The following is a 144,179-nucleotide window of genomic DNA, read 5'->3' on the forward strand; positions in this document are numbered from 1 at the left end:
ATTTCTTGTTTGGGAGGGAGCATACACCTTAGCACACACATAAGATGCAGTCCTGGAAAAGACGTCAGACAGTAGGGGGTGTAAGCTTCCCCTACCATCAGGCAAAACCATGTAAGCCTATAAGACATGTCACTACATTCTCACTGTGATCAGGGTCACTCCAATTTGGTGTGATGGTATTGCCTATTTGTCTCCATAGTTAAGTCCATACCCATAATACTGTTAGATAATGCCATACTGTGGAACATAATTTAGGGAAAGCAAAAACAACTCTGTGTATACAAGCAGGTGGCGTATCCTTCAGAAAAGTTTACATCGTGCACCTTTATGAGTTTACCTTCTGTTCCACATTTCTTCCTTATTGTTTAGACACTGGACTTTCTGACAAACGTGTGGCAGTAAATGCTTGATAAATCAATAGTAGAAATAAACTCATAGGATACTGGCATTTTCCCACACCTCTTCTTCCACTTGTCCAGGGACAGGTCAGGTCACTTTCTCCATCATCCTCCAGGAGGACCCAAAAGAGAGCCGAGAGACTAGTCGTTCCAATTTCTGAACTCCTGAACAACTGCCTGAGCTGCCTTCTCTAAATGTGGAGGAGCAGCGGCTCTTCTCCAAGCTCTTTCTCTGTGACAGATCCATTGACCACAGCCAGTTAGCACAAGGGAGGTGGAGAACATCGCATTTGGCTCTGTGCACAATGGCATCAGGCTAGTTCTGGTCCAGCAGAGCAGGTATCACAGTCATTTTTGTTCTTATGATCTTGCAGTGGATAGAGGGCTGTGGGAGGATGTCACTGTGTTTAGAAAGGTGGGTCTTTGTGTCTCAATGCTAATGCTAATGCTGACTTTTATTAAACATGTAAAAATCAAATAACAAAAGAACAAAATTAAATAATCTTGATTACATTATATGTGTAGATAATTTAGATAGTTTGTGCCATTATTTTAATATTCAGCAGGCTCCTGAGTTAGCATTAGCATTGAGATACAAAGATCTACCCAACCGCCACTATATATTCCCCAAAAATCAATTTACCTCTAGGTTATCTTGATGTAAAATAACTTTGGTAAGTCAAACTTTATTTTTTGTGTCAGGAATCTATGGTCACTTCATGATCAATATTGAAGACACAGAAACCAAACTGTAAAGTAAAATGCTTTATTTTAATGGCACAGCATTTTTGTAACAGCCAAATCAATAATGATAGGATGAGAACAGTGGCAAATCTGAGCAGGCAGAGCAGAGCCACTGGAGGAGGGACGTGACTGCAGCTGTGAGGAAGGTTCTACTGCTCAAATATGAGGTCAGCTGTTCTTTATATATTCAGGTGTACAGGCCGCCCTCACAGCCCAGGTAAGTCCCTTTTGTTTTCAGTTTCACTATTCACTCCAGAAATTTCATGAGCAGTGCTGTTATTTTGTTTTCTTTTTCTCCATATTCATCCACCATTTTCTTCATTTCTTGCTCTGTGAAGATCTTGGTGTCCTCCAAGAAGGTCTTCAGATCCTCCACAAACTCAGTCACAGACGGATACTCCTGTTCTATGCCGTACTCATGCACCATCCCATCCATTAGCCCCACCAGCTTCAGACCCTGGTCCAGGACTTTAGAAATGAAGTCACGACTGGACAAATATCTCTGCGGTAAAAGTACAGTATTTGTGTTATTATTCAATTTTGCAGCAAAAGTAGCTTGTTTAGAGCAGGGCTCCTACCTTAGCCAGGTCCTGCTTCTCCTTCTTCAGCTCATTCACATCTTTGTTGATCTGAGCCTGAAACAAACACATAGTATTTTTCTAAACCATTGTTTCTCAAACTGTGGTACATGTGCGCCTGGTGTTACAGTAGCTCCGTCTGGTGGTGCACGGAGTCTTCTGCGATTCTAGTATTTGCTTAAAGGTGTTTTATGTAACCTTTCTGGAGCAGGACCTGCCACGTGCTTTTCTCCATGAAGATCTTATAGCTTTGCCTGAAATGTTCCACAGTATGGTATAAAATTTCTGTATGCATAGAGATAAGGATTTGACGCAAAGGCGGTGTTGCAGGTTATAGTTCTGTGGAGGAATGCATGTTTTTTCAGGGTATTTTTTTTAGTAATAAAAAAGCAATAAAACTGAATAAATGCAAGATAGATTTGTTTAGATACATGTCTACACAGTATAGGCATCATTACATACTGATATAACATTTTTATTACTTACTATGCTCCTTGGGTCCATGGCAGCACAGGTGAGGCTGAGCAGGCACAGCAGAACCACAGAGATCTGGAGATGGGACATGACTGCAGCTGTGAGGAAGGTTCTACTGCTCAAACACAAGATCAGCTGTTCTTTATACTCTGGTGTACAGGCCACCCTCACTGCACAGGTAAGTCCCTTTTGTTTTCAGTTTCCATTTCTGTCAATAAAACAAATCTAATTAAAGAAAAAACTATTTACCAAGTCGGTCTGACCAGTCTGCTCAAAAGAAAACACCCATTTATCAGAAATGACCAAGTGCAAAGAAACGAAAACCTAAAGCTTCTTAAAAATAAAATGTGTGTTTTTAATAAGTTTTTGTGGTAATGCAATGTGAATTTGAGAAGTTGGGCACCATTTGAGTAAGTTTTGTTTACTCTTACTATTGTGAGGCTGCTTGTGACAAAAGCTTCTATCTCTGTCAACTGAAAACATAGTCATGTCTAAAACCAATTTACCAAGTTGATCTGACCAGTCTGCTGACATAAAACACCTATTTATCAGAAATGGCCAAGTGAAAATAAATGGAAATGCTACCGTTAATAAATACATAACAAATATTATAAATGTTTGTATGTTTGAAAACTGAGTCACAGAACTTAAAAAAAATATGATTTTGATTGTGTGAGAGATAGAGAGAGATAGAGAGAGAGAACTGCAAAAGGAAGTACAAGTCACTGGTCCGGACAGGCTTAACTTGGGAAACGTGGAATGTCGGGTAGATCCGGAGAGACGGGGGTAATTGGAGCTGCACCGCAGCCGGGTTTATGACCTTCTTCATTTTAAAAGGTCCAAGGAAATGGGGAGACAACTTGCGGGAGTCGGTCTTTAACGGGATGGTCTTTGATGACAGCCACACTTCCTGGCCAGGTAGGTATGCCGGGGTCCGGGTGTCTGTGTCCATAGTAGGCCACCAGAAGTGTCGCTTCAGCAGGGAGAGAGTCCGACTCATATCGGGATGGCAGGCAAACTTGGACTTATGAACCCACTCAAGCACCTGGGAACGGACAGAGTCAGGGACAAAAAGTTTACCGGGTGGGCCGTTACCTGGGTCTGGATCGTGTCCTCGATCTCCCAACTCACCGCCGCCACCACACAGGAAGGAGGGATGATGGTTTCGGTTGGAGAGGGGCCGTCCTCCAGGGTGAACTGGCAGGAAAGGGCGTCAGGCTTGACATTCTGTGATCCGGGACGGTAGGTGAGAATGAAGTTGAAACGGCTGAAAAATAGGGACCAGCGTGCCTGACGTGAGCTGAGCCGTTTGGCAGACTGCATATATTCCAAATTTTTGTGGTCCGTCCACACCACAAACAGTTGTTCCGCCCCCTCTAGCCAGTGGCGCCACTCCTCCAGGGCGAGCTTCACGGCGAGGAGTTCCCGGTCCCCCACATCATAGTTGGCCTCGGCCAGGGACAACCGATGTGAGAAGAAGGCGCAGGGGCAGAGGTGGTTATGGGGGTCAAATCTTTGGGACAACACGGCCCCCACTCCTGTGTCGGACGCATCTACCTCCACCACGAAATGGCACGAAGGGTCGGGCTGGCGAAGGATGGGGGCAGACGTAAACATTTTCTTAAGCCGGTTGAAGGCCGAGTGCGCCTCAGGTGACCAGGAGAACTGGAGAGAAGGAGAGGTCAGTTTAGTGAGTGGTGATATTACCCAGCTAAAATCCCGTATGAACCGTCTGTAGAAGTTGGCAAAGCCGATGAATCTCTGGAGCTGTTTGCGATTGGAAGGAACTGGCCACTCCGCGGCTGCTGGACCTTCTCCGGGTCTGCCTTCACCTGACCCCGCCCCACTATGAACCCCAGAAAACTGACCTCCTCAGCGTGGAATTCGCACTTTTCAGCCTTAGCGAACATCTTGTTCTCCAGGAGGCGCTGGAGGACCTGGCGTACATGGAGGCGGTGTTCCTGGAGGTACCGAGAATAGATCAAGACAAAGACAAAGCGGTTTAGAAAGTCACGCAGGTCATCATTTATAAGAGCCTGGAATACTGCTGGGGCATTGGTAAGGCCAAAGGGCATGACCAAGTATTCGAAGTGGCCAAGGGGGGTCTTAAAAGCCGCCTTCCACTCGTCGCCTTCCTTTATGCGCACCAAATGGTAAGCATTCCGTAGGTCAAGCTTAGAGAAAATGGTGGCCCCATGGAGAGGAGTGAAGGCGGAGTCAAGTAGAGGTAACGGGTATTTGTTCTTTATCGTGATGTTGTTCAGGCCCTGGTAATCAATGCAAGGGCGCAAGGACTTGTCTTTCTTGGATACGAAAAAGAACCCCGCACCCACCGGAGACGAAGACGGGCGGATGATGCCGGCAGCCAGGGAATCACGGATGTAGTCTTCCATAGACTCTCGCTCGGGCTTGGACAGGTTATACAAACGACTGGAGGGTAAGGGAGCACTCAGCAGGAGGTCGATAGCACAGTCATAAGGGCAGTGCGGGGGTAGGGAAAGTGCTCTGTCCTTGCTAAAGACCTCCCCGAGGTCATGATACTCAGCCGGGACTGCAGACAGGTTCGGGATGTCCGAAGAGGAACCGGGGATGGAACCGGCCCTTCCCGCGGGGGACATGGCGGACCGAAGACACTGGGCGTGGCACTTGGAGCTCCATCCAGAAACTCTACCCCGGTCCCAATCAAAGACGGGGTTATGCATGCACAGCCAGGGGTAGCCCAAAACCAAAGTGGAGGCAGAGGAGGAAAGTACATGGAAACATCGGGTTTCACAGTGGTTGCCGGACAAGACCACCGTGACGGGCTCCGTAATGTGCGTAACGTGGGCCAGGAAACGTCCATTAGCGCCTGGGCGCTAAGGGGGCGTTCCAAGGACTCCAGTTTGACACCGAGCTGCTCCACTAATTGGGCATTGATAAAATCCCTTTCTGCTCCGGAATCCACGAGCGCTAAAACAGGTAAAGTCTCTGAACGAACACACAGGTTGGCGTTGAGCTTCAGTCTATTATTGTTCTCTGGGATGCCGGCATCACCCACCAGTACTCCCAGTGCTACTGGTGGGTGCCCCCTTTTGGCCGAGCAGGGCAGGTGGCCACGAAATGTCCGTGCTCGCTGCAATAGAGGCACGCTCCAGCCAAGCGGTGCCTCCGTCGACGTTCCTCGGCCGATAGGAGCGTCCGGTCCACTTGCATAGGCTCCTCGGGGAGAGGCGGGGTGGCGCGCGGCTCCAGTCGGGTTGGTGGCCGGACTCTCTGGCGCGCTCGCAGCCGGTTGTCAATCCGGTGGGTCAGAGTGATAAGGGCGCGTAAGTCAGGGGGTTCGTCGCGAGACACCAATTCGTCCTTCATTTGCTCGTTAAACCCCCGTAAAAAGGCGGCACGAACCATCCAGTCCACTTCCGCGCCATGCGTCCAGAACTTGATGGTGTAGTCCACCACCGTCCGGGACCCCTGGTCAAGACTCAGCAGCCGGGACGCAGCATTGGCCTGATAGTGCGGGTGATCAAAAACCAGTTTGGAGGCGGAAATAAAGTCATTAAAGTTCATATTGTCTATCGGTGTGTTTGCCAATCATGCCTCTGCCCACTGGAGAGCCCTTCCCCGGAGTAATCCGCAAATGTAACGGATCTTGGAGGCCTCTGAATTAAAACGAGTGGGGCACTGCTGGAACAGGAACATGCATTGGAACAAAAACCCCCGGCAGAGGCTGAGCTGACCTGAATATGGCTCCGGGTCCGTGCCTCTCATGCGGCGGCGCTCCAGATGCAGCAGATGGGGCAGCGAGCAGCACGGCAACTTGATTGGTAAGCTGGGCCACTTGTTGAGTTAAAGTCTGATTAAAATCCAACAAGGTCCAGATGGATTGTTCATGTTGTCCAATAATCACACCCTGGTGGGAACACGCTTGTCGTAGTGACTGGTCTGGGCCCGAGTCCACTTGGTCCATGTTTAGGCCAGACCGTTCTGTCGTAACGGCAGGTACAGGAGCGGACCAAGGAATGCAGACTCGGGGCAATTTTACAGTGTTTATTAACAGTTTGTGAAATAATATGAGTCAATAGTTCATTAAACACACGGGAGGCGAACCAGGCGTGCGGAGAGTTGAGCGAAAACGGGGAACACCAGGACCAGATGAGGACAGGATTGGACTCAGGAACAGAGCAAGCCAGGCGGGGGTAGTCCGGAGCAGACACGGAGACAGCCAGGGACAGAGCGAGGCAGGACCAGAGATGAGACCAGGGGGAACCGGGCAGGAGTAATCCAGAGAGCGAGGACCATGGCAGGAGACGAGAAGCAGGCCGGAGACCAGGACAGGACAGGAGGCGAAGACGAGGGGTGGACTGTACCGGAGCTGGAGGGCAGGGTCAGGAGCAGGAGCGAGCGAGGGAGCAGGAATCTGGGAAACAGCAAAATCCAGTAAGACACGAGTAGGCAGGTAACGGGATACAAACTTGAACTAGAACATTCACATTTACACGCGGACGGTCTGGCTCCGAGTGTCATCTGCCGAGCCCTCATATACTAGACAGCAGGTGGTGATGATTGTGCTAATGCGCTCCAGGTGTGTACGGGAGGAGTAGGAACTCCGCCCAGCTCCGGATTCAGGCAGGTAGGGGAGGGGGAGAGCACACAGGGAGATAGACAATGCAGGCATCATGACAATTACATTATTTAAGGTGAAGGTCCACAGTTAAGCCTCACACTAAGTGCAACATTCGACCTCCTGCCATCACCTCAAAACCTACACAGCAATGGAATGGTAAAGACACAACGTGTCCACAGTGCCAAACCCCTGCATCAATAAAGCACCTCCTGTAAGCATGTACAACTGGCCTTTTTCAGGGACAGTATACTTGGTGTCGCAACCACGTTTAGGGCAGCTGGTCATGGAGACAATTGAGAATGATTCTCTAGTGAGGAGCACATTTATGGTTATAACAGTGTTTGTTTTTTACTGGGGAGTAAAAACATAACCATATTTGCACTACAAAGTATTAGTTAATATACCTTTAAAGGGTTCTAGAATGTAGGAATTTGCATAGATTTTGTTTAACGTTTCCCCCAAGACCCCCTGTCCTATTATGACACTTTATTTTTAATATAAACTGTAATGTAAATTGCAGACACTTTCCAGAGTGGGTGTTTTTTTGTTTTTATAAAATTCACACTTCAAATAAAAAAAATATAACTGCAGTAAAGTGCAATTGCAATAATAGACCCAGAATTTATTTTGAGCACAGTGGCTGGGCTGTGTCACCCTTTTCTCTATGTCCCAGTTTGCAGCCCTGAAGATTTTTACATCATCTATATCTCTCATTCATTTGCTCCGTCAGACCTTGGTCCAGGACTTTAGAAGTGAAGTCATGGCTGGACAAATATCTGTGCCTGAACAAAGTACAATATTTGTGTTAATGTTAAACTTTGCAGTAAAATTAGCTCACTTAGAGCAGGGCTCCTACCTTAGTGAGGTCCAGCTTCTCCTTATTCAGCGCATTCACATCTGTTGATCTGGGCCTGAAACAAACGCACAGGATTTTTCTAGACCATTGTTTCTCAATGGAGATAATCATTTGATGGAACAAAGGCCATTTTGCAGATTATAGATCTGTGGAGGGGCGCCCCAACCCACAATGAGAATGCATGTTTTTTCAGGGTATTTTTTTAGCACAAAAAAAAAAAAAGACAACCCGTGGGAAGAGGGTAACACACACACACCCATTTCACTTAACTGTATCAAAGGTAACGTTGAGTCTGATATCAATAGCTAAACATAAACACCTCTGCTTGGTTACACAAATGATAAAAACTTACCCACTTTGTCAAATTTGAAGAGAAGATCGACTGCTTAGGCTGAGCTAATCTTGACCATCTTCCTTGGTCGTCTTGATGTTTGTGGAAGAAGATGGAGAAGTAAAAGTAAGAGTAGGGAAGTAACATCGCTGCCATAGCCTTTTAAAATAACAGATATGTCCATCAATGTTCAGTGAAAGCAAGACTGTACTTCATACAGTTAAATCTGGGTAAAAGCATTGCTAAACATATGCTCAGTCCTTATTACTATTCATGTAGATATTGGGAATCTCCAAAAAGATTGATATAATCAAACAATAGATTTAAAGTGATGTTGTTATTGTAATAATATGATTGTACTCACTAAACCAGGTGTATCACAGAGAGATCAAATCTTCTCCCAATGTACTGCACTTATATGAACAATAAAACACCTCCATATTCCACCCTAATTATTATTTCCTGAAATAAATCACATTGTAAACACACAAATGAGTCGATTAATGTACATAATCACATAACAATGTTTGTACACCCAATTCCATTTTTTTAGTACGTCCACGCCCCTTTGTGCATGTGCTCTCTCTCAGAGGGGGTGGTTACCATAGTAACTCTGTGAGAGTTATTTGTCCCTCTGGAGTCATGGGTTAAAAGTTCCAGAGCTTCTTTATTTACAATCACTCACTTAGAGTTAAATCAGGAAAATCTTTCATAACTCTCAATTGTAACCCCCACTGTATGACAAATGGGATTGAAAAATATTTGGGAAATGACCCATAAGTGGTAAAATCAACTCTACCTAGCTGTGCCCAGTACAGTGCTTATGTTCATGTAGTTGTTTATCACAGGGTCAACTCCAATAGAACCCAGGCAACTGCTTGATACAGACACATAAATATTTGTGTGAGTGGCCCACTTCTGGTCTCATAGTGAGTCCTTCTTGCATGGGAACTGTTCTGAAGTTTGCACAGATCCATCATGGACTCATTAACTAAAGCTGTGCTACAGGACTTTTCCAGGACAGTCTAGGTTAGCATTTGTCTAACTGTGGAAAAAAACAACAACATTTGACTGTAAGTGAGTAACTGTCAGAAGTGGTACAAATCATACACGAGTGAGCACATAACAGAGAGCAATTAATACATAGTATTTTTCCAGAAGTACAAAATTGTGATCCAAGAAATAATAACACTCAACTAAGAGTACTTGCTAATTGTCTCTGGGTATAGGCACTATGATGCATCGGGCTGCTTAATGTTTGTATATCTATCCCTATTCGAATAAACAAAATAAATAGTCTAAATAATAACAAAACATGCTTTTCCAGGCTTGCAAAGTCACTTAATAATTTTGTGCATTTTTTATTCATTCCACATTTGGTGGTGGTAAGATACTATTATAGCCACAGCTGCCCTGGGGGATTAGCGAGGTTGTCAGTCTACGCCAATCTCTAACCACCATCAACACACACACGACATTCATACTAGACAATGTGAGTGAATTGTCTTGCCAAGGAGATTTTTGCCACTGGCACCCTACTTTGGCACTGGGTATTCCCAGCAATCTTCCATCCAAGTACTAACCACACCGGGCCTTGCTTAACTTCTGAGATCAGAAGAGATCAGACTTTGACAAGGGGGGGTTTGGTTCCAAATAAATAATAGAAATAACAGAAATGTTCAAATCATTTTGTCACAAGCAGACTTTTAGTAGTAAGAGTAACCAATTACTAACCCTTATTACAAACACATATTTTATTTTTAAGTAGCTTTAGGTTTTCGTTTCTTTACACTTGGCCATTTCTGATAAATGGGTGTTTCTTTTGAGCAGACTGGTCAGACCGACTTGGTAAGGAGTTTTTTTTCTTTAATTAGATTTGTTTTATTGACAGAAATGGAAACTGAAAACAAAAGGGACTTACCTGTGCAGTGAGGGCAGCCTGTACACCTGAGAGTATAAAGAACAGCTGATCTTGTGTTTGAGCAGTAGAACCTTCCTCACAGCTGCAGTCATGTCCCATCTCCAGATCTCTGTGGCTCTGCTGTGCCTGCTCAGCCTCACCTGTGCTGGCTTGAAACCGGAGATAGCGGTAAATATACAGTCCTACCTCTGAGCACTTCATGTCATGAAGAGTGATTTCGATTTTATTTCGTATTTCTCATTAATTTCATAAAGAATAATGTTTTTGCTGTATTGATAATGTAATGTATATATATATATATATATATGTGTGTGTGTGGGGGGGTGTAGGGGTGTGTGTGTGTGTGTGTGTGTGTGTGTGTATATATATATATATATATATATATATATATATATATATATATATATATATATATATAAATAATTGAATGCAAAATAGATACATAGGTGTTTATGACAAAAGTGTCATTTTATTCCATGTTTAGTGTGTTAGAAATTTAAATTGTGAATGGTTTTGTTGGCATTTAAACACTGAATTCATTAAAACATTAATTGGACATTGAATTAAAAGTGATTCATGATGGTTAATCCTCATGATGATTCTCATGATGACATAATGCTAATGGCGCACTCGGACTAGCATAACAGAAGAATCAATGACTCAGTGATATGTTTGTAATAGGCCCAGATTAAAAAAGAAGTGGTGACCCTGGAAGTGGACAAGAATGACCTGTCTATGGTAAGACCTCTTCTCCATGTACTTCTTTCACTGTTAAAACAATATCACACATTTAGTTCTTTTACTGCAGAGATACTGGTCAAATCATGAATTCACTTATAAAATCCTGGACCAAGGTCTGAAACTGGTGGAGCTAATGGATGCGATGGTGCACGAGTACGGCATAGAGCAGGAGTATCCGTATGTGGCTGAGTTTGTGGAGGATCTGAAAACCTTCTTGGAGGACACCAAGATCTTCACAGAGCAAGAAATGAAGAAAATGGCAGATGAATATGAAGAAAAAGAAAGCAAAAATAAAAACACTGCTCATGAAATTTCTGGAGTGAACAATTAGAACTTCAATTTTTTACATGTTCTCATTCTGTAATCATTTGATGTTTTCTGTTAAAAAAAAGCACTTAACCTTACCATTTGGTTTCTGCTCAGTCAGTATTGATTATTAAGTAAGTAAAGTGAGCATGATGCCTGCATAGCTACAAGCAGTGTGAATCTTGGAGCTCAGAGTAAAGTTGTTGCTCGTCCACATTGAGAGTAGGCAACTCAGACAGGTGTTCATGGTGCTGTGTTCTTTTGTCAGGTCAGAGCTGGCACACTGTCAGCCAGCAGTAACATAGATAGCCTCTAGTGGTGTTATGTGTGTGGCATTGTCCGTCAGCATTATCAGTGTGGCATTATCTATCTTCATGGAGACAAGCAGGTGATGCCTCCAGGTCAAGTTACAGGTCAGATCTTTGTCAGGGGTGACTCAAAACTGTTCTTGTAAATAACATCTTTGTGGTCCAGCACAACATGTTCGCTTAGTAAATGCACATTACATCACTGAAAAATGTACTGTCTTATTTAGTGATAGTCCCTTATTGTAGTACAACCCCAATTCCAATGAAATTGGGACACTGTGTAAAACTTTAAAAAAAAAAACAGAAAAACACACATTTTCAATGGGAGACAGGTCTGGACTGCGGGGAGACCAGTCTTGTGCCTGCACTCTTTTAATACGAAGCCACGCTGTTGTAACACATGCAGAATGTGGCTTGGCATTGTCTTGCTGAAATAAACAGGGATGTCCCTGAAAATACGTTGCTTGGATGGCAGCATATGTTGCTCCAAAACCTGTATGTACCTTTCACCATTAATGGTGCCTTCAAAGATGTGCAAGTTACCCATGACATGGGCACGAACACACCCCATACCATCACAGATGCTTTTCAACTTTGTGCTGATAACAAACCAGATGGTCCTTTTCCTCATTGGCCTGCAACACACGACATCCATGATTTGCAAAAACAATTTGAAATGTGGACTTGTCAGACCACAGCACACTTTTCCACTTTGCGTCACTCCATCACAGGTGAGCTTTGGCCCAGAAAAGTTGGCGGCGTTTCTGGGTGTTGTTGATATGTGGCGTTGTGTAAATTTGTGATGAGTCTTTCTTCAGCTGTTTTGAGTGGTATTCTGTTCATTTTCGATTCATTAATTAAAAATAAATGTTAATGACAACAAAATATAAATTGCATGTGCGCCATGAACCAAACGCATGTATAGGTGTATGTATAGAAAAAAGGTATAAAAGAAACTAAACATATCTTAGCTGAGTCTACAAACCTTAAGTCTGCAATTTATACTGTTGTTGTGTCCTTAGGCAAGACACTGCAACAACCTTGCTCATGTGTGGTTTGTGTGTTTGCTGAGAGTACAGTCTGTATCATCAGAGTATTGGAGTATATGGAGATATATATATAAACTATTATTGTCATATCTTGTCTTCTGATGTTATGTTGTGCTGCCTCCCTTTCCTCCACACTTGTTTGATATCACTCCAGTTCCTAAAAAGGGCTGCCCTGTGAAAGCCCCAGAGAGCAGAGAGAGAGAGAAAGAGAGAGGGAGGAAGAGAGATTGAGAGAGAAAGGAGGGAAAGCCCCCATCCATGCGTGTTGTGGTTTGAGACAGAGGCAAGAGCACGGCGCACCACAATGGGGTAAGAAAAAACTTTGTGTTTTGGATAAAGTTTAAGCTAAAACCGCAGCTAAAAGACAAGTTATTGCATGATTCTCATATGACACGTAAACAGTTTATTTTTTTTCAAGAGTAAGTGATTCTCTGAGTGCTTTCAGGCTAGTCTATAAATGACAGTAATGGAGCAAGCAGAAAGAGCAGTGCTTTAGAAGATGTGAAAGTGTTATACCACGCATGACCAGTAGGCTCCAGAAAGTTTTGCCTGCGATTGCATGAATATCAAGTGTTTTCTTTTTCAAAAACTACAGAAAATGGCCATTTATAATGTTTGTTGTGTGGGTATTGGGCCCACTTTCACTTTCTCTGCTTATAAATGTTTACAGAGACATGGCAACAAGCGAATAGCTACTGAGGAATGTTTTTCTATGCGATTTTTTCTATGACAAGAAAAAAACGCAATAGCATAATTTCCAACATTTAGTCAGTTTATATGTCTCCTGCTTCTGCTCTCTATATTGCTTGGTAACATAATTTATACACTTTCTGATTTCTGACTATTTAAAGGTGCACTATGTAACTTTTTGGTGGAGAGTCTGTCACCTGGTTGTTTCCATAGAGATGTTGTTGCTTTCTCTGGAATATTTAACAGTGTGACATTAAACTTCTCTCTCATTGGGAACAAGCAGGTGATATCGCCAGGCCAAATTACAGGTCAGAGGTGCGGAAAGGAGACTCTGCTTACAGTAAGAATGCATATTTTCAAGCACAGACAGGCACATGGTGGACCTCCAACCTAAATGTTACATAGTACATTTTTTTGTATTACCAAGTACCGTCAGTATTCAGCCCTGCGACCGCCCCTCTCTTTATCTCCGCAGCTTTAGCGTGGCTTTGTAGAGGATATTTTTTCACGCCCACAGAAGCTAGCATAAACAATCACACAAGATCTCTTAAAAGACAATGTCAGTACAGTGCCACCCACAGTCGGCTTAAGGACTTGGATGGATTGAGTCTTATCCAGCATTTTGCCCATGACCCACATTTTAAGAAACCTCACCTTTGACCTCTGATGACCTTTATGGATTGGCTGCCATGAAAGAAACGGGCATTCGTGATTGGTTGACTGGTCAGTTTGAACCTTTTGAACCATATTTTGCATCATTTAGTATTTTTACCACATTTTCCCAGTACATTCTTAGCATTTTTGCACTTATCTTGCACTTAGCGGCTTATCAGTGCTAGCTGGTTGCTACCTAATCCTGGAGATTAGTTGCTTCTGACTATATAAGGCCTTATTTGTACATTTTACATGGCTGTAAAGTGGAAATGTCCTAAGAAGCAGTTAGCTGCATTAGCAGCAATGATGTTTTGGAAGTGGGTTGATTTTATTATATTACATGATATCTTATCTTATGTCATATTATATAGGCTACAGAATTTGTATTAGATTTATTTGTTTTTAATGTTTTTAAATGTTTCTTGCCATATTCATTATAATCTGTTCATATTATATCCCATTATTTAATGTGATCCTGTATATTAATTTTATACTTGATATTGTGGACTGATTGCAATTCATTGTTGGAACAGTAGGCTGCAGCATTCTTTACCTGAACTTGCTTTGCAATTGGGTCTGTGGCATTCAAATATGGCATGTAGATTTTTTTTTTTCTCTTCTTTGACACAGATACAACACATATTATTTTTTTCCATATTTAGGCAGATTTAACAAGAAAATCTAAACTTATCCTAACAAATGTAATGCTTCAGGTAACTTAAATGATTTTTACCACTGTAACTTTTCTGGCGGATGGCCTGTCACCTGCTTGTCTCCATGGAAATGTAATTGCTTTGCTTGAAATGTAGATACTAAACCTATCTATCTTGTGTTTTTGTAGGTGTTTTTATTGCTAAAAGAATACCTTGAAAAACATAAATAGATACGTTTAATGCTATATATTACAGGCAAAGCAATAACATCTCCATCAAGACAAGCAGGCAGTGTACCCTCCATCAGAAAAGTTACATAGTGGACCATTAAATACACTGTTAATTATTTAATTGATTATTTTTCAATCAATTAATTAGTAGCTTTAGTATTAGTTTGCATACTTTTTGGATACTTGTAGCCTCTATGTTGTAGACAGAATCTTGTGCCACTGTCAGGCCAAAAAGTGGCAACAACAATAGTATCAACCAATCATTCATTATTATTTACCCTGAGCTTTACCATTGTAACTATTGTAATGGTTGTCTATTGTTATGTACATTTTCTTATAATTGAAATTATTTTAAGAGTTTTGTAGCATATTTTAGCTTTCTTGACATTTGCAAAGCTGTCAGAAATCTACTGCTACCGCCACCATAATACGTGTTGAAAATGGGTTCCAACTACCAATTATTTTAATAGCTGACAACAATATTTTTTTTAAGAGCCAAGGAAATTCTATTGTAACTGATGGTTTTCAGAACTTATATATTTACAGATAAAGTGTGTTATTTATGAAAATTCAGAAATTGTTGACACTTTGATGTGTACTGTACTGTATTTGTTATAACACGATCATTTGTATGTGTGCTTTTGAGTCTGTAAAATCCAGATAACAATTTCACTGACAAAATGTGACTATGATAGGGTTGTCAGAAGTATTGAAAATCAGATACTAATCAATACTAAAACTAGTATCGAAACTATACTAATTTGAGTAAGTATCAATACTAAAAAAGTGACATTCACAGGACAGAAATGAACCTTTTCTGAATAGCTTTAGAATGATCTTGAGCTGCAGCAGAACAAGCATAAGACCACATAGACTAGTAAATGCCATTGGACCACTATGGAACCTACCTGGACGTGAGTGATTACACAGATACAACACCACATGTTAATATAAAAGAAAGTACTATTGCTTAATGTTGAAAATCACATTCGATTACCTAAAGAGTTTTTTGTTGGTTTTTTTTTCATTGTGGTGCTGGAATTGTTATTGAGTATTGAGTCTATTCCTTAGTATTGAAATCCAGTTGGGAATTTTAGCATCGTGACAACACTAGACTACAATACATTTGTTCTAGTTTGTCCTAGTTTAAATGTTTTGTTGTTTTTTTTTGTTTTTTTTTGTTTTTTTTACCACGATTGTCTCTCCACTAGTGTACTTCCATGCTCTATTTCTGACCTCCCGATTAACATAAACACTAGCTTTGGTACTGTTTATAGAAGGATATATTTGTTCTTTGTCGAGTGTACAGAACAGTCTTTGGGGCCCGTAGCTGTGACTAATGGACCCCTCTCTTAGACTTGATTTGGATTAGAGGCTGGACTGTTATACTTTCTATCAGGGGAACATGTAAGCAAGGGCCATGTGCGTTCTATCACCATGCCAAAGACAACCGCGATTGAAAAAAGTAGGTCAAAAGAGTATGTTGTGTTTTTGTTGTTTTTCTCACACACTCAGAGCTTGTTGGGTCTGGAATTTCTATAGTAGGTTCTATACTGTTTTAAGTTTAGATCAACAAATATTTGTGGAGCCACATATAGTTCCCATGTGATCATTCTTAATGGTCCTAAATTGACTCTTGTGAGCTTTAAGCCATGTTATAATGTTATCTCATTCATTCATACTTATTTGAGTAATCCTTTATTTTTAGTCTGTCTACAAGTTCAAATGCTCTGTTCCACATTGTGATCTCATGTAGTGGTAGTTCTCAAGTTAATAGCTACCTATTCCGATATTACTATATGACATCACAAGGTGGAACAGCGTGTTTTCTGAACTCAGCCTAAATATACAGGGTTTAGAGTGGTAAACATGTGTGAAAAATACTAAATTTACAGTACAAAATACAACTCCAGGTATGTTTTTTTCTGAGGGAACAACATTATAACCTAAATCAGAAAATAGCTTAATATGGGCCCTTTAAGCTCTGTTTGAGGATGAAGTTGATGCTGGTTTGAAAAGCTTTATTGTTCGATAATCAGGAAATGCATGGTTAGTTGTTGTTAGCGTTTTCGTCGCAGCACTGGTCTTAGAGAGTTGTGAAGAGTGCTTTTAAACTCATCGTGATGAATAATTAGTACGATCGGAATACATAATGTCAGTGAGGAATAACTTGTTCTGTTTTTCATGTTTTTAAGACAGTAAAAATCTGCTACAGTGCCTTTAAGCTTATTCAGTTACTGGTGTTTATTATTATTATGCAAAAAAAAACTGCATACTATATTCTTGTGAGCAAACTCGCCTCTCCACAGATGTAACCTGGCCTGGTAGCCTCACCTGCTTGTCTCCATGAAGATAGATATGTTTTTTTGGCAAGGCAATAGCATCTCCATGGAGACAAGCAAGTTGCAAATTCTACACACCTTTAAGTACAAAATGTTATACTAAGCAGACCTCTACACTGCATGTCATGGTACGGTCATGAACCTAAGTTTTCCGCTTCTGAGGTTAACTGTCATTCCATCATTTTAATGTTTACGTCTTACTGGGAAAATTATTCAATAAATCTTTAAGTGGACAAATAAACACACAGTTGCTTGGTCAGGTGCACACTGGAAAAAAATGCATAGTTGAGTTTTCGGGATAGATTTACTGTCGGAAGGCACTGTACATCACTAATCTTATGGGAGGTTTGGAATTGTGCGCAGAAGTCCTTAAGAGTTCTTTGAATGGGTCATAAAGCAATCAGAATCCTGTTACATCCCGCTGCAGTTAGCATTCCTCAGTACAGTTTACACTCGCTTTTATTATCTTCAAAGAATGCATTCCCCACTGCCTAAATAAATCCTGGTTTCCATAATAGTGGGATCAACATATTTGTGCTTTGGAAAGAATGTAGTGGATTCGTAGACTTGTAGAGTTATTTGCAGACATTTAAGCTACATTTTATTGTGTTTATAAAATGCATTATGTAAATTTTTTTTTAAATTTATTTATTGCTATAGCAATGGTACAAATTTTTCATTCTTCTGAAACCCAGGGATGTAGAATTATGTTGAGGAGATTTTGTGTTAATGGTTAGCAATTGTGTCTTGTGTCTTGTGCAAAAAGTTAACAGTTATTGTACTGATTGATTCACTTTTCATACATTTTGACAAGTTGTCATTTTGACAAGTAAATATTACCTCACATTCTTGACTCTTCTTCAAGAATTTTTGCCTTTTCCTGCCAAAACAGTGCAGTGGTTAAAATTCTCACCTCGCAGCAAAGGTCTAGGTTTGATTCTCAAATGAATGGGGATTGAGTCTCTCATTAATGTTGTCCTTGTGCATAAGATATACATATAACATTTATGTAGATTTCAAGTTAAATCAAGTGAAAAGTAATGGAACAAGAACAGACCCTTGTGGTGCCCCCTTTTTTTTACTAATTTGTCACCAATCTGTTTTTCTATTGTAAACTACCCCCAGACAGCTGATTTGACGTTACCACTTTTTTCCAGCAGCAGGTGTACTTGTAATCAAACAGTGGCAGTTTTTATCATTTTTGATTATATTGTTGTGTAAGTGAAATGATAAAACCATTATCGGTGCTCCTCTCCAGTTGTCTATATATGCGTCTGCCATACTATAAATGGCCACTCACTCAGTGTTCCAGTTTGAAGTCCATTTATTTATCTCACATACTTCAGCACTTACTAGCAGATAATATTCATAAATGTCCTTGGGAAGTTTACTTTAGTCGACACCTTGAAAAGCACTAGGAGCATTAGGAGTTCTAGGCCACTGTTAAGAGGGATCAATAGATAGTTAATGTTTCAGTGGACAGTGTGATATTAAGGTATGTGTACAGTTGAAATGCTGCCAAGATAACATAGTGTGCAGTTTTATATAATATGACATGATATGCCACCTATCATAAAATCATTATCATCATAAATGAATTATAAAACATAGGAGAATGGAAATGTATCTATACCATTTGTAGCTTCATTTATTACTGTGTGTTATGTTAATACTGTGTCTGGAATGTGTCCTGGCATTAAATTTATCTTCAACTAAAGGTGTTTTTATTTTTCAGGAATAACTGCGACTTGGCCTGATGGCATTACCCACATGTCAGAATGAATAAACATGGTTGATACCACTTAACACTATTAAGAATAATTATACATTATTACACAATTGCTAGTGAATTTTAATGTGTTGAATTGAAAAACTAAAATATGAAATTGTGTTGTAATCAGTAGTCATCAAGAAGTCTATAAAATATGTAAACAAGCACCAAATATGATTAGTAGTTGTTATTTCCAGTATCTGCTCTGTGTAATAATTGACAGGGGATTAGATTGTATAGTGTAGGCCTGTGTGGACACTGTGTTGCGTTCAAGGTGCTACCCAAACACAGCAAAAAAAAAACATACCTTATATACAGAGTTACAAGTGTCTCTCCACTACTGTCGCATACATGACATGGGAACACACTGCACAGACAGAAAAACATGTTCAAATAATTATTATAGTAAACATGACATAATGAGTTATCTTTTGGGTAAAAAAGTTAAATTTGTTTTGTTCCAGTACAGATAAATAGGAAAAAGCAAGGCAAGTTTATTTGTACAGCACAATTCGCACACAAAGTAATTCAAAGTGCTTTACAGAATAAGAAAGACATTGAAATCACAATACAACAAATCAAAATATAAATAATCATCCTAAAATTAACATTAAAGGAGAGGTACAGAATAAAAACCTTTCAGTCATATGCACAGCTAAACAGAAACGTGTTGAACCTGGATTTAAAAATGGTCAAAGTAGAGGCCTGTCTCATATCAAGACTGGTTTTAGCTGCATAAAGCTGCAATGCTGATTCCCCATGTTTAGTTGTAACCTACTAGAGACAAATGCATGGATAAGTCTTTTTGATTTTTGCCATGTTTTTTAGATGGTAAAAAGCTGCAGATGTTATTGGTTTGTGTGGCTGTTAAAGTTCAAGTCTGAGTCCATTATTACCCCTAGATTTCTAGCCTGCTTTGAAGGTTTTAGAGAGAGATTGGAGGTGAGCGTAGACACTTTCTCTATGTTTCTGTGGGCCAAAGACTATGGCCATGTCCCAATTCGCCAAACTGGCCTTAGGATCACCATTCGAAGTGTGCATCGAAGGGCAGTTCCCATTTCAACGCACCCTACTGAATGCGCCCGACAAACCTGCCCTTCCCTTTTCACCATTTCCACGGAGATCAGACGTAACCGAAGCGTGCATCCATGCACACTTCACGCACTTCTATATCCCATCATGCACCGCAACTACACAAAAAAGAGAAGAAAATTATGTCCGCTGCGCATTACACATTCAAATGTTCATACTGGTTTACCTCATCTACAACAGTGTGACATGAAACTGTTAAATCTGAATAAAGATAAGTACAGGCCGTGTGTTTGATGATTAAAAAGAGGGGAGTTACGTGGAATAAAGGAATGTGTAGTTATTGCTAGACAATAAGAAGACATTATTATCATGAGAAATTATTATTGCAATAAGAATAATGTAAGAATGTTCGTTTCTATTGTAAGCGTCAAAGACCAAGAGACTGAAGACTGAAACATAAAGTCAGAAGGTTTTATGAGTTCCACACAGGTAATGTGAACAATGAAGCAATGGACTCTCCAGAAAGGACAGAAGAGAGTCCTGAGATGTGCACAAAATCTTCATGTGTTCCAGTACATTCCATATGTCTGCGCCCCTCGTGGGCATGTGCCATTTACCTTAGTGTTAGTAAGTCAAGATACTATGTAGCGCTGCACTGCTAGAAAATACTTTACAATAATAATATGAAAAGAACTGGTGCGGCATAGAAGGGAAACAGTGCCCTCTACTGTTATTAAAGTGATGTAGCAACTGGCCAAAATACCGAATGTTAAACTGCAATATCCCACTATATGTACAACTAATCAGTGTTCTCTGGTTTATAGACTATGAATGTAAAAATTATATTGTTACCTCTGTCTCTGTTATTACATTTTCACAAGGTATATTTTGTTAAAGTTATGAAGTAGCTACAATTGAGAAAAAAATCACCTTGAAACTTATATTTGCCTATTGATATTCAATCTAAAAAAAAAAAAAGAAACAGCTGTGACAACGACATCTTGGCTTTTCTTCTATTAAATAATAAATCATTAAAAATAACGTACGTAATGTACGTATCGTATGCTCAAAGACAGCAGTGGAAGTGCGGTCCGTGGTGTGGGCCTGTCCCACTTCAGCAAGATGGCGGCTACACTGAGGAGGGCAGATTCTCGCCCGGAACCTTCAAACTACACTTTGAAGAGTACTTCGAAGGGTCCCTTCAAAAGGTGCATTTGGCGAATTGAGACATGGCCTATGACTTCAGTCTTGTCTGAGTTTAGCTGGAGAAAGTTGTTTTGCATCCACACACTGATCTGTTGGATGCAGTGGCAGAGTGAATCCACTCGTCCATATTCACCTGCTGCCAGTGAGACATAGATCTGAGTGTCATCTGCATAGTTGTGGTAGCACACAATACCAGCATGTAGAGATTGAACAGCAGGGGTCCCAGGATAGACCCCTGGGGCACCCCGCAGGTCAGGGACATTTTATCTGAGACACATTTTCCAATTTCAACAAAGTACTCCCTGTCTTCTAGATAGGACTTGAACCAGTTTAGTGCCATACCAGAGATGCCCACCCAGTCCTCTAGTCTCTCTAAGAGGATCCCATGATCAACAGTGTCAAAGGCAGCACTCAGATCTAACGGGATCAGGACTGAGACTTTGCCTGTATCAGTGTTCAGGCAGATGTCATGTGTCACCTTGATAAGAAAAAAAGCAACTCTTAGGGTCAAAATGAGACCGCTGTTTGCTGTCTGGATTTAATTGAATGTAGGAAGTACATTGTTAGCATGGTAGTTGTTGTTAGCATCACCACCATGAAAAGCGCTTATATATTAAATGCAGTGAATAGCATAATTAGGATGCTAGGATGGTGAGGAATAAGTTTGGACCACTGCAAACCTGTTTTTAAATTTTTGAAAGTGTGTTTTTCAAGGTATTCAGTTACATCTACATGAGAATGTTCTATAGTAAAAGTAATGCTTTCAGTCATACTTTTGGGAGACGTTGAGGGTTTAATTTCCCTTTATGAAGCCAATACATGCCCACCTTCTGCTTTCCAATCACAGCTCAATCTCTTTCCAGTTTGGCCTTGTATTTTCTTCAGACAGCTGCAGCTAATGTCCTTATATTCCTCCTGAGTGGAGTTTGTGTCGTTTCTAATGGCTACCACCAAAACACCTCTCCTCAAGGCCTCATAGATTAGTGTCAACGTGAATCTTTTAAGTAAGTACATCACCTTACATAATAGGTTTCTCCATTATACAATGGCAAACCATTGCTGACACAGCCGTAGCCTTTTCAAAATTAGGAAGATAAACACAGTGATTGCTTTTGACAACAATTACCACAAATACAAAAATGAGCGAAGATCTACAATAGGCTCCATGTTTATACCTTGGCCCTAATGGATGCATTCCAGATGGGGATATCCTTTTTACTGTGCCTGAGTTATAGGAGGTGTTACGAAGGTGGAAAGTGGCGTAAATTCAAAAGATAATTGAGATAAGAGCTTTCATGGTTTGAACATGGAAATGTAAAGGATTCTTTGTGTTCTGGGAGATAAATCATCAAAGAGGGGGTTATAAGAGAACACTGTAAAAGCAGACCTAGAGATGTGCCAGGGATTGAGCACTGAAAGACAAGCCAGAAACATGTACAAATTAAAAAGACCAAAAAAAACAACAAAAAAAACCCAACTAAAAAAAACTAACCAACTAAAATGACACATGCATCCCTTGACATCAGTAATCAAATTTTGTGTTATGTTTAAAGAGCCCATATTATGCTATTTTCTGATCAATGTTATAATGTTGTTTCTTAATCAAAAACATACCTGGAGTTGTGTTTTGTTTCATTCACACATGTCTAACACACAAATCTTGCATATTTAGGCTGAGTGCTTCTCTCAAATGGAAAACACATGTCACGTGGTAATACATTAAGTGCTCCACTGTGTTTTTAAACTCCATACACCTTTACAAGAATCTTTTGGATAATTTCAGCCCTGGAATCAATCACTACTAAATTAGAGATAAAAGGTAGCTGTTAACATGAAAAATATATGACATCACAAAGTGGAACAGAGCATTTTGAGCTTTGGAGATGTAAACAGAGTACTAATGCAGGATTACTCAAACAAAACACAACCCCAGGTATGTTTTTGAGGTAACGGCATTGTAACTTCTCTTAAAGCTCAAAAGAGTCAATTTTGTGTATTATAGGGCCTCTAAGCAAATAGTTTATTCTCCAAGTTACGATAAGCTGTTTAGTTTCTCTTTTACTTTTTTTTTTTTCCTTACTGTGGATTGTGGCCAAGTGTTTCAGTCCAATAAAAACAACTTTTCATAACTGTTAACCATGTTATGATTGTTTCCTCTTCTCATTAGCCCTCTCGAAGTTGTATTTGGAGTGATTCGTGCATGTTCAACCAGTCTTTAATCGTTTATTTTCAAGACACCATATTGCCAATCAGTCCCCTTTGTTTTAAGTGAATATTGTGATTTAAAATGTGCAAATTATAACATAATCATTCATGGATGTCATAGATTATAATGTTAAAGAAGTATTGTTTAAATACTATAGTAATCCTGACTGTAGATTTATTTTTAATTTAAATACTCGTAATTTTCTTCCAGGGATTGAACCACCAACCACAAAGCACAATTCCAAGTGACCTGTTAGTGATAGAGCTATGTCTGCTAATTGTACCAATCCATATTGATAACTAGATTGGCAACATCTATAAAGTTATACAATCTTCAGTATTACCGTAGAAATTCTCTAGCATCACTCTCCACCATCATTTCCCCAATTTCAATTTTCTTTTTCTTTCGTTCATAAGCTGGTGTGTTGCCTGTGTAGAGTCCCACTGAGACCGATAGCAGCGTCAGTTTGGATGGCACTTGGTAAACTGTGAGCTCATCTGCATAGCACTCATCAGAGAGAGAGAGAAAAAGAGAGAGCTAGAGAGAGATGTCGAGAGAGAAAGAGGGAGGGGTGGGAGGGTTCAGAGAGATAGAAAGAGGGAGAGAAAGACAAACAAAGAGAGAGAGGAAGAGAGAGAGAGAGACTGAGGGAGAGAGAGCTTGAGAGATAGAGAGAAAGAGAGAAAGAAAGACAGGAGAGATAGGAGCGCTATGCTGGAGGCTGTTTCAAATGGGGCTGTCATCTTCAGGCATTTAGTCTACAGTGTGGGGGCAGAAACACAATCACAACTGGCACAGGAGGAGGGATGCAGACTTTAGTGTCAATACTTCTCAAACTCTACGGTACAAAGTATTCTTCCTCAACTAGTCCTAATCAGACTATTTTTTCCCATTCAAAAGATAAAAAATTTAGTTTGAAATTATTGCTGTGGCAACAGTCCTAATTTTTCATCGACTCTGGCTCCAGTTTATTTTCTATTAAAAAGCTGTCCTCACTGCCTCTGTAACGGTTCCTGTCAGGCTCGTTATTTTTGTCCTAAAATGTTTGTATTAACCAGCTCTATATGATCCTGGGGTTTTGATTTTTTGCTATTTTGTCTGTAAATCAAGATATGAACGTTAATAACAGACAAATCAGGCGCCTTCTTCCCCCGAGGTAGCTCCCACTACACTGTTAATCAAACCTGTTGCTAAGCACCTGCTCCCTGCTAAACCAGAGGTGTGGGTGAGAAGGAGTGTTACCTTCATTTGCCCCAGTAAATGTCAGTCTCGGTGAGTTTCATTTGACTGGAACGACACATTCACTTAGTCCACTTCTTTAACCAATCTATGGCTTTAACATGCTAGTTAGCTTCTTGTTTTCTTTGTTTTCTTTGTTTTACAGGTAGATTGATGGCTGATGCTTACTCCTTTATTTGTGGGTTTCAGATGACATCACAATATTCTCTAGGCCAGTGATATTTAATACAAATGAGGGCATGTAAAATTAATATTGTTAAAATGCAGTTGTAATATTAAAGCCGCAAGCGGCGATGATAGCCCTCGCCCCCCGCGCGACCGGTCCCCTGCCCGACCGCCCGGGGCCAGCCACTGCCCCCACGCACCATTTTCCCCGCCCGGCCACCCCACGGCCGCAATCCGCCCCCCTTCACACAGTTTCTATATAAATATGTGTGACTAACACATTACAATGGCTGTGCAAGGTGTTGAACCGGCAACCGCGTACATAATACAGGTATGGTGTAATTGACTTTTTTGCCCCTTTTAATGCCCACAATTATCTCCCCAAGTTTCATGCCAATCGGACAAAGTTGAGTATTTTACAAATACTGTAGGGGGCGCTATAGTGTTCATTTAGATAACAATTAATAGTGCATTCTATTAATACCCTGATATCACATTTGTGATGAGAATTTCAGCTGTCTAGAACCATGTATGTGCGTGTAAGAAATTTTTTAATGTTTTTTTTTTTTTTTTGAGTATTCGTGCCCCTGGTGGCCAAACGTGGAAAATGACTCATGGCCATAATGTAATTTTTTGTTTCTTCTGATGCCACCGATTTATTCCCCGAATTTCAAAGGAATCCGATAATGTTGGAGATTCACCTCTATGGTAGGGGGCGCTATAGTGTTCATTTTGATTAAAATTAATATTGCATTCCATTCAAGACCCAATCTCACATATGTGATGTGAATGTTAGCTCTGTAGGGCAATGCCTGTGGTCGTGAGAGGACATCGAAAAAACAGGAAACGAAGGCGTATTTCGGTGGCGGCGTACGGGCGAACCGTGTGGAATTCGGAGAAAACGTGGATAACTTCTGAAAACCCATGTGTCTGGATGTGGCATGTGAAATCTGAGCTCATTTGGACCAAAAACCTGAGACTAGTAGCGTTTTGAAAACACGCTGTGAATGAAGTGGCAAATTTTTGATCCAAAATGGCCGACTTCCTGTGTGTCATACAGCAGTGCTTCAATTCATATTTATGCTTGTCCCCCCATTCTCTATCACTGTTCTGATTTTTGTGTGTGTTTTCCAAAATAAACCAGGCTCCTCTCCCATAGGGGTGAAATTTTAGGTGGTGCCGTCGAGTCAGGGGGCATGGGACATTTTGGCGACACATATTTTATGAAATTTTTTGCCGAGCCGGTCGATCCTATACCCCCATGTGAGACTTTTCGTGAATGTTCAAGGGGTGAAAAATGCAATTGTTTTGGCGGAAAAACGAAGAACAATGTTAATATGCAGTGTGGCCCTGAGCTGTGTGGCTCTGACTCTATATGAGAGGGGTCTGTGGCTTTGCACCGGCAACCACGTACATAATACAGGTATGGTGTAATTGACTTTTTTGACTCTTTTAATGCCCCCAATTATCTCCCTAAGTTTCATGCCAATCGGACAAAGTTGTGTATTTTACCAATACTGTAGAGGGCGCTATAGTGTTCATTTAGATAACAATTAATAGTGCAATCTATTAATACCCTCATATCACACGTGTGATGTGAATTTGAGCTGTGTAGACCAATGCATGTGAGTCTTTGCGCCCCTGGTGGTCAAGTGTGAAAAATGGCCTATGCCCGTAATATTATTTTTTGGTCCACGTCATGCCCCCAATTTATTCCCCGAATTTCGTAGGAATCCGATAATGTTTGCGTTTCACCCCTATGGTAGGGGGCGCTATAGTGTTCATTTTGATTAAAATTAATATTGCATTCCATTCATGCCCCAATCTCGCATATGTGATGTGAATGTGAGCTCTGTAGGGCAATGCCTGTGGTCGTGAGAGGACATCGAAAAAACAGGAAACGAAGGCGTATTTCGGTGGCGGCGTACGGGCGAACCGTGTGGAATTTGGAGAAAACGTGGATAACTTTTGAAAACCCATGTGTCTGGATGCGGCATGTCAAATCTGAGCTCATTTGGACCAAAAACCTGAGACTAGTAGCGTTTTGAAAACACGCAACGAAAAATTTGGCGAATATTCGATTCAATATAGCCGACTTCCTGTCCGTCCTAGGGCCGCACTATGATTGGCTTTTTTGCTTGTCTCCATGAGCTCTATCACTGTTGTGAATTTCGTCAAGCTAGGGCGAAAAATGCGTGTCGGCTCCCAATTCATTTTAAAATTTTGAATTTTCTAGGTGACGCTGTCGAGCCAGTGTGTGTGGGTCATTTTCGTGATGCATATTTTCTTGAATTTTTTGCCAAGCCGGTCGATTTGATACCCCCATGTGAGACTTTTCGTTGACGTTCAGGGGGTGAAAATTGCGATCCCAGGGGGGGAAAAAAAATAATAATAAGAAGAAGAAACCCAGGAAGAACAATGCCCCTCGCCATCACTTCGTGAGTGGCGAGGGCCAACAAGAAGCTCATGAGTTTAGTCACTACAAGAAATCATCAGGTTCAGCATTTACCTTTTAGATATTTCAGTACAAGTACAACATAATCAATCGGGAAAACTGGCTTTTGTCCCCTATCTGGCAGTATGACATCACCACTTGGTAGAATCTGAAAACCGCCTGTTACTGTATTATACAGTACAAGTTTATGAAACACTACCTTGGTACATTCATACACACCACAGCAAAATTGGAACTAAAACTGGAGTCGACCAGGAACAAACCAGGAGTAGAGCAGGACCAAAGTCTATATCAGGACTAAACTTATAAATACATTCACAAATAATTAATAATAACGATGTAACTATAATTCTCTGACATACATGGGAACAAAGTTGGCTAAAACTATTGGATGGATGGGCTGTAGAATACTTTCCCACTGGAGACAATCTCTTTGACTAATGAGACTTCCACTTTAAGGTTAAATGTCTCAAATGTTTGAACTTTCCATTTACACACACACAGACACACACCCCCACATACATACACACACACACGCGCGCGCGCGCACACACACACACACACACACACACACACACAAAAGATGGATTTTAACTAGAAAACAATTTTAGAATTTTGTTTCCATGACTAACAACTTGTTGCACTTGTTAACCTTTTTCGAACAAAGGAGTTGTGTGTTCTGCCCTTGAATACAGCCCTTTTTGAAATGGCATTTGGAATGTACCGATTTTTTATCTGACAAGCCAACATGGAGATGATAATTCTTTGCCTGGAATGGTCCACAAGATTGCATTAAACTTATCTTTATTTTCTTAAGTCCAGGTCTTTTATTGCTTAAGATAATACATTGAAAAACACGCAATCTTATTGTGAATGAGCTTGTCTCTAAACAGATCTGACCTGTAACTTGGCTTGGTGCGTGCTTGACTCCTTGGAGATAATTAAGTGTAATGCCATACTGTGGAACATTCCTATAACTTTTCCAAGTGGCTTTAATGGAAAATTTTGTGCACCTTTAAAGTAACACACCTTCTTCTATAGGCTCAGCATTTATCACTTGGTTTATTTATTTTTACAAATGAAATGCACTGTACCTGATTTTTACTGTCTTAAAAATTGGAAAAACAGAACTAATTTGTTTTAAACAGTTCACAGTGGCCCAAAGTTATTCCTCACTTTCTTATGCATTCCAATGATTCACTGCGATGAATCACAACATTTCACAACTTTCAGAGCTTGGAGTGGAGTTTTGCCATCACTGCATTAAAGCCAAAATCAACTAGCATGCTAACAGCATTTTCCTGATTCTTGGACAACGAAAATGCTTCAGTTAGATAATCCCTCAGTTGTCCAGGTCTGATCCATAATAAAAGCCAAAGTTAAATCAGAACTTGGATGAGCAGCAAAATGCCTTCATTCCTACAACTTTTTGTCCAGTTGACAGATTTAAATTCGTTTTTTATTACTGACCTTTAGAACCACTTTTACAATTTGTACTGGGGCGAGACAAATTTTGCTCAAATACATTTAGAATCAGTTACAGCTGTTTTGAATCAAAACATCTTTAGAAGTGTCACGGCCTTTATATTACTTCATACTTCTGCACTGCATGCTCCGTCAAACTGCAAAACCATACACATACTAACAATGAGTTCTTTCAGCAGCCCAGGAAATTGCACTTTTGTCGTGTTTTAAATCTTGCTATATTTTCTACAAATCCATTTAGATGAAAAGAAAGTGGTTGGCCCCAGTTGTTTGTCCATACAAGCCAGAAAGTTGTGGAGGTTATGAGGAAAACACTGACTTTGAGATTTGCATTGCTGTGCTGGGTTGCTGCTTGTTGTCATTTGCTGGAGACATTGCACAGACGCTGGGCCTGGTCTCTGTCAAACATGTGCAAGAAGGAGGTGAACCATAAATGAGCCGATACCATATTACGCAATTTTCTGATCAATGTTATAATAATAATAATAGTAATAATAATATGTAACACTTGAATAGCGCTTTTCATGGCTGTCAAAAATGCTTCACAGTTCAAGACAGACAAAATACAAATGAAAGAAATGGTTATTTGAAGACTATTTTGAGTAAGTGAGTTTTCAGGGCTTTTTTTTTTTTTTTTTGAAGAGAGGGAGTGTGGATGAGTCTCTGATGTGTTTGATAGGGAGTTCCAGAGGGTGGGGGCGGCAGCGGAGAAGGCTCTGTCCTCCCAGGTCTTATGTTTAGTCCTGGTGGAGGGGGGGACAGGAGGTTGGCATCAGCTGGTTGGAGATCACGCTTGGGTGTGTTGTGGTGGCAGGGGAGGTCAGAGAAGTGTGCATGGGGCCTGGTTATGGAGGGACTGGAACACATAATGTTGTTTCCTCGTCAAAAAACATACCCAGAGTTGCGTTGAGTTTCATTCACACATGTTTAACACACAAACCCTACATATTTAGGCCGAATTCTTCTCTCAAACATAATCATTTCAACTGTGGAATTTCCAGTTCCTGCTAAATATAGGGTAAAAGTTAGCTGTTAACTTGAAAACTACCACTTCATGACATCACAAGGTGGAAAAAAATTGAGCTTTGGAGATGTAGACAAACTAATGATAAAGCGTTATGCAAACATATGTGAATGAAACAAAACACAACTCCGGGTACAACAACTTTGCTATCTTTTATCGTAATGTGCAATAACATTTGAGAGTGTCGTGTGATTGGCGCAAACGGCTGTTATCAAGAGAGGCTGACTGTGCCCTTGTGTGAAAGTACTGTGAATCTCTCTCTGCTTTGTTGACTTCCTCTGCTGTCTGTTTACTGAGAAGCTCCAGACGGAAGACCCTGAGGCCAAAGTCTACACGCACACACTGCACAGAAGACACAGAAATATATGAGGCATCAGCCGCACAAATGTCTCCTACTTCTTTCTGCTCTGTTTGATTTCATACGGCACGTGCGGATGGCCTCAGCTTACGTAATGATAATGCTAGTGCGTGCAGTGGCTACTGTATGCTGTCACTATGGTTTATGGTGATCCATGTCCACCCTTTTTGAGTCTATTATTGTTTCATATTTATTCTTCTACGTTACTGTCTGAAGTTAAAGTGGCTGTACGTGATTTTTTTCCATGTATGTACTGAGCAACATTTGCCTTGCCCCAGTACAATTTTGTTTGAAAAGTACCTCTTAGAGTACAAATAAGACCATGAGTGATGTATGCAACTCCTTATAAAAAGTTTTACTGTTCAATAAGGAACTGCACATTAGCATGCTAGTTACCACTAGGGCCTCAGAAAATTGTAAAAAAGTGTTATTAAACTCATTGCAGTGAATAATCTTGGGAATATGTTAGGAAAGTACAGCCATTTTTAAGGCTGTTCAATGTAGGTACAATGCTAAAGGTGACTACAAGTTGCTAAAAGCTAATCAAAAACTATGTGAAGAAAACATGAAATCTTAGCTTTTAAAGAAAATATGATTTCTAACAAATGATGATTTTTTACAAATAGATTTTTGGGTCTTGTACTATTGCAAGACAGGGTCAAATATGCTAGCTAGAGGGCTACAACAATTCATTTGAATAACCATAACAACAGATGATTAAAATAATTGTTGAGTCTTTTATCTGGAGTAACAGACACATGCCATTTGCAGCCACAAGCACCATTAATAAATCTAAATGAGACTAGTATACAATGGTGGAAGAAGTACTCAATTATGTTATTTAAGTAAAACATAAAGATACCAGAGCAACAAAAAGTAAAAGTAAAAGTATCACATGAAAAAGTATACTTATACACAATATACACATAGAAAATGTAAAAGTATTAAAGTCCCCCCCCCCCCCCCCCCCCCAAAAAAAAAAAAAGTACTTATAGAGTAAAAAACAAAAGTATTTCGCACAATTTTTGAGGTTTTATGAATCTTCAAATGTATTTCAAAAAATGATTTGTGCTAAATTTTGTGGACTAGTAACATAATATAATATTTCTTTCCTAGCTGTTTTTATTTGTTTATTTATGTTTGCCCAAACTAATTGTGTTAAAAATAAACCTTTTCAGCAGGTCTCAAACAATAATCAATAATACTTTTACTTTTCAGTCCTGCTCAAAAATGTAGTAAAAAGTATCCACTTTAAAATCTACTTGAGTAAAGTACAGATAACTAAAATTTATACTTGTATTAGAATACAAATATATTATACATATCATATATTTTGTTATTTCCATTTGTAAATATTCTCTATCACTAAGCACCCATTTGGGTGCAGTTTGACTAGACTTATTAAGTCTAAAAAAAACAAAACTAAACTAGACTTCTTAACTACTAAAAAAAGAAATCGTAAGTGCAATCCAGAGCCGCATGTATTGATCAGAGGCTAAAATACAAGTGAAGTCTTTTATTGTTTGTATTGTCTCTAATATCACAATAAATAAATAAGCATAAATAAATAAAATAAAATAAAATAAAGCAGAAGCATCCATTCCATGTAAGAAATATGTTTGATAGAATGTGTTCGTAACTCATACAATAGCACCCACACATATTACATCACTCTGTGTTCAACTTCATACAACAGAAATGACTCATCTGTCACTGCTGAGAATACATCATGTCATACAAGGCCAACACCTGCCCCTATACAGTCACCAATAACGTTTGTTTGTATTCTTCTTTCAAATGTGCACAGAATTTTTCCACACGGAACAAATGCATTGACTAGCATTTGTTCTGAACTAAAATAATTCCCATATTTGTGCATTATACATTTAACATTGCGAGAGAAGGTCAGTGCCTCAGTTATTCAGATTTTGCTGCCTGCTATTAGAAGCTACCATGGGATTTTATTTCATTTATCTTTATTTATACAAGGAGAGTCCAATGAGGTACTCAGACTCTCTTTTTCATGGGTGCCCTGCTAACATACAGAACAATACATTACACATTAGAAACAGGTGCAGGTGCTTTTATAAATATTTACCACCAGATTATTACAATGCATTTGTGGCACCAGTGTGTCCAGTTTTGCATGTCTTTGAAATGTATTCCATCTTTGGAAAGCATAAGCAGGCTTTTTTTTTTATTTAGACAATGATGAATCTTGAATCTTATATTAAAGGTTCGTGGGTCAATGTTCAACAGGCAAGTGAGATATTCAGGCAGTCTGTCAAGTACAGTACTCTTTTATAAATACATTTTATACAGTGCTGTTCTCTTCTGATAGATAGCGATGGCTAACTTTTAAATTCATTGCCTGTTATATCTATGTAATCCCTCACCCTCAGTCGTCTAGGTATGATCCATAGTAAAAGAAAAATTCAATTCTAGACAGTTGGAGTGAAGGCATTTTGCTGCTCATCCAAGACACTTCTTCAGTTCTAGCCAGATTGCTGATGGACACTGCCTTATATCTGATAGATGTGATAGATTTGATTATATATATATATATATATATATATATATATATATATATATATATATATATATATATATATATATATATATATATATATATATATATATATATATATATATATATATATATATATATATATAATTCTGAGGTATGTATTTTAAAGGATAAGTTTTCATCAAGCCAAAACCCAAGATATTTATAGATGGTGAATTTTTTTCTGGTTTCATGCCATTGTCAGTCTTTTTTTTTGTTTTTTGTTATTTGTACACATGAGAGGTGCAGAGGTGTGCTGTTAGATTTTAGCACTTTGCCAGTCAGTGATATTCCACAGGCGGTTTTAAAGGTTAAACAAAATGTACACTATTGCCTGTGCTATTTTATTACAATTGTTAATCTCATTAAGCCCATACTTTTTTCTGTCTTGGATAATATCATTTAAGTTGCAAATGAGATGTCCATCAATACTCACAAACAAATGTGAAGTGGTGTAATGTGGGAAATACACTACACACTCCGGCCACCAGACGTCGCCAAAAAGACTATATTTTACAGTACATATTATTATGACAGGCTTATTCACCTTATCCCGGATGTTGCCATGGGCGCTTGGTTTTGCATGGGGCTGCCAGTCTTGAAAGCAAATAAGTTATACAGACTATAGAGCCTATAGAGTTTTAAAGCCTCCCAGAAAATTGGTGCTTTGTTGACTTGTTGTTGCACGTAAACATAGAATGTTTTACACAAAATCAATCTAATTTATATCATATTTTAGTGGCAAAACCTCTCCCTAATTCTTCATCGAAATTATTGGGGCTCCCGCTTAACTGAAAGTGGCACCACAAATAAATTAATTTACGACAAAAGTGGGCGGGGCGAAATAAGGTCAATGAAAATCAACAGTATTCATATTTTAGGTTACAGTACTCAACGATATTCATATTTTATGTCTATACAGATCTACCATTGTTGATTTTATTTTATTTTTTTTACTATCAAACTAATCTATCTAACTAATTTAAAATGTAAAATTGCATAATGTAACTTTTCTGGTGTAGGAAATATATATATATATATATATATATATATATATATATATATATATATATATATATATATATATATATATATATATATATATATATATATATATATATATATATATATATATATATATATATATATATATATATATATATATATATATATATATATATATATATATTGCTTTGTTTGCAACGTTTCATCTATTTTGCATTAAGTACACTGATAAACCTGCATCCTTATACTGTGAAGTCTCCTCTTCCTCAGATCTGACTTGTGAGGGTCAGTTGCTTGTCTGGGGTAGACAAGTTTAATCCCTACTGCTAAACATTACAGAAGACAAATAAGTATTAGACCCTCCACAAATTATTGTGCCACAAGAAGACCTATTGTGCTTGTGTCTGCATATAGTTATCTATGACACCCGTGGATCATTATGTTATAATTTGGACATTTTAAATCGTAACATCCATCTATAATCCACACTAGAACACTCAGGTTCCCAGTAGGAGCTTATGTCACTGTAAACGGCATCAAAGCAAAGAGCCATGAAATTGTTGGCTCCTCCTATGGATAGCTGTGCATCACATTAGCAAGTAGTGGATTTTTTTTCATTTGTACCAAAACGACTACATGACACTACCAAATCCTACGTGTATCACTTATTAAGAAAATAAAATTAGAGAACTAAGTAGAGAGCAGTGGGCGTGGCCGTGAGGTGAAAAGTGGGGTTGATCAGTAATATGGCATCTTGAAATTAAGCGCTTGAAGATGACTCAAACCTGCCCACTTCACTCCATTCACTCCAAAACAACTCTGAGAGGTTAAATGTGAAAGGGAAACAACTATAACATGATTAAAGCCTGGAAAAGTCGATTTAGCATCAAAATGACAAAAAAGATGTTAACTGTTTTTAAGAGAAATGAGAACTAACTCATCATATGCACTTAAAAAAATCTAACCGCTCCCACTAACCAAAAGGTTTGCAGTTGGACCCCCATTGGCTTTACATATGAACAAAACCTTGAGCAAGTTAACTTTGTCGTGAACAGAACTGTGTCTCTGCTGATGTTTCTTCCGTCTAATGCGTTTGAGAGCAGAGCCTCTCCTGACTTGTCTGTCCTCCTCCTCCTCCTCCTCCTCCACCTCGTCCTCTCCACCCCCGGTTCTTGAGCACAATCATAGCTTATAACAATCAGCCAACAGCAGCCCACACTCCACTTGTGAGCCCCAAGGACAGCGCTCTGCTGTGGGCTCTGTGTGCTGTGTGTGACTGCAGACTCACACAGTCACACAGACATGAGGAGACAAGCTGGAGATGTGTGGATGGATGTAGTCTGTAAACATGTCTGCACAGCTATTGCATATTCTAAGGTTTTATTAGAATCTTTGAGTTGGATATACTAATAAAAATAGGTTAGATATAAGCAAATAAATGATGAAAAATCAAATAATAGATTTAAGTTTTTGTTCTGTTCCTTGTCACAATCATAAAAATTAGTACAATTTAGCAGTACCTCTTCCAAGCCTGGATTAATGCAGATGGTGGCAAAGCAAAAAATAGGTTTTGTTATTGTATTCTTTATCCTAAATCTTTACTTGTATTGTTAGGGATCTCTTTGACTTAACCTTTGTGATACTATCTGTTATTACAAACAGGTGTATCTCTTGTCTGTTACCTATGAGACGATGTGTCCAGTGGGGCAGAGGGGGCCTGGCCAGGATATATATATGTATATATTACATTAGAGTTTTGGCCTGTAACATGTAGCAAATAATGAATATGCAAGACTCATTGTACAGATAGTTTTCCAAATGCATTAATTCAATTCATAATTCATTTATTAAATTTCAGTTAAATAAACACAGCAGAAAAACTTACATTCAGTTTTATCAAGTACCAAATGATCAACAACTTGTTGAAAAGGTAAAGTGAACAAGGTTCACCCTTACCTATTTTAATATAATTTGGTCATGTTCGGTGGGCCAGTAGTTTGCCCATGTCTGGATTAGACTAAACTGGTATGATTGTTTTGATGATATAAATACACTGTATGTATGTTCATTTGTCAGCTGAGGGCGAGACAATACTATTAGGGACAACAGCTCTTTGACGAATGTGTGCACGATTGATTCAATAAATCTGACTTTTTGATTCAAGACAACTTCTCTGTTGATTTGATATTTTTTAAGGTCTTTATTATTAGAAATTCTGCAACAGTTGCAATAATGCCAAAAGAAGGGTATTAGTGGAAGAAACTCAAAGAGGAAAATATCTGTTTTACCAATTAAATTAATTATTAAGAAACATTAGAAGAGTTACAACTATGCCCAACATTAAGTCTATCTCCATGGAAACAAGAAATAAAAAAAAGTATCTAAATAAGTTGTTGATAAATAGATCCATCCCGTGGAACATTCCAGGCAACCTAAATACGTCTTCATGAAGACAAAGCAGGTTATTCAGTTTAACTTTAAAATTTGACAAAGCCAAATGAAAGATCTGCTAGAACGTACAAAAGTGAGTATAGTGTGCAATGTGCAGGCTAATAATAGTAAAGAGCAACTTAAAGGTATGCTGTGTAACTTTTCAGGCCACCTGTTTGTCTCCATGGAGATGCTGCTTCGTCTAGAATGCTTAACATTAATGCAGGCTTGTTATGCAAAATCCACTTTTCACAGCTTTTAACCATGTGATAGATGTTTCCCCTTCTTATTCACCCTCTCAAAGCTGGATTTAACATGATTCATGCATGTCTGAGCAATCTTTATACTTTTGTATTCGAGACGTCATTGCACTCAACAAACTACTTCGCGGCTCTTTGTTGTGATGACATAAATATATCTATCTCCATGGAGACAAGCAATAAAAACAGTATCTAAATAAGTTGTTGATAGATACATCTTGTGGAACATTCCAGACAACATACATGAAGTACATCTTCTTGAAGACAAAGCAGGTTATGCAGTTTAACTTTAATTAATTAAATTTGCGCCAGAAATGTTACACAGTGCGCCTTTAAATATTCAAATGAGTCTATAGGTAAGAGGACAAAATGAGTTCTTCAGTGACACCTGAATGTTTGTGTGTTGTTTTCAGCACAGATAGGCAAAGGCATTCTGGCAGGAGAATATTTTTTGCAGTCTATCTAAACCATTCAAATCTTGATACACTTATTTGCTGGGAACTTTTCGCTCATCTCAGCCTCTAGAAATAAGCCTCTATTTTTGCATATCCTTTCCATGTAGTTTGCATGGTCAGACACTACTCCCTAGTTCAGATTTGCCATAATCGCAGCTGTTTTACATTTCCCCACCATTTGCGTCACAATTCGGGTAAACAATACTCCCTCCAATACGCTTATTGGTCAACCTAATCAAGAGCACACAAAGTAAAGAATTTCAAGGGGACCTACATCTGCTGTCCTTTGTATGGACTCCAGCGATTGACATAGACTAGTATTGGCTCTCCGTGCTAGCTCATTGGGGGGAGGGTGGAAGAGGTTGGTTGGGCTGCTACCCCCCGGGACGTCCGACCACCATCTGCCTGTAAGGTTACACCGGCAGTGGGGGCGCAGGGTCCAACTGGGTGCACCCCTGAGACTGAGCAAACGAGAGCAGACACCAGCCACTATCAATAACACTGCAGCCAATACTGAGGCTTAATTACAATGGGTGAATTTTTTTTTTTTTTTGGTTAATTTTTGGATTATGTTGCCCAGAGATACAACGTGGGTACAGGTGTAAAGATATATATCAGATTGAATAAAAAGTTAAAATGGACTAGCAACAAGTTGTTACATCTACTACCGTGTATCTGTTAGTGTCATCTTGATAATAGCTATGCTGCAAATATCTTCACTCCCCACTATTGCCAGTAGAGGGAGTTTAAGAAAAAAAAAAAGGGCAAATGTGGTTTAAAGGATGTTTGAAAAGGCGAATTAAAACATAATTTTAGTTTAGAATATGAGGAAGTTGCAGGTTTGATTCCCACTGGCTCCTTTAGGTTTTTTTGTCTTTATTTTGACATGTCAAAAGATTGCACTGTCCCTATCAAAATAATGCATCCATCCATCCATCCATTTTCTTCCGCTTATCCGGGGCCGGGTCGCGGGGGCAGCAGTCTAAGCAGGGACTCCCAGACTTCCCTCACCCCGGACACGTCCTCCAGCTCCTCCGGTGGGACCCCAAGGCGTTCCCAGGCCAGCCGAGAGACATAGTCCCTCCAGCGTGTCCTGGGTCTTCCCCGGGGCCTCCTCCCGGTGGGACATGCCCAGAACACCTCCCTAGGGAGGCGTCCAGGAGGCATCCTGAGCAGATGCCCGAGCCACCTCAGCTGGTTCCTCTCAACGTGTAGGAGCAGCGGCTCTACTCCGAGCTCCTCCCGTGTGACCGAGCTCCTCACCCTATCCCTAAGGGTGCGCCCGGCCACTCTGCGGAGGAAGCCCATTTCAGCCGCTTGTATCCGCGATCTTGTCCTTTCGGTCATTACCCAAAGCTCATGACCATAGGTGAGGGTAGGAACGTAGATTGACCGGTAAATCGAGAGCTTCGCCTTCCGGCTCAGCTCCTTCTTTACCACAACGGACCGATACAGCGACCGCATCACTGCAGACGCTGCACCGATCCGCCTGTCAATCTCACGCTCCATCCTTCCCTCACTCGTGAACAAGACCCCGAGATACTTGAACTCCTCCACTTGGGGCAGAGACTCACCACCCACCCGGAGAGAGCAAACCACCTTTTTCCGGTCAAGAACCATGGCCTCGGATTTGGAGGAGCTGATTCTCATCCCAGCCGCTTCACACTCGGCTGCAAACCGCCCCAGTGCCTGCTGCAGGTCCTGGCTCGAAGAAGCCATCAGGACAACATCATCTGCAAACAGCAGAGATGAAATCCTGTGGTTCCCAAACCAGGCCCCCTCCGGCCCCTGACTGCGCCTAGAAATTCTGTCCATAAATATAATGAACAGAACCGGTGACAAAGGGCAGCCCTGGCGGAGTCCAACATGCACTGGGAACAGGTCTGACTTACTGCCGGCAATGCGAACACAGCTCCTGCTCCGGTCATACAGGGACCGGACAGCCCTTAGCAAAGAGCCCCGGACCCCATACTCCCAGAGCACCCCCCAAAGGACACCACGAGGGACACGGTCGAATGCCTTCTCCAGATCCACAAAACACATGTGGACTGGTTGGGCATACTCCCATGAGCCCTCGAGGACCCGATGGAGAGTCAAAATAATATCAAAATAATGGTAAATCGTAAATGGTCACATTTTTATTTAGAGCTTTTCCACCTTTTAGGCACTCAAAGCGATTTACATCAAGGAACCACTCACACACACATTCATACACGCATTCATACACAAGGGTACACAGACACTGGGGGCGAGGAGGGTTAAGTGTCTTGCCCAACGACACAACAACAGTATTCAACAATGGTAGCTGGATTCACATAGCCAATTTGTTAATCAGTGGATCTACCCGCACTAACAATGATGTTTATGTCGAGAAAAGATTTGAACTACCAACCTTCGGATCAGTGGACAAACACTCACAACTAATATGCAATTGTAATTATCTGTACTACACAAACCAAGCATGTTAGGCGTAGCAGTTGAGATGTTTTTGCAGAATAATTTGTTGTTTGTTTGTAATTTGTTGTGAGGACATTCTAATATTGTTTCTGAACATTGCAATCAGATACACATGAGTCCGGATTGATTCAAAAATGTTTTCAAAACTTTGTACAATGGACATTTTTTGCCAAACTGTGATGTAAACCAATTTAAACTTTAAACTGTGTTGATGTAACTTGGCTTTTTCTGCTGGATACTATTTGCCTGAAGTATTTGCATAGTCAGACAGTGTTGTAAAAGTGTATGGGCTCATTATTTCTTTCCTTCCTTATAGCCTATTCACCTTTTATAATGTTATGTTGTAATGAAGTTGTTTAGTTAGACAGTGGTGGGTAGTACTCAGTTACTCAGTACTTTTCAGAATACTTTTCTAGAAGAATACTTTTAAATTAGTAATTTTTTTTTTATTGACGTAACATCTACTCTTACTTGAATAAAAGTTTTGGTCACTCCTCCCACTGCGAGTAAGTGACAATATTAAATGATTTGCATGTTTGTGTTTCTTGTACTGCTCCTTCAGATATGATTTAGTTTGACTCATTTTTGCATCTATCCTTTGCAAATACGGATTTACTTGGGCAGTAGTTTTCTCAAATACCTTTTGACTCTTCCTTGAGGTATTTCTTGGACCATTATTTTGAAGTACAATTTTTCGCTGCTCTACACATCTCTGTAGTTAGGTTTTACTATTTTAAACTTGATTATAATTTCCCTTAAAATATATATTCATCAATAACAGTGACACTCTAATACAGCACTGTATTTGATGTGCTACGATCAAAGCCACAAGGTCATTGTTTTATTGTTACAGAAAAAATCTATAACCCAGCCTACTGCTTAACTAGGTCATCATACTTTTGTGTAGACAGACATGTCATAAACTACTCACCAAGTTCAATAGAACAAAATTAAGAATTACATTTAAAGTGAAATTTTACCACCTAAGAAACATACCTGGAGTCTTGCTTTGCTTCATTCACACATGTTTGACTATTTGTGTTTGTCTACATCTCCAAAGTTCAAAATGCTCTCTTCCACTTTGTCATGTCATGTAGTGGTAGTTTCCTAGTTAACAGCTACCGTTTACCTTTAGTTCAGTAGAGATTGGCAATTCCAGGGTTGCAATCATCTAAATGATTCTAGTGAAGGTGTATGGAGTAAGTATACTTCATTTGTATAGTGCTTTTCACAGTGCTTTACAGAGAGCTGGTACACAAAATAAACAACAACAATTAAAAAATACAGGGGAACACTTCCTGTATTACCACATGACATCATAAAGGTTTGCAGGGGTTGTGTGTTTAACGTGTGAATGAAATAAAACACAAATCCTGCTATGTTTATGAGGAGGACACAACGTTTTAACAGATCAGAAAATACAGCAATACAGGCCCTTTAAACTTTAGCAGTGAAAAGTGATTATGGCTTGACTTCTTGTGATAAGTTTTCTAAGCAATGCATGGTAGCAAATATTACCTTCATTCTGGGAACAATAAAAATGCTTCTTGCTAAATGACGAATTAACTAATCAAAAATATAAAGTAAAACGAAACAGCAGGCTAGTCAAACTTGTATCTATACTTCAGCTAGACATGTATTTAGATTATGTAGTTTTTCATCCCAGCACAGTGTAAGCATTGCAAAATACCATGTTTACAACAACCCTGAACTGCCACGTGATTCTGAATTTAAATATTCAAAAGAAGCACATGATCTCAAGAGGCAGGTGGAGTGCTGTATTAGATCAGGTGAGGATGCACTTGTATGCACCAGAGTAACCAACATGCACCGCACCTACAGATCATATGAGAAGGCTTGCCACTGCCGTGATGAGTTGAGTATGATTTTTCTTTTATTCATTATTTATTTTCAAGGCTATTGTTTGACTGTTCATTTTTTCACGCAGTTCGCAAAGTTGTTTTTTTTTTTTTGTTTTTTTTTTAAAATAAACTTTAAGAAAGTAGATGTTCAAATGTGTTAAAACTAATGCTCCTATCATTAATGGTTTGATGAAACGCAACACATGTAGGTTGAAAACGGTTAACTAAAACGATCTGTAATTGAGTTGTGTATTACTTTCCTATTTTTTGCGTCAAAGAGTGAAAAGCAGGCTGTATTAGCCTACATCAATCAATGAGTTAATGATAAACACTGGTTAATGGGCTATGCTGGCCTAATGTTCTGTGTGGCAGCTCATTTATCGCTGGCTGCTCCCTTTCTCTCCTCCCACTTCTCCAGCAGTCGCTCGACCAACGAGGAAGCGCTCTGACACTGCGGTCCGCGCGCAGCGACCCATTGGCCCATTGGCCCGCGAGCTGCGCTGCTGTACCACTGTACCTCACGCTGTGCCTCGCGCTCTCTGTGTGTTTGTGTGTGCTCGTGCGCGCGCTGATAGGCTCACAGCTCGGTCCCGCGTTCCCGTGGTCCCGGATCGGATGTAGCCGCAGCGGAGGCAGCGCTATGGAGGACTGCTGCTCCGCGGAAAGCGAGCGGGTGGAAGCGTGGCTGGACGACCACCTGGACTTCACCCACTCCTACTTTATCCGGAAAGCCTCAAGGTAACCGCGGGGAGCAGGGCAGGTACTTCATTAGCTTGTCAGAGAATTTGGTTTGCATTTAGACTTTCAATTTCCTTGTAATGTTTCCATTAGCACTATCACTTTACCGGGGAGTTTAAGCCAAGAAGCTGACAGTAATTGCCCCGTGTTTGAGCGCAGTAGCCGGGGGAAGGGCCGGTCTGCTGCGGGACTAGGTCAACTCATGACCCTGAGAGAGCGGGCTGCGTCTGCAAGTGCTTTGATGGCGTTGAGTTTGCCACTGTCTCACTATCAGTTCCAGCCTCTTAGCCATTCAATTATTAACTTTTACTGCTACCACTGATTTTATTTCTCAGTATGAACTGTTGAATGGCTCCTTAGGGATAATTATACAGCTGGGTCATAAATAAGCCTATAACGGACTTGATTTTGTGCCGCTCGTCTTCACCGCACGGTTCATTTCTAAAGCAAACACGGAGGAGAAGCCTTCTGTAAACGGCCATATGTGGCGTCCCATTGGCCCCTCCGCACTTCATCAAGACACTCCAGCGCTGTTTGCTTTAGTGACATCCTCTTCTAACCGCCGGCACCGCCATGGCAACTCCGGGCTTTTCCTACCCCTCCCGGCTGCGTGCATGTCCCGTATAATGCATTGTTGTTCTGCCTCCTCTCCCCTGCAGGTTCGGAGTACTTTACCCTAGCGAAAAGTTGATTGGAAGAGTGCACGGAGGAAGCGGTTTGCACACACACATAGCTCCGTTCTGCAGTTCTGGTTGGTTGACAGTTCTGAGAGAGGTATTGATTCAGCCACAGCTCCCGTGGATACATTAGGCCGTGCTCTGTGGGGAGGCTGCCAGTTCAATGCTACTCGATCCTGGGCTAAATCTGACTGACAATAGTCGTAGTAGAAAGGCTAAGCTACACGTGTTTATACTTTGAGTTTAGCTAGCTGCTTGGACAGTGCTTTTGAGAAGAAAGTTTTGGTTGGATTTCAAATGTCTTCTCCAGGTTCAGCTTGTAATGCGAAGTTTTGCATTTGTGGGCAAAAAAGAGAAAAGAAACAATATCCCTATTAATGAAAATTATTTGAATTCAGATTAATTATCCAAGTGTGAAGCTGCACTGTGTAACTTTTCCAGTGGAGGATCTACTTGTCTCCAAGGAAATGTTATTGTCTTGCCTGGAATATTCTACCATATCGCTTCACAGCCTTTCTTGCATTTATTCCATTGCTAAAAATACTTGAGCATTGCCTCTCCACAGATCTGACCTGTAACTTGTTCCAATGGCATCACTTGCTTGTCATGAAAATTGATACGTTTATTGCAGTTTAATGTTACAGATAATGTTTCATACTGTGGAAAATTCCTGGCAAAGCAATAATAGACAAGGTGGTGGACGCTGTACCAGAAAAGTTACATAGTGCTTCTTTAACGAAAGCTACAGTATATGTCAGTGGAGTGAAAAAAGAAAAAAATCTTAACACATGACAAACAGATAATTAAATAAAATACAATTCTAGACCAACTCTCTCTAAAACCTTTCAAAATCACTCGAATCAAAATCAGCATTCTGAATTCAAATCGTTTTCAATTCACATTTCAATTAATCTTTTACAGTGTTTTATATGAGCGTGTTTGAAAACTGCAGGCGTTTGTGTGGGTGGAAATGTTGACTAGACAATGTGCTGGTTGATTAGAGCTCTTCTGTGCAATCACTTTTAATTGAGAGATGACATGCAAACACGGCCCTTGGCTAACCTCACTCGCTCCTATTTGTGACACCACATAACCCCCAGCAATGGCTACAATAATTTAGAATAATATACAATAATCTGCAATAATCTGCAATAATCTATGCGACGTGGTAAAGGGTAAAGTTACATTTTTATACTTAAGTGCTGAAAGACGATATGATGACAGAGTAATTACCATTGTTTATAATAAGTACCTCTGGAACATTCTAAATGCAATAAGGGCACTAAACACGATTATAACCATTAATAAATATTATATATATATGTGCTTGTAAGTTATCTCCATATGTACATGAGTGCCTTTATAAAATCAAGTTAAGATTTCAAATTCAAATAAGACAAAAAACTCTGAATTGTCTACTTAACTTTTTTTTTATTAAAGGTCCCATGTTATGCAACGCAGTCAGCTTTAAGCCATATTATAATGATGTGAAACTCATCAAAAACATATCTACAGTTGTGTTTTGTTTCATTTACACTTGTGAGTAATGCTACATTATTAGTCTGTCTACATCTCCAAAGCTCAAAATGCTGTTCCATGTTCCATCTTGTGATGCCATGAAGAGGTAGTATTCAAGTTAACAGCTAAATTTGAACTTTTTGTTCGATAGAAACAACTAATTCCAGTACTGAAATTATCCAAATGATTCTAGTGACGTTGGATGGAGTTTAAAAACGCAGTGTAGCACTTCGTGTATTACCACATCACACATCTGTTTGAGAGAAGACCTCAGCCTAAATATGCAGGGTGTGTGTGTTAAACTTGTGTGAAAGAAACAAAACCTCAGGTATGTTTTTGATGAGGAAAACGCATTATAGCATAACTGAAAAAATAGTGTAATATGAACCCTTTAAAGAATAGGTTGAAAATAACGATTATTATAGTAATCGTCTAGTCCAATGTTTTTCAGTCTGTTGAGTCACGGAACTCTTTTGGTGGAAAGTGTTCCACGGCATCTATAAAAATAATACCAAATCACACCTTTTAGACCAAAAGTTTCTCCAGAATAGTAAATTATACAATAATATCCATGTGTGAGTCTGTTGCAGACTTTTCCAGGGCACACCTGGCAACACCAAAATCAATGGTCTAGTCAGCAATTCTGTTTTCAGTCGACTTGTCAAACAATTATTCCTGGGGAATATTTACGAATACAGTATAATGATGGTGGAAAAGGTTTCAAAGGTAGTCATTATTCGTGCCATTTTCAGTGGTGGAACAAGTACTCAATTTTGTTATGTAAGTAAAAGTACAGATATGGGGGAAAAAAATACTCAAGTAAAAGAAAAATTATCACATGAAAAAATCTACTTAAGTAAAAGTATTAAAGTACTCCTTTAAAAATGTACTTCAAAAGTAAAAAGTTAATGTATTTTGTGCAAATTTTGAGATCCAATGAGGCTTCAAATGTAGTGATTTTGATAAAGATTTGTGCTGAATTTTGTTCAACAGAAACAACTGAATCAATATTTTTTCCTAGCTGTTTGTATTTTTGTATATTTGTGTTTGCTCAAACTATGAAATGTTTAGCAGGTCTCAAACAATAATAAAGAATACTTTTACTTTTCAGTCCTGTTCAAAAATGTAGTAGAGTAGAAAGTACAGATACCTTCTCTAAAATGTAGTGAAGTTAAAGTAAAAAGTACCCACTTTAAAATGTACTCACAGAGTAAAACTGTATTTAAGCACAGTGCTTTGTTATAAAAAAAAAAAAAACAAGTCTTTCAGCATGTGTTTAAGAGTCTGTAGTAGAGATGAGGATAGCAATGATCAAAATGCAATTACATTTTAATATAGTAAAGTAAAGTAGACCTTTTTCCTTCATGTTCTTTTATCTAACTTGCATGTTATATTATTGATTACGAAAAGTAGTACAATAGCCTTAAACTGTAGCACATGTTTTGATTCAACCCAGTTCAAGCCAGTTCTTGTAGACTATATGCCATGTTGTACTCCTGTGTTCTGTTCTTCTCACTATGGCTCCGCATTTCACATGCTCTTGTATTGTCATTAGCACACAGCCAGTGCATTCAAACTTATATAACTGTCAGCTTATCACATTTTCCCCATTGTCTTGTCTACAGGAGCTTGTCAAACACGCTCGGCCACTATAGGGTTGTCAAGATGATTAGATAAATAGATAATTGCGATTTTTTTAGATGTAAAAATTGAAAAATAATAATTTTGGCCATTTTAGGAGCAAATTTAAGTCATTTCAATTGAATATATTCCTATACTTATACTTGATTACTTGTGAAGTTTCTTCTCTTAATCATTGTAACTAGGGCTGCAAGATTAATCGCAATCAAATCGAAATTGCGATTTGAATGGACACAATGAGCAAATCCCTAAGGCTGCAGTTTTTAGATTACAATGATTTCCTCCACAAGCAACAGAAATTCTTATTCTGCATAAAAACTGCTAACCCTGTAGTTTAAAGCTGTAAAAATGTGTTCTGAAATGTGTTAATTCTTGTGTTAGTTCCCTAAAATGTGATATTGTAACATTTGTAGTTGTGTTGTCATGATGCTAAAATTTCAAACTCGATTTTGATCCTCAGGACTCTATACTCAATACCGATTCTGGTACCAGGATGCAAATAAAAGCACTCTTTTTTTAGTCAATAGAATGTGATTTTCAACATTAAATCAAAGTACTTTCTTTTATATTGTCACATGGTCTTCTGTGTACTGTAAATTTTGGACTATAGAGTGCACCTGAATATAAGCTGCACCAACTAAGTTTCAGAAGAAAATCAATTTTCTACACTTACGTGCAGTGGCTCTATTTCCTTCTTTGATGGCGAGATCCATTGTCTTTAAGTTAAAAGCTGTATCATGTGTATTTAATCGTGTGTTTTTCATGTTGAAGGTGCGTGCATGATGCGCAAAATGACAGTTCAAAATCAAAACTAGTGTAGTCTTCAGTGCGTAATTGTTCCTCAGGTATGTCTCACTTTTGCATTTGCTGGTAGAGAGTGTCCCCTGCTGACAGTTAGCCAGTGAAAATCCATAAATTAGCTGCAGGGTTCAAAGCATGGGAAAAAAGTTGCGGCTTTTATTAGAAATTTACGGTAATCCCTCAGTCACCCAGGTAGGTGCCATAGTGGTCCATAGGAATATACTAGTCTATGTGGTCTTGTTCTGATACACCTCAAGATCATTTTAAAGCCATTCAGCAAAGGTTCGTTTCTATCCTGTGAGTGTGACTTTTTTAGTATCAAATTTTTCGGCAAAACTAATCCATATTGTCCCTTGTAATAATATTGTATGTGCTGTTTTTTACAGGGAGATGGTGAATGCCTGGTTTGCTGAGCGCGTCCACAACATCCAGCACCCTTCCTCTACTTCTGTGAAAGACTCTCCACCTCAGCAGCGCTCCCACCAGCCCTCCACGGACCCCGTCACTACCGCCTGCCCCACCATCCTCCCGCCCACCCTCACACTCCTCGACAACCGCTGCCCATCCCCTGCAAACACCGCCCCAAGCCCCGCCCCTGGCACACCTACCCGTAAGATTTCTGCCTCCGAATTTGACAGGCCCCTCAGACCCATCGTGGTCAAGGACTCAGAGGGGGCCTTCACGTTCCTGAGCGACGCGGAGAGAGAGACGATAAGGGGGCCAGCAATGGGCGAGGGTGGAGGGGGGGTAGGGGGGAAGTGCATGCGGGGGGGCGAGGGGGACCGGTGCGCGCGGCTGCTGGAGCTGGTCAAAGAGGTTTCCAGTCATCTGGATGTGACAGCTCTCTGCCACAAGATCTTCCTCCACATCAACGAGCTGATCGCCGCTGACCGCTACTCCCTGTTCCTGGTGAGAATGCACGGGTACTTAAGTTTAAGTACAAGTATAAGTACAAGTATAAGTACAAGTACGTGTTATATCACCTGCCCTCTGGAAAAGTCTGGTACTGTTGCTGTATGTCTCAGTGATGGGGCTTTTGTTAGATTGTGTCAGTGGATTGACCTTGAGTGATATTATTAAATGGTACTTATCAGATGAATGGTGCAGAATGCTAGGACTAACTGTGTTTCTTATATAATTTAATGCATATATGAAATGTTTTGTTTAAAATAATGTTTCTTTTAAACTGCAACTGAAAAGTATAATTCAAAAATGTCATTATCTAGAATCACATAGTCTAAATGTGTCGAGTTGCAAATCTCGAAATTCATTATTCATATGAAGTATATTCAAATATATCAAAAGCTAATCATACTGAAGAATTCCAGAATGCCCACAAGAGGCTTCTTTTCAGGACTTTGCTGTTGTTACTGTCATATGTAAAACTATTACATTCTCAAATATATTTGAAGGCAACAATGAAAGGTTCTGTATAAACATCTTTGACATTATCCATATCTTAGTGCTTACAAGAAAAAAAAAAAGTCCCATGCATTTGTAAGGGTAACTAAACACGGGAGCAGCAAACTCAGGTTGCGAATATGTGACGCAGCCAGTTATTATTGCTCTCTCAGGTCAATCAAGGAAGTCTGTGTGAAGTCTGTTCTGTGTGCTCCGTTCTGCTGTGTGCTCTGTGTGTTCTGTGTGCTCCGTTCTGCTGTGTGCTCTGTGTGCTTTGTGTGCTCTGTTCTGCTGTGTGCTCTGTGTGCTTTGTGTGCTCTGTTCTGCTGTGTGCTCTGTTCTGCTCCGTGTGCTCTTTGTGCTCTGTGTACTCTGTTCTGCTCTGTGTGGTCTATGTGCTCTGTTCTGCTCTGTTCTGCTCCATGTGCTCTGTGTGCTCTTTGTGCTCTGTGTACTCTGTGTACTCTGTTCTGCTCTGTGTGGTCTATGTGCTCTGTTCTGCTCTGTTCTGCTCTGTGTGCTCTGTTCTGCTCTGTGCTGCTCTGTGTGTTCTGTGCTACTCTGTATGCTCTCTGTTCTCTGTGTGCTCTGTGTGCTCTATGTTCTCTGTGCTCTGTCCTGCTCTGTGTGCTCTGTGTGCTCTGTGTGCTCTGTGCTACTCTGTGCTGGAAGTAGGCCTTTGAAGCCGAGCTCAAAGAGAATGATGTTTGTAGACCTGCTGAGAGGTCAAAGGTGAGAAGAGCAGCTGCACCACTGAGCAGGACACTGCTCTGTCACAGCATAGACATGGAGAACACACTGTACAAGAATGTTTACATGGCTTCTGTCAAATTTAGTGGAAAAAAGCCTCTAAAATAATTAAAGAACATTATTTTTCATTATATTTTCATTTTAAAGACATTTTTGATTGAAAATTATTTATTTCAAATGGCAATAGCAGTTTTTTTTCTTCAGGAATGCCAAAATTCCAAATAATATTATTGTCATAAATAAAAAACTGAGGTTTTCTGTCCTCCACAATATGTGCAATTGAAGGTATATGGAGTGACAGTTATCCTATTTAAAATAGCTAGCACAAGCTATATGTGTTACAGCTGAAGTATTCCTCATAAATGCGTAAATTCTGTGTGTTGTTAAAGCAAAACTTTGTGACAAAAATCAGACACAAAAATCAGAAAATAAACACTTTCTTCATCTACTTATAAAATATTTTTATTTATTGCAAACATGAACCATGAGCCATGTGAGCCATATAACGCTTTGGGATGAGAGCTGATTGATTGTGTGAGGTTGGTCCACCCTCCTTCAGTTTTTGTCTGAAAAAGCTATTCTAAAGCTGTGCTATTAAATCTTGCCTGTGAATACTAGTGATGTGCTTAGAGGTCTGTGAGAATTTGGGACTGAGTAGATAGATTTAAATACGTACTTAATTTTTCACATTTTGAAAATCACGTACCCCAGCTTTAACCCACATTACGTTTCCATGTGTCTCAGGTGGGCGAGGACAGCTCTAACACTAAGTTCCTGGTGAGTCGGCTGTTCGATGTTGCTGAGGGCTCCACACTGGAGGAGTCGTGTAGCAGCTCCATCAGGCTGGAGTGGAACAAGGGCATTGTGGGACATGTGGCCGCCACGGGACAGCCACTCAATATCAAGAACGCTTATGAGGTACCACCCGCTTCTGTTACACATCTGTGACCTCTGACCTCCGGGCTGATCCACTTTCACTTCCATTCGTCTTTTGGTTTCAATCAATGCAGTTAGATAGATAGGCTTTCATGTCAAACGGTAGGAGGTTGTCAAAGTTAGTATTGGTTACTTGGAGTCCCATTAGAGGTGGTAATTAGAAGTGTAAGGTTAATCGTAATAGAACTGAAATCTCCCTTTGAATTGAACCACATTGCATCGGGCAAGACCAATTATTTAGGCAATGTAGATTTGCCTATGCAAACATCAAAATATCTTGTCTCCACGGGGCCTTACTATGTATAAAATTAGCTGACCCTGTAATTTAGACATCCACAGACATGCTCTGAAACACATGGGATTGTATTAGATAATATTAGTATTAATGTATTAGTATAGCAGTTCATATTTCAGTCATTCTTAAAACATTGATCACAATCAGATCTAGTGGGAATTGTTATAGGCATAGCATACTGATTACTTATTCTGGCCTGTTAGAGTTATGATAGTAAAATTTCAAACTTGGTTTTGATACTAAGGAATAGACTCAATACCCGATTCTGATACCATAATGAAAAGTTTCTCGTTCTTTAAACAATACAATGTGATTATCAGCATTAAATAACAGTTCTTCCTTTTATATTACCATGCAATCTTATATATGTCTAAGTCATTCTGGTACCTTCCATATTGGTCTATGGCCGTATACTAGTCTATGTGGTTTTATACTTGTTCTGATATAGCTCAAGATCATTTCAAAAGCTATTTAAGATATAACTTTTTAGTATCGATACCTGCTCAAATGAGTATTTAGTTTCAATACTAGTTTTAGTATTGATTTGTACCAGATTTTCGATACTTTTGACAACCCTTGTTGCTTTTATTATAATCAAATTACACTCACCTAAAGGATTATTAGGAACACCTGTTCAATTTCTCCTTAATGCAATTATCTAATCAACCAATCAAATGGCAGTTGCTTCAATGCATTTAGGGGTGTGGTCCTGGTCAAGACAATCTCCTGAACTCCAAAGTGAATGTCAGAATGGGAAAGAAAGGTGATTTAAGCAATTTTGAGCATGGCATGGTTGTTGGTGCCAGACGGGCCGGTCTGAGTATTTTACAATCTGCTCAGTTACTGGGATTTTCACGCACAACCATTTCCAGGGTTTACAAAGAATGATGTGAAAAGGGAAAAACATCCAGTATGAGGCAGTCCTGTGGGCAAAAATGCCTTGTTGATGCTAGAGGTCAGAGGAGAATGGGCCGAGTGATTCAAGCTGATAGAAGAGCAATGCTGACTGAAATAACCACTCGTTACAACTGAGGAATGCAGCAAAGCATTTGTGAAGCCACAACACGCACAACCTTGGGCTACAACAGCAGAAGGTACCACTCATCTCCACTACAAATAGGAAAAAGAGGCTACAATTTGCACGAGCTCACCAAAATTGGACAGTTGAAGACTGGAAAAATGTTGCCTGGTCTGATGAGTCTCGATTTCTGTTGAGACATTCAAATGGTAGAGTAAGAATTTGGCGTAAACAGAATGAGAACATGGATCCATCATGCCTTGTTACCACTGTGCAGGCTGGTGGTGGTGGTGTAATGGTGTGGGGGATGTTTTCTTGGCACACTTTAGGTCCCTTAGTGCCAATTGGGCATCATTTAAATGCCATGGGCTACCTGAACATTGTTTCTGACCATGTCCATCCCTTCATGATCACCATGTACCCATCCTCTGATGGCTACTTCCAGCAGGATAATGCATCATGTCATAAAGCTCGAATCATTTCAAATTGGTTTCTTGAACATGACAATGAGTTCACTGTACTACAATGGCCCCCACAGTCATCAGATCTCAACCCGATAGAGCATCTTTGGGATGTGGTGGAACGGGAGCTTCGTGCCTTGGATGTGCATCCCATAAATCTCCATCAACTGCAAGATGCTATCCTATCAATATGGGCCAACATTTCTAAAGAATGCTTTCAGCACCTTGTTGAATCAATGCCACGTAAAATTAAGGCAGTTCTCAAGGCGAAAGGGGGTCAAACACCGTATTAGTATGGTGTTCCTAATAATCCTTCAGGTGAGTATATAAAGCACTGTTTGACAAATTCAGAATTTTATCCCATCAAAGCATTTCCAATTACATTACATTACATTCACAATTCAAGTGCTAATGCTTCTTCTTGAATAACTTGTGAGCACGGGTGTACTTTTTGCAGTAATTAATCTAATCTTGTTTAAACACTGACCACTCTTCATTTACTTGAAGTTTTTGCTAGTTCTTTTCTGACAAGGCTAAAATGAAACAAAACCAACAATTTATGAGCTGAGAAATACTTTGACCAGATTTGGAGTGACTTGTCTGTCCTGTCAGCTGCGCAGTGAGACGTGAGTGAGACATCATCCCTCCCCTCTTCTAAGTGAATTATCATTTCATGCTTTATTTGAGTTCAAAGTACAGCCATCTCTCCCTTCGGTACACAACGACCTTTACAGAATCAGCATGCGATCTTTGACCTCCCCAGCTGGCCCTCCAAATAGTGCTTTAAATGTTATTTTGTACATCTGCTGTTGTGCGATTGAAAGAAATTACGTCATACAACACAAGCCATTTGTGATCAGATTGGGCTTCATATTTTCGGTGCAACACATGTGGTGTTGGCATGGTTGAGAAGAATTTTAAGGGTTGGTCTTTTTAATTATAAAAAAAACTTTGTGACATTTGACTTGACAGATACACAATGAGTTTTATTAGCAGTAAAAGTAGGGCTGAACAATTTGAGAAATATATTGAATTTCTGACAAGCATTGCAGTTAGATTTGTGATTTATGCTTTATTAATAGCATTCTGTTGAAAGTTCACATTTTAAATAAATCCAGGAGAATTGACAAAAAAGAGTGAAATATGAATTGACAACATGTTTGTACATTTCAAAACTACAGCGTTAGCAGTTTTTGTACAGAATAAGACAGGATAACTGGTTGTTTGTGGAGAAAATTATGGTACTTCAAAAATCTTTTGCTAATCGTGTCCATTCAAATTGTGATTTCAGTTCAGTTCTGATTAATCTTACAGCCCTAATTAAAAGTATTTTTTTCCCCTTGGCAATGTGGTTTATTAGCAGGAAGGAAACATATTGATACATCTTCAAGTTATCAATATTACATAACAACAATTTCAATAATCAACTTTTACGGAATAATAGTGGCCTTATAATACACTTGTATGTCTCTCTTCTCTCTAATATGTGTGTCCTGTGTACAGAGTTGTCATGTCTTTGATTGTATCTGTTACAGCAAGGAAACAGGTTTATCTTGGCACATCCGTCATTACAACAGGCCCACTGTACTTACTGTATTTACTGTACAAACCAACTTTGCCATTTCTCTAATAAAAAGTTATGCAGACTAGAGCTTTACAATATATTGCAAAAATATCAATATTTCAGTATTGATTGATGCAATAATCAATACCACAAGAAAATGTATAAATCGCAACAACACAGTGTTCTTCATTTTATACAAATGTACTGTTTTCAAAGTAAAACGGGCAAATGATTTTCCTTATTTGGTCTTGATTTAGTCAGTGTTAATTTTTATTTTATTTATTAATTAATTTTTTTTACACAGTTTGGCTAGTAAACAAAGGCATATTTTCTTTTATTTAACTGGAATTATTGTGCTAAAAAGTATGTTACAATATCGCAATAATATCATGATCGCAAAACAAAACATATCTATTTATTTACAATCAGCGTTTGGGTGTGGGCTATACTCCATTACAGCCAATCATTACTGCTAAATTTGTATATTTTTACAGTATTAGCACACTGATGTTTTAATGGTTCTTTTAATTCAAATGACCTAACATTAGCCGTTTGTAATTCATACATTTATTCATTAGCCCTCAGCTTTTTAAATAATTGATAGCATTAGCATCTCCCTGCTGCTTGTGACCTCTGCTTGTCCAGTAATGATGATGCGTGTGTGCTCAACCTGAAGGAACGTGATGACATAACGCCTTCATCAGCGTCTGTGTGTGCGTGTAGGTATTTATAACATTGTGGGGACTAAAATCTGTACATGCACACACGTTCACATTATGGGGACCTGCCTTCCTTATGGGGACAAAAATCAGGTCCCCATGATGTAAATTCTATATTACAAGATCAACAACATGATTTAAAGTTCAGTTATGCGTTAAAATAGGTTAAATGCACTGTACCTGATTTTTATTAAAATGTGAAAAACAGAACTAGTTAATTTTAAACAGCGATCCAGAGTTATTCCTCACTTTCCTAACACATCCTAGCATCCTAGATTATTCACCGCAATGAGTTTATAAGTGCTTTTCACAACTATCAGAGGGCAGAATGAGTTCACAGTAATGCTAACAAAACTAGCATGTGAACAGCGCATTTCCTGATTCGTGGAGGATGAAAACACTATACGGTAATTCAACGATGACAATGCAGAGTGGTCTCATTTTGACCCTGCAAGCTGTTTTTACTATATATCTCTACTGGGCAAATTTTCCTCCACTACATCAACAAAAAATACAGCCACTTTAAGGTCAGAGGTTAGGTTCAGATTTGGCAGGTGGCAACTATAGTTAAGGTTAAGCCTGTCATGATAATTACTATATCGACTTATTGTTCAATATATAAAAGCTGGAACAATATAATTTGAGGCTCAACATTTATCATGTATGCAGTTTCTTTGTAAAAGTAGAGAGATTTGGGGTATTTTTGTTGTAATATGATATCATAAGCTGTAGAGAATGAAAAAGTAACTTTTATGGCTAATTGTTGCTTAATTCTGTTATTTATTTGTTATAGCTCATGCCACGTAATGATGTCTATTTAAAAGAAAAACTATGTTTATCTTGCATTATTATTAACCAGTGGCATAAAGCAGTTTCAATATGATCATTTATTGCAATATATCTCTGTACCTGTATATTGTTCTTCAAAGTTTATCAGTTTGTGACAGGCCTAGTTAAGGTCAGTCTCCAGGAAATGAATGTCAGTCAGTACAATGTCCCCAAGAAGCATGTAAACCCAGCCTGCATGTACTTCCTGTTGACTCCTAAACACAGGGACCGAGGGGATGTCCACCTGTGCCCAATTAGACCCTGTCGCTGTGAGACTGTGCACACTCGAGGATTCCACTATTTTTAGAGTGTTTGTGTGAGAACTGTTGTGGATAATTATAATGGATGTAGTTGGATAATAACAGTTTCGGTGATGGAAAGATGGTATGGTACAGTTAGCAGGAGCAGGTAGGAGGCAGGCTGTCCAACAAGTTTATTAAAGTTTATTGAGAAACGATAGGCCTATCACGATAACAAATTTTGAAGTTTGATATATTGCTGAAGTTAATACAGATGATAAACGATAATATTGAAACATATGTATGCCACTGAAACAGCCAACAGCAGATTTATACAAAAAACTATTCTAAATGTACAATATTGTAAAAAAATCATGAGTTGCAATAAAAAAGTAGCAGAATGAAACACTTAAGTACTTAATTTGCATCTGTAAAGAGTCATAGTTATGTACGTACGAAAAAAAAAAAAAGAAAAAAAAAAAAAAATATATATATATATATATATGTTGAATAAGTCGATATAGTAATTATCATGACAGGCTTAAGAAATGCAATTTGAAGAATCACAATTATTTAGTTGACATACACAAATTACAAAATGTAGGTTTCTTGTATTAGTTCAGATGTTCATAATTCAGTTCTCTGTGAAATGTAAATGCTTCTGGACTGCATTTTGAATTTTGAGGATTTTATAACATATACAATACAATTGCAATGCTTGTCAGAAAAAATGCAACTGTTTACATTTTTTAAATCTTTAAACCCTATACTTCACTATCTTTTAGGCATATACAGCACATATAGGAGACCTCCTTCCAGGCCAAATAATAATCAGATGTGTGGAAATGCTAGCTCACTCAGCATAAGGATGCATGTTTTTGTAAGTTTTAGTTGAATAACCACAACCAAAATGAAAAGAACATTCTTTAATTTTGGCTGAAAGTAACATACTGTGGCTTTAATGTTAAAATAAAAACTATTGCATGAAGTTGTGGGAAGTTGTCGTAACGGTGCGGATAGGACCAAAGGATGCAGACCAGAGCAGTTTTAACAGTGTTTATTTACAGCGGTGAAAATGCAGTCTTTAAACAGGTCACAAGAGCAGGTACAGGAACCGGGGAGCGGGAGACGGGTCAGGCGGGTGCGGTGCAGGTAGAGGCGGGCAGGACAGGACCAGGACGGGGATAGAAGCAGGTGCGGTACCAGGGCAGGCGGATCAGACGAAGACCAGAGCGGGGAGCGGGTGACAAACCAGAGACCAGGACCGGACAGGAGACGAGACGAGCAGGAGACGAGACGAGCAGGAGACGAGACGAGCAGGAGACGAGACGAGCAGGAGACAAGACGAGCTGGAAGCGATACCGGGACTGGAACGTGGCGGCAGGAGCTGGGCGAGTAGAGGCAGGAATCTGGAGGGTGCATAAATCCAAATGAGCATTTGCCGGAAAGTACCATATAACAAAGCTTAGCAAGAAACATTCACGTTTTACACGCGGACGGTCTGGCACCGAGTGTAGACTGCCAAGCCTTCTTGTACTCAGCAGCAGGTGGTGGTGATTAGGCTGATGCACCCCAGGTGTGCACGGGAGGAGTCAGGCACTCCACCCAGCTCCAGACACACAGGTAGGGGAGGGGGAGAGAGCACGGGAGGACAGGGAAACTGACATCATGACAGTACCCCCCCCCTAAGGTCCACCTCCTGGTGGACCCCCAGGCTTGTCAGGATGAGCGCGGTGGAAGTCTCTCACCATGTCGGGGTCCAGAATGCGTGCCCTGGGCACCCAGGATCGCTCCTCCGGACCGTAACCCTCCCAATCGACGAGGTACTGGAGGCCCCTACCACGGCGACGAACGTCAATCAGGCGGCGGACGGTGAACGCCGGGTGGCCGTCAATGACTCGGGCGGGCGGTGGGGGATCGGCCGGAGGGCACAGGTCGCTGGTCCGGACTGGTTTAACCTGGGAGACGTGAAAGGTCGGATGAATCCGGAGAGACGGGGGTAACTGGAGGCGCACCGCCGATGGATTTATGATCCTCATGATCTTAAACGGTCCCAGGAATCGGGGGGACAGCTTACGGGAGTCCGTCTTCAGCGGGACCGTCTTGGCGGAGAGCCAAACCATCTGGCCAGGTTGGTATACGGGCGCCGGGACACGGTGGCGATCGGCCGTCGCCTTAGTGCGCGCTCCAGCCCGAAGAAGGGCCGCCCTGGCCTTCTTCCAGATTCGGCGACAGCGCTGGAGATGGCGCTGAACAGACGGGACGGCGAGGTCCCTCTCCTCCGTGGGAAAGAGAGGGGGTTGATATCCCAGCGATGCCTCGAAGGGGGACATACCAGTGGCGGAACTCACGAGGGAGTTGTGAGCATACTCTATCCAGGGCAGGTGAGTACTCCAGGTCGCGGGGTTGGCGGAGGCTGTGCACCGTAGGGCCGACTCCAGGTCTTGGTTGGCCCGCTCCGTCTGCCCATTAGATTGTGGATGGAACCCGGACGTGAGGCTAACCGTGGCCCCCAAACCGTCGCAGAAAGACCGCCATACCTGAGAGGTGAATTGGGTCCCTCTGTCGGACACGATGTCCACCGGGATGCCGTGGAGTCGGAAGACATGACTGGTCAGCTGGTCGGCAGTTTCTTTGGCTGTGGGGAGCTTAGGCAGGGCAACGAAATGGGCGGCCTTGGAGAAGCGGTCCACAATGGTGAGAACCACCGTGTTCCCCTGGGAAGGGGGAAGGCCCGTCACGAAGTCCAAGGCGATGTGGGACCAAGGGCGACGAGGAACTGGGAGAGGATGCAAGAGACCAGAAGGGGGTGAGTAGGAGGCCTTGGCCCGAGCACATACCTGGCAGGCGGCGACATAAGCCCGGGTGTCTGTGTCCATCGTGGGCCACCAGAAGCGTCTCCTGAGGAGGGAGAGAGAGCGACCGGCACCAGGATGGCAGGCGAAACGGGAGGCATGGACCCACTGGAGCACCTGAGACCGGACAGAATCGGGAACAAACAGTTTACCTGGAGGGCCGTTACCTGGGTCGGGGTCGTTGGTCTGGGCCTCTCGGACGGTGTCCTCGATATCCCAATGGACCGCGGCCACCACACACGAGGAGGGAATAATTGTTTCTGCGGTGACCGGGCTATCCTCCAGGGCGAACTGGCGGGAGAGGGCATCGGGTTTGACGTTCCGAGATCCGGGGCGGTAGGTGAGGAGAAAGTTGAAGCGGCTGAAGAAGAGGGACCAACGAGCTTGACGGGGATTGAGGCGCCTGGCGGACTGGATGTACTCCAAGTTTTTATGGTCGGTCCAGACGATGAATGGTTGCTCCGCCCCTTCGAGCCAGTGGCGCCACTCCTCCAAGGCCAGCTTTACGGCAAGGAGCTCCCGATCCCCCACGTCATAATTGACCTCGGCCGAGGACAATCGCCGGGAAAAGAAGGCGCAGGGACAGAGGCGGTTGTGGGGGTCGAACCTCTGCGAAAGCACGGCCCCCACTCCCGAGTCGGAGGCGTCGACCTCCACGATGAATTGCCGTGAAGGGTCGGGCTGGTGCAGGATGGGAGCGGAGGTAAATAGTCTCTTAAGCTTCTCGAAGGCTGTCTGCGCCTCAGGAGACCAGGCAAACGGCAAAGCAGGAGAGGTGAGTTTAGTTAAGGGCGAGATAACCCTACTAAAATCCCGGATGAAACGTCTATAAAAATTGGCAAAGCCGATAAATCTCTGGAGCTGTCTCCGGCTGGTAGGAACGGGCCACTCAGTGACAGCCTGGATCTTTTCAGGGTCAGCTCTTACTTGGCCCCGCCCCACAATGAAGCCCAAAAAGCTGACCTCCTCTGCGTGAAACTCGCATTTCTCAGCTTTCACGAACAGTTTATTCTCGAGGAGGCGCTGGAGAACCTGGCGAACGTGCTGATGATGCTCCTGGGGGGACCGCGAGAAAATCAAGATGTCATCCAAGTAAACAAAGACGAATCGGTTAAGGAAATCACGGAGCACATCGTTGATGAGGGCTTGGAATACGGCAGGGGCGTTGGTGAGACCGAAGGGCATAACCAAGTATTCGAAATGTCCCAGGGGTGTCTTGAAGGCCGTCTTCCATTCGTCTCCCTCCCTGATGCGCACCAGGTGGTACGCATTCCGCAAATCCAACTTTGAGAAGATGGTCGCACCGTGGAGGGGCGTAAATGCCGAGTCCAGTAAGGGAAGCGGGTATTTATTCTTTACAGTTATATTGTTCAGACCCCGGTAATCAATGCAAGGCCGCAGGGATTTGTCCTTCTTAGCCACAAAGAAGAACCCCGCTCCCACGGGTGAAGTGGACGGGCGGATGATTCCGGCAGCCAGGGACCCACGGATATAGTCCTCCATTGACTCGCGTTCAGGTTTAGACAGGTTATATAGCCTGCTAGATGGTAGTGGGGCACCCGGCAGGAGGTCAATGGCGCAGTCATATGGACGGTGGGGCGGTAAAGAGAGGGCCTTGCTCTTGCTAAAAACCTCCCCCAGGTCGTGATATTCAGCAGGCACCGAGGACAGATTGGGGGTGTCTGGGGACGGATCAGCGACAGGAACGGACCTCCCGGCCGGAGGGAGGGCGGACCGAAGGCACTTGGCGTGGCAATCGGGACTCCAGCCCGAAACTCCGCCCCTGGCCCAATCGAAAACAGGGTTGTGGGCGCGTAGCCAGGGGTAACCAAGGACCAGAGGAGAAGCGGAGGAGGACAGGACATGAAACTGACGGTTCTCTTGGTGGTTGCCGGACAGAATCACGGTGACAGGTTCTGTGATGTGAGTGATGTGCCCCAGAAAACGTCCATTGAGCCCCTGGGCATTTAAGGGGCGTTCGAGGGGCTCCAGGTAGACCCCGAGCTGCTCCGCGACTTGGGCATCAATAAAGTCCCTCTCAGCCCCGGAGTCGATAAGGGCGGAAACGCATAAGGTCTCTGTGCGAACGCACAGGGTGGCGCTGAGCCGCAGTCTATTAGAAGAGTCCAGGATGTGTTGCTCGCCCACCAGTACTCCCAGTGCTACTGGTGGGCCCCCCCTTTTGGCCGAACTGGGCAAGTGACCACATAATGTCCGCGCTCACCGCAGTAGAGGCAAGCCCCGGCCAGACGACGCCTCCGTTGACGCTCCTCGGCCGACACAAGGGTCCTGTCGAGTTGCATGGGCTCATCCGGCGGGGGCGGGGCAGCGCGTGGCTCCGGCGGGACCGGTGACCGGCGTCTCTCTCGGCGACGAGCCCGTAGGCGGTTGTCTATACGGTGAGTGAGGGAGATGAGGGTCCGCAGGTCGGGGGGTTCGTCCCGGGAAACCAATTCATCTTTCAAAGTCTCGTTCAGGCCCCGCACAAACACAGCCCGCAGCGCGCTGTCCGTCCAGTCCAGCTCCGCCGCATGTGTCCAGAATTCAATGGAATAATCCGCTACCGTCCTGGAGCCCTGGCTGAGAGTCAATAACCGGGAGGCAGCATTGTCCTGGTAGTGCGGGTGGTCAAACACCAGCTTAAACGTGGACACAAATTCATTAAAATCCAGGCTATCCACAGACGTCTTCATTAGGCGCGCCTCTGCCCACTGGAGAGCTCTGCCCCGGAGTAATCCACATATATATCGGATCTTGGTGGCCCCCGAGCTGAAACGAGAAGGGCATTGCTGGAACATGAACTCGCACTGGAACAGGAATCCGCGACAGAGGTGAGGTTGTCCAGCATACGGCTCCGGATCCGTGCCTCTCGGCTCCGGGAGGCGTGGCGGCGCTCCGGCTGCAGCAGGCGGGGTGACGAGGAGCGCGGCCACCTGGTGGTTAAGCTGTGCCACCTGCTGGGACAATGTCTGATTTAGCTCCAATAGAGTCCGAATGGATTGTTCATGCTGACCCAGCACCGCCTCGGGGTGAGAGTGCGTGAGGCGGCGCGTCTGGTCCGGATCTGAGCCTGCTTGGTCCATAGTGGCCAGACCGTTCTGTCGTAACGGTGCGGATAGGACCAAAGGATGCAGACCAGAGCAGTTTTAACAGTGTTTATTTACAGCGGTGAAAATGCAGTCTTTAAACAGGTCACAAGAGCAGGTACAGGAACCGGGGAGCGGGAGACGGGTCAGGCGGGTGCGGTGCAGGTAGAGGCGGGCAGGACAGGACCAGGACGGGGATAGAAGCAGGTGCGGTACCAGGGCAGGCGGATCAGACGAAGACCAGAGCGGGGAGCGGGTGACAAACCAGAGACCAGGACCGGACAGGAGACGAGACGAGCAGGAGACGAGACGAGCAGGAGACGAGACGAGCAGGAGACGAGACGAGCAGGAGACAAGACGAGCTGGAAGCGATACCGGGACTGGAACGTGGCGGCAGGAGCTGGGCGAGTAGAGGCAGGAATCTGGAGGGTGCATAAATCCAAATGAGCATTTGCCGGAAAGTACCATATAACAAAGCTTAGCAAGAAACATTCACGTTTTACACGCGGACGGTCTGGCACCGAGTGTAGACTGCCAAGCCTTCTTGTACTCAGCAGCAGGTGGTGGTGATTAGGCTGATGCACCCCAGGTGTGCACGGGAGGAGTCAGGCACTCCACCCAGCTCCAGACACACAGGTAGGGGAGGGGGAGAGAGCACGGGAGGACAGGGAAACTGACATCATGACAGAAGTAATCTTTTTTTTTGTTTTTAGGAGTAGTAGTTGTAGTAGCAGTGGTAGTATTAGTAATTTAGCAAAAGTATTTTTTATTTATGTTTTTTGATAATCTACATTGGTCTACTCTGTATTTAAATCAATACTTGCATGTGTTGCTCTAACCGCTGCAGATGTGAATGAGAACCCGATACCACTTCCAGGAAGTGGACCTGCGTCATCTAGGGAGTCCCCAGCTCTGATTGGCTCTCCACACAACAAGACTAGACCCAACCTTCCTTTAGGCTGTTAATATTAGTTTATTCCACAATATCTTCCAGGAACATGGGCCAAACCATTTCGGCCAGAACGGGGGGGTCTATTCTAATCAATACATTCACTGTATGCCATCCAAAACGCAATTAAACCTAACTAACTCACCAAGCTGGCTTCCTCTTACCGCCGCACATTTTTTGGATTTTGGAAATGATTGACGAGGTAAACTTTGCGGCCCCGTCTTCTGTCCTCAAATGATGGCTTGTGCAAACATGTCCAGGAAGTGTAGAGTTTCATTGACAGCAACATATAGTTTAGTGCTGATTGCTTTGGTGGGCTGGTGGAAACCTGACAGCATTTTCATGGCAAAACATGGATCTACAATATGTTCTTTTCTGCAAGAGCAATTGCCTTGCCAATGAAAGTAAAGTAGCCACAGAGAGAACTGGGAGGCAACGCAGGGGGTAGACTGTAAAAAACAAATGTATTTTAATTATTTAAAGTACCACAACTGTTGTGTTATTACCTTATATATAGTTATAATGTTGTCAAAAACATACCCAGAGTGTTTTGTTTCACTCACACATGTTTAAGTAATCCTTTATTATTAGTCAGTCGACATCGTCAAAGCTCAAGATGCTTTGTTCCACGTTTTGATGTCAGGGGTAGTTTTCCAGTTAACTTTCTACCATTGGCAATCCAGAGTCATTTAGAGTCATCTAGATGACTCTAGTGAAGGTGTATGGAATTTAAAACACAGTGTAGCACTTCCTGTAGAACTGCATGACATCACAAGGTGGAACAAAGTGTTTTCCATTTGAGAGAAGAATGTGTGAATGAAACAAAACACAATGTATGCTTTCGATGAGGAGACAACATAACATAGTTCAGAAAATAATGTAATATAGGCCCTTTAATATCAAGTTTATTTGATTTTTTACCGGTAGATGACAGATGTGGAACTTGAAACTTATTTTTTTATTTGTTTCTAATAAAAATAGCCACCCCTTACATTAAACCCTGGTTTGCACTTCTGGCATTTCTTGACCCCGACATGGCACACCTGTGAAGTGAAAACCATTTCAGGAGACGTCATTATGAAGCTCATTGAGAGAATGCCAAGGGTTTACAGCACTGTCAACAAAACAAAGATTAGATACTTTGAAAATTTGATAAAGATTATAAAGTTAAAAAATATATATGTATTTCACTTTTTTCTTTTCTCTATAATTCCATCCATCTTGCATCATATATTTGATGTCTTCCACATGTATATAAAATGTTGAAAGTAGAAAAAAAAAAAAAAACATTGAATGAGAGAGTGTGAAAAAAAAAAGAAAACACTGAATGAGAGGGTGTATCCAAATGTATGACTGGGAGTGCATAATTTTTGTCAGTGTAGTTTTAAACAGCATTTTTATTTATGACATATTTAGGTTGGAGTAGTCATCTGGACACTCCAGCATCTTGATTTCTGAACCAGTGTCCAAATGACTACCTCTGAAACCTCTTTTACCTTGGACAAGTCCTGCATGAATGAGGGATTACGCCAATATGGTATATAACCTATTTATGGATCTACATTAGATAGTAATTAATATGATGCATGAAATACCAGTATATGTTTACTGGCCTCTGGAAGCAGCAGAGTGACCCATGCCATTAATGTATATCTTCAGTATGTATATGCTCAGCTTGGACCCGGATGTGCAGGAAATGTATCTAATACTATTATTATATTAGGTCAGGACAGTGCATGTTAATGAACGTACATGGGACACTTATGAATATGCTGGATTGTAACCATGGGCTAATTTCCACCTGTTGTCCTCTCACATCATTTGCTCATTACATTGCATTTTAAATAAATAAATAATATTAAGAACTGACTTGAAATTGTTTATTTTATAAGTGTATATCTTTAGCTGATGACAATGCCACAATAAAAAAAATGCTGATTTTATTAGTAGAATGTAATTTTCATATATAAAATAATAGTTCTTTCTTTATCTTGAGGGAGGCCTTTGTCATTCTCACAAAGCTCAAAATCATACTAAATGTCAAATTTTGTGTGACTTTTTAGTATCATTATCGGCTCTATTTGATTTGATTAGTTTTAGTATGGATTAGTATCTAATTTTTAATACTTTTTATAACTACAACTAGCTACTTGAATTCATTCAAACTACTCCTGAAAAAAGGAGTAGTTTGAATGAAACTTTTGAGCTTAAACACAACATTACTTTTGAACGGTACAACTTCAAAGTAACAGATCCAATATAATGTATTTATACAAGAGTTAAAAGTACAGGTCTTCTTGTGTGAGTGTTTGTGACATGTCTCTCAGTGGTTTATAAAATGAGTCCTGTGGAGTTTCAAAGATAATGGCCCCGTCCTGTGAGGGAGGCCGCTTGTTTAAAGGTCACTGTGTACTGGGAGACAGGCAAATAACAGAGAGAATAAATGAACAAAAACTCCAAAACAACTAGAATTTGTACATGTCATGTTAAGGGATGTTAGGGATTAGTACACACCCACACCCACACGCACACCCACACACCATATATATATATATATATATATATGTGTGTGTGTGTGGGGGGGGGGGGGTGTATATATATATATATATGTGTGTGTGTGTGTGTGTATATATATATATAATATGTATATAATATATACACACACACACACACACACACACACACACATATATATATATATATATATATATATATATATATATATATATATATATATATATATATATATATATATATATATGTGTGTGTGTGTGTGTGTGTGTGTGTGTGTGTGTGGGTGTGTGTGTGTGTGTGTGGGGGTGTGTGTGTGTGTGTGTGTGTATTGTGACAGGTCTAGTAGTGCTCCTGGAGTGTTCTTTTTTTTAAAACATATATCAAATCTAATAGCAATCACAATACTTGATTGAAAAATTGCTATTTTTTCCCTAAATTGCCATAAAGATGAGATTATTCTAAAGTAAAATATGTCCTCTATACCAAATATTCCACTTGTGATGTATAAGCCTCACTGAGCATTGATATAATCCATAGCCAGTTTTACACATCCCTTCATCTCCATGTCTATTGATTTCTTTGTGAAGACTTTAAATTAGAACCTGATTATTGTATATATTTAAGTGCTTTTCCAAGTAGAGAGGTGATGATCAATACTCCCATGAAGTTAAGAATACAAATTAACTGAAGTTTGGTCCATTTCAATCATTTAGTGTTTGGAAAGACTTGGATTTTGAGGTGATGAATTTAAATTTGCTGATCGACAAAAAATAAAACAAAATTAGCTTGGACTCAACTATGTTTTTGCCTTGTTTGTGTAGGATCCCAGGTTTAACGCAGAAGTGGACCTCATCACAGGCTACAAAACCCAGAGCATACTGTGTTTGCCAATAAAGAACCACAGAGATGAGGTAATGGACTACCTCTTTTCTTTTTTCGAAGGCTAGCATTCTGAATAATGTTTTCAACATCTCTTCTTCACACCCTTATTTTCTCACATACTTTTTTCCTCTCTATAAAATTTTCGTTCAGTTCTCATGGGTAAATTATTTTAATTCTTTCTGTCAAAAACTTTCTTCATGCAACAAGGGACGTCACAATATCAGATTTATGTATTGTGATTATTGTGAGGAGATAGATTGTAATTATTGACCGCATGAACAAACAATAGTGAAATCCTTAATTTTCCTTCATTCACATTGTATAAATCCCCAAGTATGGGACCATTTGTATGAAATCAAACTTTCTAAATGCTAATGTAATGTGTCTTAAACAGACAGATTGAATTGAAATGACTTTTTTTTTTCTATTGTCAGTATATTTGTTCTTTTTTTTTTTGTTACGATTATTATATCGTGATTTGAAAAACAACCATTTTTGATTAACAAAATAATCTTGAGGTCCCTACATACAATACCCATACTAGTGGCTTTCAGACTTTAGAATGTGATATCATGATATCACATTCACTAATGTCACAAATGTTGAACCTGGTATGTTCAATTTTTGAAAAGACCCAAGGATTCACTGAATAACAACATCATTTTGCATTTTAACTATTTAAATTTTAGCTGCCCCCATTTGTATGAATTAATATTGACCTGTAGAATGCTGTGATGTCATCTGAAACTCAGCAACTTCATACAACATTGTGATTTCTCAACTTTCATTCTTGCATGACTTCACACTAATACTCAAAAATGTATAGTTGTTTATCTAGTCTAAACATTCAACTAAACAAAAATTGCTTTCAGGTGGTTGGTGTAGCTCAGGCCATCAATAAGAAGTGTGGGGAGGACGGTGCGTTTACTGAACAGGATGAAAAGGTGTTGCTTCTCTCTTGCTTCTGTTACATGCACAAAGCAGAATATGTATGCTCATTACTATAATATACTTTTTTGCCCTTCAGGACTTTTCAGCCTACTTGGCCTTTTCAGGGATTGTCCTCCACAATGCCCAGCTCTACGAAACGTCACAGCTCGAAAACAGACGGAACCAGGTTAACATTGATATTTACTATCATTATATTCTTGGTTCATGTGGTCTTTTGTTGAGAAATAATTGAAGTTGTGAAAGGAATACCACCATTAATGGTTTGTCTTTGTTGGTTAGACTGTATTTATAAGAACTAATGGTGGGTTCACACTTGCACATTCATTACATCAAACATCATACTAAACCAGAACTAAATCCAAAAGGAAACTTGGACTAGACCAGGACTAAACAAGGACTAGAACAGGAAAAAAACAATTCCTCAGGATTTAAATGGACAACATTTTGGATCACTTAACAACAAATGTGAATGCACCCTAAGAAACAAGAAGTTAAACGCCCTGTACATCATTATTATTATTACTATAATTTTTTTTGTATTTGAACAGAAGTTGTCTTGCCCCAGTACAGATGTATTCTATAAGCAGCTCTACAGGTCAAAATATGTTTACTGTGTGCTGTCTGTATCTAATTAAATCTAATTAATTAATACACTTTTTATTGTCCCAAGAATCAGGTAGTGCACATTCGTATGCTTGTTGTTGTTGGCTTTACTGTGAGGGCAAAATTCCACTCTTGTCTCTGAAAGTTGTGAAAAGCCATTATAAACTCATTGCAGTGAATAATTAGGATGTTTGGAATAATAATTTGAGTATAATATATATTCTCTTAATACTTATTTGGTGAGAACCTAGTTGGAAAATAGTGAGCCTTAGTAATAATTTATTACAAGTCTTTTATTAGATTGCATTGACTGTCTCTGTGTGTAGGTGCTGCTCGACCTGGCTAGCCTGATCTTTGAGGAGCAGCAGTGTCTGGAGGTGTTACTGAGGAAGATCGCGGGGACCATCATGTCCTTCATGCAGGCCCAGGCGTGCACGGTCTTCATTGCCGATGAAGACTCTCTGGTACGCTCACACACAGTTTCACACCTGTAGACTAAATAAATCCATCATGTTTTACAGGTAGGTATTTCTGTTATAAGGAATCTGAGCCTATAATTTAACCCCACGCATGATGGATGCTCCGCAAACAGTATGGCGTGTTAACATTATGTAACAGCGATTTCTCTGTCATAACAAGTGTAAATCACATCATAAAAAGTCTATGTTTAGCTTCACTGCCCCTAGCACGAGAAAACAGCACAGGGTATTTTTGCTTCCTCTTCCCATTAGCCAAGCGAGAGTCGGTACTGCATTCATCTACAGCAGATGTCTGTGTTTAGATTGTTGCATAGTTTGTGGAATCGTGGAATTATTGTGAAAAATTAGGAGGATATAGTAATTAAAGGGAGATGGTAGTTTCAGTGACTTCAATGAGAGTAGTACAATAATATAATACTACTATACTTTCTAATATATTACTTTCTCTTTGAATTATTTTGTGTACAAATTATGCTATACAAATAAATTTGCCTTGTTTTGTCTTGCTTAATATAGATGAACAATTATAGAAGACAAGAGGAATATTCCTAATCTGTGACAACAGTTGATTGGTCATTTTTGAGGCTTTAGGTTCAAAACTAAACAAAAAATTTTGAAAGTAGCAACCATGATGGCACAGATGATTAGGTTATGTTCATGAAATATGGTAGATGAGTGGTTTTCAAACTTTTCAAACAAAGTACCACCTATGAATTATTTGACTTTCTGAGTACTATCAGATCTAAACCAAGTCTGTCAAGTCAAGGAGTATTGTTGCTAAAACAGGTGTAAAATAGGACTGCACCACTGCCACAATAAAGCTCTAAGAAATTACATAATAGACGGCATAAATGTGGATAAAATTTATTCTAAATTTGGAAAACACCAAAAACTTTAGAGAAAAGAAACATTTCGAGAACATAATTCATATCATTGATCTATATACTTTATCAAACATTTCTCCAGTACTACTGGATACATTTTTAACAGGTGGCCAGTGGGACACACATTGGAATCCAAGTTATTGTCACATTTGAAAAATACATCGTTTTTTACATAATGCTGACAGATTGCAAATACTGTACTTGACAATTCCTAAATCCCAATCCCATTTTTTGACATATAATCTTACACATATTAACTCTTAAATCTTAAAACGCCTATATATTATGCTATTTTCTGATCCATGTTATAATGTTGTTTCCTCATCAAAACATGCGCAGAATCAAAAACAAACACTGGTCCAACTTGTGATGTGTCATGTGGTAATACAGTGGCTGAAACAGAGGGGGACCTACAGTCAATGTTAAACGTCTTATAACAGGGATGCTGTAGGTGGAGACTTGCCATAAATCAAGCTAAAACCCAAATAATGTACTTCAGAATGAAGTCACCTCCACAAAGCAGAGGGGTTCTTACATTTACATTTGAAAATGCAAATCTTAAATATGTCCCTCAGTACAAATATTTGGTGTTCACATTTGATAAATTTATGATTTTGTATATCCTGTGCTGCTGCTTTTTGGAACTGCACAGTTTTGTTCCAGTTTTGGCAGTGCAGGGTGATATGGGCTGAGTTCCTGGCTCAATCCAAAAAAAAAAGTGTGGTATGGTTAGGCTGTGGAATGGGATTATTAATCTGCTTGATAACAGAGTATCAAAAAAGTCTTTGAGTAGAGTAAAGCCAAGTCACCCCGGGCAGCAGAACTTTGGGCTGTTTTTGCTGAAGCATTTCAATTTGCCATGCAACGTCAGCAGAATAAGACCAAAACTGGTATCCAATTACGAAGAGCAGTGGCTGAATGGGATCTTGGCTAAACCGAAGTTGTGGACATATATTTAATTAAAAGATAAATTTAAGACTTAATTTTATGTCAGAGCAAATTTGATTGCCCAGCTACACACAGGAATTCTTCCCCTGACCTTAGAAATTGTGAGGTTTTCTCAAACTCTTGAAGAAGACAGACTCTGGGTTTTGTGTGAGAGAAATGGAAAGTGAAGCTCATTTTTTGTTGTATTGTCCTTTTTATGATGAATTTAGAAATCCTTCATTTGATGAAATGTTCACCCAATGCCCTGATGTGTTCTGGTGTAATGATGACAACAAGATGAAATGTGTTCTAATGTAATGTTTATAAGTTGGCATCATTTCTATGTAAAGCCTGGAAGAAGTGGCAGACTGTTTAAATTAGACCATTTGTGTTTGTAACACGAGTCTGGTAACTGGTCTATTGCACTTTGTTAATGGTGTCTTATAAGCCCATGAAAGGGCAGAGCATATGTGTATGCAAGACACAATAATAAAATAAATGTATTTATTCATTAATACAGGAAGTGCTCCACTGTGTTTTTAAACTCCATACACCTTCACTAGGATAATTTCAGCCCTGTGACTGCGAAGCTCTACTAAACTAAAGGTAGAGTATTTGAGCTCTGGAGATGTAGACAGACTAATACTGCAAGATTACTCAAACGTGTGAATGAAACAAAACTCTGGGTATGTTTGAGGAGGTAACAGAGTTAAAATATTGTTAAAAGCTCACGAGTCATGAGTTTTGCTTAATATAGGACCTTTAATGTGTAAAACTCAAGTCGGTAGTCCAAAACATCACCTTATTTCGCACATGTGGACAGGCTCCTGTTTACATCCTCTCGGGGCGTGCAAACATTTGTCTTGGCTTGTCCACCTCAGGGCCGTCGAGTGGATGAAAAACACTCCAGGCCCTCAGGCAGCGGAAGTACCGACCTGTCATAACACTGGCACTCTCAACAAGCCCGCTGTATTAATTAGCCTGCTCTTATTCTGCTATTTAGTCACAGAAAGTAGACCCAAACATTTTCAGGAATAAGAGGAGATGAAAGAGAAGATAAGTGGTCTCGATGACATTGCAGTTATTTAGAAACTCACAGACAGAGTTTTGAACAAGACAGCTAATTTGTACAACAGCATACCCCCTTAAGGCTTGTTATGTCACTGGGAAAACGAAGGTAAGGTAGTTCGCATCAAAGCACATCGCATAATAAGAATAATAGGAGCGACAGAATTACAGTTGGTAAAACAGAAAATATAAAAGGTATAACTTTTTCTAGTAGGGAGTCTTTTGCTTGCTTATCTTCTTTGAGAGTTTTGGCTATGCCTGGAATGTTACACAGTAAAGTATCAAATCTACTATCTTGCATTTATTGCATTTATTTATATATGTGTTTTTATTGCTTTGAAAAACATGCATTCTTGCTGTGAGCGGGGTCAACTCTCAGTGGTTCTTGCCTGTAACCTGGCCTTCTGTTTGTTGCCATGGAGACAGATATGTTTAATGCCAAACTGTGGAACATTCCTACATCCACTTTGTAGGAGACAAGCAGGTTGCAAAGCCTCCACCAGAAAAAAGTTGTATGTACCTGTAAGATAAATCACATGATTCAAATTTTTTAATACTTTTTATAGAAAACTAGTTTGAATGGACATTTAATGATTTATTTAGTAACTGCAACCAAGGTTTGATAGGATGTTATTTTATGTTATAATTTACTGTAGCGTTCTGTGTGAGGAAACACTCTGGATTTCTTCTGGCTGCTTAGTTTCTAAAAACAATGGCTATTGTAACCCATGCTAAAACAAGAGCAAAACAACAGCAGTCTCAACTCACTAGAGCCAGTCCTCAAAACAGACCAGTAACTGAGGAATAGAACCTTCAGCTTGTAGACAACCGAGTATCACATACAAAAGCAGTTACATTAATAACAAGAACAATAAAAGGTGTCATCTCTGAACTAAATGCAAAATATCAGATCATTACAGAACATAAACTAGTCTTTTTATGTCTCAATACGCTTTCACCATATCACATCAGCACAAATACACTTGAGGTTATCAGCTATTAGCATTTTTTTTTACAAAGTTAGTGACATCCAAATTGTGTTTTTGAAATTGTGAATTCCTAGGCTTTGTGTCGACAACAGTCTATTATAAATATTAGCATCTTGAGGTATGAGCGTTGGCCAATATTTTCATTATAACAAACTATTTCTGCTATCTTATCCAAGCGATCTGTATTCAGTTGCACAACACTGGTTCTTAGCTCGACCTGGCCTTTACCAGAACAAGATTACTTCAATAGATTGATTTCTTTGTTTTCCACATGGTCCAGTCGCTACAGCAGCGTCCAATTGATGAGTATGTTTAGCCAGTCAAATGGAATTAGTATTAAAATGGTCTGTGGATGTTTGTCTTTTATAGTTCACATTATGGACAGGAGATGGTTTAGCTGGAGGCATGCTAGCAGCAGCTGGAGAAGCAGATGACGTGAATGTAGCCATCTGTGTTCAACTCAAGGCATGGAGTGAATTTGCCTGGATTATATATCATATGTTATAATATAAGCACAAACTAAAATAGGTATTGTTTTACACAGTGGCAGAGTGGTTAGCCTTGCTGTCTCCATACTAGGGAAAAAGGACATCCAAAGCAAACATATGCCAAATAATAAGGCTTGTCAAAAGTCGTATATTACCGTATATAGATAGAGTTTTTGACTTTTAGTAAAATGATAATGGTGTTTCTTCCTTGACTAAAGGAGGGAAGAAGTGGAGTGTGCAATATATAGAGTTGGTATTACATTTCTATGAGGTATTAATTGCTAATACATTACATATTTAGATCATGTTACCTTTTATTCTTTTCTAAATGCTATATTTGCCTTTGTTCTCCACACTACGTCACTCCCCATTCAGAGTGCTATTGCAACACAATCGGTGTGCATTTAGCTAATGAAACTATCGTGCATCGCATCAGATTTATCAAGTTCTAGTGTATTGTTTTGTATTATATTTTGTATATTTATGGAAAATTGTTGTGCGGGACCATGGCTGGCATGGGCTTATGGGCTGACCTTTAGATAGGATTGTACAGCTAAACATAAGGAAGGTTGGAATAGGGGAGAGATTGCTAAATTACTCCAACATGCATGGACAACATATACACGTATTTCAGGCATGTTTTTGATGAGGGAATAATGTTGTAACGTGGTAGAAAGCTAGAAAATGTAAATAACCTCTCTTTTTGAAACCATTCATAAATATCCTGGATCCTCACATTATGTTCTTACAAAGTCTCTTTTCTTATTCTGAGGGGCTCTGCCGTGACCTAACTGTGTGTCCCTTATGGACGTTTGTTGGAAGACAAACAGGAAGTAACTGAACTAATGGCTCCAAATTACTAGTATTTATTTTTTAGGGTGGGCCAGTACAATTTAACACAATTTTAGAACAATTACATATACCCTTTTCACATGTCACATAAATTGCACAGTAAAAAGTCCTCATTTTAGAGGACCCTTCCTAAAGACATTGTATCTAATTTTTACATTCTTAAAAACATGCACACTTAAAAGATTAAAAGACTCCTTACTTACTCCTCACTTTATTAACTAATGCATTCCTCGCATCTTAATTATTCACAGCAATGAGATTTTAGAGGACAGAGTCGAGGTTGGTTGTCACCGTAATCCTAGCAACAACTTGCATGCTAACAGCGCACGTCCTGAGAATAAAACGCTTTTAATTAGGTGCACACAGTGGTCTCATTGTGACCCTTAGAGCTGCTTACCACATATTTGTACTGGGGCAAAATGTTTTAATTCATTACATGGAAAAATCTGGTTTAAATTTTAATTGTATCTTGTATTCACTTTAGTGTGTTGTATAAAACATAGTCACCAAGCTGTGTTGTGTGTCCCTCCCATGACCTGCACGTGGCCAGACCAGCTGTCTCCATGACTTTTATCCCCCTCTCTCTCTGTCTCCCTCCCTTCCTTCCCTCTCTTCTTCCTTCAATCTCTCTCTCTCTCCCTCCTGAAGCTCCCCAAACATTTACTCCCAGACTTTTACCGACCGCTAGTGTCTGCTCTTCATCAGCCCTCTCTGTGGATGCGAGCGCGGAGGAAGTCTTGTAAATGACAGAGTGGGTTCGTAACTCTGGGTCGTAGCATCAATAACACAGGTTTAAGATGGGGTCTGGGCTGGCTCAAGTAGTTTTACACCGTCTGACACTGGTATGACATGGGAACATATGGATCTGCTTATAGAACAGTGTACACAAATGTGAGTGCAGTACATGTGTGGGAATGAAGCATGATCAGGTTGGACATCCGGCTTACAACTAGGAGCAGTGTTTTCAGTTTTAAAGCTCCCTAAGCTGCCTCTAAGACTTTTACTATTGGCTATTGAATTTCTTTTCATTTATTTTTAGGGCTGTTTAAAAGTTGGCAAGAACAAATAGTTTCTTGCAAAGGAAGCTGTTTTGGTAGAACTTAAAAAATAAAGATCAACCAAAATTTTCCCTGTAGAATTTATTTAATAATAATCACACTTGCCACTATACATTCATGCATTAGTAATGACGGATGACGTAGTTCGCCAAAATGTGTTCAATAGTTCCCATTTAAAGATTAAAAGAGCAGAAAACATCCTTTTTGATAAATTACTTAAAATGTCTTTGGACTCAATAGACATAACATTCTATCTAGAATTCTTAGTTTAACATTGAGCTGGAGGACAGGTCAAATTCAGTAGCAGAATTTGCTGTTTAACTGTAATAATTGAACTTCTTTATTATGGTTAATATTTACTGGGCCTATCCACATGAAACAAAAAAAAAAACCTGTCACAAAGTTCAACATCTTCTCTGTCACTATAAACGATTGTGGAATAATTTTTTCCACTGTAGCTTCAGAAGGTGGTGCCATTATTCATTATTGTCTAAAGACAAGATAGTTGTCAGTAGAAAAGATTTAAAGACATAAGTAGGTCTATAATATGGCAGGTTTGCGGAGCCAATCACATACATCATAAGATCATAGGATATAGGTTTGGACATTTCTTGTAAAAACAGTAAATCTCCCATAGAGTTATATAGGCCGTTGCAGTCTGAAATTATGACCTCAGACTTACTGAACCTGTATATAAATACTTGCAATAATAAGTAATTATAGTGGATCGATGACATTATTGTTGCAATACTAACTTAAATGCTGAGATGCAGTTTTAAGGGTTCTAAGAAAGATTACCTGCATTCAATTTAAACCTATACTCTTGACCAGTATTTGACAAGAGATTATATATATATATATATATATATATATATATATATATATATATATATATATATATATATATATATATAAATACCCTGCAGTCGTCTTGATAGAAACCACCTTCTTCCCATTGAACCTTGTAAACTTCACTCCACTTCACTTTCTTCCTTTTATTACCTGATAGATAATCCCATCCGAAGTTTTTACTGTAAAACAAAGGATTACATTTTCCAATACACTGTCCATCTTGTCCCTTGGCAACTCTTGGAAATGAAAAAAAAAAGATTATTTGGGAGCCTTTGGGAGCTGAGCTGAAGGGAAAACAAATCCATGTAAGGAGCAGTGGAATGTCGGAATAAACTTTTGGCCTGGCGTGACGGGCGATAGATCAACATCCTCTTTTTTAGGCCTCGCATATGCACTTGGTCTTGATTAGTAATGGATTAATTAAATAAACTGGATCCGTGCATGGTATACATGATAAATCATGGAGGAGGACGTGGAACAACGAAAAGAGGTTCTGAATTTGCACAGAGGAATTTGATAATAATGGTTTCTTCTGGGATTGTAGCAGGATTAGGCAGGGTTAAGGTTCAGGCCATTTCCAAACACAATCTGCGGTCTCATTATTATGGCTGCAGCTGGTGGGCTAACAATCTGCACGCGATGAAAGAACTTTTGTAGGCATTTTTCAAACAGATTAATAGAGATTGTTACATGTAAAGTTCAGGTAATCTTGTTTTTCACATTTTGGGTATTTTGTTGATTTTGAAGTTTTACATATTTTTAAGAAAGTAAATTTTCTTTTGGCTTAGTACTAATATATTGTAAAAGATGCTTTAAATGTGTTTAGATGCGTCTTAAAATAAGATGGCTGTGTGTTGTCTGCAGCCAATTATAAAGCATATTTATTTTCCATGAACCATGAAGAAAGGGTTGTGCTCTGTTAGCGTGGTAGATGTTGTTAGCATTACCATGACGGCAAAAGTCCTATATGGCCTCTGAAGGTTGTGAAAAGTACTTAGAAACCCATCACAGTGAATAAATAGGATGCTGGGAATATGCTAGAAAAGTGGAGAATAAGTTGAATCGCCACAAACAGTTTTAAAGGAACTCATTCTGTTTTTCATGTTTTTTAACATAGTTCAAATCAAATAGGGCTTACAGCGCCTTTAAGTAATGTAATAATTCTCAAGCATTTATCAAATGATTAGCTGTTTATTCTGTTCACAATTGTGAAATATCAGGCCATAAACTAACATACCTTTACTACTCACAGTAAAATATTTAACTGTTTAGTTCAGTGTTTTTCAGGCCATATAACTAACTTAAAGCTGAAGTAAGACCACCAACCCTTTTTCTTCTGGCATGATCATGGTCATGTATGCATTTTCTATTGAATGTCAAAATAACACATTTGAAAAAAAAAACTTGTTTAATTGTTTTTGACGTTTCTTTTAGTGTGGTAACCCCAAACTCATGCTGGAAAATACAGACATTATAACCTCAAATCAGAGTCAATTTATTTTTCTTTTTTAAGCCATTGAAAGTTTCAGTCATTCCCAAACTGAGTGACTGCTTTGTGAGGTAAATATATAAAACCAATAAAGAATAAATTGAGTTTAGACACAGTTGAGCCAAAACTCAAAACTACCATTTAAAAATTGGTCTTTTAGATTTTTGAGGGTAATGCTAACCAAAAGCACAGTTCAGAGTGGCCATCTTAAATGGCGCGCTAAACTGGAGACAGGAAATGTGGGCCGAATTGTACACGCTGCTCTAGGGCATTACTGCTCATGTGGTGAATGTGTTCAAACCACTCTGCTAATATCAGCCCGCGCAGATCTTATTAAAGTTAGCTTAACTTCACATAGCACCTAACCACAGGGCTATTTCTGACATCTAATGCTAACTCGTTTCATTTTTACAGAACTCCTTCTCCAGCGTCTTTCACATGGAGTACGAGGAGCTGGTGGATGTAATGGACGTGCCAAAGAGGTAATGGCAAATGTGTTGTAATATATTATATGTACATTTTATTTTAGTTTTAATTTTTTATTTAACCCATAAAACAGTTTATTTTATTTTTTTTTTACCAATTTGCTATACAGTGGTCCCTTGTTTATCGTGGGGGTTACGTTCTAAAAATAGCCCACAATAGGCAAAATCCGTGAAGTAGTGAGCTTTTTTTTACAATTATTATAGGCATGGCAAGGTAAGGCAAGTTTATTTGTATAGCGCAATTCATGCACAAAGTAATTCAAAGTGCTTTACGTAGTAAGAAAGACAAAATCACACAAATCAAAACAATCAAAATAATCACAAATAATCATCATAAAATTAACATTAAAACAGAAGAGTGCAGAATAAAAACCTTTCAGTTGTATGCACAGCTAAACAGAACTGTTTTGAGCCTGGATTTAAACATTGTCAACATAGAGGCCTGTCTTACATCTTCAGGAAGACTGTTCCAGGTTTTAGCTGCATAAAACCTGTCCCTGAAGGTCTCGAGAGTGCGAGATGGTTCATATGGCACTAACATGTCGGAGATGTACTTTGGTGCTAGGCTGTGGTCAGTGCTGCTGACACTTTCTCTGTGTTTCTGTGGGCCAAAGATGATGACTTCAGTCTTATCTGAGTTTAGCCGGAGAAAAATGTTTTGCATCCACACACTGATCTGTTGGATGCGGTGGTCCATATTCACCAGAAAAACACCTAAGTCCAAATTTGTCAGTGTTTCATAAGCATTAGGGGGTTTTGTTGGGGAGAAAAATTTCAAACATCCAGCACTTCAGAGTCACACTGCTAGCGATCGAACAGTTATGTAAATGTAACCCTAATATATTGTTCTCACCAGTCTCTTGAGGCTGTGGGTTTGGCAGGTTACAGTTAGATTTAATATGTATTTTCTTGCTCTCTTTGCTTAAATAGACCAACATGGCAGGACAGTGTACAGCTCATCTTTATTCAACAACTTAACTCATCTCATCCCATGTGAGCCCTGTGCACGTTTACTCTTGTTACATTTTTATCGGTGCGCTCCTCAAATGCGCTGTACCGCAACAATAAATAAAAAACAATATTATTATGAAGAAAGTAAATAATGTGTCCAACATAATATAATAAATAATATTAATTGTTGATAAAATAAGTACAAAGTATAAAACAAAATACTAATGACCCAAATAAATGTTAATACATAAAATAATATATGTCAAATAAATCAAAGGTTACATAAATTTGGCTGAATGCATTCTGTACTGTACAGGAGACATGGACAGAGGAGACTGATTGACAATGGACCACAGTCCCTTAGCCAATTAGGACGCAGTATGAAAAATGGCACCAAAAAAAGCCACAAAAAAAAGACCACGAAAGGTCGAGGGAACTGCTGTAATTGGAAAAAAGTTTGATGGCTTTGAATATTTGTTTCTGAAAGGGCGAGTTCTTTTACATTATGGAATCTAAGTTTGTCCATAATTCAAATGTTACCATTTCAGAGACATACATTCATGTATTAAAGCTACCATCTGTAAGTTTACCTCTAAATGGCAGACATGAAACCTGTTCCTCCCTCCCACCTGCCCCCTCCCCTTACCTGGCCTTTGTTCAGGCTCACCTGCACTCTCTTCTTTCAGGCTAAAGCTGGCGCAATATCAGAATGCAGTAAAGTAGATAGCATCTAGTGGTGATATGTGAAATTACAACGGGGATAGGTCAGCCAATATAATTATAGATGGCAGCTTGAATGCCACCAGGCCATAGTACAGATCCCTCAGTTGTCCAGGTAGGTTCCGTAGTGGTCCATGGGCGTATACTAGTCCCTGTGGTCTTATACTCTTTCTCATACAGCTGAAAAGAGCATTCTAAAGCTATTCAGGAGAGGTTCATTTCTGTCCTGTGAATGTCACTGTTTTGTATTGATTACTGCTTAAATTAATATCTAGTTTTGATATTAGTTTTAGTATTGATTAGTAGCTGATTTTTGACAACTCTAATATAGTGACCCCGCTTGTGAAATGAGTTGAAACCCATTGACTGTGCAGTTTGGAGTTCAAGCAGGAAGTAGTGTGTCCTCATTCTCTTGGCCGAACATGGATAAATGGGTGAGAGTCCAAGTTTCAAACGTCACTAGATGAAGGTCAGGGGCTTTGTCACAGTTACTCTGCGGCCTCTCCCAGATGGCTGCTCCATTCTGGGGATTAAAAGCAGAGACAATCCGGAGAAAATGAAATTGTATGGTATGAATGACCTCTCAGCTCGTATACTTTTGTCTTTAAGATTGCACTCTTTAACCTCGCAATACAGCAGAAAGAACATATTAAAATCCACTTAAACTAAACCCGTGTTGGCAGTTTTATCCTATACAGCAATTTCCAATTCTAGCTAAATGTTTTCATTCCATTGTTTTCTTTAATTTCCTCACAATTCTTGGTGCACTTTGTAACTCTCATCCTCTTCATAACTGGAAGAGCAAATATTGTTGAGGAAAGCAGTTCTTCACTGCTAGCAATGACTTAAGGGTGGAGCTCTTATTGGAATTAATTGGGTGTGTTCCATTTTCTTCTGTTATGCAATTGTCCAAGTATTCCGAACAACATAATTATTCCAGTTTCCGATTTAATAGATCTAGCAGAGTTTAAAGGCTCTATAACCAATTTTTTCCCATGGATTTGAGCAAAATCTATGTTGCCCCAGAACAGATATCTTGTATAAGCAGCTCTTGAGGTCAGATTATATCTGTACTGTATCCGTACTATCTGCATATAATTATGAAGCAATTCATTGCCCAATAATCAGGAAGTGCATGTTAGCATGCTTGTTGCTATTAGTTTTACCATGACTGCAAAACTCCACACTGAAAACACCACTGGTGAATAATTAGGATGCTCGGAATGCATAATGTAAGTGAGGAATAACTTTGGACCACTGCAAACCATTTAAAATTACCTAATTCTCTTTTTCATGTTTTGAACACTGACAACAAATCAGTTACAGTGCCTTTAAAAGTAATCTTGTTAGAATAAAATCCCATAAAATATTGTAGAAGGATATCTGCTCATCTGCTAAATAAAGTAAGTACTACATGTGTCTGTAAGTTCTGGCCTGTATTCTAGAGCTACAAATGGTTTGTTCATCTCTCTAGTTTTCCCTGATGATATTTGAACTCAGCAGAGAATTGCCGCAAAACATAAATCACTTAGACTTTTGCTTCCCTCTGGCATTTACATTCAACAAGAGCAGACATACTAAAACACCCTGAATATCCCTGCTATTATTGTCGGTATTTTGTACTTTTTAGACATGCTTCATTTTCTTATTTTTTATAGCGAACATTTTTAATGCACTTAATGATTGGACACAAGTAGTCATAAGTTATCAAAAAGTAGCCAAATAAATGACAAAATATACCAAAAATATATAAATAAAATGCATACTACTTCTACTTTATAAATCTAATTATACAGCTGGATCATCTTCATGGTTGTTATTTTCAGGAAAAAAAAATGACAAAATAGACAATTTCCCAAACTAATTTAATCGTTGACATTGGAATTTTGGAAAAAATCCAAATTCTGTTTGAGTTGCTTTAGTATAGAATAGTCCAGAATAGTCTAGAAATTAGCCCTTATTGTTTACAGTGAAACAAGATTCTAAAAATAAAACACCAACTGATGAAATGTCACAGATTTGAAGGAGCTGTAGAATTATGTCCACAGCTGCCGTGCTTCCTGGTGCTCACTGGTGCTTAGCTAACAGTGAGTGAGTTTTAATGGAATCAGAGACGCAGAGAGACAGACCTCCCTCTCCCCTCACCTCACCTCCAGTCCCCACACAGGCTCCGCGGTGGCCTGGACTCCCCGGTTGCCACGGTAGCATCTCAAATTCAATCTTAATCTCAGCAGCTGCAGCACAGGGACTGTTTGTGCATGTGATAGGCCCGGTACAGTATGAGCTGCGTTTAGGTTTGGGTTTAGACAGATTTGCACTTCTGCATTTGGTAAGGCATTGCAAAGGTATGTTGTTTTACCCTACAGACTTAACAGCTGTAAAATTCTAGCTGAGGACACATCATATTAGGGAATTTGAATTTCAAGATTGAGATTCAGTCTTTAATCATCAGTCACATAAGTCTTTTTAATCGAGAGGGCTACAGCCAATCCTTCTTTCAGTAAAAGCACATGTATTGGACTTTTTAGTTTTAAATGGTTATTAAAAGTTAAGTTAAGTTCAGGAAGTTTATATTGAAAGTCATAATTATTTGCTTTGAAAAGGACAAAACTAAATTTCATCTGAGTTCAGTTTGAGGGAAAAACATTTTGCCCAGTCTAACATCCTAGAGAACCTTTTGGGGTTGGCTATTGTAGCTGAAAGATCTGGCAATCCAGTAAAGAGCTCATTCTCTGTGACTAAATCAGCATAATCATTAATGTTGATTTACCATTTACTTCACATATTAGATTTTACCTATAACGTTAGCTCCCAAGCGTTATACTACACAAATGTTGGGAAAGGCTCTCCTTTGGACGTTGTCCAAGCATCCAAATATCACAAGCTTCCTTAATTCACAGATTCTCATTAAACATTGACCACACCCAAACAAAGCAACATGTTTTAGCTTACAAAAACAACAACGCAGCTTGCATTCAATGCCAAGTAGGTTATCAAACATTTGCTAGCTCTCTGAATTGGAAAATGTTTAGTAAGTCAATCAACTACACAATTACAGCTTTTCAAAAAAACTTACCGGTAATTGTTCTCAGAAATCTTGTGACAGCACATATATTTATTGTTTTTCCCGTAAGTGAGAACATTTGGTTACGTATTCTGTATGCCTGGCTGTTCTACTAAAAATTAACCTGTTTCTGAACAAATTGCATAAGTTTAACTTCTTTGAAACATCTGGCACCTTAATGAAAGCCAACAGTGGTGAGATAATGCAGTTGGACAAGGACCTAACGTGCACTTTATACAGACTTTATTGACTTTATATTTGCTCTAATACCTGTTCTTGGCAGCAACGGCCAGTCAATAAAGCCTGATAGCAGCTGTAGTTGTGACTGGAGAGCAGTTTATTGGTGGAGCAGATGGAGTGTTCCCTCTGAAACAGGCTTAGCAGAGTATATTTGCTCTCAGGAGTATGACAGTGGAGCCAGTTCAGCTCAGTGATCAGAGAGAGATAGTAAAGAGAGGCAATGTTCAGATGGATGATAAAATCCCTTTCAAATGCACAGTTTTAAGGGCTTTTACCTGTAACACATTTTGGAAGAGATGAATGGGCATATTATGTAAAACTCACTTTAAGTTTTCAATGATGTTACAAAGATGACATCATCATTAGCTTACTCTCAGAATACACACTACCCCACTTTTTTACGATAATGTGAATCTGGTCGCTCGTTACCTCTTCAAGTTCAGATACATGATCTGTCTGTATCAAAACAAACATATGAGGAAAAAATTTAAAAAAATTTAAACATCACAGGGACTGAAAAGATTGTGGATTTCAACAATGAGTGAAGCAGTCAACTCTGTTAATCTGAGGTGATGAAATGTGATTTTGTTCTAAATGAGCTCTTTAATTTCACATACGTCACTGAAATAAACAAATCTGACTGCTGTGTATGGGCCTGGTGTTGGATGCATCATGGAGGGTGTGGTGACGAGACTGATATTCCTCTTAAAAACACACATTAAGGATTTCCACTGTGAATATGTTTTGTTGTTGTTGTTTTTATTTTTTTTTGCCTTACACTATTTTTGATCGAAAGTTTAGTGATTTGATAACAGCTCAGAAATGCATACTGCTGCTGTGCCCTTGGGCAAGACACCTTACTCTTGTATGAATGTCTGAATGAGTGAATACTGGTTAATACAAACTAGTTAAGAGTAATTTATCACCACCCGCCACCATCACCATGTGTGGTGAGGGAACATAATATTACATTTTATTTTACATATAATTGCAACATTTTCCTAGAATTTAAATTGTGGTGTTTGTTGACTTGGTCCAGCTTCATTTGATTCATGAACTAAACAAAAAATATTAGAAGAAACAAATGGAAACTATAATTCAAAGTTCCAGGTCAACTTTCCTCAGTTGGGTCTAATAAGTGGCCTTAAATACCACTTCTGTGATATGGCAAAAGTGGGCAGCTCCGACTGAGCCAATGGAACGTCCAGTGCACCACGGGACATTAGCTTTGACTAGCCCCAAACCATAGGGGACTTTTTATAGTGACATTAAAAACTGTACTTTTCAAACCAGGAAGTCCACAATGTCACAACATGCCTCTCTGGATTTGACTCCTGATTGTGGCCCCCGCACTTTAGCGCTGTCACGGATTTAGGCTAGCTTTTCCCGCAGCCTCATTTAAGTCAATCACGAAGGGAAAGAAACACAGTACCAGAGGGATCAGGGGAGGCCAACAGATTGTTATAATTATGCTCAATTTGTCCAGTTTGTCAGTTTGTGCACAGATAGCTGTTTCCAAACCAAGGGAAGCACACTCATGAAAAAACATAATATGCACAACAGTCACTTTTATATTATTATATTATTATTATAAAACGTAACTCTGTATATAACTGACATCAATTTAATACATTTTTTATTCAGATTTTTTTCACCATAGTAAAATCTGTAAAAAATAAAAAAAAGTTTATATTTTTAATGCTTCAATCGCACTTGAGTAAACAAGTATAAGTATTTAATATTACTGAAAAAATATATATTATATATTAAATATTGTTTTTTTGTGGTTAATACTTGAATTTAGAAATCAAACAGTTAAACTATTTTTTACCCAAAAAATGGCGATACTTTTTGTGAAGATATAACATAGGGTGAAAGGAAAAACTAGTGGGTTTAGGAGCATGTAAGGGGAGACACTGTAGGCAAAAGCATTCAGAAAATGTCCAATTTACACATAAAGTTATTATTATTATTTATTTCCTACATTTATTAAGGAAATTGTGACACAAGATACATTTTCTCACACAATATAGGTTTGTGTATCCATTTTCCAACATTTGTCACGGACTATTCAACCTGACGTTGTGGTTGGACTTGGCTCGTCAAAGGCGGAGGAGGGCTCAGGTGCGGCTACAGGAGACAGTTGTTCTACTAACAAGCGACGTTAGCCGTGACACTAGCTGCCTGTTTGGGTGGAAGTGATGCCTTTCGCTTCTGGCCCAGTAGAGATGGAACATTGAGCTTGACGGCAGAGTGGTTTCTTTTGAGTGACAACATAGATGCAATTTCCTAGTCATTGTTCAACTGTGCCTGAAAGAATTAGTGGACTCAATGTGGAAATGAATTGTGCTTACAGATTTTAATGTAATGGTTACTCCCCTCCTGTAAAAAAAAACTGTCACTAGAAACTAGCAAGGCATAAGCTAAGCAATATTCATAACAAAGGACTTATTCACACTCCACCCAGTCTCAAGGCAACATGGCCAATAAAATAGAGTCTTTTCTTAGAATTTGTAAATTAGATAGGTTTCGTTTTTTGTTTTTTTATAGCAATTGTGAGTGAACTGGATTTTTGGTAACACTAACTATACCTTAATTAGCCTGAATAAAGCATAAAGGAAGAATCCATTCATAACCGAAAATTAAGAATTAATAAAAAAATTAAGATTATTTTAATTAAATTATTTATAAATTAATTAATAAATAAATTAAGAAATTATTATGAATAATTCAGGCTTAGTAACTACTTAATTAAGGGGTTAAGTAAGCCTGAATCATTCCTCATTATGAATTAAGTCTCTCTTCATGCTTTATTAAGTGTAATTAAGGTAGTCAGTAGTAATTATTATGTGTCACTGGATTTTTTTTTTTTATATAAAAAATGGGCAAATAATCAAAATGTTCAAAGTATAGTGTACTGTATTATTGACAAAACAAAAGTTCATTGTACATCAATTGGCTATACTTGTTACACTCTGTTATACACTTATCAAACACATGTGTGCTAAAGTGCCTAAATGAAATTTATTTACCCAATGTGATTTTTTGACTTGATTTTATATAGTACTTATGTTGTGTGCTGCTGTGTCTCCATAGGGACTGTGATGTGGGCCAGATAAACTACATGTACGCCCAGTGCTGTAAGAACACCACACAACCACTCAACATCAGCGACGTGACCAAGGACCAGCGCTTCCCCTGGACTGTTAGTATAGTCTCTGTGTGTATACTTAGTCTGTGCTTTTCTTTCCTAAGGCTATTCATTCTTTCTATTTCACCAGCAGAGTGAAAACCCAGACCACAGTAACATCAAGAGCCTGCTCTGTACGCCCATCTGGAACAGCAAAAAAGACAAAGTTATAGGTAATTTATCTGTAGAGGCTAAATTATTGTTTGCAGAAATCCATGCATAAATAAATCACATGGCAGACTGGTTTGAGTGGAGCCAAAAATGTTATTTCTTAGCTTGTACCCCACTGTTGTGACACTTCAAACAATTAACTTCAAATGACTTTTGCTAATCGCTTTCAGCAATTGATAAATTGTACACGTGCAACACGTAATCAATATGGCATTAGCCAGGTTATAAATTGCTGGTAGTTACAGAAAAAAAGGTTTATTTTATTTTATCCACACGATTATTCCTGTCTTCTTAAACCTGTATAGTGTTGACAGTTATTGTAAATGATCTCATATGAGGTGCATGATGAAATAACCCTTGGCACAGGAAACTAGCATAAGCGCTATTATTATGAGTTTATGAATGATCCCGACACTCCATCCATCACTGTGATTACCATCTACATAATGATCTGATAGCAGCCACTTGGAGGAGCTTAATGGCCATAGATTTCCCTTCAAAGCAACCAGGCCCTCACAGCCTCCCACTAAAAGTCAATCATTTGTGTAATGAATTTATTATGACCCTTATTATTTTAATACAGCCCTGTGAACTCACATTAGTGATTACATTTGCATTAGGAAGACACTTTGTTAGATGCCCCCATTAACACTAGTGGGCTGTCAACAGTAAAGGAATAGGAATATTACATAGTAACTGTCGTAATGAATGACAGGAGGACCAAAGATGCAGAACTCGGGTGAACAGTTTAACAATGTTTATTTACAGATAGTGTTATGCAAATGAAGGTTGACGGGGCAGACAGTTGAGAGCGGGGTTGTGTGCAGTAGTCTTCGAGCGGGTTGTGGGCAGTGGGGTCTGAGAAGAGGAAGTCCGTACCAGTCGAGGTGAACTGAGACGGAGGGTGAGAGGTTTGTACCGGTCATGGAGAGCTGGGTCGGAGACGGAGGCACAGTGCAGGTTCAGGAAGCGGGATCTGGCAAGGAACAAAGATATCCAACTGAGTGCAAAAGGCATGAATGCAAAAAACAAGACTGAACAAAGCAGAGCAGTACCACTGAGGATACGCGAACAATGTGGAGCTGAGTGTCAGGTCCTCGGTCTCTTTGTCCTCCCCAGGGGCAGCTTGATTACGAATTAGTTGCAGGTGTGCATGGGAGGAGCCCAAATCTCCGCCCAGCTCCAGGCTCTGACACAGAATGGAAGGGGAGAACAGCACAAAACACAAGGCAGACTGGGATCTTGACAGTATCTTGTTTTATATCCAATGTTCAAATCTCAAATTATTCTTTTCATTTCATGCTTTTTTTGCAGTATTGTAGGTATGCTTGCTTTGCTGAAACTATAATTAAAGGTGCACCATGGCAGGTGAATCACGGTCTATGTAGTGAACTTGGCATTTACCACTCCGCTACAACAAATCAATCAGTTGACTTTTGATATCACGACAATGTCAATATTATTACATTCCTCCTATTACATTATTTTGTTATTGTCGTTACATAACATGTTTAAAGATGCACTATGTATCTTTTCTGATGGATTATCCTCCATCTGCTTGTCACCATGGAGATGTTATCGCTTGGCCTTTAATCTGTAGTATTAAACATCTATAATCTAGATAAGCAGGCAATTTGACCATGCCAAGTTTCAGGCCAGATCTGTGGAAAGGTGACTTCACTCACACAGGAAGAATGTAGGTTATTTAGTAATTAAAATACTGTTAAACTTTCCAGGGGAACACAAGCAGGTCGTAAAGCTTCTGTTAGAAATGTTACATAGTGCATCTTTAAGTGTTTATAAGTATATGCCTCTGTGTGTCCATGCAGGCGTGTGTCAGCTGGTGAACAAGATGGACGAAGCCTCAGGAAGCGTGAGGGCCTTCAACAGAAATGATGAGCAGTTCTTAGAAGCCTTCGCAATTTTCTGCGGCCTGGGCATTCAGAACACACAGATGTACGAGACAGTGGAGCGGGCCATGGCCAAGCAAGAGGTCACTCTGGAGGTCAGCTAGCATCCAAAACCTGCTTAAACATGTGTTTATGGGGCAGGAAGTGCATGGTTATGATCTTTATTGCATTCTTAAGGTTCCTGTGTTATTTTTAATCACCTTAATGCGTTTTCATATGTTATGCTATGCTCTGCTATGTATTTTCTAATCAAAAACAAATAGCTGTGTGTTTGGTGTGGTTTAAGTTACAATATATCATGAAAACTAAAAAATAAGTGACATTTTTATAAGTTGTTTTAATTCATTCTACACTCCAAAAACATAGACCTAATGGTAAATTGTTTGTCACATTAAATTGACTTCATTGACTATCATTCATAAAGCAGGATTCTGAGACTGGTCACATACTTGAGCAGCGCTATGGCCTCTGGGCCAAAGGGGCATAACACACCACCACTTTTAGCACAATTTCGGGTCACACAAAATATCACACTAGGCCTGTTTCAATAATGAAACAACAACTGCTATATTAGATTTTTGTGAAAAATAAAATACAAAAGGCTTTACCAATGTTGGTCTGTGAAATTGCCAATCCAGTACTGAACTAGTCTCTGCTACCTCTGAACCAGGACTAACCCAGAATTCAACAACTAAAGCAGAATTAAAGAAACACTAAATCAGGACTAAACTAGTATAGATTGTTTTGAGGGGCTGATCTGGCTCCTGGGGCACAAGTTGAATAGGCCTGTACTAGAGGAATGTTAATAATGTTTTAGGTAATGTGAATAAAAGTGAATTAAATAATTCACTGTTGTTTCGTCATGGTAAAATATTGGGAAATTTAGATGTTAGATTTGATATGTTGGTAGTTTTTTGTTTTTTTTTTAACTTCCTTTTACCTTCAACAGACTCTTATTAAGCATTCAAATTAACTTGGAATCTAGCAGCTATTGTTTTAGCATAATTCATGATAACAAAATCTAACAAGCATAGATAGAACTGTGCAGTTGTCTTTATAAAATCCCAATAGTGGTCTTGAGTGAGGACATGCTTGGTAAGTGCCTGTTTTCCTTCCCAGTGTTTTTGCCTAGGATGAGTCCATTAGAGCTGCCCCAGTGTTTACATACAGGAACACTCTCCTATACAACTACCACAGTCTGTTAGTGCAGTGTGTGGTCCACTTACTGCAGCTGCTGTCTGACCTTTTCAAAACATCTCACCTGAATTTAATCCAATCTAAACAGCATGAAGTATTCTTAAAACTGGGACCAACCATTTTGGGAAAATATTGACTTTGACTATTTCATTATTGTAGTAATTATGAAAATTCCAATTACATATTCTTTTAAAGAAGGGGTAAAATAGATTTTTAGAGCATTCTACCATGTTATAATGTTCCCTCAAAAAGTCAAAAATATGCCTGAAGTGGTTTAATATGTCTCTCATACATGTTTGAGTAATCCATGCATGTTTGAGTAATCTACTGATCTCCCTTTTTTACAGTTAGCGGTACAAGCCTGTACAAGACTCAGCCCACAAGCCCACATCACCCAAGCTCCCATATGGCAATTTTCTATAAATATACAAAAGCAAGATACAAAACAATACAATACAACGTCACAAACCCGATGTGATGTGCAGTAGTTTCATTAACACAATTAGGATGCATGCTGATTGTGTTGTTAAGCTCTGAAGGGGGATTGACACGAGGAGCGGGGCCTCAAAGCGTCAAAAACAAAACTGAAACTTCCTCAAATGTTAACACGTTTTCAGCAAATATAGCATTGTTAAAACACTAAAATGTAACATGGTGACCTAAATATGTTGAGTGCTAGCAGCTACTACCCCATAGAGGTGTAATAGCTCCTGTCTAAATTGTAGCACCACACAATAATCACTCCCCTAATCTAAACAAAAATGTATTATTTGTCACAGGGATAACGTACACATTTGTGATCAGATAATTCATACATATATTGTCTGAAATTGATACTTTTCAATTTCGTTTGAGATTAATTGCCTCCTAAACATTACTTTTCACTGATCTGAAATAGTATCATGTAAAGTCCATGCAGAGAGATGTATCCTGTATCATGTTAGTTGCATGTCCAGAGTCAGCAGTTCCACAGACCAGTGTCAGCAGTACAACAATACCCTGGTCTGTGTTCTCTGTTCAAAACATGCCATATGATCTGCCTTCTGTGTGTGCCTCCTCCTCACCTCTGTGTGTCCTACAGGTCCTCTCATATCACGCCTCCGCATCCGAGGAAGAGACGCGGGAACTGCAGGTAACCGCGGTAAATCCTGCTTTTTCCTCCTGCACTATAACACTGTAGCTCATCATCACAGACTGGGGTTTGATAGTATAGTTTCAGTTTGGGAGACAGTGCCACCAAACAGATTTTATTGTTTTATTTATTTATATAGGCTTTTTTTTATTTTAATGTATTTATTATTTTATTAGTGATTTGCTCAGAAAAAATGTCAGATTCATCTACAAGTCCTATAGCTACGTGATTGAATAGTGCTTACAGTGAGAAAAGGAGAAATATCTGCTAGATTTACGCTGGAAATTCAAGCATACAATTCTCTGCTTTCTGGCTCAGTTAAAGTTGCACTGTGTAACTTTTCTGTTGTAGGGTCAGCCATCTGCTTGACTCCATGGAGATGTTATTGTTTTGCCTGAAGTATTTCACAGTATGAAATTAAACGTATCTATCTTGCATTTATTCATTTATAGCCATGGTTATTGCTAAATATATTTTGTAAAACATGCAACCTTACTGTGAGTGTGACTCTCAAGGTCTGACCTGTTACCTGGTCTGGTGGCGTCACCTGCTTGTCTCCATGGAGATAGATAAGTTTAATACTTTACTGTGGAATATTTCAGACAAATAATAGCATCTCAGGCAGTAATAACATCTCTATGGAGACAAGAAGGTTGTTGACTCTTCACCAGAAAAGTTACATAGAGCACCTTTAAGAACTATGGCCCGTTTTATCATATGAATCCAGCCTATAGAGTTTAACATGTGATTTCAGCTATTAATGGACTGGTTAAACAATAGATATTTGTACTTGCCGAGTGGTTAAATACAAGGGATAGCTTCTCCTTCAGGGTCATTTTGAAGAAGTGTAAGAGAATAGGACTTTGCTGAATCAGCGATAAGCGCAGCCCATAGTGCAACTCAATAGCACTGCAGCTGGAGTGGAGCTCTGAATGAGTGAATCACACACAGAAACTGGATACAGCCCGACAGCCCGGCAGCCCACAGGCCGAGGGAACAGGGCACGTGTGAAGAACGGATGGGATTGTAATGGTAGTAACTAAAGGACCATTATAAAACCAGGGTGGAGTTGTCTAATTTGGGGTTTACAATGAGACCCAGGTACAATGCAACGTTTTTAAGACATTCTTTTGAAAATCATACTACAAATTTATGAAATAAAAGCTAAAGTGAAGAAAAAAAATAGTAATAATAACAAAACTACTTTTATTTATATTTAATAAAATGTTATTTTCTAGCAGGAAACAAACTAGGACTATAAACCATAACCATAAATGTATTGTGAAAAAGCCAGATGGTATTTGGGAACACAGATGTATGTCACTGACTTTCCAGCATAGACACAAAATAACATTTTTAATTCAATTTTTATGAAAATGCAAATTACTTTTAGACATAAGTAGGATATATCGTAGTGAATGCCAAAAGTAAAATCTGTCAACTGGACAAAAAGCTGTGGGAGTGAAGATGTTTCACTGCTTATCCAAGTCACTTCAGTTCTGGTCAGAGTGCTCGTGGACACTGCCTCATATCTATCTGAAGGGAGGAGCTAACTGTCAGTGTCAGTGGGTAGCACTTCCCAGATCACCCGGGCCTTTCTGTGTGGAGTTTGTCTGTTTCTTCCTGTGTCTGGTTTCTCCCATCAACCCAAAAAATGCACAGTAGGTCAAATCCTCCAGCTAAGGTAGTCCTAACCAAGACTAGCAACAAGATCACTGAGATGGGTCCCCAAGCACTGTTCACTGCTTTTGACAAGATGTCCCAGTGGCATTTCCCTACAGGGACAATAAAGTATATCTTAACCTTAACCTTAATATCAGCACAGCAAATTATGTTAAGGAAACCATTTTATGGCATGCATTGCGTACTATTTGTACAGTCTACGTGATCTATAGTTTGCCTCATTATAGATGGCTCAAAGTAAATTAAAAGCATTGCCCATTTTTTATTGGATTGAAGAAACACATCCAGTTATCCCCAGTTTCAAAATATTAGTATTGGTGTAAGCATTTAATGGTCATGAAAGCATGTAAAATAAATCCTCGACAGCACATATAGAAATTTTAAAGGATCCAAATATCTTCTGTGTCCATGTAACTAACAGTGAACCATTTGTTTGTTGTGTGAAGGTAGCCACAATCCCGTCGGCCCAGTCTCTAAAGCTCCTGGACTTCAGCTTCAGTGATTTTGACCTGTCTGACACAGAGACCACACTGGGGGCTATCCGCATGTTTGTAGACCTCAACCTGGTCCAGAACTTCCAGATGAAATACACAGTAAGTTGTAGAGGGTGTTTTGAAATATGCAGTATGCAAGGTTCTCACATTTTGTGAATGTGAATAAGTGCATATGACAGGTTAGGCTACTCATTTGCCTAAAACATAATTTGCATAATTAAATTTAAGATTTTGCTGAAAAAAATCTAGCCTAGTTTTTTCTAGTTTTTCAATTTTCATGAAGAAGCAGAAGACAAGTTGGAAGTAATTCACAGTTACCCAGCAACCAAATTGTTATCAAGGGCCAAAACATTTCTACAAAAGTTATGATTACACTAATTAAAAATAATTTTTAATCTACAAAAATTTTGCAAAAAATCCCTCACTGCTACTTCCTGTATTTTTTTCATTCTGCACCTTTTTCCACAAACTGCTTAACTATAATAAATATTTACCACAGGTGTATCAAATCTAGTAATAATTCGAAAAACACCTGTATTATGCACTTAACGATTATTTGAAATTCAGAAACTGAAAAATGAAAGAACTCTCCGGAAAAAGTCTCCTTGATATAAACAGTGACATTGTACAGTCTATCTGAAAAGGTCGAAGGTCATATATTCTGAAGGAACACTCCACTCCATATGTTGTTTTCAAGTGCTACAGTGTTTTGAATTCAGTCCAGTTCTTTATTTCACAGGCGTGTCCCTGGACTAGGCCCTGTGCGAGATGCCATCCACATGTTTGACAATATATTCTTATGTTGTGTATTCCTTGTGTATTATGTATTCTTAGTTATTCTTATGAAACATGTGTATAATCATCATTTCATTTTTTGTATTTTTTTTTTCAAAAGAGATGCAAAATAAAACAATGGTCTCTAAATAGTCAAATGAAGTAAAATAACTAACTTTGTATAGTTGAATATCATCAAGTCTCCAATCAGCATCAGGACAAGTATTTCTTCTTTCAACTATTCCATAACTGACCAATGAAAAATAGGCAACATTACGAATAATATATTCCACAAAGCTGAGGGATTTAATTTTTCCTTTTATCTATTTGTTTATATTTAATCATTTGTCTGTTTAATCTCTAAATTATCTAGAGATAGGGGTCCAGAGAAAGAGCAAAAGGAATTCTGTCAAGTTTTTAAGAGTAAAAAAGAGACTTTTGCCCAGTTGACAGAATTCTATATTGCTATGCATTTATTTATTTATTTACGAATTTACCCTCTTTATATTTTTATTTTGTAGTAAAAAATATTCACAAAGCACTAAGAAAGGGTACTAAAATATGTATGTTGATAAAGATTGTAATAGATATATCTCTTTATTCACAGCATTTGTTATCTGTATTAAAAATAGACTCGCTCAGCATTCTGACTGAACCCATTTGCAACTGAGATAATATTTGCCCCCTTTTCTTCGACCACACACACATACTCACATCCCCCCATCCAAAATCCGCTTACTTCCATCCCACAGCCCGTCAGCCCCCTCCACCCCCTGCACTGCTCCCCCTCCCCTGGGCATTGGTCCCACTATGGCCTGGCTCCTGGTTCTTCTCGATCTGAAGAAGTCCTTGTTTGTGGCTATAGAAAGAGAGGCTTTGACTGGGCCTGTCAGATTCAAATCCCCAAAACACCAAACCTCAGATTGTAACCAATGTAAGCCAGGCTCCAACAAATTAGACGTTATACTACATTTCACTTACTTCTTGCGTAATAAGTCAACGGTAGAATCTAAAATGCCCATAGCAAATGGATGTGACGTGAATGGTTGTCTCTTGGTGTAGCCTGTAACCACCTTAACTGTTGGCTAGATATACTAAAACATAAATGAAAACATGTAGTAAAGGGACTGACAAAATGTAGAATTTAAGTACTTGGATTTTACAGTTTCACTGTACATGTCATGTACATTTGTATTTATAGAGAAATAAGATAAGACAAGACAAGATAATTTTTGCTTATAAATGCAATTCTTAAGGCGCTGTATCTGAAAAAAAAGTGATCTAGTTCTGCAGTGGTCCAAAGTTATTCCTTATATACCTTATACATCCTAATTATTCACCATGATGAGTTTACAAGAGCTATTTTACAAATATCAGGCACCAGAGCGGAGTTTTCCATGACAGTAAAGCTAAAAAACACTTAAGATGCCAACATGCCTGATTATTGGACAAAAATGCTTTAATTAGATGCAGACATATTTTGACCTCAAGAGTTGCTTATACAATATACTGTATCTGTACATGGTATCAGACAAATTATAATCAGATACATAGGAAAAAACAGGTACAGGGCCTTTAACGGACCTTTTTGAAATAATCTTTTCCTGTATTGTTAACCTGAGACAAACACACATTTAGAATCATTTTTGATACAAAGTGCTCAAAGTCTCTAGAGAATGTGTAAGCTGCCGATCATTGTTAAAAACATGCCAAAAGTCTTGATGATCCTGCAGTGATAACTAGCTCCATCTGATTAGCTGCCACAGCTCTGCCTCTCCTGTGGAGCTTCTCTCTGATCACTATGAATATGGATCGGAGGGAGATGGAGCCATATTGTTTTAATTGCCTCTTTGTTCATTAGGACTTCTCTGCTGCTTATATAAACTACAAAATTACACTTTCAAAAACTTACTTTGAATTGTTGAGTATAAAATATCTTCTAGTGTTACATCATTTGAATATGAAGTTTTCTTTTAAGTATTATTTCATATTAATTGTGATGATGACTGAAAACCCAGCCTTTCTCCCTGGCATTTAGTACTTGGAAGACAAGATATCTTGCTATTTTATTGTACTTTTCCTATCCATTTTTGATTTTTGAGCACTTTGGTCAGCTGAAGTTGTTTTAAACGTGCTATATAAATAAACGTGAATTAAATTGAGTTAATATTCTATAGGCCAGTATTTAGTACAGATCGAGAGCCAATCATATAATCCAAGGAGGTCAACAGTGACCGCCTACCACATTCCAGAAGTAAATTTCTCGTTTTCTCATTTTTATTATAGACTATATATTAAAAGTTTGAAAGCTTGCTCAGGGCTAATCAGCTACGTGGTAAATAATGACCACAATACCTATAATTTTATGTAAAATCCATTTCCGAAACTATTTTGGAGAATTTTGAATTTTAAACTTGCATTTTGAACTTATCACATAGCCCCCTCAAAAATATACCTTGAGTTGTGTGGTTTCATTCACACGTGTCTGAGTAACCCTTTATTATTACATCTCCAAAGTTCAAAATCGTCTGTTTAGTTGCAACTTTGCATCTGTAGTCCTGGTACCTTTTGCCTTCAGAAAGTTTAAAAAGTGGAGTGTTGAGCACATGACATTACAAGGTGGAACAAAGTGTTTTCAGTTCAAGAGAAGAACACAGCCTAAATATACAGGGATTTTGTTTTACACATGTGTGAATGAAGCAAAACACTCCAACTCCAGGTTTAGATAAGGAAACAACATTATAACAAAGCTCAGAAAATAGTGTAATATGGGCCCTTTAATATTTGAATTTTTCATAAGGTCTATTGGAAAAATGAATGGAAAAATTACCTCTGGAACCAGAGCAGATTACAAAGTCGGTGGGACTCTTGAGCTCCATCGAATTATAGTCAATATTATAAATGATCAGATATCAGATGGAACATTTGTGAATTTAACTTTTGGATATTTTATCGGAAAATACAATGTCATCAATACTTTTCACCCCCATCTGGCAGTTCTACAACCTGAAAACCACCAATATAACATTTTTGTTATTGTCAAGCTTTTAGTCCTGAATGTTTTCCAGATGGTCAATTTACAGTGTACCCAAATTCAACAGAAAACCCACATGATCTGGACATGAAACCTAAATGCCTTTGTGGAGGTCTTGTTTGGTACTAATGCCCGGTTCCTGATGTGCAGAACTTGTGCCAGTGGATTCTGAGTGTGAAGAAAAACTACAGGAAGAACGTGGCCTACCACAACTGGAGACACGCCTTCAACACCGCACAGTGCATGTTCGCCCTCCTCAAGTCAGGACGCCTTCAGGTAACTCAGGTTTCACTTCAAATAAATACACAAATATATGTTTCTTTCAGTACTGTAAATATTTTTGCTCCAAATTGAGTTGTGGGGTTTATGGGGTCGCACACCAGAGAAGTTAAACCTGTGCACATTAGTGATGGGTGCAACCAGTGATTTGGGTTGCACACCAACCAAATATTAGGGAAAGCATCGTGATATTCACCCAGTACCAGTGTGTAGACATACATTGAAAATCCTATGAGAATTTTACTCTTACCACTATTTTCTGATCTATGTTATAATGTTATTTCATCATCAAAAACATACCTGGAGTTTTGTTTGTTTCATTTACACATGTCACACACAAATCCTGTAACAGAAAACACTCTGTTCCACCTTGTGATGTCATGTGGTAATATAGGAAGTGCTCCACTGTGTTTTTAAACTCTATAAACCTTCACTAGAATCATTTGGATAATTTCAGCCCTGGAATTTCCCATTTCTGCTGAACAAAAGGTAAAAGGTAGCTGTTAACTTGAAAACTACTCATGACATCACAAGGTGGAACAGAGCAATATGAGGTTTGGAGATGTAGACTAACAATAAACAATTACTCAAACATGTGTGAATGAAACAAAACAGAATTAACATTCTAACTGTAATTCTATTTTATTTATTTATTGGATCCACATTTAGCTGCAAAGCTGCCGCTATTCTCATAGTGGTCCACACCATACACAATTTGCATCAATACTAAATAATATTTTATGTTTAAATATGCCATCTTGTACAAAGAGGTTAAAAAGAAACAATTACTGTACATAACAATGTATACTATGCAGTACATTTCTTAAAATATTGTTTTAATAACTTTTTAAACCTTATTTTATTTTCTGTTAATAATAATATAGGACCTTTTTCTCAAAGATTGTGAGAAACAATTAATAAAACCAATAACCAATATCTATGTGTTAACTGCACTGGTTTCCCTGTGTGAAATTAGTTGCCAAAAAACTAACCAATTTGTTCTACTCCAAATTAAATAAATTCATACCCACGCTTCAGGGACTCCTTTCCGTATAGCTCTTGTAATCAGAATCCTAAATGCATGACCAGGTTTACAAAACCTTACTACAATTTGCCGCAATCAACCAACCGTGCTTGTAATTGAACATAATGGATTGATTACCAGAGATTTAAAATGTGCCCGTGCATGTGCTGAGGAGAGCTCTTGTTGTCAAACTTTTGAATGCAGCGCATGTTCTTCTCCTCTTCACCAGAATAACCTGAGTGACCTGGAGATCCTGGCTCTGATGATTGCCACCCTGAGCCACGACCTGGACCACCGAGGGGTCAACAACTCCTACATCCAGAGGTGCACACCACACTACTAATGCGCTTTTCAATACAACCAGCTTATTTTAACTCTGTTATATTAAAGGCTTTGTAGCTGATATTTACTGTTTCAAAAATGTGAAAAACAGAAGTAGTTCATTGTAAACGGTTACCTCATGCATTCCGAGCATCCTAATTATTCACGTCAATTAGTTTATAAGCACATTTCACAACTTTTCAGACGGTAATGCTAACATCAACTAGCATGCTAACAGTGCCCTTCCGGATTATTGGACAACAAAATGCAGCCAGTATATTGGACTTATTTTGGCCTCAAGAGCGGCTTGAGCACTATCTGTACTGGTGCAAGACAAATTTTCCTCAGATACATGGGAAAAAATTGGGTACAGGCTATTTAATCTGTATTGTGTGTTGGAGATATGAGGAAACTTTCTGTTTATCATGCCAAACACAAGCTGGAATAAAGTTGAGTTCATTTAAGGACTATCTATGTAGAATTTGAGAAAAACTGTGAAATAGCATTTTTTGAGCTGTTTGGTTACACTAGTGACAGTGACATCATGAATGTATAAATAAAAACAAAGGCAGACATTTTACAAATATTTTATGCATGTAAAAAATATAGTTTTTCAAGATACATTAGAGGTTTGCAGACTGACAAACTATAAAATACATTTTGCTATATTACATTTAGAAGTATAACATTGGCTTTTTTAAATTACATTATCAGCTTTGGAAAGTTTTTTGTGGTGATGGTGTTCATATCTGTTCATTCTGGTGAGCTTAACATAAAATATCATTTTTTTGTAGTTTCTGAGCCAGGGGTATCCAAACTTTTTTTCAGTGAAAGTTGCATATCAAAACGAGAAGCATAACGCCACACACTGGTGATCAATGCAGTGAATGCATTTATCAGACCGTGAGACCACACCCTTTTTCATTGTCAGAACAAAATGATATGGTCTGTGGCCTTACACCCGAAACATTTAACACAAAGGTTATGATGGTGTAGATTTTATTAACTTGCAATAAAAAAATACTGCTTGTGGTCATTTGGGCCATCAAAAACTGGTCTGCATTTCAACCCCAGGCCATAGTTTGGAGATGGCTTTACTAAACCAATGTAGGCGCACAGTCCAGTCCAGTATTTTCCTGCTGTGAGGTCAAACCCTACTATAGGCACTGTGTTGTGTTGTTCCCACAGGAGTGAGCACCCTCTGGCCCAGCTCTACTGCCACTCCACCATGGAGCACCACCACTTCGACCAGTGCCTCATGATCCTCAACAGCCCTGTATGTACACTTCTCGTTCTCTCTCCCTCTTTCTCTCTCTTTCTCCTTCTCTCACTCTCTCTTTCTCTCTATCTCTTTTTCTCCTTCTCTGTTTCTCTCTCTTTTTCTCCTTCTCTCTCTTCTCCTTCTCTCACTCTTTCTATCTCTCTTTTTCCTTTTCTGTCTCCCTCTCCTTATCTCCCTCTGTCTCTCATTCAACCTGATTTTCTCTCTCTCTTCTCTCTCCTTCTCTCACTCTTTTTCTCTAGCTCTCTTTCTCCTTCTCTGTCTCCCTCTCTCTTTCTCCCTCTCCTTCTCTCTCTCACTCTCACACTCCTTCTCTCTGATTCATTCTCCTTCTCTTTCTTTCCCCCTCTCTCATCCCCTGTCCTTTTCTCTCTCTGTCTTCCACAAATCAAATCTTCTATAGGGACAGACAATATTACACACACATATAGTAAGTATGGAGCAGGATGGGTCTGTGATTGTGGTTTTGGATAATTCAAATAAGTCTTTTTTAGTCCCATTGGGCCCATAATAAAGAGTTTGCAAAGCTGCATTTGCATTTTAGAACGTCAGAGAAGATTTAGGCTCCTTTTAGTTTAACGCAGTCAGTCCAGGAATAACACATCTGGCCATAATATTATTATTCTCACTCCACATAAATCGGGCTTTCAATTATTTTTCATATGAACATTACCAATACGCGTCTAATTCAACCTGTTGCTATAATGTTGGTTTTAACCCACAAGCTAATTACGATCACAAAAATAGATACACATAGACATATCTGGTATGTTTCACAACTCTTCCCCCATATTATATCATCAAGTGATTTTATATAAGCGTTGAGAACCAATGGACTTTTGTGCCAAAGTGTCCGCTGCGGGAGCCCAGACTGAGACTACAGTGTCATAATGGAAAAGGTTATAGCATGTTTCAGTCTCACAGTTCTTTATTAAGGGTCTACATTGGGCCACACTTATCTTGGGGGCAGATCATATACTCACTTAAAACCTCATATAAACATAAAACAAGTGTTTTTAAATGTTCCTTTATATATTAAACAATCCCTACATTTTTTGAAATAATATGTATTCAGAATGTGTAATGATTCTGAATTTAATGGAGGTCACACACACAAGACCACAAGATTAAGTGGTACTATTTGTCACTGCTGTCTTATGCATTATACATTATTTATTCATTTATTTGAGCATCATTTTACTTACATTACTGAGGTGCTCAAAAGGAGTAGGTAGAATTTCAAAATGATTACATTTTCCTACCCTCTATTCTAGGATTAAGTGGTTAGCTGGTATGCGTTCTATAGCTGCAGAATTTAAATATAATTTAGAATACAGAAATATTTGTACAGCAACACAAGAATATCATATAGTAACTGATTCACAAAAGCACATAACAGAAATATAAATATAAATCCCCAATTTAAAAATGAATAATGAATGAATGAATTAAATTAATGAACTTATAATGAAAGATATATTATCCATGTGTCCAACAGTGCCACATTTAGGAGAGTTTCACTATTATTGTTAAAACTATGCCTAAAAATGAATAATTTTTGCCAATTTTGTTCCCATTTTTATCCCTTTGGTCTAAAATCAAATCTAGTTTTAAATACAGACATTACCAACCACATGGCGCCATTTCTGAAGTTTATACCTGCAAGTATACAGGAAAACATACATCTATAACCCTAAAATCAAAAATGTTCTTTATAGTGCCAGAATACCCTGCGCTTAATCCCCTCACCACACTCCTAGTCATGCGTGGGCTTAATGCGACCACTTGGTTTAGAAAGCCCTCCACGCACTCAGCATTAGCATTAGCATATGTGTAGCACTGCATCGTCTGGTCACCCGGGAAACCTTTGAGAGCAGGAAGCGGGAAATGGCCGTACCACACTTACATGTGTTTGCCATGTCCCTCCACCAGGGGAACCAGATCCTGTGTGGGCTCTCCCTGGACGAGTACAAGGCCACTCTGAAGATGATCGAGAGGGCTATTCTGGCCACCGACCTGGCGCTCTACATGAAGTGAGTACATGTCAGGGCCAGATGGAGTCACGCGCCATCATTTAGTCACAACACATAATAATGATGATGACTTTTATATGGTACTTTGAAAAAATATAAATGAAGATTAGTTACGAAGAAAGTAGTGCGGATTTAAAATTACACATGAAATTAAAATATATATTGTACAAATTGTATTGATATAGGTAACTTTGTTTTCTGATCCTGAGACCTAAATGGATTCCCTTGGAGTACTATAATACATTGGCAACAGGGACATTAACATGCCACAATCTATTATAGTCCTCCACCTCAGTTACATTACTAGCACTATTTTCAATTATTAATAGATCTTAAAGCTATCATCTGTAAGTTTATTTGATTTTTTCACCAGTAGATGGCAGATTTGAAACTTGTTCCCCCCTCCCCCTCTTCTTACCTGGCCTTTGTTCAGTCTCACCCGCTCTATGCTCTTCTTCTATCAGACCAAAGCTGGCACTCTACCAGAGAGAAGTAACATAGATAGCATCTAGTTTTAAAGTGTCTGAATACAGCAGGAGAGGGTCAACTGATGTATTTATGATTGATGGTAGATTTAATAAATAAAAAACAAATACAGATTTTTGTTTGAAACAGTGTCTTTTTTCTCGATCACATTTTTGTTAAAGCTGCACTGTGTAACTTTTCTGGAATTGAATTGAATATATAAATTATCAAACCAACAAAACAAAAAAACATACATTATTACTGTGAGCAGTGCCACTTCTCCACAAATTTGACCTGTAACATGGCCTAGAGGTGCAGGTTTCTTTCTGTAGATAAATAAGGTCTGTGGAACATTCTTGTAAAATAAATAACATCTCCATGGAGGCAAACAGATTGTGGACCCTCCATCAGAAAGGTTACACAGCACATCTGTAAAACACCAGACATTTCATGGCCCTATCTTTTCTTTACAGGAGACGAGGGGAGTTTTTCGAGCTGACCAAGAACAGTCAGTTTGTGTGGGAGGATGAGCAGCACCGTGAACTGCTCAGGTACACCCCCTTCAGTCTGTCTCTGTCACAGCACAGAGCAGGGGACTTTGTGTTGAGTGTCAGTGGAGCTGTGGAGCCTTTTAAAGCCTGTGTAATGTGGTGTGTCTGCAGATCGATGTTGATGACAGCGTGTGACATCTCAGCCATCACCAAGCCCTGGCCTGTGCAGAAACGGGTAAACACCACGGGGGGATTTGCTCTGTACTCATATAACCTGTTGAAGGAACTGTATGTAAGATTTAGATGATTTTAAATTCCAAAAGCAAGATCAATGTAAACATGTTCAAATCTAATATAACTGATGACTTGTAATGTTGATTTATTCTTAATTATAAAAAAAAGTTTTTAAAGTGATCATAAAAAGACAACAACAAATATGTATCATTGCTCAAATTTGATCATACTAGTCCTAAAACAATAAAAACTGTTATTAATCAGTGCTAGTGCAGCTGCTGCAGCTCAGTGAATTCAAAAGGTTCTGAGCTTGTATGTGTCCTCTATCTGCAGGTTAAGGCTTTGGCAACCCAAGTTCAGTTGTGGTTGTAACTTTATTTTCTTCATTTTTTTCCCTCTAAAAGCACAGGCTACAACCAGTTCATTTAAAAGAAAAAACATGTAGATGTTGTTAAGAGCTAGTTCTACAGGAAATGGATTTTTTGGTAACACTTTATAATAGCTACATTTTCATAAGAATCATAAGAATGAGATTCAGGTCTAATAACTAATTAATGAATACACTAACATAAACACCTAAGCCTACCCCTTAATGTATAGTTATTTGAAAGTATCAGTTTTGTACAAAAGTGCCCTAACATCATATTAATAAGAAGTAAAAAGGAGTTTGTTAATAGGAAAGTAAGTGTCGAATTAGCAGCAGAATGTTATGCAGAATAATAATAAGCGGCTAAATAAATATAATTAAAATCAAATTAACGAGTTACATGTATGCAAATTAGCAGCCAGTTACCAAAATATTGATTGAGTACTTGATTGCTTGTTAGCTTTTGTAGCACAAATGGCTTGTTTATATTTCCTCATTACTCATGCTGTAGTGCCAAAATTCTTCCTTTACTCTTGACCGTCCCATGTGATGTTCGTTAGCCTCATTAGTAATGCTGTCCTGGCTCATTAATGAAGCCAGCTGTAACCTTGTCCTCAGATAAACCTACAAAACAACAGTAAACAACCCTGCAATTCAGGTTAACAATATTCCTGATGGTAGATGCTTATCTCCATGGAGATGTTATTGATTTGGCCTGAATGTAAACTCATTTATTTCATTTTACTGCTCAAAAATACCTCCAAAACATTCATTCTTACTGTGAGCGGTCTCACCTCTCCACAGATCTGACCTGTAACTTGACCAGGTAGCGCCACCTGCTTGCCTCCATGGATAAGTTTAATGCCATACTTATTCTGCCTTGCCTAGAATGTTCTACCAGATGGCATTAATAACTCCATGGAGAAATGTAGGTGGCATATCCCCCAGTAGAAGTTACACGTTGCACCTTTAAATGTGAATACTTCTAATTATTATATTATGTATTTATTAAAGTCTATTAGTATAAAAAATATTGTCAACCTATTCTTCCAACTCAACAACTGTGTTTAAATCAATGTCTTATTATTTATTTATTTAATTAAAGGAACTGTATGTAAGATTTTAAGTTTCATAAACACAAATTATCAGTGTCCCCAACGACGAGGTAAACACAAATCAAAATTGTAATTGTAATTGTAATGCTGATTTCCTCTTAATTATAAAAAAAAAATTACATAATGGCTGAGTTGTTTATGTTATAATTTGATTGTCCAATCAGAAAGCAGAATGAGCCTCACATAAGTTCCTCATTTGGGTTGCCGGTTGGTTTAAACCTTAAATGGCAACCCAGGTTCAGCAACACAGTTCCTTTAACTAAAACTGTATATATGTGCATTTCTGATGCAAATTAACAGGGGACATTCCCACATGTTGATAAATGATATAAATTCTACTCTGTCACTATAGTGACTTAGTTGTGTGTGATCCTGGTGCAGATTGCTGAGCTGGTGGCCACAGAGTTCTTCGAGCAGGGCGATAAGGAGAGAGAGGAGCTGAAGATCGAGCCGAGTGTGAGTGTCTCATCTCTCAGTACTTTATCTGATTGAGTAACATGCTTTGAACCACAAAGATATCAGACCTATAAACTGTAAAGTTAACTTGAAATTACTTCTCTGTGTTCTAGGACCTTATGAATCGTGAGAAGAGAGACAAAATTCCCAGCATGCAGGTGTCTTTTATTGATGCCATCTGCACTCAGTTATATGAGGTAATTCTACACAGCATTGGCTTCACTTTTAGCATTCAGGTATCAATGTTCAAAATATGGGATTTGTGAAATATTGGAAATGTTTTTCCATGTGACCATTGTAACCACCAACTCTTTAGTCTTATATCACACTAGTATAAACATATAGCACACAAAGATAGACATATGGGAATTTGAAAATACAAAGTTAAAATCTGTATCCACTTACATAAAGTAGCTGGTAAAGGATTCATCACCTGCCTGACTCCATGGTTACATTAATGTTTTGCCTTAAATGTTCCACAGTATGGCATTAAACTTAAATATTTCCATGGAGACTTAGAGGTGACACCAACAGGCTAACTTACAGGTCACTTCTGTGAAGAGGCGAGCCCACTCAAGAATACATGTTTTCCAAGGAGTGTGTGAGCAATAAAAATACCTTTATTGAAATAAAGACTAGATGCATATGCTTAATGTCATGCTGTGGAATATCCTAGGGAAAGCATCTCCATGGAAACAAGCAGGTAGCAAACCCTCCACAAAAAAGTTAAATAGAAGCCACAAACTTGATTGTTAAAATCCATGTATTAATTCAAACTTACTGCAGTGGAATATACACATGTAGTAATATTAGCTGTAGAATATTGCTATGGATCTAATTGTACATGTTTGTGTCTGTCCCAGACATTGGTGGGCATGTCAGAGCACTGCAGCCCCCTGCTGGAGGGCTGTCAGAGGAACAGGCAGCACTGGAAGCATTTAGCAGAGGAATGCGAGAAGGGCCTGGTGAACGGGCTGGTGTGAGCCGCCACACCCACAAGTTCATGGTTTCATCTGAATGAATGTCAGGAGGGCAGCATGGTGTGCGGAACAACCTCTCTAGCATCACAAGTCACTGCTATTAGTTATGATGTCTTTGCTGTACTTAATCTTGCAACGGTTTGGTGGTAGGGACATTTCTCTACTAATCTGTTTGGTGTATCAGTTTCACATAGCCTCTGTGAATGTGTCAGCTTCAGAGGTGGGTAGTTCTGATTTTATTTGAAGTTAATGAAATTTGAAGGGCAATACATTAAATAATGCACAAAAGCTGATATTTAAAGTACTCTGAAAAGTGCAATTACTTTAAAAAGTTACTCACTAATCACTTAAGTAAATTGTACTTTTCTAGCAGTATACTTTTACTCCTACCTGAGCACTTACAGTACTTGAGTAAAAGTTTTCATTCCTCTTCCCACTGAGTCTACAAATGACAAAAGCTTTATGATGATATGAAATGATATCATCATAAAGCAATTTTTTTTCAAATGTTTGTGTCAATCCTTTGAAAATAGCTGATCTTGTGCATCATTTGTTCGGTCCTTCAAATTACATTCACTTTAATTATAAACCAGATGTTACTCTTTACGTTACACTTACTTAATTTTTTTACTTTCTTGGACCGCTACTTTGTACTTCTAGTTGATTAATATTATTTTTGAAGTAATGTTACTCCTACAATTACACTACAACTACACACTAGCCAGTGTGAGTGGTGGCACTAGGAGAGGAAATCGGCACAGAAAAGCAGCCACACCTGTCAGTCTGCCCCAAGGTAGTTGTGGCTATGGAAGTCACTTACCACAGCTAGCGTTAATGAGGGGTAAATAATAATGTTGTAAAATTGTTTAAATCTGGTACATTCGAATTGATTTTAGTTTTGATTTGAACCGAAGCTCCGTTGCTTGTTCCCCACACCATGCTCACATCTTCAGCCCCGTCTCCTTGGTCACTCTTGTTTGTACAACTGTCACTTTTTCAGAGACAATAACCAAGTCAGCACTAAGCTATATTTATTATCAGAGCGATGTTTTATTTTTGCACCGAGTGGCTTTATTGTAAGCTTTCTCACACAGGAAGTGATGTCAGCAACGCCATATTTACTCTATACCTTTCACACTAACAGCTTCATGTCACAGCGCACACTACTGGGGTGGAGTCTTTTGTACCATGTTCACTCATTGTCTTGACTATTGCATATTTATTTGGTTTGATATATTTATTATTAGTTTGTATCTTCTCTTGTGGAGAGCACATAGTTCCCTCTGTATTTAAAGTTGAAGAAACATTGAACAACTCTTGAAATGTACTGTACGTTTTTGCCATGTAAACGAGCCAAAGACTAGGCCTATGCTTTCACTAATGGGTCTAGCTTTTTCCACTGCCTTGTTGTGATAAAAAGGACCAATATATTCAATTAAAGAAGGAATTTGAACATTTGTCCCTGATAGTTTTTAATCTATATTTAAGTTTGCTTACAAGAAAAAAGACATATTCAAATATTGAAATCTATCTTTTGTATTGGCCCTGTTTACCTTTCAGGACAGTGTCGCATCAGTGTCACCTCCTCATCTCCAAACTCCAGCTCGCATACAGTGCAGTTCACACTACAGATTTAAATATCCAATAGTGCATCAAATAAGTGCAATTTGACCAGATCTTACCAGCCGTACGTTTATGGAGAACTCAGTGAACCACTTCTAATCTGAAGAGTATTGTAAAGTAACTGTGTTTGTTGTATGGACACGACTGTGGTGGCCAAGAATGTTTGAATATACTGGTATTGAGGATGTCAAAAATGATAGATTTACACACTATATTTAGACAACTGGTAGTGTGGTTAGACTACTGAAGTACTTAATAGTTATAGTTTTTATCTTTTTGTACTTCTGTAATGACTATAATTCCACATTTTTACCTGAACCCTTCTATGACAGTGTATTTTGAATGTCATTAACGCTTTAGACGTGTGTGCTTTCATTTTGTATGACATATACAGGAGGGCATTATTATAGTGACTTTAAGCACATTCAGTACTATACATAGATACATGTATGGGTAGTAAGATAGAGGAAGCCCTGTCAGGTCATGTGACCACTATGTATCAGGTCATGTGACCACTCTCTGGGGGATTCACTGTAGAACACTGTGAGCTCATTAAAGATGTTCTTATTTTACTGCTGTCGAGTGTCTTTCTATTGGCTCATCAGTGACTATGTTTGCATACATTTTGATCATTATTTCTGGAGTTAAAATGTGGATTTCTTCATGATTGTGAGGTTGACAGTTTTGGTAACACATTGAGGTTTTGACCAGGACAAATTATGCAAAGGACAAACTAATCCGAGATGAAAATGTCAAAGACCACTAATACTAATTAACTGGCACATGTCACCAGCTGTTTTTGGTGATCACATTTAAACACCCCAAAATATCTGGTTAGCTGATTATTCTAGATATCCAATTTTCACTGAACCTAAATCGTATCCATAAATACACAGTATACAAGAGGTGTGCTGCACTGCCATCTAGTGGTAAAATATATGAATAACTTCTACATGTTTTTCAATAGTATTCCTTTATTTATTTGGTCTTTTTAAAAAGTTAAACATACAAAAAATGTTTCTAAAACAGGCTAACAGAGACAAAACTAAACAAGAGACAGAAATATTTACATGAGAGCAGACAAGGTAACTGGTACAAAGAGGGACAGAGAGCAAATCACATCGAGTCGGAGCGCTTATAGGCTACCATGCTGTTGACCTTGTGGATGGATGTGGTGAAGGAGCGCAGACGCACCTCCTCTGATTGCGTGATGATCTGAGGGCCAGACTCCTCCCACTTTTCAGGGACCACTAGATCTTTGTCAGTGTACACCAGCAGGTCAAAGGCACCTGGAGGACACATGAATAATAGAAAAGGTAAGGGAGATTGTCAATCATCCAAAAAGCAGTTCTAAACAAATTGACAGATCTTTTCACCTTGTGAAATAGGAATCCAGAAATCTGATGATCTGGTAATAGAAGTATTAAAGGTGCACTGTGTAATATTTCTGGTAAAGGGCCAGCCATCATCTTGTCTCCATGGTCACGTTCATGTTTTACTTTGAATGTTCCACAATATGCCATTATACTTAGCTAGCAAGTGGCAACCCCAAGGCCAATTTACAGGACAGATCACAGAATAAATGTATGTTTTTCAATCTTTTTTTTTAAACGTTGGATTTAATCAATGGCAATTTTAATGCCCTACTGTGGAACATTTCAACTAAGCAATAACATCGCCAAGGAGACAAGCAAACTGGATATCTGCTTGTCTCCATAGTTTAGTTGCAATGGCATATTCCAATATATTAACACCATAGAAATTTCAATTGAATGTTTGACGTACCAAATGGAGCAAAGGATCATGGTTATTGTAGTTCTTATGTGTTTCTTAGAATTTGACACAAACTAATTAATGCATTTTTCATCCACCAACATAATCCACACCTCTCCTATTCATGAAAAATACTAGCTTTAAGCCATCTATATATCTAGAATATAACTCACATGGGGTTTCCAGAAGCGGCAGGAAGGTGACTGTGGCTGTGATCTGCCTGATGACGGAGCGGATCTCGTCCTGAATGGTTTTGATGGACTTCTCTCTGGGGGCACTGCACAATGTGACAAAAAAAATGACATGAGGAAAGTTGAACATTTGGTAAGACAATCAGATATATGATTATTGCTAAGGGGGAGTGGGGGGGTCTGACCTGCTTTCCTTGGCTGACTTGTCACACTCAATATCAAACTGCCACCTCTCCAGGACATCGTTGGTCTCAAGACACGTGATGACCAGGACCAGCCTCTGCACGGTGCACTCAAACAGCCACTCTGCAACATATACAACAGGTGAGCAAAGCAATCAAATGTTATCAAGGCCACAGTTTTCAGAGGATTTCAGAGGAAGTGGGTTTATGCAAAAAGTAACTCAAAAATAATGCAGTATGATGATTCATTCATCTGGATGACACAAACATCTTATATTTTCAAATGAAAAACATTTATAGGCTTCAATTACAGGTGTTTTTTACTGTCAAAATTCACCTGTATCATTACTGAGATCAGGGTCTCTCCACAGATCTGACCTGTAATATGGCCTTACGTTGTCAACTGCTTGTCAACGAAGAAGGCGGCGGCGTGTTTGATAAACTACTCAGAATAGCATTAAGGTAGTGGTTATAAACTGCTTAAAATAGCAATGATGATGGCAAGAGTGTATACCATGATATATAATTAATAGTTAATTATGCAGAAATGAAGAGTGAACAAAGTCAAACATACTCACACAAAAATAAATTAATAATAATTTAGGCACCAATTTTAACAAAGAAAACACAAGAAAAAGTAAATATATAAAAGGGAATAAAAATACACAATTGTAGTAGTAATAATAATTATTATTAGTAGTAGTATTATAAAATAAATAAGAATCTGTACAGTTAAGTGAATTCAGTTGTTTTATAAAAAGTGTAAGAGGGTATTCCAGTTAGGGGGGGATTCTGTGTGAATAATTGTGAATGATTGTTCTATGGAAATGTTTTCTAGAAATAGATTTTTCCATTGGTTGATGTTAATTTTGCCTTTTGATTTCCAGTTAAGTATTGTTTTCTTGGCTATAGTTAAGGCTACTAGGAGCAGTTTTGTTCCAGTTGGGTCTAGGCTAAAAGTGGGATGTGCAGATTGAGGGGGAGTGAGGGATGCAGCAGTCCAGGAGGGTAGGGAGTGATTCTGTCACCTGTCTCCAAAATTGGAAGACAGGTGAGCAGAACCATGAGGCATGGAGTGTCGGAGTTTTGTGTGCAGTTGGTGCATTTGTCTGTACTTCAGCTAAATTTAGCCATTTTCCGTCTAGTATAACCCCAACTCCAATGAAGTTGGAACACTGTGTAAAACTTAAAAAATAAATAAATTATATATATATATATATATATATATATATATATATATATATATATATATATATATATATATATATATATATATATATATATATATACACACACACACACACATACAGAATACAATGATTTGGAAATTCCTTTCAAACTATACTGAACTGAATAAACTACAAAAACATGATATTTGATAAACTTCATTGTTTTTATGCAAATATTCACTCATTTTCAATTTGATGCCTGTAACACATTCCAATAAAGCTGGGACAGGGGCAGCAAAAGAATGGGAAAGTTGAGGAATGCTTAAAATACAGCTGTTTGGAACATTCCACAACTGAACAGGTTAATTGGAAATAGGTGAGTGTCATGATTGAGTATAAAAGGAGCATCCCAGAAGGGCTCAAGTCATTCACAAGCAAGGATGGGGTGAGGTTCACCACTTTGTGAACAACTGCGTGAGCAAATAGTCCACCAGTCTAAGAACAACGTTTCTCATCGTACAATTGCAAGGAATTTAGGGATTTCATCACCTACGGTCCATAATATCATCAAAAGATTCAGAGAATCTGGAGAAATCTCTGCACGTAAGTTCAAAAGCCAGCATCTGTGATGGTATGGGGTGTGTTTATGCCCATGGCATGGGTAACTTGCACATCTGTGAAGGCACCAATAATGCTAAAAGGTACATACAGGTTTTGGAGCAATATATGCTGCCATCCAAGCAATGTCTTTTTCAGGGACGTCCCTGTTTATTTCAGCAACACAATGCCAAGCCACATTCTGCATGTGTTACAACAGCGTGGCTTTGTAGTAAAAGAGTGTGGGTGCTAGACTGGCCTCCCTGCAGTCCAGACCTGTCTCCCACTGAAAATGTGTGGCACATTGTGAAACGCAAAATATGCCAACAGAGACCCTGGACTGCTGAGGAACTGAAGTGGTATATTCAGCAAGAATGGGAAAGGACTCCTCCTGCAAAGCTTCAACAATTAGCGTCCTCAGTTCCCAAACGCTTATTGATTGTTGTTAAAAGGAAAGGTGATGTAACACAGTGGTAAACATGCCCCTGGCCCGGCTTTATTGAAACGTGTTGCAGACAAATTGAAAATGAACATTTATCAGTTTGAACATTAAATATGTCTTTGTAGTTTATTCAGTTATTCAGTCAATATAGGTAGAAAAGGATTAACAAATCATCGTATTCTGTATTTTTTTAAGTTTTACACAGTGTCCCAACTTCATTGCAATTGGGGTTGTAAGATGTGTTCTATGTAGTATTTTGTATTGTATGAGGTCTAGGTTTTGGGTCCAGAAGGCGTAATATCTAAGGGGTTTTTTTTTCCCATTTTTCATGTGTTATTACCGTAGTTTTGTCTGATTGTAAGATTGTTCTGTAGATATTGGCTATTCTGTTGATTTAATATTTATACTTGAAATGTGTGGGGAGGAGGGCGAAATTAATATTTTTTGTATTGTAAATTCTTTGGATCAGAGATTTGAGTTGGTGGTATTCTAGGTATTGTGTCTCCCTGTTGCCGAACTTCTGGACCCAATGTGGGAAAGAGACCAGTCTTTTGTCTTGAAATATATGCCGTAGATATGTGATGGTCTGTATTGTTCCAGGTAAGTGTGAAGTTGGATGGAGTTAGTAATTTGATGAAATTTCCACCAGGCTGTCAGAGCTGAAGATATTGTTAAAAATTTAAAGCACGGGTGATGTTTGATTGTATGGCCTGGGAATGGGAGGTCAGATATTGGGATGTCGCCACAAATTGCCTGTTCAATAACGGACCAGATGTTGTCTACTGGGTAGTAGTAGTTTTTATAATAGTTTTATTCTGGGAGGTTTATTTTGCCAGTAGGATTTTTACATTATATAGTCGAGGGATTGGAACCAGTTTGAGGTTGGAGGGGTTGAAATCATGTAGAGGAGATAATTTTTTTAGGGAGAATTGACCATTTCCTTCTGTTCCTCTTCGGCCGATGAGGGATAACAGATGATTCATCCAAAGTTGGACCCAGAGCCATACTCGGAGCACAAAAACACAACTCTGCTGGAGGGAGTCACAGCACTTGCGTGCCGCTGGTCCTCTAGTGACTGCTCAAGCCGTGAATAGCACTGTCCCCAGAAAGCCAGTCCCAGGTCCCAAGTGTTCCAGACCCCTTTGGAAGGCACACTTTGACCCCTAAAAGGGCGCGATACGAATTGCTTCATGCATTGATCCCGTACCTGCCCTATAGAAACAAGGCTATAGTGCACCTTTAATTTCAATATGTAATATACTTGTAGTTGTAAACACATTTCAGTAATTCTGGAAGAAAGCTGGAGAGAACAAGAAACAATTTGGATTTTACAGTCATTTTCAGTAATTCAGTTTTTCTTCCTTCGTCAAAACAATTATAAATCAACTATATTTTGGACAGCCTATGCTTGTGGTACCTTTAAGCTGAGAGACCACGTCAGTGAGGTAGTTCTTGAGTTTGGGGTCGGTGGTGAGCTGTAGACTCATGTCATAGTGCGTGACTCTGCCAAACGTCTCCGGGGGGTAGATGCCACGCTGGTACAGGATGCTGTTAATGCCAAAAGCTAAGCAGAAAGATATGATATGGTAAAATAACTAGCCAAGCAATAACTATTCAACTATCTACATTAGAGGTGGGATATATATATAAAGATATGAATAATTTTGCAATATTAGAAACTGCAGGGTAGCTGGCATATACCATTAATATTAAAAATTACAGCAAAAAAGAAAGGAAAAAAATTGAAAAATAGAAAGGTCTAGTCAAGTGTAATCTTTCAAACAAGGGTACAAAGTGATATTTCTCTTCCTTTTGTCTATTAGCTTCATATTGAGCAGACAGATATTTTTTTTTTATTTATTATTTCATTTGTTTTTTATAAGAAATTGTTATGTCTTTAAAATTACTTCCCAGGGCCCTGTTTAAAGACGCTGATTTAGTCCAAACCTAAACCTTAACTCACTTCGTGAACCTAACTTGGTCGAGCAGGTTTTATTCCTCTAACCCTGACTTTAACCACAGTCTGCTGCTGAAAGTAACCTCTGATTGGTCAGTCACAGATGAACCAGGTGCTCTTAATAATGCTGGATAAGACTTTAGTGACTTTACTCAAATATTTTCATCCCCTTCTGCAAACGTGTTTATGGGGGAAGTGCAAATCTTGATATTCATGGATCATATTTTAACCAATTTGATCTGTGCACACCTTTGGCATGTAAAAATGCTCAACAAGGTAGACAGCACTTAATCTCAGATTATTAAAAATTTCTAATTGTGAAAATGTATTTTAAAATCTGAAAACAAATATTAAAATTGTAATGCAATTTGTATGCTTTTTATGCAAGTAGGCTGCAACAATATTCTGTAGACTTTGAGTTATCTTATTTGTATCTTACTACTTAAATAATATAAATTAAACAATGTGCTCTTTTTCAGGGATCCATTTTCTGCTAAACTCTGAGTTTTCTAACTCTACTCCAAACCTGTTTAGTGAAACAGAAAACTCTGAGATGTCTGTCTCAGTGTAGATCAACACAGAGTTTATTGAACCTTCTTTGTGAAACAAGGCCTTGGTATACAAAGCAGCTGATCATTTACTCCAGTAACCACAGTTAAATAACCCTCTTTGTATAACCTGATTACTTTGTTAAATTATGTACTACTAATCATTTCATTGATCTCACGTATTGTACACTGCACATGTAGACTACAGTGGTTTATTTAGAACTAGGAGCCACACTCGTTGGTTGCTCTCTTGTCCTGTGATGACTCATTGGCCACACGGGCCTTTTCTACCGTCTGCGCTTTCCTCTTGTCCAAAAAAGTCCAACAATCCGGATTTACTCACAAAAGAACTCGGCCACCAGCTCCGCGCTCCCCTTCAGAGTGATGCCTTTCAAAGTGCTCGTCATTTTCACCACAATCTCTGCTGTTTTTCAGTCAATGAAGCTTTGTTGTACTTGTGTCTACTTTCCACTACCCGCCGACCAGTTTGAAATTCATCAGTCCTGCGCATGCGCTAAGGACTGACTGCGTCGCATGTGTGATGACGTTAAGGGGTGGCTGTGGGGTTTGAACACAAGAGGGCAGTATTTCCCAATTTTTTAAATTTGTTTTATTTATCCACGACATATTTATTTTAGGTTTGAATTCATTACTTAAAAGTGCAATATGTAGCTTTTTTTTTTACGAGAAATGATTGCTTTTACCTTAAATGTTCCACAGTATGGCATTAAACTATTTCAAGGTCAGATCTGTAGAGAGGAGATCTGTTTGTCGAGGTGTAGCCTATTTTTGAGAATTAGTAAATGGTAGATACATTTCAAGACATACTGTGGAACCTTCCAGGCTTCGCAATTACATCTCCATGGAGACAAGCAGGTGGTGGACCATTAATATTATTACACAGAGTATTACAATTGTACAATGCAAATTACCTTATTGCTGTCATGACATGTTTTCTGTATCATCTCGCAACCTCCTAGGACTGGCCTTAAACACTATAATACACATTATAGTGGCCACATTACAACCCCATTATGATATACTGTATTATAATGAAGTGTTTGCTATCCACAGCCCACACTACCCTAAAGTCATTGTTTTGCAACTTGTTTTTGACTGTTCCACATGACGTTTTATGTGTTTACAAAAATAGCCAGTGTGACCTCAGTGAGCAGTGGGCATTATTGTAAACAGCAGACTGAGGCCCTGAGGCTGTAAAACCTGCTGAGTGGAGCTCATAAAGACACTTTAAGCCTTCCTCTAATAGTCTCTAGTGTGGGCTTTACATGTAACACTGCTCATTAGCACTGGGCATGTGGACATATAGTACAAGTGTAAATACGTTGATGATGGCTGAAGTCCTATTCTATACTAAACTGGCTTTAGGGAAGGGGATTTTCCAGTGGAATCTGCTGTCAAGATGGCACTCATTTTGATCCAATCTTGTTTCATCTGTGACCTGTAGGATAGAAGGTCTGGCTTTTGCGTCAGGCTTTCTCAGCACTGTTTCTTCATCTTTCATAAAGAAGATGGACAAATAAGGAGTAGAGAAAATAAAACATTCAAATGAAAGAATAGAAAAAGGAGAAGTGTGTCAGGATAAGATTGGACTATGTTTTGCCATTTTAGTTTGTTCAGTTCTGACAGTTCTGTAAGTCACTGTCTTACATCTGTCTGAAAGTGTGAGCTAAGTACACTAAAACAAACACACCCTAGTTGTTTACAGTAACCTGTAGAAAATAAAGAAAACAACAGGGATAGTAGTATGCAATAGATGTTCGATCACCCATATTAGAGGCTTGAACAATCATGCAAAATATGACTTATGTGTACAGATACTCCTTACTGTAAACAGCCTAGAGTGTGTCAGTGCCATTAATCCATCCCTTTAGACAGATATAAGGCAGTGACTTATATATGTCTTACCAGAAGTCACTTACATGTGTGGTAAAATTTATTCACCCTTAAACTTTTGTCACCCGGGGGATTAGTAGGAGTTTTGCCTCGTAAATCCAGAATGATATCTCTCTGTATTTTTTATACAGATGGATATCAGTCTGGTCACCACTCCCTCTGTTGTGTCTTGAGCCAGAACCAAACATGATTGTCCAATCAGATTTGTCATCTATCATTTACAAAGAGTGGTGGCACTTCTAGTTAAGCAGGAATCCCATTATTTTAATGGAGAATTCGGGAGTTTTGCCAATAAATATCATAGATAAGTTCATTTGTGTAAACTGTTCAATGTTTATGTGCACCAACAAGTCAACACTGCACCGATTCTCTGGGAGGCTTTAAAATGTCTCTGTAGTCCATTTAGAACTCATTTGTTGTCAAGATCAGTAGCTCCATGCAAAATAATACAACTCGAATAAGTGGCCTGTTTCATTTGCTTCATTTCATGCAGTCATAGATACTGAAATCTGTTTCTATGCCGGGCTCATTGACACCAGTTGCAGTAACATCATGACATCATTGCTGTAGCAGAAGCCAAACTGTGAAACTCCACATAGTCTCTGACAGATGGAGCAGCTCTGGCCCCTGATCCATTCATATTATTCATGCTCAGAGGAAGTGGAATTTCCCCTGGTCTGAAAGAGGATTCCCTCACCAGCTGTCATCAGATCGACCTCCCATATCTAATCCTAAACATCAAATACAAAATCAAGCATTAACTAACAATACTTGAGATGATTTCTCTTTTGATTTCATTTGGGGATTCGCTTGTCAATATTCATGTGGTTTTAATTCCAGCGCTATACTGACTGAAAACAGTGTTGGGAAAAATACTCTGAAAATGTATTTAGTTATACAGTACCTGAACTGAATTGTATTTTGTAATGTATTTTTGTTCAATCAAAGTCCAATCAAAGTACTGTATTCTGAATACTTACCAATACTTTCTCCTGTATGCTTGTTTTACTTGTTCGCTTGTTCTGTGTATATTTATTAGTTCTGCTGTTTGAAGCCTAAATTGCATGTATGACAACAGCAATGTATTTCTTACATTACATCTTAGGTAACAATATTCTGAATACCACCAAATTAACTGAGTAACTGTACTAGAATACAAAAACAAAAAAGTGTTCCGATTAGACATTTTCCAAACATGTAGTTAGTTTCTTCCCACCACTGAGAGAGTTTAAAGGGGCGACAGTAGCTCAGTTGGAGCCATTTGTAGTTGGAGTGTGTTCACTGTGCTGAAGGTTGATGGTTTGAATCCCACTGTCAACATAACATTGGCTGACTAGACTAGCGGTGAGATTCCAGTTCCCACAGATGAATACTGCTGTTGTGTCCTTGGGCAAGATACCCACTCACCCACCTCACCCTCCAGTGTCTGCGCACACCGGTGTATGAATATGTGAACAATTCCTTGATGGAAAGCACTTTGGAAAAGCATAAACTAAGTGTTTGAGAGTGCTCGCAAGCTCACAACAACAATCTGGTAGCTTACTTACTTGGTGTTTCTCCCAAATGTGTCTTATAAAATGTTTTGAAATAGGTCAGTGCAGTGGAATAATCAAGTTTCCAGTGGACTTTCCTTTATTTGGTGCAGTTGCTGGTTACACATTATTTTAAGGCCTAGGCAACTCCACTTCCCCTCTGACTACTCTTAATTAGGCTGCAAGGAATAGTTACGGGTTTCAGCTTCCTGTTAAATGCAACACTTTGAGGATTTTTTTCCCCCATTCAAAATATAAATATCTTGCTTCAAATGATTATCAACAGTCCTAATAATTCATCAATAAATCAAATATAAAGTATAGTAAAAAGTTTGTAATCATTATAATATGTAACTGGTTTCTGGTATTGGGGACTGTTTTCAGAGTGTTTTCAGTTTGAGAGAAGAACTTAGCCTAAATACGTAGGGTTTGTGTGTTAAACGTGTGAATGAAATAAAACACAACTCCAGATATGTTTGTGACAAGGAAACAACATCATAACAAAGATCAGAGAACAGTGTAATATGGACCCTATAAACATATCTATTTTTTACTTTTTTCCAATTACAGGCATTTTCATGACTAAGAAAATATTGTGTTTAGGGTCACCTCTCCACAGATCTGACCTGTAACCTGGCCTAGTCACCTCTTGTCTCAATGGAAATGGATGAGTTTAATGCCCTAGTGTGGAAACAATTTGTATTTTACTATCATTAAAACATTACTAACATAAAACATGCATTACAGTAATAATCCTTGCTTCTTCTTCCAATATATTTACATTCTTAAAATAAAATAAAATAGCGCCTTCAGCTTTTAATCAGCATGACAAATCTTTACGACAACGTTCTCACTGTATCATGTTTTGAATGACATAGACCCCTTGCTATGACAACAGGTGCCTCTTTACAGCCGTGCCTTCTTCTTGAGCAGATCTTCTGTCAGTATCACATTCTACTACTATCGTTTAGACCAACTGCTTCCATCGGGGTCTGGTCTCACTCCATTTCTGCTCAAGAATATTTACCTTCTTGTTTAGTCCTGATTTAAATGAACTATTTTGGCCCTTCATTCATGCCCTTTGCTTATATGTAGCCTATCTATAGAATTGGAATAGGCTAAATGTAAGTACTTATGGAATCAAAGAGGCATTTTACAAGTGTGTGGTAAAAGTGCTAGGTTTTATTAGGTTTACCGTAGGTGAGAGGTGAAATATTTACAGGCATGTGAAGATAGATACTTTTAGTTTTATATGACAAGCACAGAGTCGGCTATAGTAAAGTGTTCGTTGGAAGTGGATTTTTTTTTTTAAAAAGGCGTATTACTAGCAAGGGGTCTAGTGTTGTGATGTTAAATGTCTTGCTTTATATAGAATGCCATTGCAATATTTGTGATGCTACATTTGGTGATACAGTATCAATGTTGTGGGCAGGTGTATAAATATATCACCATGATTTTTGGTATATTCTACAAAATTATTTTGTGACAGTGCTACTATTTATGCATTTACTGGTTTGATGATTAAAATAGGTGTATTGCATCTTATCATGAGCGACCCTGTGATTCACAGCCTTACTTTACAGGCTTATAATATTTCATAAAAACAAAACAAAAAAGTCTGAAAAATATGGCAGTTGCTTATGTCCTTTCCATATATCAACTTTAACATTTTATCAAATTGTATTGTATTTTATTTATCTATTGATTATTTATTTATATTTTATTGCACTATTGTCATCTACTGCCTTATTTATTACAAAAATAATCACCATAGACTCCTTTCCCATTCCCCTGTCTGTCCTTGTTTACTGATACACTGCAGTTTTATTTATGTTTACATGTCAGTGCAGCAGTAATGTCTGAACTAGCATACATCGATCACATCCAGACTGCTCTGTGCTAAATCTGAAAGTCCATTCACCTCCTCGCTCATGTATGGTGAAAGAAAGCCAGTGTGTAGCCCACAATACAGACCATGCACACGCACACACGCCCGCATACACACACACACACATGTATAACCATCTGGGTCTACCTCTGGGATAAAAATAGCAGAGCCCAGAGTGTGCCTGGTTTGGTGGAGACGTCAGGACTTTATTATAAAGAGCATGGAAGTAACTGGCAGCGTCATATTTGCAGTTACTTGAAAGATATTTTTGTTAGTAAATTATCAATCCCCATCGTTACCATGGTTAACCTATTAACGCCCAAATATTTCCCATCTGCCATTTGTAGTACTTTGGTATCATATATATATATATATATATATATATATATATATATATATATATATATATATATATATATATATATACATACATGTGTGTGTGGGGGGGGGTTTGGGGGTGTGTGTGTGTAGGGGTGTGTGGGTGGGGGGGTGGGGAGGTGGGGGTGTGTGTGTATATATATACACAAACATATATATATATATATATATATATATATATATATATATATATATAGAGAGAGAGAGAGAGAGAGAGAGAGAGAGAGTATTTAAAAGATATGTTAAAGCTGTATTATGTAACGGTTTTGTTGTGGAGTCCATCCATGCTAGTTTCCATGGGCCTGGAATGGGGCTGTTATCGACTAAACACATTTTTGGTTGACTAAAGGCATGTTCTGCCAATCATTAATTCAACTAAAAAGGGGGTGTGTCAAAAGCTCTTAAAATATTACATATCTCTATGTATCTGACCCAAACTGCACCCACAAGACTACACCTGCATGGGAGTTCATGCAAAAACAACAATTTACAACAGAAAAACTTGTGACTCATAAGTTTAAGTTGCCTTTTTACATATAAATATCACACACAAAAAAACAGCTAACTCACTAACTTCTCATTTCCGCTCTTGTCCTATATAAAGTTAAATAAATAATTAGTTGATTCATAAAATTTTGAATTTTAAGATGCCATCGACTGATTAATCAACTAAATGACTACAGCCCAAGCCTGGAATGTTCCACAGTATGGCATTACTACTGTGAGCTGGGTAATATCTCCACAGATCTGAACAGTAACTTTGACTGATGGTACCATCTGCTTGTCTCCATGAAGATAGATAATTTTAGTACCATACTGTGTAACATTCCAGGCAAGGCAAGGCAAGGCAAGTTTATTTGTATAGCACAATTTGTACAGAAAGTAATTGAAAGTGTTTTTCAGAATAAGAAAGACATTAAAATCACCATAGAACAAAACAAAACATAAATAATCATCATAAAATCAACATTAAAGGAGAAAAGTGCAGAATAAAAACCTTTCAGTCATATGCATAGCTAAACCATTTTGAGAAATTATTTAAACATTGTCAAAGTAGAGGCCTTTCTCAAATCTTTAGGAAGACTGTTTTAGGTTTTAGCTGCATAAAACTGAAATGCTGATTCCTCATGTTTAGTCCTGACTCTGGGCACCATCAGGAGGTCGGTCCCTGAAGTCCTCAAAGTGCAAGATGGTTCATATGGCACTAACATGTCGGAGATTTACTTTGGTGTTAGTCCATGGAGAGACTTGTTCACAAGCAGAGCTGCTATTCTCTGAGACATAGGAGCCAGTGCATAGACCTGAGCACAGGATGCATGTGTTAAGTACTTCCTGGTTCTAGTCAGGACCCAAGCAGCAGCATTCTGGACGTACTGCAGCTGTCTTAAGGCTTGTCTGGTGAGGCCAGTGAGCAGGCCTTTACAGTAGTCCAACCTACTGGAGACAAATGCATGGATAAGTCTCTCCAAGTCTGGTTTTGACAGTACACCTTTGATTTTGCAATGTTTTGTTAGATGGTAAAAAGCTGCAGGTGGTATTGATTTGATGTGGCTGTTAAATTTCAACTCTGAGTTCATTTTTACCCCTAAATTTATAGCCTGATTTGAAGGTTTTAGAGAGAAAAAGAGGCAAAGCAATAGCATCTCCATGGAAACAAGCAGGTGGCAGACCCTCTAACAGAAAGGTTATGGAGTGCACCATTAGATAAGTCAAACAATGACTGCTCTGGTGAAGGTAACTTGAAGACACAATATGGACTTAAAAACACAGAGAAGGAGATTCAAACAGCATTGATAAGGGAACAATAACATGATATAAAGCCAAGAAAGTGAGTTTTACGATCAAATTTATGTTATTTCTATCTACACTCCCACATACATTCTGGTTTGGTTTATTCAGTCAGCTGTGGAGACCTGAGCTGTCGGCTTTAGTCCAGTCCAATACAACAGGGTCTCTGTCTGTGTGCTGTAGAGAGGAGGAGGAGGGGAGGAGAAGGTGAAAGAGGAGCACCCGAGGGACCCCAGCCTGTGGACAGTACTAACCTGTGCTTCTGGGAGACTCATTTACCTGATCAGCTGGTCTCCAAGAAGTGCAGTTTGAAGAATGTGAAAGAAAGACTTAAGTTACTTACTGAATATAGTATATTTTTTCATTGTTAACAATTTGGAAATCTATTCAGGAGAAAAAACATTAAAATTGAAATAACAGAATTTCCTGTCTCTCACCTTTATTTTCTAATACACATTTTCCTGATCATTTCACTGCTCAAACTGCCTTCACTACTGCCGTCTTGCTAAACGCTGCTAATGTTCTTAGTCTGCTTTAAACTATTTCACTCTGGTTCAGGCACCTTCTTCTGAAATCGTGAAAAACACAGCTATTTCATTTCAAACAGACTGCAGCTTATGAATTTCAAGCATTCTAATTATTCACCGTGAAGAGTTTATAAGCGCTTTTCACAACTTTCAGAAGCCAGAGCAGAGTTTTTGCCATCACGGAGAGGCCAACAACAACTAGCATGCTAACAGCGCCCTTCCTGATTCTCAGAGGATAAAACACTTTATAATTAGATGCAGATAGCACGTAGTGATCTCATAGGAGCTGCTTATACAATACATCTGTACAGGAGTAAATTTGGAACCATTAGAATTTTGTACTTTGTGTATGACATTGATTTGTAGTTAAGAGCATTATATACCCACATAAATCAAATAATCCTATAGTTCTTCTACACTCCTACATAAATAAGGATCAAGTAAGGTTATTTAAAAGTAAATATAGCATCAACGCTGCTTATTAGCTGAAGTTTGTTCCATAATATTAGCCATCCTATAGCAGAGACCCTTATTTTTGAAGCTAGCATGTTTAGACGGTAATTTGTGGTGCGTCGGTGGTCTGTGCTGGGACTTTATATTTGCACTGGTAAATATTGAGCTTGATTTAGAGGAGAGGGGAGCAGGGGGTTTGGGCAGCCCTGTGGTCAAATGGAATGCAGAGACTAAAGGTGAAGAGAAGTTATTTTGAAAGTTAAATTATTAATGTATTTATGAATTGAACTAAGTAGCTACTAGAAATGTGTACATTTTGGAGTGCTGGGACATCAGGAAGTGTATAATATTCCCAGCAAAGATAATATGGAAAATAAAGTGCTCTTAATCTGCATTGCATAGATTTTTAAAAAGTTGAACTTTCATGAAACCTTTTACTCTTACAGTCCCATCTCGAAGCCCACTGTGGTTCCAAAAGTCAATTTTCCATTACATATTTTTTCCCATAGACTTAAAAATCTCTTGTCAACAGTTTATGGAAAAGTCTATGGTAAATAATGGGAATTTTAATTTTGGAATGGGTGGGACTGATGAGCTCCATAAAGAAGCAATGGAATAGTGGGCAGGAGTCTTGTTCTAAATCTTGGACTGGTGCGCATCAGTTCAAAGAAGACAGTATGAATCACTGTACTAGCAATCAATCCCACCAATACCACCAAGAACATAATCAATGATCACACGCTATTTAAACTGTACATAGGCAAGATGCGTGAAGTGTCTTGCCCAATAACAAAACAACAGTGTGTAGGAATTGAAGCTGAACTGAGACATGTATTTATTGTTTTAATCATTTCAGTTTCAGAATTCAGTATGGACTTCCTTTAGCCAAACTCTTGCTAAACCGAATAATGAAATGGCCAAATATTATCATTTCAACAGACACGTATACCAGAGTTATTATGTGGCAACTTACTCTAATACAATGTTAAACTTGCTAGCATTGGGGACATTAGCACGCCCTTTGACCTCATGACCTTTCACACACAAGGTCACCCAAAAGCACGTCTCCCATGTTATTTTGTGCCTTCATGGATGCACATGTGGACAGCTGGATCCACATGTGGATGAGCTGAGGAAGAGGAGGAGAAGGAGGAAGGTTTGTGCATGCTGTGTTAAATGATCAACATGTGTCCAGGGGTTGACCTTTGACCTGCAGAAGGACCTAAACAGGAAGTGAGCAGAGATCATGAGTTCATAACATGGACACATACGGATACTAGTGTTCGCCAACAGGGTTGTGTCAGCTGATCAAGCAAAATGCAAAGAATAGCGATAACTGTAGCAGTTTCACTTCCATTATACAATGCTTTTAAAGATGCACTATTTAACTTTTCTGATGCTTGTTTACCTGGGGATGTTATTGCTTTGCCTGGAATGCTTCACAGAATGGCATTATACATGTCTATCTCCACAAAGACAAACAGGTCACCAAGACAAGTTACAAGTCAGGTCTGCTGAGATGTTTTTCAGGTTATTTCTTAAACATGGTAAACAACTCACTAACCCACACCGTGGAACATTCCAGGCAAAGCAAAAGCATCCTCATGGAGACTAGCAGGTGATGGCCCCGTTACCTGAAAAAAAATTACATCCAATGCATTTGTTATTAGACCCCCTTTGTGGCTTTGCTGTCTTGGTATGTTTTAGTAGATAGTGGTGGAAGGTAACAAAGTACAAGTAGTAAAAAGTAAATCAAGTAAATTTTACAATGGATACTTTTTACTTTTACTTCAATTTTTACTTTTACTGGACTGGAAAGTAAAAAGTACTTTTCATATGATTTGAGAGGTTATTTTTACCATGTAACATCCTAACTAACGTTTTCAAATTGTTTCAATTGTTTCAAAGTTTTGATTTGAGACAAAAATAAATTCACAAAATTCATAAGAAATTTAAGAAATTGGCTCATATTGCAACTGTTGACCAACATATGTATCATTTTTATCAATATCACTACATTTAACACTTTCACAAATTAACAACACTTTTTACTCTTAAAGTACATTTTCAAACAGGTGCTTAAATACTTTTACTTAAGTTGATTTTTTTCATCTGAGACTTTTTTACTTGAGTAGGCTAACGTTTTACCTCTGTATCTGTACTTTTACTTAAGTAACGTAATTGAGTACTTCCACCACCACTAGTATATGGGAAACATGTCAACATTTTCAAATTTTCAGATCAATCATTACATAACAAAAATAAATAAATAAATAAATAAATAAAAAATAGTAATAATATTTTTTTTTTAAATCAGGATCTTGTGTAGATATTTGTAACTCCTTTACTCCTTGTTCAACATGTTATTACGAGAATACCTTGGTGGAGGTCTCTTGCTTCTTTAATTGATTATAAATGATAAAGTAACATATGAATTTTACTATCAATAATAGACTGCCTTTCTGCCGAGCACCTAAACAACATCTATAGCTGAAGCCTCATTCAAACGGTGCCATTCATTAGAACTAGCTTAGCGGGAGTGACACGTGCTGACAGCTCGGAGCACTGCTAGCAGTCCGAGCGCGACTGCCTGCTGCGCTACACCAATGAGACACTGTACAATGTGGGAATATAAGGTCTACTATGACACACAGACCGCGCTTCTGAGGTGAGAAGCTCAAAAAGAGGAGAGTCCAACCGCAGTGTGACGCTAATTTATTCTCTCAAATTAGCGGTCTGTGATGTGGTTTTGTTGCTAACTTTGTCCCGTGCTAAAACCATCAAAGGCCATCATATTCATGGGTTTCATTTTCTTATTATATGTCAAATTTTTAGCAGTTTTTCCCGAATCAAAGATATCATATTTTGTTTTAAATTGTTAATCGCTATGGCAATGGTCCTAATTTCTCATTATTCTGAAACTCATAGATCCATAGCATAGCGCTCCATAAAGTTATTGTTACCATCAGCAATTTAATATTTCACAGTGGGGTCCTGGGTCAATTGGATGGCTATTTTGGGGGTCCCAACCTAAAATGTTTGGGAACCTTTAAACTTAGAGGCAGCAGTTGGTGGATGGGTCAAATGCAGTATTATTAACCTCTATTGGTTTTGTTATTGTGAATGTGAAGGGGCAGCAGCTCTACTCTGAGCTCCATTTCAGACACTGAAATTCTCACTAGCGAATTACACTCTCTGACTTTTAAGAGTTTATAAGGTGAGGAAAAGAAATCTAATCAATGACAAGTGTGTTTTTAGTAAGAATTTTTAAAAAGATCATTATTGATATAACTTGATGATCAAAATCTCTGGTGACCATACATGAACTCTAATAATACAGCATATAAAGAATACATTTGCTTAAAATTTTTAAATTCTGCAATGAATCATCTTTGTTTTTCCGAAGACCATCATACATTGCTCTATGACCTCATTCCAAATATGGCAACTGCTTCAACCAAAATATATATCCCAAGCATCTCTGCCAATTCATGATATCACATACATACAAAAAGCCTATATTGTTTTACTACAGTGGGACCGGATAGTGTGCGGTTGGTGTGTGAAAACCAGACAGATGTTAGAGGAGGGGGGCTCCCTCAGAGAAAGGGGGGCTCTGGAGTGACGACAGGAAAAGTCACTGCACCGCATTTGATCATCTCCACGTTCTCATCCCCCTCTTCCTCTCGCATTCATTCACACACTTATCATATAACCAAGTCAGACAATTCTGTAAAATCCTTCTCAATCTGTTCCCAATCAAGATATGCCACAACATTCTCAAGATGGTGTGCAACAACTGCTAAAGTCCACCAAAAAGGGGTTGTCAGATTGTCAGCCAACTCATAATAAAGCCTTATAGGAGATTTGGTTGTTAAATCCAAACTGTCCCTATTAGGAGAAGATTTTGTGTGGAGATTTCAGATCGTGTAAAGAACAGCTTTCATCAGTTTGATTTCTCATGGCGTGTACAAAACAATCCAATTACTGTCTTAAACTCTCTCCAAATGCAGCCAAGAAGCATACAGCTAATATGAACCTCATGCTGTGTGGACTAAATACGTTGTGGATCTTACTAAAACTTCTAAAATTATACCTGTAATATTTTGTAGATTTTCAAAACGTGTGAAATAATATTATGTTATAACCAAAAAGCTCATCTCTACAGACAAAAGAGGCTCTGCAACAGTTAAAAGTACAATATATAACTTTTCCATTGAAGCGTTAGCCACTTGCTTGTCTTGACTTATTTCATATTTATATTGTGGTAATAAAGCTGCTGTCATTTTATTTTGTGGTGATGGAAGGCATTTGCTTGGTGGAAACCAAGAAAATACCCTATACCTTATTTAAGTAAAAAATGTTAGATGATGTTATAAAAATTTTAAATAATTGGTTATTAACACTACTCCCCTTTTAAGAGTAGCCTGCTAAGCAAGCCTTTCTCTTCAACAGATGGAGGGACATCTCAAAGTCCTGAGAGTCCACGGTGGGAGCAAGAGCTAGTGCCATGATTCAGTGTAATCCCTTATTCATCCAGGGGTGGTCCCTGGTTAACCTGGATTACGGCAGATTGATATGTAGCATTCTGAATTGAGTTCTATACATTTATCAGCTTTGAACAGCTCTAGCTGAAGGTGATAGGGTGAAGTACGTTGGTGTCGCAATGTTTGTTTTGGTTTGCTTGGGCACTTCACCTTTGGCTTCCACACAAACATCAATAGTGCGCTGTGACTGGTCCACCAACCAGCAGGCAGGCCCTATTGCTCCAGCAGGAAAATGCAAATATAGATTCTCATTAGTTTGTGAACTCACAAATATGAGACTTGCTGTGCAAGGTTAGTTCATGGTAGAGAAGGTTTCAAAAGCAATCATATGTACAATGTCTTAGTACAATGTTAGTGTCTTGCTGTCACTCCGTGATATGGAAACAGATAAGAAATGGTCACATTTCTTATCTGTGAGAAATGTGACCATAAATGTAACATAAATGTCTATTTCAGTCATTGTCAAACTGTTCACAGCAAAGAGAAAATTAATATTTTTGGCTTCTCACATTCAGCTTGAATAGCAGCACCCCTCCTCTCAATCCACACTTGCAACAACATTATGCACTACTATGAAAATAAGCTAAGATGTTTCCAATGGTTACCTCTAAATCAGTTACAGAATGTCCAGAACTTTGCAAAGATGAACTTTCAATGGGTTTGGAATCCCTTTTCACAATTTCCTTCAAGTGTCAACTAATCACATATCACCTTGGATGGGCACACTTTTATGAAATTCTTTCTCATTTTTTGGCCTTCAATACTACTGCACACTTTAATAATATGTCCCTGTGTCTTTGCCTGGCCTTGAACTGATACTTTTGACTTCTCTCCTAGACCTATAATCCTGATGTCACCTGTCCACCCTCCATCTTAAATCATTACCATTGGATTGGTTGAAATTTATTATACTAGAGAGACATATTTTGGCCCCTGATTCAGATGGCTTTACCGTGTGCCGTTCAGGGGCCCGTATACTGATGCAATGGGGGGTCTCGCTAACTGAAAATGCCCAAAGTAAAAACAGTTCTTGTTGATACAGTCATATGATAGGACTGGATAACACATTAGGGAGCGCACAGGGATTAGAGTGTGCACGTGGCCAACTACACGCTAGGCTAGTCTAAAACAACAGAAGTGGGTGCTAATAGATATTACACAGACAGTTATGCCTATAAGTGATTTACCTGAGTGGGAGATATTTTATAGATTCTGTTTTTTATAGAGGAGCATATGGAAGGTGGATTACGACATGGGTTGAAATGCATATAAAATTGTGAAATGTATGACTTATTCAACTAACAACTAAGTGAAAAAAGGGAAAATTCTAATTTATATTAAAATGTTCATATAAAGGGCCTGCAATCAATTTTGAACCATGTTTAGCCATGCACACAGTTATTTCAATGTGATGCTGAACCCTGATAGAGAAACAGTTATCTGGGATAGCCACACATTTGTTTCCTCATAGTTCTCATCCAGCAATGTCTCTGACTTGATAAAATTGTCAGTCCCTGGCAATTGCTTCCTTATAGTTCCCCCCCAACAGTACATTTCATAATTAACCCTGAGTGTGCATAGCCTGTACAACCAACAATGGACCTATAGCGTGCTGAAAGCTATTTAAAATTTCAATTCTTAGAAAAACTAAAATGTCAAAGAAAAAATACATGTTAAATAAGTTACAACCTGTTCCGAAAATTGCATTCTCACCTGCTATCGATTATGTGAAGCAATACTGAAATTACTATCCTCACAGATAACGACATTCCCAGTCAATGAAAAGAAGCAACCTCACCTTTTATAATTAAAACCAATATTATCTCCCATGCAGTCCCAATCCACCCTCCAGCCTAATAACAGGTGATTTTGAACCAGTATCGCCAAGCTAGTTTGTCAAACAGAAGCGTTGTGCTTGGGGTCAAGGGTTCAGAGTGGTGTCATATTGCAGCACCTTGCCTATATGTGACATAATGTAGCACTGAAGACTAGTGTTAGCTCACCTGTGTTTTCCTTTTGCACAAGAGCTCTATTCTCCGCCAACCATCATGCCAGACATATTGGGGTCAAAGTTCACAGTCAAGGTGGTTACTGAATCGGACCCCTGTTGACTTATCCTTTATTGGCTGTTGATTTCATTAGCTTGAGCTTCAGACCTAGCTAGTTGCACAATTTGAGTTCTTAGCGTAGCGTGTTGACATCCGGAGTTTGCAAGGCCCCTGTAGCTTGTGGCCCCATGTGTGAATGTTAAGGATGAAAAAGAAATGGCCACTTAAAGCGCATACCTGGACTTCAGCACTGTCCGCCTAAGGGCTCACCACTTTAGAGGATCTTCTTTCTTCAGCTCCAAGTCCTTATCCTCTACGAGTCAGTGAGTGCATCTCTAAAGGAAGCTAAGTGGAGATGGAGTAGCAATTTGAAGGTTTACGTGCATGACGTTTATTGACCCGAGTATGTCTGGGCACAGCTAACAACAACTGTTAGCACATAGCATTGTATGAGCTAAGTCTACTAACCTTTAAAAAGTGGGTATTACGCTTCTAAGGGGTATTAATTTCTAACAAAGAACATATTTAGATCATCGTGTTACCTTTTATCGTTCTGAAATGCTATACGCACTGAAAACAACATTTTAACCGTATTAACCTGTTTAATAAGTTTCTATCGGCATGCACCCCACTAATGAAACTACTGCACATCGTAACAGGTTTGTGAAGTTGTAGTATACTGTTTTGTATCACGCTTTTGTATATTTATCAAAAATTGACGCCAGTGGACAGAATTGTACTGAATTCCGACTAACTGTTAAGGTTTGAATAGGGCCCGGGAGAGATTGCAAAATTACTCAAATATGCATGAATGACATATAGTATTACCTTTTCAAGCATGTTTTTTTGTGAGGGAACAATCTGATTAGAAAGCTCCAAAAAGTCGATTTTCCATAATACCCCCTCTTTACAACAGCACCAAAAAAATAAATCCTCCATAAATAGCAGCATAAATAGGCTGTCATAGTGATGTTGCAGTAAAAACAAATGAAAACCTTTTTTGATGTAAAAAAGACAAAATCCCAACAATGTATATGACAATACAGAAATCTAACCTGAAAACCTGCTATATCGTTAAGTTATACCATATAAAGTCAATTATATTATTTTAAGACAAATTCCAAATGTCATGACTCCAGGAAAGGTTTAGGGACAAGCTGTAAAACCAAATTTCAAGGGACCAAACTAAAATAGTCCACCACCTTTAAGTTCTACTAAATCTGGACATTAGTGGACACGTTCTGGTGGGTATAGACTGCATTCTTAAAAGGCATGGGTCTTGGGTTCAATTCCCAGACTGTCTTGAAGCTGCCTGCCTTGTTTGTTGTGAGAGAAATCTAAGATAACCAGCTAATAAAAATCAAACTATGTCTCTCAAATGCAAGATATGATATATTTTATTTAATTCTCTAAAGAAAGCTTACAGCTACTTCTAACAAATTAAGTCACTGAAGATCAATAATCAGATGCATTCTTGTGTGTGTTATCCAAATATCTACAGTTGAAACCAGAAGTTTACATACACTATATAAAAAGACACATATAATTTTTTTCTCACTGTCTGACACGAAATCACTAAACTTTTCCTGTTTTATGTCAATGAGGATTACCAAAATTATTTCTATTTGCTAGATTCTGGAATAACGAAAGAAGGATTTTTAAAGACAATTTTTCATTAATTTGTTCAAAGTCACAAGTTTACATACAGTAAGATTACTATGAGTTTAAACAATTTATAAAAATCCAGATAATGATGTCATGTCTTTGGAAGCTTCTGATAGGTTTATTGGCAACATTTGAGTTAGTTAGAGACACACCTGTGGATGTATTTGAAGGCAGATTTGAAACACGCTGCTTCTTTGTGTAATATCATGGGAAAGTCAAAAGAAATCAGCCAAGATATCGGGAAAAGAATTATGGACTTGCACAAGTCTGGATCATCCTTGGGTGCAACTTCCAGATGCCTGAAGGTGTCATGTTTATCTGTTCAAACAATTATACTCAAGTATAAACACCATGAGAATGTCTAGCCATCGTACTGCTCAGGGAGGAGACGGGTTCTGTGTCCCAGAGATGAACGCGCTTTGGTCCAAAATGTGCATATCAACCCAAGAACAAAAGCAAAAGACCTTGTGAAGATGCTGGCGTGTGCGTCATTATCCACAGTGAAACAAGTACTGTACCGACATGGGCTGAAAGGCCACTCTGCCAGGAAGAAGCCATTACTCTAAAAGAAACCTAAAAAGCCAGATTACAGTTTACAAATGCACACAGGGGTAAAGACCTTCATTTTTGGAGACATGTCTTCTTGTCTGACAAAACAAAAATTGAACTGTTTGGCCATAATGAACACCATTACGTTTGGAGGAAAAAGGGTGAAGCATGCAAGCCTGATACACACTTGAACACATTCCAACTGCAAAATACAGAGGTGGCAGCCTGTGTTGTTGTGGAGTTGTTTTGCTGCAGGAGAGACTGGTGCACTTTACAAAATAGGTGGCATCAAGAGGAAAGAAACAACATCTCAAGACGTCAGCCAGAAAGTTGAAGCTTGGGCGCAAATAGGTCTTCCAAATGGACAATGACCAACCTGAAGCATACTGCTAAACTGGTTACAAAGCAGCTTAAGGATAACAAAGCTAACGTTTTGGAATGGCCCGGTCCTATTGAAAATTTATGTGCAGACCTGAAAAGGCATGTGTGTGCAAGGCGGCCTACAGACTTGGCTTAATTACTCCAGTTCTGTCGGGAGGAATGGGCCAAAATTTCTGCCAACTTGTGAGAAGCTTGTGGAAGGACATCCAAAATGTTTGATCAAAGTCATACGGTTTAAAACCAGTGGAGTGAAATAATAAAATGTATGTAAACTTCTGATTTTGAAAAAAGTAATGAAACATTGTCAAGAAATCCTTCTCCCATTATTCTGGCATTTAGCAAATAGAAATAATTTTGGTAATCCGAACTGACCTAAAACAGAGAAAGTTAAGTTTGATTTCATGTCAGACAGTGAGATAAAAGCATACATGTCTTTTTTATTTAGTGTATGTAAACTTCTGGTTTTGACTGTAGTTTGTCACAGCAACAAGTTACAACTTCCCCAGATTACTGTTTTGTAGAACATGTATACTGATAGCTGAGATGCTAGCTTAGCAACACCACAAAGTCTGTGGCATCAAATCCTACCCTTTATATCTATCAATCGCTAGGCTAGGACATGTCAGACTGCCTCATAAAATGGAATTTAAGATTTCACATATCATTTAAATACAGTATTGCCAACAAGTCTTAACCTACCAAACCAGCCCCCATAATAGCTTTCTTTGTTCTAGAAATAGCTAAGAGAAAAAATTTTACTAAACATTTGTTACCAAGTAAAAAACTTTATGAGCCTTTTTAGCCTCTGTTGTTGTTAATCACTTCTTTTTTGATTTACCAGTGTTATATTTAAAGTGGTCACAAAAGATCAGAGGTCATGCGGTGGACATTCATTAGAACAGTGCGATGACAGAATAGGTGTTTCCAGATGTTTTGGCGTGTAGATAGTCAAATTATATCAGGAATCTCAGTGGTCCAATGGGTGTAACAAAAGAAGGAAATCAAACTAATCCATGAACTATGAAATGTGAATCATCTGGCTCAGGAACCACCCTGAATTCTTCTTTTCACAAGGATGTCTTTGAAAGAAAGGCAATGAAAAGGAACACAGAAGTCACTTACTGGATGTTGCAGCCTTGAAGTTGTGCATTACCAGTAAAAAATATGACGAAGAAAATCTGTTTGTTTTACAATTTTAAAAATTAATCAAGTTGTGTGAAAAATGTCTTTGTCAGCAGGTTTACGTCAAGATAGGCAAGTTACTGTAAAATTGACAGCTGTATAGAATTTCTCATAAGAACAGCTATGTGTCAACAAAAGAAAAAAAACACTAACACTGCCTAGAAATTGTAAAATGTATTTTTCTTGAATAGAACCATATACTGTAAGAACAACTGGCTGTGACTATCCCAGATGTTTCTCTGTTATGGTTCAACTATAGACTGTATAAAGAAGTGGACTACAGGAGTGTAACATCACCCACAGCAGTCAGCTTCAGTCAAATGAAGCTAGTACTTACAGGGGGGAATTTGGGGACAATTTCTGACTGTAAGTATCATAACAACCAAAGAGCCAATCCAGAGTGAAGCTCTTGAAAGTAACGCTGTTTCATGACAGTAAAAAGTATGATGAAGAAAATCACCACTAGTTTAGCAGGGGGCGGGTGCTTAGTAATGCTGTCAATCAAACCTGTTGCTTATGCTGGTGCCTCATTGGTTTGTTATTAATGATGACAAAACAACTAAATAAAAACGGCAGGATCATGTAGCGTGGATTAATACAAACATTTTAAGACCAAAATAGCGAGCCTGACAATAGCAGTTATGGAGAAAGGGGCAGGTTTTTCAATAGAAAGTGAACTGGAGAGGGAGCCAGAAACACACCCATGTTCACTTCCTTTTTGGAACACGGTGGCTTGCAAGGTTAGCTATGTCTATTCTACGGGCTAAACATCAGAGTGAATAGGCGGGGCTAACAGTTGATTCTGAAATTTTTTCCTCACTCATGGTTCAAAATTGGTTATATATGCTCTTTAACGGTGTACTATGTAACTTTTCCAGAAAACAGTTTGCCACCTGCTTGTCTCAGTGAAGATGTTACTTCGCATGAAATGTTCCACCATGTAGAATTAAACTTCAATCAGTGTTCTATTTATTCAGTTAGTTTGTGTTTTGATACTCTAACCTATAACTTGGCATCTCCTGCTTGTTTCCTTGGAGAGAGTTACATTTAATGCCACACTACTACTGAACATTTCAAGCAACCCCTATACCTTTTTCAAATGTAACAGAATGAGACACTTCGCCCGTATCTCCCCTAGTTCATAGTTGACATTCCTTCTGTATCGGTGGATCTATGGCTGTGTTCCTGGTATCTCTTAACAGCAGAATGGTACAGGTAAAGTTCAACCCCAATGACCCTGGCTCAGTGTGGAATGTGTGACAATAACATAGTCACACATGAGGAGAGAGAGAAGTTAGCTAATCTCCATGTCAACACTCCAACACTGTACAAATACAGCTACTTTCAGCTGACACTAGAAGGATTCTTTATGGGATTAGATGGTACGTGCTATCTTCTCTTAAAGGGCCCATATTACACAGTTTTCTGATCTATGTTATAATGTTGTTTCCTCATCACAAACAGACCTGGAGTTCTGTTTTGATTCATTCAAACATGTTTAACACACAAACCCTGTATATTTAGAGCTCTTCTCTCAAGCTGAAAACACTCTGTTCCACCTTGTGATGTCATGTGGTAGTAAAGGAAGTGCTTTGCTGTGTTTTTAAACTCCATACACTTTCATTAGAATTATTTGGATGATTTCAGCCCTGGGATTGCCAATCTCTACTGAACTAAATGTTAAACATAGCGGCTAACTTGAAAACTACTACTACATGACATCACAAGGTGGAACACAGCATTTTGAGATTTGGAGATGTAGACAGACAAACTTCAGGTATATTTTTGAGGAGGTAACAACATGACTTAAAGCTCACAAGAGTCAATTGATCCTATTAAGCTCTAAGAGGCAACTACTGTGGTGATTTTGGGGTTTACAAAAAATACATTTAATTGAGAATACAAAAACTGTAAAATATATAATAAAAACACATGTTAGTTAAAGTACAATAATTTACAGTGAATGTTACAGTGCATATTACTGGTATCAACAAATTACTCTTTAAGTTTTCCGTATACCAAAAAAGTACACACATTGGCATGTACTATATTTTGACTGTTGCGAATGGTCCTATTTCAATGTAAATATACTGGGATTAGGATGTTTATGCATAGTAATGGCTTCATAATCAAGTCATTTCTACCATGAGTCATATTACGTATTACATATTGAAGTGACAGCATCCAGTTCCTCCAGTACAGTAGCCTGGATCATAACAGACAAATCTTTCTGCACCGTTTTCCATGGAATTTCATTATCCCATCCAGAGGTAATTTGGTCACCCCTCCTCTTCCCTCCCCTCCTCTCCCCCTCCTCTCCCCTCCTCTCTCCATCTTAACAGTTTTCGACATCAATAAAGCGTTTACTGGAGAAGCTTGGCGGGAGTCAAGAAGCTAACTTCCAGAAACATAGCATTTTCTTGGACAAGTGCAGCCCATTAGCTATATTTTGGACCTGGGGAAATGATCCGTACAAAATCCCAGTCTCCATTCGTTATTTCTGGTGCCACTGTATCCCAGCAGGAGGCTACGTGAGCTCATGGGGATGGGTGGTGGTCTGTGGTGGGTTTGAGATCACGACTTGGAAGAAGATCTAAGCATGGATAAAGTTTGAAATTTGTCAAAGCAACCATCCTTCTTAAAATTTTAAAAAGGAAGGTTGTTTTGACAGATTTAATGTTGGCCTAATTATACCAAAATAAACACTGAATGCAACTGGGTAGGAAGAACGTTGTCTAAAAGTTGCATGTTTAAAGGGCCTGTACCCGATTTTTTTCATGTATTTGAGCAAAACTGGTGTAGCCCCAGTACAGATTTAAGCAGCTCTTAAGGCCAAAATAGGTCTGAGCACTGTATATTGTCTGCTAGTTGTTGTGACAGCAATCTCCGCTCTGATGTCCGAAAGCTGTGAAATCCTCTTATAAACACATCACAGTGAATAATTAGGATGCTCGCAATGCATAAGGTAAGTGAGTAATTTTGGACCACTGCAAATCGTTAAAATTATTATTATTTTTCATGTTTTCATGTATTTCAGTGTTGCAAATACACATTCTCTGCATATTAAAAAGTTGTATTAAGTATTTTAATTACCTATAGATGCAATTATTATTTTACATAAAGCCATTTTTTCATATTATGGAGCTCATCAATGACCACTCGCTCAGGTTCTGGAAGTAACTTTTCCATTCATTTTACCCATAGACTTTTTGAAAAAAAAATCTAATATCAAGAGTTCAAAGGCATGTAGAGGCTAATCAGCTACGTGCTAACTAATATCCATAACATGGTTGTTTTAAGTCCAAAAAGTCTGCTTAGGATGCAAGATTCGGTGAAATGCTTTTTAATAACTTGGGGTTTTATAAAGGTTCAGAAACAAATTCATGTAAAATCATTGGTGGTGGTCTTTAGTTAACACGTAACTGGTTATCTCTGACCAGGCTTTAATTTTAATATACATTTTTTCAGAAAGTCTATGAGAAAAATGAGTTCCGGAACCGTGGGGTGGGTGGTCACTGCTGAGCTCCGGTTTGAGGCCAGTTTGGTTTGGATTTCAGAAGGAGTGCAGTACCAACATACACTGACAGACCACTTTTGGAAAATAACACGTAACAATAATATTATGAAACCAATTACAAATTCTGACTTATGACAGCAATTTGTCCAACAGAAATGGTTGGAAATGGAAGAAGTACAACATCCTGTTAAATCATAGCAACGCACTCATTAATGTTAAGTTTATTTGTTGTAGCGCTGATCTTAAAGGGGTACCCTGTAATTTTTCTGATGGAGGGTTCAACACTTGGGACGTGAGCATATTCATCTCGATGCATGGAGCCAATCAGATGACACTACGGGGTCAACTTGTAGATCAGATCTGGGGAGAGGCAAGTGGGAATGCAATGTTTTTTTTTAGAAATACAAATACCTTTAATGCAATACATGCAAGACAGATAACTTGGATGTCATACTGTGGGACATTCCAGGGCAAGAAAACAAACACCTCCGTGGAGAAAAGCAGGTGGAAGACACTCCATCAGAAAAGTTACATAGTGTACCTTTAAATTAACATCTTTGGACTTAAATAAATGGGGCGGGTGCGGAGAGATCCGGGTAGCAGTCGAAGGCGGGGACCTCGACGACCGGATCTCCGGACATGGAGACTAGCTCTGGGGACATGGAATGTCACCTCGCTGGGGGGGAAGGAGCCTGAGCTTGTGCGGGAGGTTGAGCGTTACCGGCTAGATATAGTCGACCTCACCTCCACGCACAGCTTGGGCTCTGGAACCCAACTTCTTGAGAGGGGTTGGACTCTCCATTTCTCTGGCGTTGCCCACGGGGAGCGGCGGCGAGCTGATGTGGGCTTGCTCATTGCCCCACAGCTCAGCCGCTGCGTGTTGTGGTTCACTCCGGTGAACGAGAGGGTCGCGTCCCTGCGCCTTCGGGTCGGGGACAGGTCTCTCACTGTTGTGTCGGCCTACGGGCCAAACAGCAGTGCAGAGTACCCGGCCTTCTTGGAGTCCCTGGGAGGGGTACTAGACAGTGCACCAACCGGGGACTCCGTTGTTCTCCTGGGGGACTTCAACGCCCATGTGGGTAACGACAGTGACACTTGGAGGGGCGTGATTGGGAGGAACGGCCTCCCCCGATCTGAACCCGAGCGGTGTTTTGTTATTGGACTTCTGTGCTAGTCACAGCTTGTCCATAACAAACACCATGTTCGAGCACAAGGGTGTCCATCGGTGCACATGGCACCAGGACACTCTAGGTCGGAGGTCGATGATCGACTTTGTTGTCGTGTCATCTGACCTCCGACCGCGTGTCTTGGACACTCGGGTGAAGAGAGGGGCTGAGCTGTCAACTGATCACCACCTGGTGGTGAGTTGGATCCGCTGGCGGAGGAGGAAGCCGGATAGACCTGGCAGGCCCAAGCGTATTGTGAGGGTCTGCTGGGAACGTCTGGCGGAGCCCTCTGTCAGGGGGGTCCTCAACTCCCACCTCCGGGAGAGCTTCTCCCTGATCCCGGGGGAGGTTGGAGACATGGACTCCGAGTGGGCCATGTTCTCCACCTCTATTGTTGATGCGGCTGCTCGTAGCTGTGGTCGTAAGGTCTGTGGTGCTTGTCGCGGCGGCAATCCCCGAACCCGGTGGTGGACACCGGAAGTAAGGGATGCCGTCAAGCTGAAGAAGGAGTCCTATCGAGCCTTGTTGGCTCGTGGGACTCCTGAGGCAGCTGATGAGTACCGGCAGGCCAAGTGTGCCGCGGCTCGGGCAGTCACAGAGGCAAAAACTCGGGGTTGGGAGGAGTTCGAGGAGGCCATGGAGGAGGACTATCGGACGACCTCAAAGAGATTCTGGCAAACCGTCCGACGCCTCAGGAGGGGAAAGCAGTGCTTCACCAACACTGTTTACAGTGCGGGTGGAGAGCTGCTGACCTCGACTGGGGATGTTGTCGGGCAGTGGAAGGAATACTTTGAGGATCTCCTCAATCCCACTGTCACGTCTTCCGAGGAGGAAGCAGAAACTGGGGACCCAGGGGCGGACTCGTCCATCACCCTGGCTGAAGTCACTGAGGTGGTTGGCAAGCTCCTCGGTGGCAAGGCTCCGGGGGTGGATGAGATCCGTCCTGAGTACCTCAAGTCTCTGGATGTTGTGGGACTGTCTTGGCTGACACGTCTCTGCAACATCGCGTGGCGGTCGGGGACAGTACCTGTGGAATGGCAGACCGGGGTGGTGGTCCCTCTGTATAAGAAGGGGGACCGGAGGGTGTGTTCCAATTACAGGGGAATCACACTCCTCAGCCTTCCCGGTAAGGTCTATTCCAGGGTGCTGGAGAGGAGAATCCGACCGATAGTCGAACCTCGGATTCAGGAGGAGCAGTGTGGTTTTCGCCCTGGTCGTGGAACAGTGGACCAGCTCTATACTCTCCATCGGGTCCTCGAGGGCTCATGGGAGTATGCCCAACCAGTCCACATGTGTTTTGTGGATCTGGAGAAGGCATTCGACCGTGTCCCTCGTGGTGTCCTTTGGGGGATGCTCTGGGAGTATGGGGTCCGGGGCTCTTTGCTAAGGGCTGTCCGGTCCCTGTATGACCAGAGCAGGAGCTGTGTTCGCATTGCCGGCAGTAAGTCAGACCTGTTCCCAGTGCATGTTGGACTCCGCCAGGGCTGCCCTTTGTCACCGGTTCTGTTCATTATATTTATGGACAGAATTTCTAGGCGCAGCCAGGGGCCGGAGGGGGCCTGGTTTGGGAACCACAGGATTTCATCTCTGCTGTTTGCAGATGATGTTGTCCTGATGGCTTCTTCGAGCCAGGACCTGCAGCAGGCACTGGGGCGGTTTGCAGCCGAGTGTGAAGCGGCTGGGATGAGAATCAGCTCCTCCAAATCCGAGGCCATGGTTCTCGACCGGAAAAAGGTGGTTTGCTCTCTCCGGGTGGGTGGTGAGTCTCTGCCCCAAGTGGAGGAGTTCAAGTATCTCGGGGTCTTGTTCACGAGTGAGGGAAGGATGGAGCGTGAGATTGACAGGCGGATCGGTGCAGCGTCTGCAGTGATGCGGTCGCTGTATCGGTCCGTTGTAGTAAAGAAGGAGCTGAGCCGGAAGGCGAAGCTCTCGATTTACCGGTCAATCTACGTTCCTACCCTCACCTATGGTCATGAGCTTTGGGTAATGACTGAAAGGACAAGATCGCGGATACAAGCGGCTGAAATGGGCTTCCTCCGCAGAGTGGCCGGGCGCACCCTTAGGGATAGGGTGAGGAGCTCGGTCACACGGGAGGAGCTCGGAGTAGAGCCGCTGCTCCTACACGTTGAGAGGAACCAGCTGAGGTGGCTCGGGCATCTGCTCAGGATGCCTCCTGGACACCTCCCTAGGGAGGTGTTCTGGGCATGTCCCACCGGGAGGAGGCCCCGGGGAAGACCCAGGACACGCTGGAGGGACTATGTCTCTCGGCTGACCTGGGAACGCCTTGGGGTCCCACCGGAGGAGCTGGAGGACGTGTCCGGGGTGAGGGAAGTCTGGGAGTCCCTGCTTAGACTGCTGCCCCCGCGACCCGGCCCCGGATAAGCGGAAGAAAATGGATGGATGGATGGATGGACTTAAATATATGAATCAAAACAACTGACTTTTATATAAAACTGTAAATTAAACTTGTAATTCTGTATATTTTGTTACTATAACAAAAGTGAGCTAGCAAAGACATTTTTATCACTCCCTGTTATGAAGAAAAATATATTTAGCAGCGGCGTTACCCACAAACTGTTGGATATTCATAAAAGTTGACATTTACCATAACCTGGAGTGTTGTGATAATTGCATACTACTGCGCACTTTAAAGTTATTGGGCCAGAAAATCCCTTGCCAAATCCCGGTTCAGCACTTGTACTTCTTCCACGAGTGTAATTACAGAATAGTAGCTCCCTGTGAGGTGAGCGGTTCATTCCAGTGTACACAGGGACAGTGAACGGGAGCATGGCAGCGAGTGGAGACATGCTGGAGACCCTGTCCTCTGTCAGCTGGGTGGGTGGAACACAGGCAACACAATGCAATTCAGTAAGCTACTCTTTAAAATGGGATAAGATATTTCTCTATCTTTCTCTTTTACCCATAATGTAACGCAGTACAAGTAGTAAAGTACTGTACTTAATTTTAGGTATCAAATTTTACTTTTACATTTTAAAGCATCTGAGAGCATCTGTACTTTCTACTTCATTTTTTATTTTTTTTTAACAGGACTGAAAATATATATATTTTTTCTTATTATAGTTTGAGAGCTGCAGAAAAGGTTGAGTGTCTATTTTTACCATGTTCGTAGTCTGAAAAATATAGAAATAAAAACAACTAGGAAGAACCCCTCATATATTCAATTCTTTCTACTGAACACAATTCAGCACAAATCTTGATCAAAATTTGAAGCCTTAGACCTGTCTGTGTGAAATACTTTTACTCTTTAAGTATATTTTTTATAAGAGATTTTTTTCTGTTTTACTTGAATATTTTTTTGCCCCTGTATCTGTAGAGTTGAGTTTGGGGGTGTTTTTTAGCATAGCAGAGTATATTTTCTTGTGAAGAGTCTGCAACCTGCTTGTTTCCATGGAGACGTTTTGTTTTCCCTAGAATGTGCCACAGTATGTCATTAAACTTTATTCAAAGTCGTCTTTTTAAGTTTTACCTACCTGAATATGCCAGAAAGCTATAAATGGGCCCACATTTCCTCCTTGAATAAAAATAATTTAATTTTTACAGTAAGTCGGGGTCACTTCACTACAAAACTAACGTGAAACTTCACCTGCACTGGTTTGTCTCCATTGTGAGAGATAACTGTCACAATTCCATATGGAAGAACTTTCTAGGTAAAGCACCTTCTCCATAGTGGACCCTTTAAAAGAAAAGTTACTTTGTGCAACTTTAAACCACTCTAAAATGTGCCCATGTTCACTTAAACAGACTGAACTCCTAAACAGCACTGATTCTAATGCTAATTATCTCTACACTCATTAGAATTATGATGCATGCATACTGTATAGCGATATTTAAAGAAGACCTATTGTGCTTGTGTCTGCTATATAGTTATGTGGATCATTATTTACTAATTTGCACACTTTAAAATATTAATCTAAAATGACTTAATAAAAGAAACAACTCTGCTGACTTCTATGCTAGAAAACTGCGGTGCCCAAAGGGAGCTCACATCACCGTAAACATCACCACAACAAAGAGCTGTGGAGCTGTCGGCCCAACCTATGGATAGCTGCAGATTAAAAAAAATAAAACAGAAAAACGAAGAAAGTAGAGAGCAGTGGGTGTATTCTGGTGGCGGTGAAACCAGGGATTGATCAGCAATATGGCATCTTGAAAATAAGCGATCAAAAATAGCTCAGTCATGCACGAATCAGTCCAAATACAACTTTGAGAGGGTAAATGAGACTTTTCATGGTTAAAAGTCTATTTTGCATAACAGGTCTGCATTAAGTATTTTGGGAATCAAACAGAGGCGTTTCTAGCTGTTAGCAGACTGCAAGGTACATGTTGAGGGCCCCAAATTTATTAAGAGGACCCTTACAAAACAGAACATCAACTGAATACATATCAGGTTATTGTCCCGATGTTTGCTTAGCATTTATACATTTAACGAGCCTTACATATATTTAGACTTTGTTCAGTTCATTGAAGTTTTCAGAAATGGGAGCCCCTAGAAGCATTTTTCATAGGGCCCCCAATAAGCTATAATAACCACTGCATTTCCATAAACTTTCCTTGCGCACATGTCTTAAGTTTTTGTAGCATGTGAGGGTCTTTGAGAGCCCCACAGTTCTGGCCCCTGTCACACCTCGGCTCTAATTCATTGGTGCACATTAGCTGTCTTTATGTAGCACTCCACCAGTGCTAACCACTCCCCCAAAACCACCTCACGCCCCTCAAGTCCAATATTTATCCTATGAATTCAAGTAAACATGTACAATAGATCTAGTATCGGTAAGAGCTTTATAATTATTATTTTAACATGGTAAGATGTTTTTGTATATGTTGTACTTATGTATGTGTGCACAAGTTGAAGGTGTAGAGGCTTGCGCAAATATGTTAAGCATAGAGTGAAAACATCATAACAAATAAAATATTGTCAACATTCTGGGAGCAGAGAGCAGTTAAAAAAATCATTAGCAATCAAATATTGAGAATTTGTCAGGAATAAATTCTACAAAATATGAATGAAATATGTGCATTGTAAAATAAGCAATGCAGGCCATACATATGATAATAGTTCGCTAAAGAGCACAAGGTCAAATAATTGGGGTGAGTGGATTTTCAACTACAAACTCCTACTTAAAGGCACAGTATGTAACATTTTGCAGGTGGCATGTCACCTGCAAACAACAACGGATGGTGCGATCTGACACTGATGTTACTTGAGCTTGAAGTTCACCTTTAATTTCTTTAGAAGCTTTTCAATTCAGTGTCATATAATTTTTATTTATCATTACTTTTGTCAGATTCAAGTTATTTCTGTGACTATTGTGAGTCTTTCTTTCATTAACCGAAGGGTACCAACAATTTTGTCTGCGTGTGCGTATATATGTGTGTGGGTGTGTGTGTGTGTGTGTGTGGGGGGGGGGGGGGGGGGGTGTATTACTACTTTTTTTTGTTGATTTATAAACATGCACTTCCACTTCTACATTGCACTGCATCTGCTCCTCTGTACAAATAATAACAGCACTGCCTTGCCTGCTCTGATTGAACAGAGCTCAGAGAATATGCTGAAATACAATACAACTAGTAATACAACTAATAAATACAACTTAATACGTTTAATCAAGCACGTTTTAAAAGACTGATCTGATACTATTAAAATTGTTCTTTTAGTAGTAATTTTCATGCGTACCTTTACCTAAGTACAATTTTAACAGCAGTACTGTACTTTTTCCATGTGCAATACACATATGCAGTACACTTTCCTCTACTATAATTGATAAAGTCTGATTGCAGCACAATACTTGAACCATTGCTCCTGACGACCTTAACCTGCTCACAGCTCTGGTGTAACCTGATCTTTAGTCATCACTCTTCTCCTTCTGCAGGCTCCCTCCCTCTCCCTCTCAGGTGGGACTGTGTATGCGCACGCCTCTGCTTTAGTCATTTATGGATGTCTCTCTTGGGTCTACACACAAATCACACACACTTTTCATCAGACCAAAGAAAACTGCAGAGCTCAAGTGGACAGACAGTGTGGAGAGTGTCCTGGGAGCAACCTGTATGTCATCACTCACATCTGTGCTGCATGGATATTGTGTGCTGTTTTGGGGTGTAACCTTTAGTGACATAAAAAATGAAAATCCATTTTGCTTGTTTAAACAAGTAGCATTAGACAATACACAAAACTGTAATCTATAAGTGGTTACACAAGCAATGCAAACATATTTGTAATAGTTACTTATTTTTAACAATTAATCAATGTGTAATTTTTCAGTTTTGAGTGAAATTAGTCAGATCTTGGGCCTAATACATAATGGTGATCTAGTCTGTTGAATGTTGCACAGAAAAGGACAAAATCAACCACCTAAATTAATAATGCAAACATGAAAAAGACAGATGAAGCAATTTATACTGAAACAATCATGTCTTACTGGTAGGTGACTTAGAATTGTAGAATTGTAGAATTGTTTTAATAGTTCAGAAAAACTTACTGAATTTTGTGCAAACTTGTGTTAATTGTGGCAACATGGATCAGATATGCATAAATGTTTTTAACATGACACGTCAAAGTAAAAACTTTAAAACTTGTGCGTAATTGGCCGCTTAAGTTTTAGTCTTCCCTAGCTGTCCCTGAACGCAGCGCAGCTGTAGGTGCTGAGGCACTCAGCTTCAGCTCAGAGGAGAGCGGAGCGGGCTGGAGAGAGGACCAGCCTCCTCCGCGGGACGTCCAGCGGGGATTTAACCGTTCACTCTCGGGTACAGCCCACTTCGGCACGGGATGGATCCCAAGAGCCGAACATGCGTTTCCCTCTGTGATTTGAAGATTCTTTGACAATCAGCATTGCTAAAAGGAGGGCTGGACTTTACGCGCGGCTTGATTTGCTCGAAGTGGATTCAGGCGGTTCCACGTGGATGACTTCACTGACACTTTTACGTCTCGAGAATTTGTTGATGTTAAACATGTACTGCACGTCAAGTCTCGCGCTATTCTCCACGCAGACTTGCACAGTGTGAGCCAGAAGCATGCCGCTGGTGGCGTGGGTCCCGGTGGCTCTGCTGCTGGGCTTCATCATCTCGCAGACGTGGAGCATTCACATGTCGTGGGAAAATCGAGGCACGCAGCCGCACATCATTTTCATCCTCGTGGACGACCAAGGTTTCAGAGATGTCGGGTACCACGGCTCCGAGATCAAGACCCCCGCCATAGACCGGCTGGCGTCGCAGGGGGTCAAGCTGGAGAACTACTACGTTCAGCCGCTGTGCAGCCCGTCCCGCAGCCAGCTCATGACCGGCAGGTAACTCAACAGTCTAGACAACTCCATTAGAACAGTTAAATCATTATCGTCTACAAATCATTATGTTATTCGATCTTGTCAGTGACGTAATGACAACATAATAACGTAATCTTGCAATAAGCTGTAATTACCTCATTTGGTGAATAATAATACGACGTAACACCATCATAAAAACTATAAAAAAATATGCCTCGATACTATGGACTCGTGTCACAGAGTACACTCAGTTCCAGAGCCAGGTATTAGGCTAAGTAACACATCCTAAAGTTTTTGTCAGGGCATCTGGTGTAAAAATTCTGCATGCAATTATTGCCTGCATAGTGGGCAGATGTCTTTGTTGTGTTTGCAGCAGTAGCTCAGTTGTAAGAGCATTTCTTAGTTCAATCCCAGTTTCTCCATGCTGTTGCTGTGTTCTTAGGGAAGACACTTTACTTGTGTTGCCTCCAGTGTGTGCAGACTTGGATGTGGTCCTTTCCCCTGATGTAAAGCACTTCCAGTTTCCAAAGGAGATGGAAAAATGCTGCATGTGCATTTTTTGAACCTCTTTTGCAACCATTTATTTAGTTTGTATGCATCTAATACCCTGATGTAAAATATGCTCCCTGTTTTAACCGCAACTGTAATAAAACTTATAGCTAGTGCAAACCTATTGGAGCCAGTATTTGTTTTTCCTGGACTCCAATACCCACTTTTCCATTGTCTGAAATTGTGCATAATGTCCTGAAATGTAAAGTATTGTTATAACTATCATCGCTCACACAGCCATTATACATCCCACATGACCAGAATCAAACCGGAGTGCCTGAATACCTCCTGACAACCCAATCCTTCAATCTCCCAGTAGTTTCAATATCCCGTTACACGACTCATCGACTGTGAAATTATACTTTTGGCAGCTGTGGTAGTACTTGCGTTGGTCCCAACGGATGACAGGAACCTTAAGGTTGGTCTTCCACTCCTGATGGGGGGTATGTGGTCTGGCTTTGTAGTTTTTGCTTACTCTGAGTAGTATCAACAGTTTCCCGTGTGCCCAGCGGGACCCCTCTTCCACATCTGCTCCAGAGCTCAGCACCCGTGGACCGATCCTACTGGCAGTATATAGTGCGGGTTTGGCACAGGTCCGAATAGGTAATGAGCAAAGTGCAGCCACCCATGTTCTCTGAGTTTGAAAAGGTGCCACGTAGGTAACAGGGAATAAATGCTCATAAAAGTGAGTATAGTCTTAGTATCCAGGTGTAAATGATTGACTTCAAAAGCTAAGCTAACTATCATCAAATACATACCTGAAGTTGTATTTTGCTTCATTGACACTTGTTTCATGAATACATTTATCCACAGGCATCTTTTTTTGTTCGCATTTTTCCCGGATTGTTTCATCACAGGTAAAACTTCACATTCTCCTG

General features: G+C 39.4%; 3 protein-coding genes across 7 annotated transcripts in view; 2 read left to right on the forward strand and 1 right to left on the reverse strand.

Annotated features, from left to right (window-relative positions):
• Positions 1-12,585: 12,585 nt before the first annotated feature.
• On the forward strand, positions 12,586-104,911 carry pde5ab (phosphodiesterase 5A, cGMP-specific, b). Of its 5 annotated transcripts, none has more exons than XM_055229182.1 (22): positions 12,586-12,618; positions 46,616-47,138; positions 49,125-49,298; positions 64,666-64,755; positions 65,599-65,670; positions 65,754-65,843; positions 66,607-66,744; positions 75,781-75,848; positions 83,923-84,031; positions 84,108-84,189; positions 86,017-86,192; positions 88,376-88,435; positions 90,556-90,702; positions 94,562-94,687; positions 95,944-96,038; positions 97,224-97,311; positions 99,250-99,350; positions 100,289-100,366; positions 100,478-100,541; positions 102,404-102,478; positions 102,592-102,675; positions 103,342-104,911. In XM_055229182.1, exons 1-22 carry the CDS (start codon positions 12,614-12,616, stop codon positions 103,459-103,461), a joined length of 2,565 nt encoding a protein of 854 aa, XP_055085157.1. In that variant the 5' UTR covers positions 12,586-12,613; the 3' UTR covers positions 103,462-104,911. The 5 variants fall into 5 exon arrangements, with proteins under 5 accessions (XP_055085157.1, XP_055085155.1, XP_055085156.1 ...); XM_055229180.1 differs by lacking the exon at positions 12,586-12,618 and adding an exon at positions 41,346-41,592; XM_055229181.1 differs by lacking the exon at positions 12,586-12,618 and adding an exon at positions 41,406-41,592 and having other exon boundaries at positions 88,376-88,426.
• A 1,141-nt stretch (positions 104,912-106,052) lies between these two features.
• mad2l1 (MAD2 mitotic arrest deficient-like 1 (yeast)) lies at positions 106,053-112,454 on the reverse strand. The gene is made up of 5 exons (XM_033983506.2): positions 112,284-112,454; positions 110,853-110,999; positions 107,231-107,351; positions 107,028-107,131; positions 106,053-106,370 (listed from the first exon to the last, which is right to left on the reverse strand). The coding sequence occupies exons 1-5, from the start codon at positions 112,345-112,347 to the stop codon at positions 106,198-106,200; spliced, it is 609 nt and encodes a 202-aa protein (XP_033839397.1). The 5' UTR covers positions 112,348-112,454; the 3' UTR covers positions 106,053-106,197.
• A 29,703-nt stretch (positions 112,455-142,157) lies between these two features.
• arsj (arylsulfatase family, member J) overlaps positions 142,158-144,179 on the forward strand; it is an 18,538-nt gene continuing 16,516 nt past the window's right edge. The window contains exon 1 of the mRNA XM_033983492.2: positions 142,158-142,776. Coding sequence (XP_033839383.1) covers positions 142,505-142,776 — 272 coding nt within the window. The 5' untranslated portion in view covers positions 142,158-142,504. The remainder of the gene's footprint in view (positions 142,777-144,179) is intronic.

This window comes from Periophthalmus magnuspinnatus, chromosome 18 (genome assembly GCF_009829125.3).
Source record: "Periophthalmus magnuspinnatus isolate fPerMag1 chromosome 18, fPerMag1.2.pri, whole genome shotgun sequence".
Lineage (NCBI taxonomy): Eukaryota > Metazoa > Chordata > Actinopteri > Gobiiformes > Gobiidae > Periophthalmus > Periophthalmus magnuspinnatus.

What these genes read in the sequence shown, in the direction of transcription:
- pde5ab (XM_055229180.1), top strand. Translation starts at nt 41,495, where the DNA reads ATGGAGGACTGCTGCTCCGCGGAAAGCGAGCGGGTGGAAGCGTGGCTG. An exon ending in GTAATGGACGTGCCAAAGAG is followed by an intron (nt 75,849 to 83,922) that starts GTAATGGCAAAT and finishes GTGTCTCCATAG; the next exon opens with GGACTGTGATGTGGGCCAGA. An exon ending in TCTGCACTCAGTTATATGAG is followed by an intron (nt 102,676 to 103,341) that starts GTAATTCTACAC and finishes TGTCTGTCCCAG; the next exon opens with ACATTGGTGGGCATGTCAGA.
- mad2l1 (XM_033983506.2), bottom strand. Translation starts at nt 112,347, where the DNA reads ATGACGAGCACTTTGAAAGGCATCACTCTGAAGGGGAGCGCGGAGCTG. An exon ending in CGTGGTCTCTCAGCTTAAAG is followed by an intron (nt 107,352 to 110,852) that starts GTACCACAAGCA and finishes TATATGTTGCAG; the next exon opens with AGTGGCTGTTTGAGTGCACC. An exon ending in GCCGCTTCTGGAAACCCCAT is followed by an intron (nt 106,371 to 107,027) that starts GTGAGTTATATT and finishes TGTGTCCTCCAG; the next exon opens with GTGCCTTTGACCTGCTGGTG.